General features: G+C 44.3%; 1 protein-coding gene and 1 non-coding gene across 3 annotated transcripts; one reads left to right on the top strand and one right to left on the bottom strand.

Moving 5' to 3' along the window:
- The first annotated feature begins 45,388 nt into the window (after positions 1 to 45,388).
- CHD1 (chromodomain helicase DNA binding protein 1) lies at positions 45,389 to 127,021 on the top strand. 2 transcript variants are annotated; one of them, XM_038765478.1, is made up of 37 exons: positions 45,389 to 45,480; positions 54,936 to 55,141; positions 69,151 to 69,349; positions 72,280 to 72,381; positions 75,957 to 76,024; positions 76,703 to 76,852; positions 76,936 to 77,204; positions 78,575 to 78,800; positions 79,469 to 79,569; positions 80,371 to 80,549; positions 85,117 to 85,244; positions 87,179 to 87,395; positions 90,050 to 90,139; positions 91,228 to 91,418; positions 91,912 to 92,100; positions 92,345 to 92,507; positions 92,877 to 93,029; positions 96,369 to 96,440; positions 96,766 to 96,915; positions 99,560 to 99,708; positions 99,852 to 99,948; positions 100,033 to 100,128; positions 100,780 to 100,956; positions 101,647 to 101,807; positions 103,660 to 103,701; positions 105,264 to 105,394; positions 106,531 to 106,669; positions 107,209 to 107,359; positions 109,734 to 109,856; positions 110,495 to 110,620; positions 111,016 to 111,279; positions 111,643 to 111,783; positions 116,433 to 116,611; positions 121,020 to 121,116; positions 121,224 to 121,281; positions 123,588 to 123,798; positions 125,354 to 127,021. In XM_038765478.1, the coding sequence occupies exons 2-37, from the start codon at positions 55,089 to 55,091 to the stop codon at positions 125,715 to 125,717; spliced, it is 5,406 nt and encodes a 1,801-aa protein (XP_038621406.1). In that variant the 5' UTR covers positions 45,389 to 45,480; positions 54,936 to 55,088; the 3' UTR covers positions 125,718 to 127,021. The 2 variants fall into 2 exon arrangements, with proteins under 2 accessions (XP_038621406.1, XP_038621407.1); XM_038765479.1 differs by lacking the exon at positions 111,016 to 111,279 and having other exon boundaries at positions 125,354 to 125,717.
- LOC119944852 lies at positions 89,747 to 89,878 on the bottom strand. The gene has a single exon (XR_005455998.1). It is a non-coding gene; the product is annotated as a small nucleolar RNA SNORA7 (small nucleolar RNA).
- Positions 127,022 to 144,179: the final 17,158 nt, after the last annotated feature.

Here is a 144,179-nt window from a genome sequence, read left to right as displayed (position 1 = left end):
AGCGTGGCTCAGCGGAAAGAGCCCAGGCTCTGGAGTCAGAGGTCATGGGTTCAAATCCCTGCTCCGCCAATTGTCAGCTGGGTGGCTTTGGGCGAGTCACTTCACTTCTCTGGGCCTCAGTTCCCTCATCTGTTAAATGGGGATTAAGACTGTGAGCCCCCCGTGGGACAACCTGATCACCTTGTAACCTCCCCAGTGCTTAGAACAGTGTAAGCACTTAATAAATGCCATCGTCATTATTATTATTATCCTCTTCTGCCTTGCTTACTGCATCAGCCTTCTTGCTGACCTCCCTGCCTCCTGCCTCTCCTCACTCCAGTCTGCTGTCGTGTTCAGTCCGTATTTCCCCGCTCCTCAAGAACCTCCAGAGGTTGGCCATCTAAAGCCACAGCAAACAGAAACTCCTTACCTTCGACTTTAGAGCACTCCATCCCCTTACCCCCTCCTCTCTGACCACCCTGATTTCTTACCACAACCCTCCCTCAAACTTGGCTCTTCTAATACGGACCTACTCACTGCACCTCCATCTCTTCTGTCTCGCCATCGAGCCCTTACCACATCCTATCCCTGGCCTGGAAGGTCCTCCCTCTTCATATCTGACAGACGATAACTCTCCCCATCTTCAAAAGCCTTACTGAAGGCACAATTCCTCCAAGGGGCCTTCCCTGATTAGGCAAGAACAATACAATAAGGCGGGCAGACGTGATCCAATCCCTTAAAGCGGTCTAATGGGTTATCTGAAAACTGTGGACAAAAAAAAAACAGGCAGTGGAAAAAGTGAGTGAATTCATATAATAATAATAATAATGGCATTTGTTAAGCGCGTACTATGTGCAAAGCACTGTTCTAAGCGCTGGGAAGGTTACAAGGTGATCAGGTTGTCCCACAGGGGGCTCACAGTCTTCACCCCCATTTTATAGATGAGGGAACTGAGGCCCAGAGAAGTGAAGTGACTTGTCCAAAGTCACACAGCTGACAATTGGCGGAGCCGGGATTTGAACCCATGACCTCTGACTTCAAAGCCCGGGCTCTTTCCACTGAGCCAAGCTGCTTCTCTAAGCAACATATGTGTGAGTGAGCATATGTGTGTCTGACTTTTGAGTCTGAAGATGTCGTTACACACAGTAAGATTTTATCAATACTTGTGGGTGTGACTGGTATGACTGACCTGTGATCATTCATTCATTCAGCCGTATTTATTGAACGCTTACTGTGTGCAGAGCACTGAACTAAGCGCTTGGGAAGTACAATTCAGAAACAAATAGAGACAATCCCTGCCCATAACGGGATTGTCCTGCATTGCTTGGCAGAACGAACTTTCAACCTTGCTAAGAGGCCAAACCGGGGGGAAGAAGGAATCTATGCAGAGAAATCCTCCTTAAAAAGATTACATTTCAATTCAATTCAATCATATTTATTCAGGGCTTACTGTATTCATTCATTCATTCATTCAATCGTATTTATTGAGCGCTTACTGTGTGCAGAGCACTGTACTAAGCGCTTGGGAAGCACAAGTTGGCAACATATAGAGACGGTCCCTACCCAACACTGGGCTCACAGTCTAGAAGAGGGAGACAGAGAACAAAACAAAACATATTAACAAAATAAAATGCAGATCACTGTACTAGGCGCTTGGGAAAGTGCAATATAACAATAAACAGACCCATTCCCATTTCCCAGAATCCAAAGGGAATTTCCTTCTCCTAGACAGGATGTGGGAATAACAAAACCTTCTTAAGAGATCAGGTTTCCCTGAGGAATTTTCCTGCACTCTCCAGGGGGGCTGGATCTTTACAGGCAGGAGAGGAGAGAATTTATCTGTGGCTGGGCTGTCAGCCTGAATCCCTGGGAATCAATCAATCAATCAATCAATTATTGAGCGCTTACTGTGTGCAGAGCACTGTACTAAGCGCTTGGGAAGTACAAGTTGGCAACATATAGAGACAGTCCCTACCCAACAGTGGGCTCACAGTCTAAAAGGGGGAGACAGAGAACAAAACCAAACATACTAACAAAATAAAATAAATAGAATAGATATGTACAAGTAAAATAAATAAATAGAGTAATCATCATCATTATCATCAATCGTATTTATTGAGCGCTTATTATGTGCAGAGCACCGTACTAAGCGCTTGGGAAGTACAAATTGGCAACATGTAGAGACGGTCCCTACCCAACAGCAGGCTCACAGCCAGACTTCTCAGTACCAGAGCGATTGCAGATGGAACTGGGGTAGTCTGGGCATGTCGTGTCCATGGAGAAGCAGCGTGGCTCAGTGGAAAAGAGCCCGGGCTTTGGAGTCAGAGGTCATGGGTTCAAATTCCGGCTCTGCCAATTGTCCGCTGTGTGACTTTGGGCAAGTCACTTCACTTCTCTGGGCCTCAGTAACCTCACCTGTAAAATGGGGATTAAAACTGTGAGCCCCCCGGGGACAACCTGATCACCTTGTAACCTCCCCAGTGCTTAGAACAGTGCTTTGCACATAGCAAGCACTTCTAGACTGTGAGCCCACTGTCGGGTAGGGACCGTCTCTATATGTTGCCAACTTGTACTTCCCAAGCGCTTAGTACAGTGTTCTGCACACAGTAAGTGCTCAATAAATACGATTGAATGAATGAATGAATGAAATGGTGTTGCTATGGGTTGGAGACGACTCGCGGCATAAGAAAAAAAGGGTTAAACACTTACAGTGCCAGGCACTGTGCTAAGCGCTGGGGTGGGTACAAGCAAATCAGGTTGGACACAGTCCCTGTCCCACAGGGGGCTCACAGCCATCATCATCATCAATCGTATTTATTGAGCGCTTACTATGTGCAGAGCACTGTACTAAGCGCTTGGGAAGTACAAATTGGCAACATATAGAGACAGTCCCTACCCAACAGTGGGCTCACAGTCTAAAAGGGGGAGACAGAGAACAAAACCAAACATACTAACAAAATAAAATAAATAGAATAGATATGTACAAATAAAATAAATAAATAGAGTAAAAAAAAAATATGTACAAACATATATACATATATACAGGTGCTGTGGGGAAGGGAAGGAGGTTCAAATGAGGTAACTGAGGCACAGAAAAGTGAGTTGCCCAAGGTCACCCAGCAGACAAGTGGCTGAGCCGGGATTAGAACCCATGCCCTTCTAATAATAATAATGTTGGCATTTGTTAAGCGCTTACTATGTGCAAAGCACTGTTCTAAGCGCTATGATCTATCCACTACGCCATGCCGCTTCTATTACTTTTTGTCTTTTCTGAATTAAACTCCTGGGCAGTGTCTCTCAAGAGGCTTTCTTCTAGACTGTGAGCCCACTGTTGGGTAGGGACCGTCTCTATACGTTGCCAACTTGTACTTCCCAAGCGCTTAGTACAGTGCTCTGCCACAGTAAGCACTCAATAAATACGATTGATTGATTGATTTCTCAGTATCTCTCAGGAACTGATGATGTTTCACTTCTTTTCAATTCAGTTCTTTCAATTCTCCCCCTCTGAACTGTAAGCTTGTTGCGGGCAGGGAACTTGTCTTCCAACTCTGTTGCACTGTGCTCTCCCAAACGCTTGACACAGTGCTCTGCATGCAGTAAGCGTTCAATAAATAGCATAAAGGCAGAGGCTTGAATTCTCATCTGAGGAATGGCTTATATGCTCTTTTTATGGTATTTGTTAAGCACTTCGTATGTGCCCGGCACTGCACTAAGCACTGAGGTAGATACAAGCAAATCGGGTTGGACGCAGTCCCTGTCCCACATAGGGCTCACAGTCTTAATCCCCACTTTACAGATGAGGAAACTGAGGCAAAGAGAAGGGAAGTGACTTATCCAACTTCACACAGCAGACAACTAGTAGCGCCGGGATTAGAACCCAACCCCGATCCTCCTGACGCCCTGGCCTGTGCTGTATCCCCTGGACCACACTGCAGTGTGGCTCAGTGGAAAGAGCACGGGATTGGGAGTCAAAGGTCATGGGTTCGAATCCCGGCTCTGCCACTTGTCAGCTGTGTGACTTTGGGCAAGTCACTTAACTTCTCTGGGCCTCAGTTACCTCATCTGGAAAATGGGGATTAAAACTGTGAACCCCCCGTGGGACAACCTGATCACCTTGTAACCTCCCCAGTGCTTAGAATAGTGCCTTGCACATAGTAAGCGCTCAACAAATACCATCACTATTATTATTATTATTACCATTTAAAAAAGAGTTGTGTCACCAGCACTTTGTCCAGTGCCTGGCTCCTATTAAGCGGTTTGAATCCTGGCGCCGCCACTTGTCAGCTGTGTGACTTTGGGCAAGTCACTTCACTTCTCTGGGCCTCAGTTCCCTCATCTGGAAAATGGGGATGAAGACTGTGAGCCCCATGTGGGACTACCTGAGAACCTTGTATCTACCCCAGTACTTAGAACAGTGCTTGGGACAGAGTAAGCGCTTGAGAAATACTGTCATTATCATCATCATCATCATCAATCGCATTTATTGAGCGCTTACTGTGTGCAGAGCACTGTACTAAGCGCTTGGGAAGTACAAGTTGGTAACATATAGAGACAGTCCCTACCCAGCAGTGGGCTCACAGTCTAAAAGGGGGAGACAGAGAACAAAACCAAACATACTAACAAAATAAAATAAATAAATACCACGAAAAAAGAGCACGAGTCAGGAGTGAGGTGTGACTGCTCCACTCACTGCCCAGCTCACTGTCCGCAAAGCAGCGGGGCTTAGTGGAAATAATAATGATGGTATTTGTTAAGCGCTTACTATGTGCAAAGCACTGTTCTAAGCGCTGAGGGGATACAAGGTGATCAGGTTGTCCCAGGTGGGGCTCACAATCTTAATCCCCATTTTACAGATGAGGTAACTGAGGCACAGAGAAGCAGCGTGGCTCAGTGGAAAGAGCCCGGGCTTTGGAGTCAGAGGTCTCGGGTTCGAATCCCGGCTCCGCCACGTGTCTGCTGTGTGACCTTGGGCAAGTCACTTAACTTGTCTGAGCCTCAGTTACCTCATCTGTAAAATGGGGATTGACTGTGAGGCCCACGTGGGACAACCTGATCACCTTGTACCCCCCCCCCCGCCAGTGCTTAGAACAGTGCTTTGCACATAGTAAGCGCTTAACAAATGCCATCATTATTATTATTAAGTGACTTGCCCAAGGTCACACAGCTGACAATTGGCGGAGCTGGAATTTGAACCCCTGATCTCTGACTCCAAAGCCCGTCCTCTTCCCACTGAGCCACGTTGCTTCCCCATAATTCATAATTTCATAATTTGATATGAACCCATGAACTCTGACTCCAAAGCCCGTGCTCTTTCCGCTGAGCCATGCTGCCTCTCAAGCCCGAGCTCGGGAGCCAGAGGTCCCGGGTTCTAATTCCACTCCGCCACTTTGTCAGCTGCGTGACTTTGGGCAAGTCACTTCACTTCCCTGTGCCTCAGTTACCTCATCTGTAAAATGGGGATTAGAGAAGCAGCGTGGCTCAGTGGAAAGAGCCCGGGCTTTGGAGTCAGAGGTCGTGGGTTCAAATCCCAGCTCCACCAATTGTCAGCTGTGTGACTTTGGGCAAGTCACTTCACTTCTCTGGGCCTCAGTTACCTCATCTGTAAAATGGGGGATTAGAGAAGCAGCGTGGCTCAGTGGAAAGAGCCCGGGCTTTGGAGTCAGAGGTCGTGGGTTCAAATCCCGGCTCCGCCAATTGTCAGCTGTGTGACTTTGGGCAAGTCACTTAACTTCTCTTTGCCTCAGTTACCTCATCTGTAAAATGGGGATTAGGACTGTGAGCCCCAAGTGGGACAACCTGATCACTTTGTAACCTCCCCAGCGCTTAGAACAGTGCTTTGCACATAGTAAGCGCTTAATAAATGCCATTATCATTATTATTATTATTCCCCATGCCTCAGTTCCCTCACCTGTAAAATGGGGATTAAAGACTGTGAGCCCCACGTGGGACAACCTGATCACCTTGTACCCCCGCCCGCCAGCGCTTAGAACGGTGCTTCGCACATAGGAAGAGCTTAACAAATGCCATCGTCATTATTATTATTAGAAGAAGGGCAAAAAGGGATCAAGCCAGGACTGAAAAGTGAAGTCGGCGAAGGCGGAGGAGGGAATCAGTGAAAGCTGCCCTTTGCGGTCGTCGTTTCTCCCGGCGGGGACAGGGTCCCCTGCCCTCCGAGCTCATCCCAGGTGGCTTTCGGTTGCAGGATTGCTCTGCAGTCGCTGAATGACTCTCGTTTCTGCTTTTGAATAAAACAGAGATTTGAACCCATTTCTACTTCCTTCTTGGCTCCATTCTGGGCCTAGACACGCACAGGAAACTCCGCTGCTATTCCTGGTTCTGGCAGCGACTCCTTGAGTGGCTGCGGAGGAGGCTCTTCATCTCGCTTTGGCGTCTTCATCGGCGGGAAAGACACGCTAAAGTGGCGACAGGGAGGGAGCCCGAGAGGCTAGAATATGATAATAATCATAAGAATTGTGGTATTTGTTAAGCGCTTTACTTCCCATGCGCTTAGTACAGTAGGATAATAATCATAATAATAATCGTGGTATTTGTTAAGTGCTTACTCCTTGTACTTCCCAAGCGCTTGGTACAGTATGATAATAATCGTAATAATAATCGTGGTATTTGTTAAGTGCTTACTCCTTGTACTTCCCAAGCGCTTAGTACAGTATGATAATAATCATAATAATAATCGTGGTATTTGTTAAGTGCTTACTCCTTGTACTTCCCAAGCGCTTAGTACAGTATGATAATAATCATAATAATAATTGTAGTCTTTGTTAAGTGCTTACTCCTTGTACTTCCCAAGCGCTTAGTACAGTAGGATAATAATCGTAATAATAATTGTGGTCTTTGTTAAGTGCTTACTCCTTGTACTTCCCAAGCGCTTAGTACAGTATGATAATAATCGTAATAATAATCGTGGTATTTGTTAAGTGCTTACTCCTTGTACTTCCCAAGCGCTTAGTACAGTATGATAATAATTGTGGTATTTGTTAAGTGCTTACTCCTTGTACTTCCCAAGCGCTTAGTACAGTATGATAATAATCATAATAATAATCGTGGTAGTTGTTAAGTGCTTACTCCTTGTACTTCCCAAGCGCTTAGTACAGTATGATAATAATCGTAATAATAATTGTGGTCTTTGTTAAGTGCTTACTCCTTGTACTTCCCAAGCGCTTAGTACAGTGCTCTGCACACAGTAAGCGCTCAATAAGTACGACTGAATGAATGAATACCAGCAAATCAGGTTGGCCGCCGTCCCTGTCCCACACGGGGCTCACAGTCTTAATCCCCATTTTATAGATGAGGTAACTGAGGCACAGGGAGGTGGAGCGACTGGCCCAGGGTCACCCAGCAGATAAGTGGGGGAGGCAGGATTAGAACCCAGGTCCTTCTGCCCCTCGGGCCCGTGCTCTATCCACGAGGCCACACTGCTAGAAAGACTTCCCAAGCGCTTAGTACAGTGCTCTGCACATAGTAAGCGCTCAATAAATACGATTGATGATGATGATGGGCCTACCAACTCTATTATAGCGTACTCGCCCAAGCACTTAGGACAGGGATCTGCACCCAGAAAGCGCTCAAAAAATACCACCGGTTGATCGCTTCACACAGTCTCAGGCATCGAAGGGTTGATAAGGGAATTCTTCTGTTGCAATTCTTCTGCATTTCTGATTTCAGAGCTGCCATTCAGTCAACTGTATTTACTGAGCACTTCTGTGCTGAGCACTGTTCAAAGCACTCGATAGAGACAGAGTTAGTGGACATGATCCCTGCCCTCAAGAAGCTTATGGTCTAGCTGGGGGGACAGCGTGGCTCAGTGGAAAGAGCCCGGGCGTTGGAGTCAGAGGTCATGGGTTCAAATCTCGGCTCCGCCAATTGTCAGCTGTGTGACTTTGGGCGAGTCACTTAACTTCTCTGCGCCTCAGTGACCTCATCTGTAAAATGGGGATTAAGACTGTGAGTCCCCCGTGGGACAACCTGAGCACCTTGTAACCTCCCCAGCGCTTAGAACAGTGCTTTGAACATAGTAAGCGCTCAATAAATGCCATCATTATTATTATTATCTAACCTTGGGCAAGTCACTTCACTTCTCTGAGCCTCAGTTACTTCATCTGTAAAATGGGGATGAAGACTGTGAGCCCCATGTGAGACAACCTGATTATCTTGTATCCCCTGCCCCAGCGCTTAGAACAGTGCTTGGCACATAATAAGCGATTAACAAATACCATCATTATTATGATTATTACAAGCAAATTAACCTGGGCACAGACCCTGTCCCACATTCATTTCATTCATTCATTCATTCAATCGTATCTATTGAGCGCTTACTGCGTGCAGAGCACTGTAGTAAGCTCTTGGGAAGTACAAGTTGGCAACATATAGAGACGGTCCCTACCCAACAGTGGGCTCACAGTCTTGATTCCCATTTTTCAGATGAGGTAACTGTGGCACAGAGAAGTGACTTGTCCAAGGTCACACAGCAGACAAGTGGTAGAGGCAGGATTAGAACCCAAGCCTTTCCGTGCTCTATCCACTACACCATGCTGTTTCTAGATTAGAGGCCAGGTCCTCTGAACTCCCAGGCTTGCGGTCTTTTCCCGAGCCCAGACTTTCCCTCCACTTGGAACCGCAGGCTTTTTGGCGGAAGATATTTCCCTGGAAGCGGAGGTTGGGAGAGCTGCGGATATTCAACGCCCCACCTGCCTCTAGTGCAGGAAAAAAAAGAGCACTGTTTACAACCGATGCGGGAGAAGAAGGTTTTTTACTGCCAACCCTTTTATAAAACCTCATCCCTGCTCCTGTGGAGTTGCAGGAATCGGCTTGCTGGAAGAAGCCGGATTTTATGAGCCTAATTAACCGGAATGTGGGGTGGTGCAGATGGGGTTTTAAACATGGCCCTTGATGTGAACTGTCATTAAATAGAAACCTTTGCGCTGAGTGAATTCAAAATGGTTGAGGGCCCAGAAAGAATGTCCAGGAAGTGAGGCTGTCCAGAAACAATGTCCATAAAAGAGTGACTGACACTATCATCATCATAATAATAATAACAGTATTTGTTAAGCGCTTACTATGTGCCAAGCACTGTGCATATATCTGTTTGGTCTGCTTCTTTACTGGATGATGATGGTATTTATTCATTCGTTCATTCATTCAATCGTATTTATTGAGTGCTTATTGTGTGCAGAGCACTGTACTAAGCGCTTGGAAAGTACAAATCGGCAACATATGGAGACAGTCCCTACCCAACAACTGGTGTTAAGCCCTTACTATGTGCCAAACACTGTTCTAAGCACTGTGCACATATCTGTTTGGCCTGCTTCTTTACTTGATGATGATGGTATTTATTCATTCATTCATTCAATCGTATTTATTGAGTGCTTATTGTGTGCAGAGCACTGTACTAAGCGCTTGGAAAGTACAAATCGGCAACCTATAGAGACGGTCCCTACCCAACAGCAGGTGTTAAGCCCTTACTATGTGCCAAGCACTGTTCTAAGCACTGTGCACTTATCTGTTTGGCCTGCTTCTTTACTTGATGATGATGGTATTCATTCATTCATTCAATCGTATTTATTGAGCGCTTTTTGTGTGCAGAGCACTGTACTAAGCACTTGGAAAGTACAAATCGGCAACATATAGAGACGGTCCCTACCCAACAACAGGTGTTAAGCCCTTACTATGTGCCAAGCACTGTTCTAAGCTCTGGAAGAGCTACAAGGTTATCAGGTTGTCCCACGTGGGGCTCACGGTCTTAATCCCCATTTTACAGATGAGGGAACTGAGGCCTAGAGAAGTAAAGTGACTTGCCCAAGGTCACCCAGCAGACTAGTGGTGGAGGCGGGATTAGAACCCGTGACCTTCTGACTCCCGGGCCCCTGCTCTATCCACTAGGCCACACTGCTTCCAGCGTCCACTACTTTAATGCCATGGTGAAGCCTAGTAGATACAAGACAGGCCTGAAAGTCAAAAGACCTGGGTTCTGATCCCAGCTCCACCACTTGCTTGTTGCGTGACCTTGAACAAGTCACTTAACTTCTCCGTGCCTCACTTTCCTCTCCTGTAAAATGGGAATTAAGGCTGTGAGCCTGAACGGGGATTCAATCCCTGTTTTCTCTCCTACTTAGACTATGAACCCCATGTGGGACAGGGCCTGTGTCTGACCCGAATAACCTGTGTCTACTCCAGCGCTTAGAACAGTGCTTAACACACAGTAAATACTCAACAAATATTATTGTTGTTGTTGTTGTTTTTGTTGTTATTATTATTCTATCAAATCAAATAAAGTCTCAAGGGCAAATCTCATCCCCTGAAAGCTTTTATCATTTTTTTGGCTTGGAAAATATCACAGGACAAATTTAATTAGGCACCGATATCTGAAAAGAATCAGAGAAAGACTGTAAGATGCTTCTCTCGTAAGCAGATAGGCTTGAGTTGGAATAGGTCACTTAGCTATGGGATTTTAACCATAAATTCAACCGGTTCTTCCCATATATCATTCACAACTCGATTTGATAATACGATAGGCTCTCGAAGAGCATCAGATGGGTTGAATAACCCCTTAAAGTCAGACCATGGGGTTGGGAAGACCAGGGATGGTGGGAAAGAGACCCAGGAAATAGGCACCTAAAGATGTGGGAAAATCTTGAAGAAAATAAACTGTCCTAGATGTGATTTCATTACACAACTGCCTGAAGGCAGAGGCAGGAGAGGAACCTATTCAACCCCGTTTTATTCTCTGAAGTCCTGATTTTCTGATTTGAGAGATAAAGAAGGAGAATAATTGATTTTATTAAATGCTTATTATGTTACATGCACTGTACTAAGCGCCAGGGTAGAGACCAGATCATCAGATCAGACACAGTCCTTGTCCCACATGGAGCTCACGGCCTAAAGGGGAGGGAGAACCGGTTATCGAATCCCCGTTACATAGGTGAGGAAAATGAAGCATAGAGAAGTCAAGTGACTTACCCGAAATCACACAGTCGGCAAGTGGCGGAGCAGGATTAGAATCCAGGTCTTTAGGGTTTTATCACTAGGCCACACTGCTCCCCAAGAAGCAGCATGCCATGGACTGTCTTGTATTCATTCATTCAATCGTATTTATTGAGCGCTTACTTTGTGCAGAGCACTGTACTAAGCGCTTGGGAAGTACATGCGAAAGCAATGGCATAATCTGGACCAAAAGTGTTCGGATAGCATTGAAGAACTGTCCCTGCTTTCCTCTGCTTCTTCCTAATCAATATTTTGGCTGAAAAGCTTACTAAATCAAAATGATATCAATTGCGGCCAATGGGAAATAGAGGCACTTGATCTTATGAGTGATAAACTAGTGTCTGATCCTTCCAATTTATACTTAATACACGATGTGGTGATAACGGTATGCAAACATAATGGAACCACGTCCTAATACTCCAGGTCCTGACAAGTAAAACTTGAGGCTTACCTCAAGAGCCAAAGGAGTTTTATCATTCTTCCCAGAGAGGCCCAGAGAAGTGAAGTGACTTGCCCAAAGTCACACAGCTGACAATTGGCGGTGCCGGGATTTGAACCCACGACCTCTGACTCCAAAGCCCGGGCTCTTTCCACTGGGCCACGCTGCTTCTTTTTTTTTTTAATGGCATTTATTAAGCGCTTACTATGTGCAAAGCACTGTTCTAAGCGCTGGGGAGGTTACAAAGTGATCAGGTTGTCCCACGGGGGGCTCACAGTCTTAATTCCCATTTTCCAGATGAGGTAACTGAGGCACAGAGAAGTTAAGTGACTTGCCCAAAGTCACACAGCTGACATTTGGCGGAGCCAGGATTTGAACCCATGACCTCTGACTCCAAAGCCCGGGCTCTTTCCACTGGGCCATGCTGCTTCTCCGTAATTACTTAATACCATATCACATTGCTTAATTAAAATACCATAATTACTGTTTTACTTTCCATGCGCTTAGCACGGTGCTCTGCCCACAGTAAGCGCTCAATACATAAGACTGAATGAATGAATGATTGTCATCCCCCCATCTTACCTCCTTCCCTTCCCCACAGCACCTGTATATACGTATATATGGTTGTACATATTTATTACTCTATTTATTTATTTATTTTACTTGTACATATCTATCCTATTTATTTTATTTTGTTGGTATGTTTGGTTTTGTTCTCTGTCTCCCCCTTTTAGACTGTGAGCCCACTGTTGGATAGGGACTGTCTCTATGTGTTGCCAACTTGTACTTCCCAAGCGCTTAGTACAGTGCTCTGCACATAGTAAGCGCTCAATAAATACGATTGATGATGATGATGATTCTTCCATATGAACATATTCAACTGAAAAACCATTACTCCCAAAAAGAGGGTGTTGCCCAAAGCCTCACTTACTACTGTTACTATATTGCAAGCTTTCAGCAAGCTTTAGAGAAGCAGCGTGGCTCAGTAGGAAAGAGCACGGACTTTGGAGTCAGAGGTCATGGGTTCAAATCCCAGCTCCGCCAATTGTCAGCTGTGTGACTTTGGGCAAGTCACTTAACTTCTCTGTGCCTCAGCTTACCTCATCTGGAAAATGGGGATTAAATCTGTGAGCCCCACGAGGGACAACCTGATCACCTTGTAACCTCCCCGGCGCTTAGAACACATAGTAAGCGCTTAATAAATGCCATTATTATTATTTATTATTTCAGAAAATGAAAGTCAAAGGCACTTTTATTGTGCAGCAATAGCAGCAGTGAGCTGTGTAGTAGGGGTTTTCACAGGGCTGGACTTGGGCCAGACAACACAAAGCCTGTTGGTATCTCCAAATCTATAAGTGATTTGCATGAGAATGTGCACCAAAGGCAGGTTTTCCTTTAGATATCTTTAGATTTCCTTTAGAATCCTTTAGATTTCCTTCAGATATCTTGTTTGTCACTCATTTCAGCTGCATTCCTCAGAAAGCAAAACACTGTAGAATTCACTCATCTTGGGACCTTTTATGTCCCGTCCTAACCATTTCCATCTTGAAGTAAAATCATTTTTCATACCTGAGCTGGGTACTAAATTACCATCATTTGAAAATAGAATCAGGAAGCTTTCTCTCTTGGGTTTTATTTTGTTGAAAGCACGCAGGCGTTAGCCTTACCATTTAGTTGCCAGGTTTCCCACCATTTGGTTTTAAGATCTTAGGAAATGGGTATTTTCTGAGATGTCCTACTGGAAAGAGCACGGGCCTGGGAGCTGGAGGAACTGGGTTCTAATCCCAGCCTGAACGATTGCTTGCTGTGTGATCTTGGGCAAGTCGCTTCACTTCTCTGTGCCTCATTTTCCTCAACTGTAAAATGGGGATTAAATTCCAGTGCTCCCTCCTACTTAGAGCATGAACCCCATGTGGGACAGGGACTGGGTCCGAACAAATTAGAGAAGCAATGTGGCTTAGTGGAAAGAGCACGGGCTTGGGAATCAGAGGTCGTGGGTTCTAATCCCAGCTCCACCACTTGTCAGCTGTGTGACTTTGGGCAAGTCACTTCACTTCCCCGTGCCTCAGTTAACTCATCTGTAAAATGGGGATCAGGACTTGTGAACCCCAAGTGGAACAACCTGATAACCTTGTATCTATCCCAGTGCTTAGAACAGTGCTTGGTGCATAGTAAGCGCTTAACAAATACCATCATTATCATTATTAATTAATTTGCACCTACGCCAGCGCTGAGAACAGTGTTTGACACATTAATAAGCGCTTGACAAATCCCATAAAACAAACAAATCAACAACTATTCTAGTCGCCTGTTGGCCTGAGAGATAACAATTAGTTCCAATACCAGATAGAAATGAGGAATCATTTGGAAGAATAGATACTTCCTATCTAAAATTGGTTTCAACCAGCAAATTATCAGCCTGGGAGGTGAAGTGAGAGTTGATCATTTATCAATAACCATAACCAGTTCAGACAACGAATCTAGATATTTCTGACCTTTTCTTTTCCCCCATCAAAGGATCTTTTTCAGCCTCTAATCGTCTGGAGATTTTCCTGAACCCTTCACTTTATTTTTCCCGGGAAGTCATATTTTCGTTTCCTCACTTTTAGGGAGTCTTGTCAAGCTCAAATCTGCGGTAACTGCAGCTAAGGGGCGTAGATATTGAGTACTTTTTCCAGTGAATTTAGATGTGAAGATAAACAATGTAATAATAATAATAATGACATTTGTTAAGCGCTTACTATGTGTGAAGCACTGTTCTAAGCACTGGGGGGATACTGAGTGATCAGGTTGTCCCATGTGGGGTTCACAGCCTTAATCCCCATTTTACAGATGAGGTCACTGAGGCTCAGAGAAGTTAAGCGACTTGCCCAAGGTCACACAGCAGATGTGTGGTAGAGCCCGGATTAGAACCCATGACCTCTGACTCCGAGCCACAATACGAATATCAAAGACAGGGAAAGCATTTTTCCTTAGTCGGAGACAATGAGACTTCTAACTACGTGATCTTGGGTAAGTCACTTCACTTCTCCGGGCCTCAGTTCCCTGATCTGTAAAAATGGGGATTAATGCCGTGAGCCCCAAGTGGGATATGGACTGTGTCCAACCTGATAAGCTTGTATCTACCCCAGCGCTTAGTACAGTGCCTGAGACATAGTGAGCGTCTAACTGATACCATTAAAAACAGAAACAAAGACTATTCATTTCATTTCGGTCTTGAAGAGAACCTCTTCTCTTTGCTGTATGGATCTTCCTCCCCATACAAAACGGCAGTTTGACAAGGGAGCTGAATCAGAGCCAAAAATGAGCTAGGGAGGCCAATTGCACACCATTTCCAAATTCTTCAGGCCATCCTGCCCAGCCAGATTGACAAATTGAGCAAGCAGGGATCACATTTTGATCCTAAAAACAAATCCCATTGATCAGAGCGATAGGGGGACTGCAAAAGCAATTCATCTGTGGAGACAAAAAGGCAGAAAGACCGGTGATTTGATGTCTTAAACGCAGAATAGGAGCTGATGTAAGATGCCGACTAATGTTCTCTTTTTATTGTTCACTCTCCAGGCTCGGGATTGTATAAAACCTTTTAAACAAAGGAAGAAACTAGGCTGACTTTCTTTAGTGTGGAGAAGTGCTTTTCAATGGTTTCTGCCAAGCAGAAGATTTCAAAACCCATTTGCTATCTTTGAGAGTTCTGCCTTGAAAGTAAAAGAATGGAGCGAGAAAAAGTTACCCCTCTGCAAGCGGCCTTCCACCACTTTCTGTGGAAATAGAAGGGTGATCTAGTGAAAAGAGCAAAGAGCTCACAGTCAGGAGGCCCGAGTTCTAATCCTGGCTCTGACACTTGCCTGCTGTGTGACCTTGGACAGGTCACTTGACTTCTCTGGGCCCCAATTTCCTCTTTTGTACAATGGAGATTAAATAGCGATTCTCCTTCCTCATTCATTCATTCAATCACATTTATTGAGCGCTTACTGTGTGCAAAGCACTGTACTGAGCGCTTGGGAGACTACAATACAACAATAAATGGACGCATTTCCTGCCCACAAGGAGCTTACAGTCTTGAGGGAGAGACAGACAATATGACTGAATAAATTACCCACGTGGGATGGAGACTGAATCTGAATTGATGAAATCGTAACTTCCCTAAGGCTTGCTTACCAATGTGTTCCCATTATTATTTGCATAAAATCCCCATTTAGGTATGTTTCGGGACCAACGGAGATTTGAATTTACAAATTTTACATGTTTTGAACTTGACCCCTTTCCTGAGACGTTCCCAAAGTCACACAGCTGGCAATTGGTGGAGGCAGGATTTGAACCCAGTCTTGTAGACTGTGAGCCCACTGATGAGTAGGGACCGTCTCTAGTTGTACTTCCCAAGAGCTTAGTACAGTGCTCTGCACACAGTAAGCGCTCAATAAATATGATTGAATGAATGAATGAATGAACCCATGACCTTTGACTCCAAAGCCCGTGCTCTTTCCACTGAGCCACGCTGCTTCTCTAATTATTATTTTTCTGTCTTTCTTTTCAGATTCATCACTGACCCAGAGCCTTGGGAGACGTGGCTGTTCCTCAATAAACCCTGCAGGTGAGTAGGTTACATACATTTTTTAGATAATAATGTAGAGCTTGTCCTGTCCCAATCCAGTAAAAGCTCCCCCTTATAATGGTATTAATTAAGCGCTTACTATGTGCAAAGCACTGTTCTAAATGCCGGTTAGATGTTCCTTCATCTCCTCCACCTCCATCCCTGGCATTCCAGCTCTTAGAACAGTGCCCAGTGCTTAGAACAGTGCTTGGCATATAGTAAGTGCTTAACAAATACCATTATTATTATTATTATTCTGCTCTCAACCTTACCTGGCCCTTCCCTCTTATCCCTACACTCATCCCCCTCAAGTCTCCTGCCTCTCCAAATCAAACCCCTATAGCTTCCATTTCTCTCTTCACAGCCCCAGTATGACCATTCATTTATTCAATCATATTTATTGAGCGCTTACTGTGTGCAGAGCACTGTACTAAGCACTTGGAAACTACAATTAGGCAACAGATAGAGACAATCCCTACCCAACAATGGGCTCACAGTCTAGAAGGGGGAGACAGACAACAAAACAAAACAAGTAGAAGGGCATCAACAGCATCAAAATAGATAAATAGAGTTGTAGATATTTTATCTATTTTAGAGTTATAGATTATATACATCATTAATAAAATAAATAGAATAATGAAATATACACAAGTGTTATGGGGCGGGGAAGAGGGTAGAGAAGAGGGACGGAGTGGGGACCAAACTCATAGAAATCACCACCACCACTGCACAGCTCACTGTTGCTGCCGTCATCTTGGCTTCCTGTTTTTCTTTATGGTATTTTTAAGCATTTGCTATATGCTAGGCACTGTATTAAGCGCTGGGATAGATACAAACTAATCAGGTTGGAAAGAGTCCATGTCCCAGTTGAGGCTCACAGCAGTAATCCCCATTTTGCATATGAATGAATTTAAGAATAGGTCAAAACATTGGGGGTTTTTTGAGGTAGTGTGATTTGCGATTTGAGTTTAACCTGACAGAAAGTCTGAGTTTTAGCTCAATATTTCCCTTCATGTCAGTGATAGGGCCGCCTTCCTAGATTTTCTAATGCCTGGAACAAAGCAAGAATCACCTGGTTGCCCTCCTTTACAGGTTAATACGGCCTGTGGATTTATACAGTGACGGCACCATGTTAACTGTATATTCCCGAAAGAAAGACTAATGACGGGATGTGGATTCTTTTTATCTTAATGTTTTCTAATAGTGGAAAAAAGAATGCAATTTTTTATGATTTGTGTAGTGGGATAGCAGTATTTCATTCTCCGACAGAAGGGAATATCATTTTTCAAATCTCTAGAAATTGCTTGAGTTGCTTAGGCAGTAAGGAAGAGGGTGGGGAAGGAGAGAGAGACAGAGAGAGACAATGAGACAGAGACAAGGAGAGAATTCACCCTGGTCAGAACATTTTTCTAAACCAGAAATGACTATAATTTTCTGACCTAAACTGAAGAGATGCAGCAAAAAAGAGAGAAATCTTAAACAAAACACTCTTAATAGTGAATTAGGGACTATTTGAAAGTCTCTATTGCATTTCCATCTACAACTAATAATATCTTAACAGGGTAAAATGCTTAAATAATATTGCAGAGCAATTTTCCGATTGGAATGAAAACTTCAATGAGCAATTAATGAAAATGCTGTTCTTTAATACAAGCTGAAACATATTACCTAATTTCCAACTCATTTTCTGCTGGTTATTAGCTTTCATCAAGGTTTCATCAAGCAGAGACTACTCAAACTCTCCTTCCTTCCTGCCACACCAAATTAAAACATTTTCATTGAAGTGTTTAGAAGAAAGTCTGAGTGTGCAATTTTGCAGGTGACATTGAACTGATTGTGATTTTATAGTGAGATATATGATTCTGAAAGGACTATTCCCATTCATAACATTTAAACGTTTTGGAGCAAAATGAGGAGGGAGAAAGGATCAAAATTAAGAATAGGTCCAGAAATAAATCCTATAAAAAGAGATATCAGTACATTGGCTTTTCCAGTATTTTATCTATCATGGATTGATTTTCTTATTAAAAACTTAAATAGTAGATAATATCACTTTTCAAATTGAGCAGCAAATGAAGATTTGTCTACTCCTTATGTTCAACTGATATTTAATTAGGTGGCCACCAAAGTAGACTTGAATTCCTGAAAACTCTGATCATGAATCATGAAAAAGTCTTCGTTATCTATTTGAATCTATATTGACAGAAACCAGCGATGTACTTCATATTCCAATTGAAGAATTGAAGGGCACTTGAAATAAAATCCTATAACTCTTCCCATCAGAACAGTTTTATGTGACAAATTATATTTCCAAACATTGTAATGAAATTTTTCTTCCTCCTGCCAGACACATAACGGATATAAAAAACACCATAAGGGGCTTAAAGGGTAATTAATTATAACTTTTAATCTTCACTCTTAATGCCACATATTTTGACTGCTCTTTTTTCCCTATGAACAAGGGCTTTCACTATTTAAATAATAACTAGTTTGGGCTATTCATTTTTAGGGATTATTAAGGTAGCCATATTTTGCCACTAAAGATAAGAGTAATTTCCATTTTTACACATCTAGTGGCATTAAAAATGGAAAAAATGAACTACTCATTGATGTTAAATGTGAGTATTAGGCATCAGCTAGGTTATCTGTTGACACATTTGAATTTAATGTAAAATGCTATTTTAATGGCTGACAGAAAGCTATCCATTTATTACAAATAGGAGTCATATCTCAGACACATTTCTGGACTTTTGTACCCGAAAGTTCCTTAGATAAAAATGATAATAACAGCAATAACAATAATAATAATAAAACAGTATTTGTTAAACTCTTGCTATGTGCCAAGCTCTGAACAAAGTGCTGTGGTAGATGTGAGATAATCTGATCAGACACAGTTCCTGTCTCACATGGGGCTCAAATCTAAGTAACTCTTAATGGATGAGAAAGCTTGCAATTACTTTTTTAGAAAATGGATGGAATGAATAATAACAATAATGGTATTTGTTAAGTGCTTACTATGTGCCAAGCAATATACTAAGCTCTGGGGTAGATACAAGCAAATCAGGGTGGACACAGTCCCTGTCCCACATGGGGCTCACAGTCTTAATCCCCATTTTACAGATGAGGTAACTGAGGCACAGAGAAGTTGAGTGACTTTCTCAAGGTCACATGGGAGACAAGTGATGGAGCAGAGATTAGAACCCAGGTCCTTCTGCTCCCAGGCCCGTGCTCTATCCCCTAGGCAACTTTGCTCAGTGACACTAATATATTATTATACTATTATTATTACATTTGTTAAATGCTTACTATGTGTCGAGCACCGTTCTAAGCTCTGGGGTATACAAGTTAATCGGGTCAGAAACAGTCCCTGTCTCATCTGGGGCTGACAGTCCAAGTAAGAGGGAGAACAGGGATTGAATCCCCATTTTATAGATGAGGAAACTGAGGCACAAAGTAGTGAAATGACTTGCTCAAGGCCTCACAGCAGGCTACTGTCAAATAATAGACAATAATTAAACTGACAATAATTAGAACCCAGATCCTCAATCCCCCAAGCCCCGAATCTTTCCACTAGGCCTCACTGCTCCTTTACTATGTAACACACAGTGTCGTAAAGGCACAGATTGCTGCATTTGCTATTAAGTATTATTTGCATGTTGAGAAATCCTCTCCTTTGTTTTCTCCCAAGCCGTTATCCAGTTTTCTCCAAAACCTGGTTGAAGTTCGGAAAGGGAATTCTAATCAAGTTCACTATCAATCCAGACCTACAGTGGATCAAGCAGGGGAATACTGCTTCAACTACCACAGTTTAAAGTGAGGTAGAGAAGCAGCGAGGCTCGGAGGAAAGAGCCCGGGCTTTGGAGTCAGAGGTCATGGGTTCAAATCCCAGCTCTGCCAATTGTCAGCTGTGTGACTTTGGGCAAGTCACTTCACTTCTCTGGGCCCCAGTTACCTCATCTGGAAAATGGGGATGAAGACTGTGAGCCCCCCGTGGGGCAACCTGATCACCTTGTAACCTCCCCAGCGCTTAGAACAGTGCTTTGCACATAGTAAGCACTTAATAAGTACCATCATTATTATTAATGTTCCGATCAATCATTCAATCAACCATATTTACTGAGTGTTTACTGTGTGCAGAGGACTGTACTAAGCACCTGGAAGACAGTACAATACAATGGGGTTGGAGACACATTCCCTGCCCACAGTGAGCTTAAAGTCTAGAGCGGGGAGTCAGACATTACCATAAATAAATAAATGATGGATTTAGACATAAGTGGGCTGGGGCTGAGGGAGGGGTGAATAAAGGTTACAGATTCTAGTGCAAGGATGACACCGAAGGGAGTAGGGGAAGAGGAAATGAGGGCTTCTTCAGGGACGGCCCTTTGGGGGAGATGGGGAAAATGATCACGTGTTGGATGTGGAATGGGTGGGCTTTCCAGGCCAGAGGTGGGGTCAATCAATCAATCATATATATTGAGCGCTTACTCTGTGCAGAGCACTGCACTAAGCACTTGGGAGAGTACAGTGAGTGAGGGGTTGACAGCAAGATAGATGAAATGAAGGTATAGTGAGTAGGTTGGCATTGAGTGAAATGTGTGGGCTGGGTTGGAGTAGGAGAGCAGTGAGATGAGGTAGAAGGGGGCAAGGGGCAACCTCAGGAAGTTCTGGAAGCTTGGGGAAAAATGGACTGAACGTTTCTGTAGAAGAACGATCCAGGCAGCAAAGGGAAATATGGACCGAATAAGGGAGAGACAGGAAGCAGGGAGGCCAGAAAGGAGCCTGCTGCAGTAATAATAATAATAATGATAATAAGAATAATGGCATTTATTAAGCGCTTACTGTGTGCAGAGCACTGTTCTAAGCGCTGGGGAATTTACAAGGTGATCAGGTTGTCCCACATGGGGCTCACAGTCTTCATCCCCATTTTACAGATGAGGGAACTGAGGCCCAGAGAAGTTAAGTGACTTGCCCAAAGACACACAGTTGACAAGTGGTGGAGCCGGGATTTGAACCCATGACCTCTGACTCCAAAGCCCGTGCTTTTCCACTGAGCCACGGTAATCAAGGCAAGGGCTCAGTGGAAAGAGCCTGGGCTTTAGGGTCAGAGGTCATGGGTTCAAATCCCATCTCTACCAATTGCCAGCTGTGTGACTTTGGGCAAGTCACTTAACTTCTCTGGACCTTAGTTACCTCACCTGTAAAATGGGGATAAAGACTGTGAGCTCCCCATGGGACAACCTGATCACCTTGTAACCTCTCCAGTGCTTAGACCAGTGCTTTGCACATAGTAAGTGCTTAATAAATGCTATCATTAATATTATTATTATAAATCCTTGGATTATCAGGGTAGCTGTTTGGATGGAGAGGCAATGGTGGATTTTAGCGATGCTGTGAAGGTTGACCTGACAGGATTTGGAGACCGATTGATTATGTGGGATGAATGAGAGAGATGAATCAAGAATAAAAACGGGCTTATGAGACAGGGAGACGGTGATGCTGTCTACAGTGACAGTAAAGTCAGAGGTAGGTCAGGGTTTGGGTGGGAAGAGAAGGAGTTCTGTTTTGGACATGTTAAGTTTGAGGTCTTGGCATGTCCTGAAAGCAAAGGAAATGTGAGGCTTCAGAGAGGGAGAGAGGTCAGGGCTGGAGATGTAGGTTTGAGAATCATCTGCATAGAGGTGGTAGTTGAAGCCATGGGAGTGAATGAGTTCTCCAAAGGAGTGGGTGTAGATGGTGAATAGAAGGAGACCCAGAACTGGACCCTGAGGGACCCCAACAGTTAAAGGGTGGGAGGCAGAGGAGGAGGCCTCAAAAGAGACTGAGAATGAGCAGCCAGAGAGATAGGAGGAGAACCAGGAAAGGACAGTGTCAGTGAAGACAAGATTGGATCATTTTTCCAGGAGAAGGAAGTAGTCGACACTGTGGAAGGCAGCTGAGAGCTTGAGGAGGATTAAGATGGAGTAGAGGCCATTGGATTTGGCAAGAAGGACATCAGTGGTGACCTTTGAGAGGTAGTTTCTGTGGAGTGAAGTGAGAGGAAGCCAGATTGGAAGGGGTCAGGGAGGGAATTGGAGGAGAGGAAACAGAGGCAGCGGGTGTAGACATCTTGCTTAGGGAGTTTGGCGAGGAGGAGGGAGATGAGCCCACTGTTGGGTAGGGACTGTCTCTATATGTTGCAAACTTGTACTTCCCAAGCGCTTGGTACAGTGCTCTGCACACAGTAAGCACTCAATAAATACGATTGATGATGAGGCCATAACTGGAGGTAGCTCAAGGGAGGCTTTCTTTAGGATAAGGGTGACATGAGAATGTTTGAAAACAGAGGTGGGGAAAAGGCCACTGGAGAATGAATAGGTGAAGTTGGCAGTCAGGGAGGGAAGAAGTGGGAGGGGGCAAACGTTTGGATAAGGTACAAAGGGATGGGGTTGGAGGTACAGCCGGAGGGGGTAGATTTTGAGAGGAGGTGGGAGATCTCCTCTTGAGAAGATCTGTTGGGAAAAATGAGAGAGTTGAAGAAGGGGCAGGAGGAAGAAGTCACTGGAGAGGAGCAGGGAAGACTTTAGGGAGCTCTTACCTGATGGTTTCAATTTTCTCAATCAAATACGTGGCCTAGTCAGTAAGGGAAGAGATTAAGAAGGTGGAGGGCAGAGGGTTTGAGAGAGAGCGAAATGTCTGAAACAACTTTGGAGGGCAATGGGCATAGGAGCCAATAAGGAAGGAGAAATAATGTTGCCAGGCAGAGGAGAGGGCAGGGTCAAGGCAGGCAAGGACACAGTAAGTGCTCAATAAATACGATTGAATGAATGAATGAATGAAGTTGAGGAGTTAGAGAAGCAGCGTGGCTCAGTGGAAAGAGCCCAGGCTGGGGAGTCAGAGGTCATGGGTTCAAATCCCGACTCCACCAATTGTCAGCTGTGTGACTTTGGGTAAGTCACTTCACTTCTCCGGGCCTCAGTTCCCTCATCTGTCAAATGGGGATGAAGCCTGTGAGCCCCATGTGGGGCAACCTGATCACTTTGTATCCTCCCCAGCACTTAGAACAATGCTTTGCACAGAGTAAGCGCTTAACAGATGCCATTATTATTATTATCAGCACTTAGAACAGTGCTTTGCACATAGTAAGCGCTTAATAAATGCCATTATTATTATTATGAAGCTGCGATGGACGAGAGCGACCTGATATCTGGATTTCTGCCAGTGGCGCTCTATGGTATGGGAGTGAAGAAGTGATTTTGACACCTGTCCACATGTTTTGTTGCCTGTCTCCCCCTCCTAGACTGTGAGCCCATTGATGGGTAAGGACCATCTCTATTCATTCAATCGTATTTATTGAGTGCTTACTGTGTGCAGAGCACTGTACTAAGCATCTCTATGTTGCTGACTTGTACTTGCCAAGCGCTCAGTACAGTGCTCTGTGCACAGCAGTGCTCAATAAATATGATTGAATGAATGAATGAAAAGAAGATAGACTGTGGAGGTTATCCAGTTCATTCATTCAATCAATCAATCAATCAATCAATCAATCGTATTTATTGAGTGCTTACTGTGTGCAGAGCACTGTACTAAGTGCTTGGGAAGTACAAGTTGATAATAATTATCATAATAATAATCATCAAGTTAATAATAATGTTGGTATTTGTTAAGCGCTTACTATGTGCCAAGCACTGTTCTAAGCACTGGGGTAGATACAAGGTAATCAGGTTGTCCCCCATAGGGTTCTCAGTCTTCATCCCCATTTTACAGATGAGGGAACTGAGGCCCAGAGAAGTGAAGTTATTATTTATTATTATTATTTATTTTATTTCTACATACTTATTCTATTTATTTTATTTTGTTAATATGTTTCGTTTTTTTCTCTGTCTCCCCCTTCTAGACTGTGAGCCCACTGTTGGGTAGGGACCATCTCTGTTGCCAGCTTGTACTTCCCAAGCGCTTAGTACAGTGCTCTGCACACAGTAAGCGCTCAATAAATACGACTGAATGAATGAATGAATGAAGTGACTTCTGTGGATTCATTCATTCATTCAATCATATTTATCACACTTACTGTGTGCGGAGCACTGTACTAAGCTCTCGGTGGAGTACAATATAACACTAAACAGACACATTCCCTGCCCACAGCAAGCTTACAATCTGGAGATGTACAAGATAGGTGAAGGGACAGAGGAGCGGGTGACTTAAGTTAGTAGAGAGGGTGACGAGTGAGGGCCTCAGTTTGGTCATCAAGGGGAGATAGTTTGGCTATGGAGACTAAATGGGGCGGGATAGCGTGATAGAGAAAATCGGATGGGGTCAAACGATTCTCTGTGAGGGAACGGGACAGATTTGTGTGTGGGAGAGAAGGCAGGTGAGATTGTGGTCAGACAGAGGGGTTTCAGAGTAGATGATGGCGGAGATCGTACAGTGACTAGGGACGATGAGATCAAGCGGGTGTTCAAGTTGGTGAGCTACTGAGATGGGGTGAGGAGAGGTGAGACAGTGAACCGACATGTTCCCATGTCTAATGGGGACCTGAAGTTGGTGTCATGGTCCAACTGGCTGTACATTTCCCAATTCTCCCTCTACATGATCTTTATTTGACTTTTCTATCTCCCCGTGAGCCAAATCAATCAATCAATCAATCAATCAATCAATCAATCAATCATATTTATTGAGCATTTACTGTGTGCAGAGCACTGTACTAAGTACTTGGGAAGTACAAGCTGGCAACACATAGAGACGGTCCCTACCCAACAGTGGGCTCACAGTCTAGAAGGGGGAGACAGAGAACAAAACAAAGCATATTAACGAAATAAAATGAATAGAATAGATATGCACGAGTAAAATAAATAAATAGAGTAATAAATACGTACAAACATATATACAGGTGCTGTGGGGAAGGGAAGGAGGTAAGGTGGGGGGAATGGAGAGGGGGAGGAGGGGGAGAGGAAGGAGGGGGCTCAGTCTGGGAAGGCCTCCTGGAGGAGGTGAGCTCTCAGTAGGGCCTTGAAGGGAGGAAGAAATGGCATGATTTGACAATGTTGTTCAGAGTACAGAACCCTTTAGAAGTAACAAAACACTCCATAAAAATAGGGAATTGAATGGATTTCAATGTCAATTATAAAGTTCATATTGAATTTACTTTTTATATGTAGAGCGTGTCTTTTCCGGCACAGTGAAGTGGAAAGGTCGACCGTTAATATAGAGTATTTGGTTCAAAAATAGTTCTCTTTTTCCTTGATTGTAGGGTTTTGTTTTGTTGTTTTTGCCACAGTCAGGGATAATTACCTCAACTCTCCACTTGACTATGCAAACTCAGCCAAAGTGTAAGTCTGAAGGAAAACAAGATCTTGGCTGAAGGAACTTTTAACTCCCAATTACACAGAGGATGGTCTATTTTGATGAGAAAAGCTGTCTTTTAGGAAGATGTTATTTCACTGAAACCATACAACATTCAGTTTCCAGGCAGGTTTGAAATTTACTGAGTTAATGAAATAGAAAAATATAAAAGCTGAGTAGTATCAGAGAAATAGAATTTGACTCTGTGAGGCAGTGTTGCTGCCTTATTATTAAATATCATAATCATCATTTCTTATTATTGCCATTAAGCGCTTAATACAGTGCTCTGCACACAGTAAGCGCTCAATAAATACGATTGATTGACTAAGTGTCTTAAGAGTTGAATTTATGTCCACCAGGAAGGAGAAGAAAGGAGGGATATTAAGTTGACTTTCAGTTGAAGGATGTTTAGGCTTTCAGTATTTCCCTCATTAGACTGTAAGCAATCACATCTCCTCTAAGAGGCTTCAATCAATCGATCAACAGTATTTTCTGAGCACTTACTATATGTGGCACACTTTCCTAAACGCTTGGGAGAGCACAATCCAGTACAGTTAGTAGTCACAATCCCTGCCCACAAGGAACCAGAGTTGTGACACTGCAGGACACTAGTAGCTCAAATGACAATTGCAATTTATGATAAATCCCATTAGCCATTTTCAATGGTATTTGTTAAGCACTTACTATGTGCCAAGCACTGTACTAAGGGCTGGGGTAGAGACCAGATGATCGGGTTGAACACAGTCCCCGTCCCACATAAAGTTCACAGCCTTAATTCCCATAATACAAGATGAGGTAACTGAGGCACGGAGAAGTTAAATCAATCAGTCGTATTTATTGAGTGCTTACTGTATGCAGAGCACTGTACTAAGCGCTTGGGAAGTACAAGTTGGCAACATATAGAGACAGTCCCTACCCAACAGTGGGCTCACAGTCTAAAAGGGGGAGTTAATATTAATTAATATTAATTCCTGTCTCCCCCTCTAGAGTGTAAGCACATTTTGGGCGGTGAACGTATCTGTTATATTGTTATATTGAGCTCTCCCGAATGCTCTGCACCTAGTAAGTGCTCAATAAATATGACTAATTGATTGATACGTACATATTGATTTTACTGATTTGTTCACATTCAGTTCTGCCGTAATACATTTATTTGCACTACATGTTTCGGCTTGGATGTTGTTACTGAGAAGCAGAGTGGCCTAGGGGAGAGAGCATGGGTCTGAAAATCAGGACTTGGGTTCTAATCCCGGCTCCGCCACTTGTCTGCTGTGTGACTTTGGGCAAATCACTTTACTTCTCTGTGCCTCACTTCCCCCATCTGTAAAATGGGGATTAAGATTGTGAGCCCCTCAGAGACCGTGTCCCACTCGATTTGCGTGTATCCATCCCAGCGCTTAGTAGAATGCTTGGCACATAGCAAGTGCTTAACAAATACCATAATTATTATCATTATTATTATTACTATGTCCAACCTGATCAGTTTGTATCTACTCCAGCGCTTAATGCAGTGCCTGGGACATAGTAAATAAAAAAGCACCAGAAAGCTACTTTAAGTCAATCAATCGTATTTATTGAGCGCTTACTAAATTACACTTTACATGTACCAAGCTTCATGTTTTAACCAGGGGATGCTATTTGCAGATGTCATTTTTATCACATTACTAATGCTTATCAAACATTGTTTAAATTCTACTCAAGTTTGAATGACCTTTTTTTATTTTTTTCCGAAATAGAGTCTCCTGATGTGTTGGCCCAGGTTTCAGGGTGGATTTCAATCGTTACTATAGTAACTTCACATCCAGAGTTGAATGGTAAATTGTGTCGAAAACCCCTGTAACATAAACAAGACTTATATCAGTCAGACGATTTACAAGATTCCAGGTCTGCACCTCGTATAAGTTGACAGGTAAATGGGCTTTAGGCCTGGAAGAGAAGGAGAATTTGTTCTCTTTATTTTCCAGGGAACCCCTTATAAACAGAAAGCAATAAGCGCTTAGTACAGTGCTTTGCATATAATATAATAATAATAATAATAATGGTATTTATTAAGCGCTTACTATGTGCAAAGCACTGTTCTAAGTGCTGAGGGGGTTACAAGGTGATCAGGTTGTCCCACAGGGGGCTCATAGTCTTCATCCCCATTTTACAGATGAGGTAACTGAGGCACAGAGAAGTTAAGTGACTTGCCCAAAGTCACACAGCTGACAATTGGCGGAGCCGGGATTTGAACCCATGACCTCTGACTCCAAAGCCCGGGCTCTTTTCCACTGAGCCACGCTGCTTCTCTGTTCATTTACTATGTCCCAGGCACTGCACTAAGCGCTGGAGTAGATACAAACTGATCAGGCTGGATATAATAGTAATAATAATGACATTTAATAATAACATTTATTAAGTGCTTACTATGTGCAAAGCACTGCTCTAAGCGCTGTAGTAAGCGCTCGATAAATAGGATTGAATGAATGAATGAAAAACAGTGGACTTGCTGAGCATGAGAAGCAGTGTGGATAAAGCACAGGCCTGGGGGTCAGAGGCCCTGGGTTCTAATTCTGGCTTCTCCACTTTGTTGTGTGACCTTAGGCAAGTCTCTTCATTCCTCTGCGTCTGAGTTACCCCATCTGTAAAATGGGGATTAAAACTGTGAGCCCCACTTGGGACATGGACTCTGTCCAACCTGATTATCTTGCATCTACTCCAGTGCTCAGTCTCTGTGCCTCAATTTACTCACCTATATAATGAGGAATTTACTCATCTATATAACGAAGATTAAATACTTGCTCTCCCCCCCACTTTCACTCCGTGCTCCATGTGGGATAGAGACTGTGACAATCCAACTATTTTGTAATCCACCGCAGCGCTTGGCCTAAAGTAAGCACTTAGATGTTGTCATTTTAATTTACTTTTTTCCTTTTCCTTGATTTTCCATCTTCCATGATGGTTCATAAGCGTAACTTCTTTAATTGAGCTTTACAGGAAATGTCTTAAATTCAGACCAACCAACCATCCTCTTTAAAAGAATAATAAAAATTATGGTGTTTGTTAAGCGCTTACTATGTGCCAAGCGCTGAGACTGATCCAGACTGAGTGCCCTCTTTCCTCTCCCCCTCCTCCCCATCCCCTCCCCACAGCACCTATATATATCAAGCAATCGTATTTATTGAGCGCTTACTGTGTGCAGAGCACTGTACACTAAGCGCTTGGGAAGTACAAGTTGGCAACATATAGAGACAGTCCCTACCCAACAGTGGGCTCACAGTCTAAAAGGGGGAATATATATATATATATATATGTACATATTTATTACTCTTTATTTTGTTGGTACATATTTATTCTATTTATTTTATTTTGTTAATATGTTTTGTTTTGTTCTGTCTCCCCCTTCTAGACTGTGAGCCCACTGTTGGGTCGGGACCGTCTCTATATGTTGCCAACTTGTACTTCCCAAGCGCTTAGTACAGTGCTCTGCACACAGTAAGCGCTCAACAAATACGATTGAATGAATGAATACAGTGCCTGGCACATAGTAAGCACCTGACTAATGCCATTAAAAAATGCCCCCTCAATAAGCGCTCAATAAATACGATTGATTGATTGATTGATTGATTGGGTAGGGACTGTCTCTATATGTTGCCAGTTTGTACTTCCCAAGCGCTTAGTACAGTGCTCTGCACATAGTAAGCACTCAATAATTACGATTGATGATGATGATTGATTAAAAAAGAAAACCTGTGAAATCACAGGCGCCCAGGAAGGGGCAATTTGGGAGACAAAAGATGCTGAGAAGAGAAGCTTTTTCAGGGCAAACTTTCAAAGAAATCCTTTGTCCAGCACAGCTCTATCCATTCCAAGGATGGGCCCATTTGGCTTCAGGGCTGTTACACCTTTGGGGTAGGAACTGTCTCTATATGTTGCCAACTTGTACTTCCCAAGCGCTTAGTACAGTGCTCTGCACACAGTAAGCGCTTAATAAATACAATTGATTGATTAATTGATTGTTACACTATGAAAAAGTGACAACGAGCTTCGAAGATGCGGATGTTTCCTTCACTTAGCTCTAAGAAGCAATGCGCGGGCTTGATTTTTGCAGGCTCTGAATGTTGCTTTCTGCCTGGCGGCAAGATGTGAGCTGAGAAATCCTTGAAAGCAGTCTGTGGCTGCCCTCTCCTGTTTTAACTGCAGGCTGAGTCAATCAATCAATCAATCAATCGTATTTACTGAACGCTTACTGTGTGCAGAGCACTGTACTGAGCGCTTGGGAAGTACAAGTTGGCAACATATAGAGACGGTCCCTACCCAACAGTGGGCTCACAGTCTAGAAAGCACTGTTCTAAGCGCTGGGGAGGTTATAAGTTGATCATGCTGTCCCACGGGGGGCTCGCAGTCTTCATCCCCATTTCACAGATGAGGGAACTGAGGCCCAGAGAAATGAAGTGACTTGCCCAAAGTCACACAGCTGAGAAGTGGTAGAGCCAGGATTTGAACCCTGGACCTCTGACTCCAAAGCCCGGGCTCTTTCCACTGAGCCACGCTGCTTCCCCAAACATATATACAGGTGGTGTGGGGAGGGGAAGGAGGTAGGGCAGCGGGGATGGGGAGGGGGAGAGGAAGGAGGGGGCTCAATCTGGGAAGGCCTCCTGGAGGAGGTGAGCTCTCAGTCAATCAATCGTATTTATTGAGCGCTTACTGTGGGCAGAGCACTGTACTAAGCACTTGGGAAGTACAAGTTGGCAACATACAGAGACGGTCCCTACCCAACAGTGGGTTCACTCTCAGTGTGCTGCACATAGTAAGGGCTCAATAAATAGGAAGGAAGGAAGGAAGGAAGGAAGGAAGGAAGGAAGGAAGGAAGGAAGGAAGGAAGGAAGGAAGGAATAATACAACAGGGTTGGTAGACACAACGACTTTACAGTCTAGGGGTCATTTGTGCTAGACTGGGAGCCCACTGTTGGGTAGGGACCGTCTCTATATGTTGCCAACTTGGACTTCCCAAGCGCTTAGTACAGTGCTCTGCACACAGTAAGCGCTCAATAAATACGATTGAATGAATGAATGAATTTATGGTCCCTTTGAACTCAAAGTGAGAGTCAGGCAGGATACAGAGAAAGTATATTCTGTACCCCTTCTCTTCCTGCCACATAATGGCTCTTCCTGGGCTGTGCCCCTGTGTACATCCCTCAAGTCCCAGGGCCCCCTTCCAGATCATTTCTCCTCCACCCCCACCTCCAAAAAAACCCTACAAGTCTAAAGGGAAGCAGCGTGGCTCAGTGGAAATCAGTCAATCAATCAATCGCATTTATTGAGCGCTTACTTTGTGCTGAGCACTGTACTAAGCGAGCCCGGGTTTAGGAGTCGGAGGTCATGGGTTCTAATCCCGGCTCTGCCACTTCTCAGCTGTGTGACTTTGGGCGGGTCGCTTCACTTCTCTGCGCCTCAGTTCCCTCATCTGGAAAATGGGGGTTAAGATTGTGAGCCCCACGTGGGACAACCTTGATTACCTCCTCCAGGAGGCTTTCCCAGACTGAGCCCCTTCCTTCCTCTCCCCCTCGTCCCCCTCTCCATCCCCCCCATCTTACCTCCTTCCCTTCCCAACAGCACCTGTATATATGTATATATGTTTGTACATATTTATTACTCTATTTTACTTGTACATATCTATTCTATTTATTTTATTTTGTTAGTATGTTTGGTTTTGTTCTCTGTCTCCCCCTTTTAGACTGTGAGCCCACTGTTGGGTAGGGACTGTCTCTAGATGTTGCCAACTTGGACTTCCCAAGCTCTTAGTACAGTGCTCTGCACACAGTAAGCGCTCAATAAATACGATTGATGATGATGATTACCTTGTATTCCCCCCAGCGCCTAGAATAGTGCTTGGCACATAGCAAGCGCTCAACAAATACCAACATTATTATTATTAAAATAGGTTCCAGCCCCACCCTCTGTTCTAAAACCGGCTCTCTGCCTCCATCCACTATTCAAAAATGATGTGAGCCCACTGTTGGATAGGGACTGTCTCTATATGTTGCCAACTTGGACTTCCCAAGCGCCTAGTACAGTGCTCTGCACACAGTAAGCGCTCAATAAATACGATTGATTGATTGATTGATTGATACCCTTTCTCTCTCTCTCTCACATACACCGACACACACTCCGCCCAAGCACACACCAGTATGAAACACACCAGGAGTGGGAGGAGGAGTGACAGAGAGGAAGAGGTTGCGTAGGTGGAGGGAGGAAAGATGACTCGATGCTGTTCTTGTAAGTGTCCCCTTCTCTCTGGTCTCTGAAAATTCATTCATTTATTCAATCATATTTATTGAGCGCTTACTGTGTGCAGAGCACTGTACTAAGCGCTTGGGAAGTTCATTTCGGCAACATCTAGAGACGGTCCCTACCCAACAACAGGCTCACAGTCTAGCAGGGGGAGACAGACAACAAAACAAAACATGTAGACAGGTGTCAAAACTGTCAGAACAAATAGAATTAAAGTTATATGCACATTAACAAAATAGAATAGTAGTTCTCTTTTGTAGTAGTTTAGCAGGATTAAAAGAAAAGGATCTCAGGCAGGTCCCAGGATCAGTAATTAGGCGACTTCTGGGCTCATCTCCCCAGCTGTGCTCTCCACTGAAGTCTCAGGGCAGGCTTTTTAAAAAAATATTATTAATTATTTAATTAATTATTTAATATAATTTTTAATATTCACTCATTCAATCGTATTTATTGAGCACTTACTGTGTGCACAGCACTGTACTAAGCACTTGATATATATAGATATATATAGATAGATAGATAGATAGATAGATAGATATTGATATATCTATATATATGGCATTCGTTAAGCGCTTATTAGGTGTCAGGCACTGCTCTAAGCAGCACAAGCTAACCAGGTTGGACACAGTCCATGGCCCACGTGGGACTCCCGGTTTCAATCCCCATTTTACAGATGGGGCAACTGAGGCCCAGAGAAGCAAAGTGACTTGCCCAAGGTCACTCAGCAGGCAGGTGGTGGAGCCTGGATTAGAACCCAGGTCCTTCTAGACTGTGAGCCCACTGTTGGGTAGGGACCGTCTCTATATGTTGCCAACCTGTACTTCCCAAGCGCTTAGTACAGTGCTTTGCACACAGTAAGCGCTCAATAAATACATTTGATTGATTGATTGATTGATTCTGACTCTCAGGGCCGGGCTCTAGCCAAGCATTGCTCATTTCTGCCAGATCAATCAATCAATCAATCGTATTTATTGAGCGCTTACTGTGTGCAAAGCACTGTACTAAGCGCTTGGGAAGTACAGGTTGGCAACATATAGAGACGGTCCCTACCCAACAGTGTACTCACAGTCTAGAAGATCATTCGTTCTTGTCATAATTCTACCTTTCTAAGACTTGTGTCGCTTTCATTTTTTTTCTCCCCTTTCGTTTACCCTGCATATATGTACCTGTATATATGTTTGTACGTATTTATTACTCTATTTATTTATTTTATTTGTACATATTTATTCTATTTATTGTATTTTGTTAATATGTTTGGTTTTGTTCTCTGTCTCCCCCTTCTAGACTGTGAGCCCACTGTTGGGGTAGGGACCGTCTCTATATGTTGCCGACTTGTACTTCCCAAGCGCTTAGTACAGTGCTCTGCACACAGTAAGCGCTCAATAAATACGATTGAATGGATGAGTGAATTTACCCACCGTGTCTAATTAGCTTTCCCTTTTTACCTACCTGCAACTTTTGAAATTTGATGTTCTTTACATAGTGGAGAAGCAGCGTGGCTCAGTGGAAAGAGCACGGGCTTGGGAGCCAGAGGTCATGGGTTCTAATCCCGGCTCCGCCACTTGTCAAATGGGTGACTTGGGCAATTCACTTCACTTCTCTGGGACTCAGTTAATAATAATTAATAATATAATAATTATATAATATTAATGATAGTTAATAATAATAGTTAATAATAATAATAATAATAATAATAATGGCATTTAGTAAGCACTTATTATGTGCAAAGCACAGTTCTAAGACTGTGAGCCCCACGTGGGACAACCTGATCACCTTGTATCCCCCCTGCAGCACTTAGAACAGTGCTTCGCACATAGTAAGTACTTAACAAATGCCATTATTATTTTTTTTTTTCTAATCCCGGCTCTATCCCTTCTCAGCTGTGTGACTTTGGGCAAGTCACTTAATTTCTCTGTGCCTCAGTTACCTCATTTGCAACCTGGGGATTAAGACTGTGAGCCCCATGTGGTGAGCCCCACCTGATGACGTGGTGTCTACCCCAGCACTAAGAACTGTGCTTGGCATGTAGTAAGCGCTTAACAATTACCATTAGGATGATGATGATGATGATTATTATTATTATTATTATTTATGGACACGATTCATCGGCAAACAAACTGTAAGTAGTGAACCCTCTACCTTGTTAAAAGCCCTTCAGCTTCAAGGGTCTCCACCACTTGCCCCCAACATACTGCTCTGCTCTCTTCACCAACTGGATTGCAAGCTCCTACAGGGCAGGGATCACATCGACCAACTTTATTATACGATTCCAAAATGTGTTCAATAAATACAATTGATTGATACACCCGCTATCCTCCAGCTTGTTGTCTCCACTCCCCGCAAGCCAGAAAATAATGAAAATGACACAAGTCTTAGAAAGGTCTAGGAGAAGCAGCGTGGCTTAGCGGAAAGAGCCCGGGCTTGGGAGTCAAAGGTCATGGGTTCTAATCCTGGCTCCTCCACTTGTCAGCTGTGTGGCTTTGGGCAAGTCACCTAACTTCTCCGTGCCTCCGTTCCCTCATCTGTAAAATGGGGGTTAAGGCCGTGAGCCCCACATGGGACAACCTGATGACCGAAGCAGCGTGGCTTAGTGGAAAGAGCCCGGGCTTTGGAGTCAAAGGTCATGGATTCGAATCCTGGCTCCGCCACACGTCAGCTGTGTGACCTTGGGCCAGTCACTTCACTTCTCTGAGCCTCAGTTCCCTCATCTGTAAAATGGGGATTAAGACTGTGAGCCCCACGTGGGACAGCCTGATCACCTTGTATTCCCCCAGAGCTTAGCACTTAGTAAGCGCTAAACAAATGCCATCATTATCAGCGCTTAGAACAGTGCTTTGCACATAGTAAGCGCTTAACAAGTACCATCATTATTATTACCTCAGCGCTTAGAACAGTGTTTGGTACCCAGTGACATCCCCCAACATCTCCCAACCGCCTCAGCCGTGTCACCCCTTCGGCCAACTCGAACCTTTATTAAATTTATGTACATCCGCCTCAGGATTCATCTATCTAAGTCTGCTCGATGTGTTTATGTTGTTCTATTTGTAAATATTTTTTGTTTGTCTTCCTTCAACCAATCAATCGTGTTTATTGAGCGCTTACTGTGTGCAGAGCACTGTACTAAGCGCTTGGGAAGTCCAAGTTGGCAACATACAGAGACGGTCCCTACCCAACAGCGGGCTCACAGTCTAGAAGGGGGAGACAGACAACAAAACAAAACATATTAACAAAATAAAATAAATAGAATAGATATGTACAAGTAAAATAAATAAATAAATAGAGAAATAATAAATAAATAGCGTAATAGTTCCTTGTTAGTGAAAGCTCCTTGTGGGCAGGAAATCTGTCACTTCGTCATTCTGTGTCTTCCAAGCGCTTAGTACAGTGCACCGCACCAAATAAATGCTGTCGCTGCTGCTAGTACTATCAGTCGATCAATTGTATTTATTGAGCACTTAGTGTGCAGAGCACTGTACTAAGCGCTTGGGAAGTCCAAGTTGGCAACATACAGAGACGGTCCCTACCCAACAGTGGGCTCACAGTCTAGAAGGGGGAGACAGAGAACAAAACAAAACATATTAACAAAATAAAATAAATAGAATAGATATGTACAAATAAAATAAATAAATAGAGTAATAATAAATAGAGTAATAGTTCCTTGTTAGTGAAAGCTCCCTGTGGGCAAGGAATCTGTCACTTCATCATTCTGTGTCTTCCAAGCGCTTAGTACAGTGCACAAATAAATGCTGCCACTGTTGCTAGTACTATCAGTCGATCAATTGTATTTATTGAGCACTTAGTGTGCAGAGCACTGTACTAAGTGCTTGGGAGAGGACGAAACGGTCCCTCTAATCTGTAAACTTGGTGTGGGCAGGGAATATGTCTGTTATATTGCACTCTCCCAAAGGTTTAGCACAGTGCTTTGCATATAGTGAGCGCTCAGTAAATACCATTGACTGGCTGACTGACTGACTGATTACGATATAACAGACACATTTTCTTTCCACATTATTACTGTTAATGCTACCGTATCCAGCCTGATTACCTTGTCTCTACCCCAGCACTTAATAATAATAATAATAATAATGATGGCATTTATTAAGAGCTTACTATGTGCCAAGCACTGTTCTAAGCGCTGGGGTAGATACAAGGTAATCAAGTTGTCCCACGTGGGGCTCACAGACTTAATCCCCATTTTCCAGCCGAGGGGACTGAGGCCCAGAGAAGTGAAGTGACTCGCCCAAAGTCACACAGCGGACAAGTGGCGGAGCCGGGATTTGAACCCAGGACCTCTGACTCCAAAGCCCGAGCTCCTTCCACTGAGCCACGCTGCTTCTCTTAGAACAGTGCTTGGCACATCGTAAGGGCTTAACAAATACCATAATTCTTGTTATTATCACTTCAAGCGCTTAGTACAGTGCTCTGCACACAGTAAGCGCTCAATAAATATGATTGATTGATTGATTGATTGATTGATTAAAGACAGTAAAAGCTAATGAAACCTTTACATTGCACTTTTTTTGGGGTGGCCTTGTCTCCCCTGCCTCCACTCCCAGATTTCAGCCCCACTGTATTTCCAAGCCTGACTCTTCTACTCTTTCTCCAAGGGCTGGAACATTTTGAGGAAAAGATATTTAAAATGCAGTGGTAAAATACTTCCTCCTTACTGTTACTGTTCTTTTATTATCATTATCATTACTGTTATTTTTGTTAAGCTCTCACTAAGTACTGGTACTTCTAGACTGGCATTTAATGGTATTTATTAAATGCTTACTATGTGCAAAGCACTGTTCTAAGAGCTGCGGAGGTTACAAGGTGATCAGGTTGTCCCACGGGGGGCTCACAGTTTTAATCCCCATTTTACAGATGAGGGAACTGAGGCCCAGAGAAGTAGGTACCGTCTCTATCTGTTGCCAACTTGTACTTCCCAAGCGCTTAGTACAGTGCTCTGCACACAGTAAGCGCTCAGTAAATACGATTGAATGAATGAATGGTATGGACACAGAGAAGCAGCTTGGGACAGTGGAAAAAGCACGGATTTGGGAGTCAGAGGTCCTGGGTTCTAATCCCGTCTCCACCATCAATCGCATTTATTGTCATCAATCGTATTTATTGAGCGCTTACTGTGTGCAGAGCACTGTACTAAGCGCTTGTCTGCTGTGTGACCTTGGAGTCCCTTTACTTCTCTGTGCCTCAGTTACCTCAAATGTTAAAATGGGGATTGAGACTGTGAACCCCATGTAGGACAGGGACTGTCCAACTTGATTTGCTTGTATCCACCCCAGCGCTTAGTACAGCGCCTGGCACGTAGTAAGTACTTAACAAATTACCATAATTATTACACAAGTTAATCAGGTTGGACACAGCCCCTGTCCTCCAAGACACTCACGGTCCAAGAAGGAGTTATTTAATCTTTATTTCACAGTGGAGGAAACTGAGGCACAGAGAATCGAGTGGCTTGCCCCAAATCACACAGCAGGCAGTTTGGCAGAGCCAGGATTAATAATAATAATAATAATAATAATGGCATTTATTATTATGTGCAAAGCACTGTTCTAAGCACTGGGGAGGTTACAAGGTGATCAGGTTGTCCCACGAGGGGCTCACAGTCTTCATCCCCATTTTACAGATGACGTAACTGAGGCCCAGAGAAGTGAAGTGACTTGCCCAAAGTCACACAGCTGACAATTGGCGGAACGGGAATTTGAACCCATGACCTCTGACTCCAAAGCCCAGGCTCTTTCCACTGAGCCACACTGCATCGATTAGAACCCAAGTCCTCTGACTCCCAGGCATGTGCTCTTCCCACTAGGCCATGCTTTATAATAATGACAATAATAATAATAATAATAATAATAATAATAATAATAATAATAATGACATTTATTAAGCGCTTACCGTGGCTCAGTGGAAAGAGCCCGGGCTTTGGAGTCAGAGGTCATGGGTTCGAATCCCGGCTCTGCCACATGTCTGCTGTGTGACCTTGGGCAAGTCATTTAACTTCCCTGAGCCTCAGTTACCCCATCTGTAAAATGGGGATTAAGACTGTGAGCCCCATGTGGGACAACCTGATCACCTTGTATCCCCCCAGCTTAGAACAGTGCTTTGCACATAGTAAGCGCTTAACAAATGCCATGATTATTTGTTCTAAGCACTGGGGAGGTTACAAGGTGATCAGGTTGTCCCACAGGGGGCTCACAGTGTTAATCCTAATTTTACAGATGAGGTAACTGAGGCCCAGAGAAGTTAAGTAGTAATAGTAATAGTAATAATAATAATAATAGTAATAGTAATAGCAATAATGGCATTTTTTATTATGCACTTACTATGTGCAAAGCACTGTTTTAAGCTGGGGTGGTTACAAGGTGATCAGGTTGTCCCACGGTTGGGGGGGGGGGGGGAGGTTCACAGTGCTTGTTATCAGTTGTTACTATTATGTAGTAATTCTCCAAATTTGAAAGCCTGCCAGGGAAAAACAGCCAACTCATAGCCGAAACCGCACCCCTTGAGAAAGTGCTGAGAAAGTGGGTACATGTGTGGAGGACGGAAGCGATTCCCCAGACATCCCGGAGACACTGTCAGAGGCAGAAGACGAAGAGCGCTGCTTCAATCCACTAGTTCCTTTACAAGTGCTTAGTACAGTGCTAAGCGCTTAGTACAGTGCTTTGCACACAGTAAGCGCTCAATAAATACGATTGATTGATTTACTTGAGAAGCCTGGTGGCCTAATCATCATCATCATCAATCGTATTTATTGAGAGCTTACTACGTGCAGAGCACTGTACTAAGCGCTTGGGAAGTACAAATTGGCAACATATAGAGACAGCCCCTACCCAACAGCGGGCTCACAGTCTAAAAGGGGAATAATAAATAATAATAATGGAATCTTTCCATTATTCCTAATGGAAAGAGCAGACAGGCCTAGAAGTCAGGGGACCCGGCTCCTAATCCCGACTCTGCCCTTTGCCAGCTATGTTCCATTCCGTTCAATCGTATTTATTGAGTGCTTACTGTGTGCAGAGCACTGTACTAAGTGCTATGTGACTCTGTGCAAGTCCTTTCACTTTATTGTGCCTCGGTTTCCTCATCTTCTAGACTGGGAGCCCACTGTTGGGTAGGGACCGTCTCTATATGTCGCCAACTTGGACTTCCCAAGCGCTGAGTACAGTGCTCTGCACACGCTAAGCGCTCAATCAGTCAATCAATCAATCATATTTATTGAGCGCTTACCGTGTGCAGAGCACTGTACTAAGCGCTTGGGAAGTACAAGTCGGCAACACATGGAGACGGTCCCTACCCAACAGCGGGCTCACAGGCTAGAAATAAATACGACTGAATGAATGAATCTGGAAAATGGGGATTCGATTCCCATTCTCCCCGAGCCCTGTGTGGAATGGGAACTCTGTCCAACCTGATGTTCTTGTAACTACCCCAGCGCTGAGTACAGTGCCTGGCCCTTAGTAAGCACTTAAATACCACGATTCTCATTCTCTTCTCTTAAATGTAAAAAAGAGAAATGTCTGTGGCCTCTTCCACCTGCCTTCCTTGTTCTCTGCCTCCCATGACAAAAACTTAAAATAAAAAATGCAAATCGAAAGCATCTTCCCCAAATAAACCTATTTTCACTGCCCTATATAAGTGACAGTCTATGTGAGCCCACTGTTGGGTAGGGACTGTCTCTATATGTTGCCAACTTGTACTTCCCAAGCGCTTAGTACAGTGCTCTGCACACAGTAAGAGCTCAATAAATATGAATGATGATGATGACAGCCTAGGAAACGACTCCCCTCCAAATCAAGACATGTTTTCTCGGCATTTACTAACTAAACAAATTGTTGTGCTTTCTCTTTCGATGCTGTGTGTATCTGATTCTGGTTCCCAGCTTCACTTTTAATCCGTCTTCTGTAGTTTTCTGCAGTTCCCTGTTTCTCGTCAGGACTTTAGGGAAGCAGGTCTCCGTGCCCACAGGATAAAATGTAGACGTGGAGTTGTCAAGTGTTCACAGTGGATTTGCCGTGAGTTCACACCAGAGAAGGATAAATTGACAAATCTGGCCCTTGACCCGTGATCTGGGAAGCAGGAGGGCAGCAAGCAATAAAACAAGCAAATAAGTAAGGTAAGCCATCTCCTATTACTATTATTATTATTATTATTATTATTACTATTATTCCTGGGGTAAATATATAACGAAGAAGGCCGGCTCTGTCCCTAATCCCTATGGAGGACAGGAACTGAATCCGCATTTTACAGATGAGAAAACTGAAGTGCCGAGAAGTTGTGGGAAAACCTTGGGACAAGGTGATTATTACCATCTCACTTACTCCATGAACCCCTAATCAGTTTGCTATTTACCTGAGCCTCACAGCATTTGTGTACATCTCCTTTTATAATTGCTGATGTCTGTCTCCTCCTTTAGTCTGTAAGCTCCTTGTGGGCAGGGATCACCTACCTATACTTACTCTTTTGTATGGTACTCTCCCAAGTGCTTCACACAGTGTTTTACCCAAAGTTAGCACTCAAGGAACGTGACTGTTATGACTATTATTAATCCTTTTTACTCCTTGCTTACCGTTTTACATGGGGCACAGATATGGATTTATGATTTTTCCTTTCCACTCTCTACAACCATCATTCATTCAATCATATTTATTGAGTGCTGTGTGCAGAGCACTGTACTAAGCACTTGGGAAGTACAAGTTGGCAACATATAGAGGCGGTCCCTACCCAACAGTGGGCTCACGGTCTAGAAGGGGGAGACAGAGAACAAAACAAAAGCAAACTCACCCCACCTTACACTTCTGCTCTTTTCCATCATTCGATGGCACTGATTGAGCCCAATCGATCAATGGACGGTATTTATTGAGCGCTTACTGTGTGCGGAGCCCTGTCCTAAGCACTTGGGAGAGTCTGATATGACCAAGTTGGTAGACCTGTTCCCTGCTGGGAGCCCAAAAGTGATACCCAAAAGTCAGAGCAATCACACCAAGCCGACGACAGGTAGGTACTTAGTTTATTTATCCAGAAATAGGAAGAGTAGACGCTTGCAATCCAGTTGGCAGAGAGGGACTTTCTCAGGGGGTGATCAGCCACCGAACGGTCCATCCCGAGTCTTGAGAGCAAGGGATGAAATAGCGCGTTTTTACAAGCGATTCAGGTTGACTCTAAAGGAGAGCTGAGGCGTGAGCTTTGCATGCACAATAATAATAACGATGGTATTTATTAAGCACTTACTACGTGCAAAGCACTGTTCTAAGCGCTGGAGAGTTTACAAGGTGATCAGGTTGTCCCACGGGGGGCTCACAGTCTTAATCCTCATTTTACAGATGAGGTAACTGAGGCCCAGAGAAGTTAAGTAGTAATAGTAATAATGGCATTTTTTATTAAGCACTTACTATGTGCAAAGCACTGTTCTAAGCGCTGGGGAGGTTACAAGGTGATCAGGTTGTCCCACAGTCTTAATCCTCATTTTACAGGTGAGGGAACTGAGGCCCAGAGAAGTTAAGTAGTAATAGTAATAATGACATTTTTTATTAAGCGCTTACTATGTGCAAAGCACTGTTCTAAGCGCTGGGGGGGTTACAAGGTGATCAGGTTGTCCCACGGGGGGCTCACAGTCTTAATCTTCATTTTCCAGATGAGGTAACTGAGGCCCAGAGAAGTGAAGTGACTTGCCCAAAGTCACACAGCTGACAAGTGACGGAGCGGGGATTTGAACCCGTGACCTCTGACTCCAAAGCCCGGGCTCTTTCCACTGAGCCACGCTGCTTCTCCTTGGTGTCTGACCAATGCTTGCCCTAAGGCCGAGGGGGTGGAGAAGGTACATTCTGGGATTTTCATGGATTAGAGACTCAAAGGCAAAGGACAAAATCTGAACTTCACTAGTGTCATCTTTAAATCAATCAATCAATCGTATTTATTGAGCGCTTACTGTGTGCAGAGCACTGTACTAAGCGCTTGGGAAGTACAAGTTGGCAACATACAGAGACGGTCCCTACTCAACAGGGGGCTCACAGTCTAGAAGGGGGAGACAGAGAACGAAACAAAACATATTAACAAAATAAAATAAATAGAAGAATAGCTGTTCTTTGAAGAACAGCTCTCTCTTTCTACACGGGCAGTTGGGGGAGAATCGCTTTCCTAGACAGACACTTTTTCCTTCGTTCACACATCATCATCATCATCATCATCAATCGTATTTATTGAGCGCTTACTGTGTGCAGAGCACTGTACTAAGCGCTTGGGAAGTACAAATTGGCAACATATAGAGACAGTCCCTGCCCAACAGTGGGCTCACAGTCTAAAAGGGGGAGACAGAGAACAAAGCCAAACATACTAACAAAATAAAATAAATAGAATAGATATGTACAAGGAAAATAAATAGAGTAATAAATATGTACAAACATATATATAGGTGCTGTGGGGAAGGGAAGGAGGTAAAATGGGGGGATGAAGAGGGGGATGAGGGGGAGAGGAGGGAAGGGGCTCAGTCTGGGAAGGCCTCCTGGAGGAGGTGAGCTCTCAGTAGGGCCTAATACACATACAGCTGAAACTAGCCAAACGGCTGCTGAAGCTTTTGTGGAGCCATCCTCGATTTAATTCGGAATTTGGATTAAATTATTGATTTGCTGAGCACTTACACGATGCCCCCTACGACGCGGCCCTGTTCGCTGGGTTTATAATCTAAGGATCCTATTTTGAGACTGAGCATTTCCTGTTACTCGAATTTTTCTGTTTCAGCGACAGTCTTTTTAGTGACAGTCTGCAGTAACCTTTTTTTTAACGCTGCCCGCTTTTTCAGTTCCTCAAAATCGTTTTTAATCAAGAACGTCTTGCGGTTTCCAGATACAAATCCGTAACCTTAGTCGTTCAAGACTTTTCAGGAGCGGTAAGGTCGGGGCGATTATTCAGCACTTGCAGGACCACGAAGCTTTGCGTAGATACAAATTTAGTTTTACGGGTTTCATCCTGAGTGAACGTGCTCAGTCTCTGAGCCTCACAAGGGGCTGGGACTGTCTGGTCTGATTATCTCGTGTCTACCTCAGTGCCTGGAGTGTAGTAAGTGCTTAAAAAATACCACCATCGGGAGTCTTTTTTTATTATTATTGTTATAAAGGCAGGAGTCGGCCTTTTCAAGGTGCCTGGCACATAGTAAGCGCTTAACCTCGTCCCTTTCCATCCCCCCCATCTTACCTCCTTCCCTTCCCCACAGCACCTGTATATATGTATATATGTTTGTACAGATTTATTACTCTATTTATTTATTTTACTTGTACATATCTATTCTATTGATTTTATTTTGTTAGTATGTTTGGTTTTGTTCTCTGTCTCCCCCTTCTAGGCTGTGAGCCCGTTGTTGGGTAGGGACCGTCTCTATATGTTGCCAACCTGTACTTCCCAAGCGCTTAGTACAGTGCTCTGCACACAGTAAGCGCTCAATAAATACGACCGATTGATTTTAGTATTTTCACCAATGCCTGTGGTTAAACTTGGCTGCTCCTGACCTCACCTTTTCTTGATTTGCACTCCATCAAAAAGAGAGGGGAAAAAACACTTTTCCTGGCACCGTGGCATTTGAAAGCAGCCTGACATGTACAGCACTTTCATCTGAAGCAGTGCGGCTCAGTGGAAAGAGCCTGGTTTGGGGAGTCAGAGGTCATGGGTTCGAGTCCCGCCTCTGCCACTTTTCATTCATTCATTCAGTCGTATTTGTGGAGCGCTTACTGTGTGCAGCGCGCTGTACTAAGCGCTTGGGAAGTACAAGTGGGCAACATCTAGAGACGGTCCCTACCCAACAACGGGCTCACAGTCTAGAAGAGGGAGACAGACAACGAAACAAAACATGTGGACGGGTGTCAAGTCACCAGAATACATAGAAATAAAGCTAGATGCACATCGTTAAGAAAATAAATAGAATTGTAAATATGTACAAGTAAGAGTCATCAATCTGTTGTAAACTGTGTGACTTTGGGCAAGTCACTTCACTTCTCTGGGCCTCAGTTCCCTCACCTGTACAATGGGGATGAAGACTGTGAGCCCCACGTGGGACAACCTGTCTTTTATTTATTTATTTTAATGGCATTTATTAAGCGCTTACTATTTGCAAAAGCACTGTTCTAAGCGCTGGGGAGGTTACAAGGTGATCGGGTTGTCCCACGGGTAGGGACCGTCTCTATATGTTGCCAACTTGTACTTCCCAAGCGCTTAGTACAGTGCCCTGCACCCAGGAAGTGCTCAATATGAATGAATGAATATATGTTCGTATTTATTAATACATAATATATTAATATACTATTATTTATCATATATAATATATTATTATATTATATCAGTATTATATTGATATATAATTTATTAATATATGATATATTTATTGTATATCCAGCTCTAAGCGCTGGATATATAATGATGTGTATCCATCTATAATGCTATTTATTCATATTATTTTTATACTATTTTATATAAATAGTATTTATATTGATACTATTGCTGCCTGCCTCTCCCCCCCCCCCCCCCCTTCTCGACTGTGAGCCCACTGTGGGCAGGGATTCTCTCTCTTTGGGGCTGAACTGCACTTCCCAAGCGCTTAGTCCAGTGCTCAGCACACAGTGGACGCTCAGTCAATACGATGAATGAATGAATGTTCTGCATCCAGTAAACGTTCAATAAATAACCGTTCTAACGGCTGGCGCTGGGGGAGACGCCTAGGCCCCTCACAGGCCCCTCACTGGCCCCTCAACACCACGCCTGCGCACAGGCCTCCGACAGCCTGCGCTCCCCTTGACTACAACACCGCGCCTGCGCACAAGACGCGTTCCCCCCCCCGCCCTACTCCACTGCGCCTGCGCACCAGCCTCCGGCAAGCGGAGCGCCCCCGTGCGACGACTCCGCGCCTGCGCACAAGCCGCCGGCAGCCTGCACCGCCCCCTCCGGACGGCACCGCGCCTGCGCACAAACCGCCGGCAGCCGCAGCGCCCCCGTCCTACGACTCCACGCCTGCGCACAAACCGCCGGTAGCCTGCGCAGCCCCCCCCTCCCACGGCACCGCGCCTGCGCACAAGCGGCCCGAGCGCCCCCCCGTGGTACAACTCCGCGCCTGCGCAGCCCCCTCCGGACGGCACCGCGCCTGCGCACAAACCGCCGGCAGCCGGAGCGCCCCGGTGCTACGACTCCACGGCTGCGCACAAACCGCCGGCAGCCTGCGCAGCCCCCCCCCCCCACCCCCCATCGGCACCGCGCCTGCGCATAAGCGGCCCGAGCGGCCCCCGTGCTATAACTCCGCGCCTGCGCACAAGCGGCCCGCGCGCCCCCGTGGTACAACTCCGCGCCTGCGCAGCCCCTTCCGGACGGCACCGCGCCTGCGCAGAAACCGCCGGCGGCCGGAGCGCCCCCGTGCTACAACTCCACGCCTGCGCACGAGGCGCCGGCGGCCTGCGCGGCCCCCTCCCACGGCACCGCGCCTGCGCACAAGCGGCCCGGGCGCCCCCGGGGCTACCACTCCGCGCCTGCGCACCAGCCGCCGGCGGCCTGCGCAGCCCCGTCCGGACGGCCCCGCGCCTGCGCACAAACCGCCGGCGGCCGGAGCGGCCTCAGCCGACGGTCGTGCGCCTGCTCCGCAGCCCCGCTAGGGCCCTCCGCGCCGCCCGGAGCTGCCGTTTCCCGCCCGGGCTCGCGCGCGCGCCCTCCCCGCGGGTGGGCCCGCCCCCCGCGCGCATGCGCTGAGGCCGGCGGCGGGCGCGAGGACGCCGGCGCGCGCGGGCGTCATGGCGGCGGCGGCGGCGGCGTTGTGGGGGCGCTGAGGCCCGGGGCCGTTGGGCCCCCGCCGGGATGAGCTGAGGGGAGGCGGCGTCGTCGTCGTCGTCGTCGCAGCCATCGTCCTCAGGTCAGAGAGCGCCTGCGCCGCCGTCCGTTCGGGCCGCTGTTTTGGCCGCCCCCTCCCTCCTACATGGGGGACCCCCTTCATTCCTTCAATCGTGTCTATCGAGCGCTCACTACGTGTAGTGTGCACTGTACTGAGCGCTCGGGACGTCCAAGTCGGCCCCACCTGGAGCCCCCCAGCGGCCCAACAAGGCGACTTGGGGGGGCCGGGCGGCCCCCCCTAGCGCCTGTTTAGACGCCCCAAGCGCTCAGCGCAGTGCTGCGCGCACAGGAAGCGTCCATTACACTCTCATTCAGTCAGTCATTCATTCGTTCAGTCGTCCTTAGGGAGCGCCTCCCGTGGTGCAGAGCACTGGGCTAAGCGCCCGGGGAGTCCAAGTCGGCCACGTTCATTCATTCATTCATTCATTTAATCGTCTTTATTGAGCGCTTCCCGTGGTGCAGAGCACTGGGCTAAGCGCCCGGGGAGTCCAAGTCATCATCAGTCGTATTTATTGGGCAATTACTATGTGCAGAGCACTGGACTAAGCGCCCGGGGAGTCCAAGACGGCGACATTCATTCATTCATTTAATCGTATTTATTGAGCGCTTCCCGTGGTGCTGAGCACTCGACTAAGCGCCCGGGGAGTCCAAGTCGGCAACGTTCATTCATTCATTTAATCGTATTTATTGAGCGCTTCCTGTGGTGCTGAGCACTGGACTAAGCGCCCGGGGAGTCCAAGTCATCATCAGTCGTATTTATTGAGCGCTTCCCGTGGTGCAGAGCACTGGACTAAGCGCCCGGGGAGTCCAAGTCATCATCAATCGTATTTATTGAGCGCCTCCCGTGGTGCAGAGCACTCGACTAAGCGCCCGGGGAGCCCAAGTCGGCAACGTTCATTCATTCATTTAATCGTATTTATTGAGCGCTTCCCGTGGTGCTGAGCACTGGACTAAGCGCCCGGGGAGTCCAAGTCATCATCAGTCGTATTTATTGAGCGCTTACTATGTGCAGAGCACTGGACTAAGCGCCCGGGGAGCCCAAGTCGGCAACGTTCATTCATTCATTTAATCGTATTTATTGAGCGCTTCCTGTGGTGCAGAGCACTGGACTAGGCGCCCGGGGAGTCCAAGTCGGCAACGGTCATTCATTCATTTAATCGTCTTTATTGAGCGCTTCCTGTGGTGCTGAGCACTGGACTAAGCGCCCGGGGAGTCCAAGTCATCATCAGTCGTATTTATTGAGCGCTTACTATGTGCAGAGCACTCGACTAAGCGCCCGGGGAGTCCAAGTCGGCAACATTCAGTCATTCATTCATTTAATCGTATTTATTGAGCGCTTCCCGTGGTGCAGAGCACTGGACTAAGCGCCCGGGGAGTCCAAGTCGGCAACGGTCATTCATTCATTTAATCGTATTTATTGAGCGCTTCCTGTGGCGCAGAGCACTGGACTAAGCGCCCGGGGAGTCCAAGTCATCATCAATCGTATTTATTGAGCGCTTACTATGTGCAGAGCACTCGACCAAGCGCTTGGGGAGTCCAAGTCGGCAACGGTCATTCATTCATTTAATCGTATTTATTGAGCGCCTCCCGTGGTGCAGAGCACTGGACTAAGCGCCCGGGGAGCCCAAGTCGGCAACGTTCGTTCATTCATTCATTAAATCGTCTTTATTGAGCGCTTCCTGTGGTGCAGAGCACTGGACTAAGCGCCCGGGGAGTCCAAGTCATCATCAATCCCATTTATTGAGCGCTTCCCGTGGTGCAGAGCACTCGACTAAGCGCCCGGGGAGTCCAAGTCGGCAACATTCAGTCATTCATTCATTTAATCGTATTTATTGAGCGCCTCCCGTGGTGCAGAGCACTGGACTAGGCACCCGGGGAGCCCAAGTCGGCAACGTTCATTCATTCATTAAATCGTATTTATTGAGCGCTTCCTGTGGCGCAGAGCACTGGACTAAGCGCCCGGGGAGTCCAAGTCATCATCAGTCATATTTATTGAGCGCTTCCCGTGGTGCAGAGCACTCGACCAAGCGCTTGGGGAGTCTAAGTCGGCAGCATTCATTCATTCATTCATTTAATCGTATTTATTGAGCACTTCCTGTGGTGCAGAGCACTCGACTAAGCGCCCGGGGAGTCCAAGTCGGCAACATTCATTCATTCATTCATTTAATCGTATTTATTGAGCGCTTCCTGTGGTGCAGAGCACTGGACTAAGCCTGGGGATCCCAAGTCGGCAACGTTCATTTATTTAATCGTATTTATTGAGCGCTTCCCGTGGTACAGGGCACTGGACTAAGCGCCCGGGGAGTCCAAGTCATCATCAGTCGTATTTATTGAGCACTTACTATGTGCAGAGCACTGGACTAAGCGCCCGGGGAGTCCAAGACGGCGACATTCATTCATTCATTTAATCGTATTTATTGAGCGCTTCCCGTGGTGCTGAGCACTCGACTAAGCGCCCGGGGAGTCCAAGTCGGCAACATTCATTCATTCATTCATTTAATCGTATTTATTGAGCGCTTCCTGTGGTGCAGAGTACCGGACTAAGCGCCTGGGGAGCCCAAGTCGTCATCAGTCGTATTTATTGAGCGCTTACTATGTGCAGAGCACTCGACTAAGCGCCCGGGGAGTCCAAGTCGGCAACGGTCATTCATTCATTCGTTTAATCGTATTTATTGAGCGCTTCCTGTGGTGCAGAGCATTGGACTAAGCGCCCGGGGAGTCCAAGTCGGCAACCATTCATTCATTCAATCGTCTTTAGTGCGCGCCATTTATTGGTTTATTTTGCTTGTTGGGTCCTGGGCCGGCTCTAGATGTTGCCGACTTGGACTTCCCAGGCACTCAGAGCAGTGCCGCGCACACAGGAAGCGCTCATTACACTCATTCATTCAGTCATCTTTAGTGAGCGCCTCCTGTGGTGCAGAGCACTGGACTAAGCGCCTGGGGAGTCCAAGTCGGCAACATTCATTCATTCATTCGTTCATTTAATCGTCTTTATTGAGTGCTTCCCGTGGTGCAGAGCACTGAACTAAGCGCCTGGGGAGTCCGTCGGCAACATTAATTCATTCATTTAATCGTATTTATTGAGCGTCCTGTGGTGCAGAGCACTCGACTAAGCGCCTGGGGAGTCCAAGTTTGTCAACATTCATTCATCCATTCAATCGTATTGAGCGCTTCCTGTGGTGCAGAGCACTGGACTAAGCGCCTGGGGAGTCCAAGTCGGCAACATTCATTCATTCATTCAGTCGTCTTTCATGAGCGCCTCCCATGGTACAGAGCACTGGACTAAGCGCTTGGGGAGTCCAAGTAGGCAACATTCATTCGTTCAGTCCTCCTTAGTGAGCGCCTCCCGTGGTGCAGAGCACTGGACTAAGCGCCTGGGGAGCCCAAGTCGGCAACATTCATTCATTCATTCAATCGTCTTTAGTGAGCACCTCCGTGTATTGACTTATTTTGCTTGTTGGGTTCGGGGCCGGCTTTAGATGTTGCCGACTTGGACTTCCCAAGCGCTCAGCGCAGTGCTGCGCACACAGGAAGCGCTCATTACACTCACTCATTCGCTCATTGATTCAATCGTCTATGGAGCTCTTCCTGTGGTGCAGAGCACTGGACTAAGCGCCTGGGGAGCCCAAGTCGGCAGCATTCATTCATTCATTCAGTCTTTAGTGAGTGCTATTTATTTATTTATTTTGCCTGTATGTACGTACTTATTCTCTTTATTTTACTTGGTTAACGTGTTTTGTTCTGTTGTCCGCCTCCCCTTTCTAGACTGTGAGCCCGCTGTTGGGTTCGGGGCCGTCTCTAGATGATGCCGACTTGGACTTCCCAAGCGCTTAGCACAGTGCCGCGCACACAGGAAGCACTCATTACATTGATTTATCCAGTCGTCTTTAGTGAGCACCTCCCATGGTGCAGAGCACTGGACTAAGCGCTTGGGGAGTCCAAGTCGGCAACATTCATTCAGTCAGTCATCTTTATGCGCGCTATGGTATTGATTTATTTTGCTTGTTGGGTTCGGGACCGTCTCTAGATGCTGCCGACTTGGACTTCCCAAGCGCTCAGCGCAGTGCCGCGCACACAGGAAGCGCTCATTACACTGATTTATTCCCTCATTCGTTCAGTCGTCTTTAGTGAGCACCTCCCGTGGTGCAGAGCGCTGGACTAAGCGCTTGGGGAGTCCAAGTCGGCAACATTCATTCATTTAATCGTATTTATGGAGAGCTTCCTGTGGTGCAGAACACTCGACTAAGCGCCTGGGGAGCCCAAGTCGGCAACATTCATTCATTCATTCATTCAGTCGTCTTTCGTGAGCACCTCCCATGGTGCAGAGCACTGGACTAAGCGCTTGGGGAGTCCAAGTCGGCAACATTCATTCATTCATTCAGTCCTCTTTAGTGAGCGCCTCCCGTGGTGCAGAGCACTGGACTAAGCGCCTGGGGAGTCCAAGTCGACAACATTCATTCATTCGTTCATTCATTCAGTCGTCTTTAGTGAGCGCTAAGTATTGACTTATTGTGCTTGTTGGGTTCGGGACCGTCTGTAGATGTTGCCGACTTGGACTTCCCAAGTGCTTAGCGCAGTGCCGCGCACACAGGAAGCGCTCATTACATTCATTTATTCATTCAATAGCCTATTGAGCGCTTCCCGTGGTGCAGAGCACCCGACTCAGCGCTCGGGGAGTCCAAGTCAGCAACATTGATTCATTCATTCGTCTTTAGTGAGCGCTATGTATTGATTCATTTTGCTTGTTGGGTTCGGGACCGTCTCTAGATGTTGCCGACTTGGACTTCCCCAGCGCTTAGCGCAGTGCCGCGCACACAGGAAGCACTCATTGCATTCATTCATTCATCCATTCAATCGTATTTATTGAGCACTTCCTGCATGCAGAGCCCTGGACTGAGCGCTTGGGTAGCCCAAGTCTGCAATATTCATTTAGTCGTATTTATTGAGCACTTCCTGAGGTGCAGAGCACTCTACTAAGCGCCTGGGGAGTCCAAGTCAGCAACATTCATTCATTCATTCATTTAGTCGTATTGAGCACTTCCTGAGGTGCAGAGCACTCTACTAAGCGCCTGGGGAGTCCAAGTCGGCAACATTTATTCATTCATTGTAGTCTTTAGTGAGCGCTATTTATTGATTCGTTTTGCTTGTTGGGTTCGGGACCATATCTAGATGTTAACGACTTGGACTTCCCAAGCACTTAGCACAGTGCTGCGCACACAGGAAGCGCTCATTACACTCAGTCATTCAGTCATCTTTAGTGAGCATCTCCCGCGGTGCAGAGCACTCGACTAAGCGCCTGGGGAGTCCGAGTTGGCAACATTCATTCAGTTGTATTTACTGAGCGCTTACTGTTTGTGTTGTATGCAGAGCACTGTACTAAGCGCTTGGGAAGTACAAATTGGCAACATATTAATTCATTCAATCGTCTTTATTGAGTGCTATGTATTGATTTATTTCGCTTGTACATATTTATTCTGTTTATTTTACTTAGTTAATATGTTTTGTTCCGTGGTCCGCCTTCCCCTTCTAGACTGTGAGCCCGCTGTTGGGTTCGGGACCATCTCTAGATGTTGCCGACTTGGACTTCCCAAGCGCTTAGCGCAGTGCCGCTTACGCAGGAAGCGCTCATTACACTCATTTATTCACTCATTCATTCAGTTGTCTTTATTGAGCGCTTCCCGTGGTGCAGAGTGCTGGACTGAGCGCCTGGGGAGTCCAAGTCGGCAACATTCATTCATTCATTCATTCAGTCGTCTTTAGTGAGCGTTATTTATCGATTTATTTTCCTTGTTGGGTTCGGGACCGTCTCTAGACGTTGCCGACTTGGACTTCCCAAGTGCTTAGCGCTCATTACACTCATTCATTCATTCATTCAGTCGTCTTTCTGGAGCAGTTCCTGTGGTGCAGAGCACTCGACTAAGCGCCTAGGGAGTCCAAGTCGGCAACATTCATTCATTCATTGTCGTCTTTATTGAGCGCTGTTTATTTATTTTGCCTGTACGTATTTATTCTCTTTATTTTACTTGGTTAGTATGTTTTGTGCTGTTGTCCACCTCCGCCTTCTAGACTGTGAGCCCGCTGTTGGGTAGGGACCGTCTCTAGATGTTGCCAACTTGGACTTCCCAAGCGCTTAGCACAGTGCTCCGCACACAGTAAGCGCTCAATAAATACGATTGAATGAATGAATGAGCCTCGTCCTTCCTCTCCCCCGCCCCATCCCCCCGCCTTGCCTCCTTCCCCTCCCCACAGATCCACAGCACCTGGATATATGTATATATGTTTGTATGTATTTAGTACTCTATTTTACTCTAGTTATTTAATTCACTTGTACATATTCTATTTATTTTATTTTGTTAATATGTTTTGTTTTGTTGTCCGCCTCCCCCTTCTAGACTGTGAGCCCACTGTTGGGTAGGGACGGTCTCTATCTGTTGCTGACTTGTACTTCCCAAGCGCGTAGCGCAGTGCTCTGCACACAGGAAGCGCTCATTAAGTACGACTGGATGAATGAATAGTCATTCATTCATGAGTGAGTCCGTTGTGGGGTTAGGGATCGGCTGTGTCTGTTGCCAATTTGTAATAATAATAATGATGGCATTTGTTAAGCGTTTACTATTTGCAAAGCGCTTGGAAAGTACAGCGTGGCTCAGTGGCAAGAGCCCGGACTTGGGAGTCAGTGGTCATGGGTTCAAATCCCAACCCTGCTACTTGTCAGCGGTGGGACTTTGGGCAAGTCACTTCACTTCCCTGGGCCTCAGTTCCCTCATCTGGAAAATGGGGATGAAGACTGTGAGCCCCATGTGGGACAACCTGATCACCTTATAACCTCCCCCGCACTTAGTGCGTGGCACACAGGAAGCGCTCAATAAATACGACTGGATGAGTGAATGAGTGACTGTGAGTGAGCCTGTTGTGGGGTGGGGACCGTCTCCATCCGTTGCCGGTTTGTACTTCCCAAGCGCTTAGCACAGTGCTCTGCACACAGGAAGCAGTATACATGTATATCCTGTATATATGCTTGTACGTATTTGTTACTCTATTTTTAATTGTACATATTTATTCTATTTATTTTATTCTGTTAATATGTTTTGTTTTGTTCTCTGTCTCCCCCCTTCTAGACTGTGAGCCCACTGTTGGGTAGGGACCGTCTCTATATGTTGTCAACTTGTACTTCCCAAGCGCTAGGTACAATGCTCTGCACACAGTAAGCGCTCAATAAATACGATTGAATGAAATGAAAGGAAGCACCCAATAAATACGACTGGATGAATGAATGAGGGCAGGGCAGGAGGGTGGGCAGGGCAGGCCGGGCCCTGCAGGTGGGGGGAGGGGAAGACAGACGCACATTCATTCAATTGTATTTATTGAGTGCTTCCTGAGCACTGTACTAAGCGCTTGGGAAGTCCAAGTTGGCAACAGAGACGGTCCCTACCCAACAGCGGGCTCCCAGTCTAGAAGAAGGGGGTGGGGAGGGTTGGTGTATTTCGGGGGGGAGGGTTGGGAGGGTCCTGTCCCATCCCCCAATCAATCGTATTTATTGAGCGCTTACTGTGTGCAGAGCACTTTACTAAGCGCTTGGGAAGTACAAGTTGGCAACTTCCCAAAACGTGGGTGAGGGGAGGGGGGCGGCCTGGGCAACGAGGGACCGACGGGCTGACCAACCCACCGACTGACTGACCGCCGACCGCGGGAAAGGAAAGGAAAGTGCGGGGGGACGCGGGGCGGCTGCACCTCCTCTCGGGGTGTGTGTGTGTGTGTCTGTGACAGTGTCTGTGTGTGCGTGTGTGTGTGTGTGTGTCCTCCACCCAGCCATTTGGCGGCCCCGGACCCCTTCAGAAAGAAAGGCTCCTCTGTTGAGGACCGAGCTGCGCTGGGGCCTCCTCTTTCTTCTCTTTCCTTTTTTCTTGTTTTTTCCTTTTCTCCTCCTCCTCCTCCTCCTCCTCTCTTCCTCCACGGGGCGAGCGATCACATGGGGGGTGGGGAGGAGGGGGCTTGGGGTCCCACGGCTCGGAAGCCGGCCTTTGTTTGTCCCCGAGAGGGGACAGGGGACCGGACTGGACCGGAGGAGGAGGGCGAGGGAGGGATGGAGGGCCGTCACAACGCCGCCCAGGCCTTCCAGGGATCCCGCTCCTCTGTGCCTTTTGGACAAGAAAAATGGGCTTCTTGGGGCCCTCTGGGACCCCCTGGGACCCTCCCACCGCCAGGAGCCTGCTGTTGGGTAGGGACCGTCTCTATATGTTCCCAAGCGCTTAGTACAGTCCTCTGTACACAGTAAGCGCTCAATAAATACGGATTGAATGAATGAGTGACACAGTAGCACCCCGCCCCTTGTTGGACGTTGGCACCGAGACAGGTTTGGAACCGGCCACATTTTGGTGGATGGCGAGAATAATAACGGTGGTAATCACGAGGGTATTTGTTAAAGCGTTTACTAGGTCCCGAGTACCGTAGGTACGAGGCAGTCAGGTTGTTCACGGTCCCCGTCCCACACGGGGCTCCCCGTCTCAATCCCCATCTTTTACGGATGAGGGAACCCTGGCCCTTAGAAGCGAAGTGACTCGCCCAAGGTCACACAGCCCACAGGCGGCGGAGCCGGGACTCTGATTCCCAAGCCCGGGCCCTTGTCATTCATTCATTCATTCATTCATTCATATGTATTGAGCGCTTACTGTGTGCAGAGCACTGTACTAAGTGCTGGGGAAGTACAAGTTGGCAACATAGAAAGACGGTCCCTACCCAACAGTGGGCTCACAGTCTAGAAGGGGGAGACAGAGAACGAAACATATTAACAAAATAAAATAGAATAGAATAAATACGTACAAATAAAATAGAGTAATAAATACGTACAAACATCTGTACAGGTGCTGTGGGGAGGGGAAGGAGGTAAGGCGGGGGGATGGGGAGGAGGAGGAGAGGAAGGGGGGGTATGTCACTAGGCCATGCTTCCTGGCACTTGGGGTCAGGAAAGGTAATAATAATGATGGTATTTGTTAAGTGCTTACTATGTGCAAAGCACTGTTCTAAGCGCTGGATAGCCGATTGTACTGCCCCAAGCGCTTTAGCACAGGGCTTTGCGCCTGGTAAGCGTTCAGTAAATACGTGGCTCAGTGGAAAGAGCACGGGCTTTGGAGTCAGAGGTCACAGGTTCACATCAAGGCTCCACCAATTGTCAGCTGTGTGACTTTGGGCAAGTCACTTCACTTCTCTGCGCCTCAGTTCCCTCATCTGTAAAATGGGGATTAAGACCGTGAGCTCCCCGTGGGACAACCTGATCACCTTGTAACCTCCCTAGCACTTAGAACAGTGCTTTACACATAGTAAGCGCTTAATAAATGCCGTTATTATTATTATTTTAAATGCATCCACCCATCGTGCCGATAAGATCGGTCCACGGTCTGATGTGTTTTAGGCCCTGACTGGTTTGTGTGATTGCTGTCAAATATTTGGAATTGATATCGCTTTATGTTCCCTGGGCAGATTGAAAAGGAGCCCCGGGCAGCCCGTGGACATCGGAACAAAGCCACCCGTAAATTTTCACCGTGCGACGCGGAATAGACTGGACTGAACTCTATCCGGCTTTTAAACTTGGGGAGGATTTATATTTATATTTTTAAACTTTGACTATCTACAATGAATGGGCACAGCGATGAAGAAAGTGGCAGAAACAGCAGTGGAGAATCAAGGTAAAAAAAAAAAAAACTTTGCTCTTTTTCCTCTAAATGCTGTTAAAAACTTGCGGCTGTTGAGCGTCATTATCTGAAGCAACGTTTAAGGGGTATGCGTCCTTTTATCAGAATGCCCAAAATGTGCAGGATGGCAGAGAAAGAATATGGAAATCTGGCCCCTGTAGTAGACATGTAGTAGACATCTAGATAGTAGACATTGCCTATTGTGTGAAATCATCCAGAAGAATAAAACAAAAACACTGACTTTCAGGAGCTTGTAGCCTGATGGGAGAGACAACCCCATGTTTAATAAAATCTGTATTCTTGTACTCTCCCAAGCGCTTAGTACAGTGCACCGCACAGAGTGAGTGCTCAGCAAATACAAATGAATGAATTACAGCTATCTATCAATCAGTCATATTTACTGAGTGCTTACTGTGGGCAAGACCCTGTACTAAGCACTTGGGAGAGTCCAACACAGCAATATAACAGACAAAAGGCCTGGGAAGGCCAGGGGATTGTGTGACTCGAGGGACAGGGCCTATCCCTCAGGACAGGTAGTTCTCACCTTTTTATGAACTAAAAACCAAGTTCTCCATAATTAAGCTTACATAATAAATGCAGAAATTTGTGGGACATTTTCTGGAATGAAAAATAGTTCAGAGACCGTAAAACTTAGTCCGGGAGCCGACCGATTCAAAAGACGGATCCCATCTTGTCCAATTTTTTCCATCTTGAAGTTCAGGCAATTGATTCGTTTGTGGGATATTTCTGAAAGCGCTTAGTACAGTGCTCTGCACACAGTAAGCGCTCAATAAATACAATTAAATGAATGAAAGGGAAGTAGTCAATACAGTTACTCCACATCATTCAGTTTGACTCTCTTCCATCCCCTTTGCTGGGTAAGCGGAAAATGCGCAGTCATCTCTTCAGCATCCCTGGTGCCATTTTCTTTTGGGTCTAATGTGGTGCATCCCAAAACTGGCACTGGGAAGGCTTTGGTACCCGGGAACTGCTGAGAGGGTTTTCTTACCTAAAAAAATTTTACCCAAAGCTGTGGAAGGCCCTTCCTCCCATCCCCATCCCCAGACTTCTTTCCTGGGATGAATGAGACTGGACCCTTTTGACATAACTGGTTGATAAGATTTGCCTTTAGGCGCTCATGGGGGGAAGAAAAAAACTAGGACCTCTTGAAGTTGTCTAAGTATTAAATAACTTTACAGTGCTTCATTTTTCTAGCCTCGTTAGCTATTTGGAAAACGTTTAGTTCAACTGTGTTACCGGGAAATGTAGAAGAGAAGGTACTGGTAGGGGAAAATCTCCTTTTGATCGTACAACAGTTACAGTCTGCAGAGCATGTCTTAAAAAGGTTTGGATTTGTGGATTGAGAATTTTGGTCACTAAATCGTTGTGGGCGGGAATGTGCCTGTTGTTCTATTGAAGCGCTTAGCACAGTGCCCTACCCACAAGAAGCACTTGATAAATACGATTGAATGAATAAAAAATAAGTTAGAGAATATGGGACCGTCTGTTCCTCTTGTCAGAAGACTACTTGAAAAGGTTGGACTTTGGGTTTTTGTAAATCAGGTTTCTCTTATAATGCGACATGAGGTGGGGGTAGGATAAATCACTACCTGGCATTTTATGATCTGAACTGTGTGTGATGGGTCCACTGTAGGCTAGTTTTTTCTCGTTCGAAGCTCTGGCCATAAGTTGCCGTGAAGGATTTTGTTTAGGAGTGACAGACTGTGTTTTTGCCATCTTTCCAGAAGTACCATAATCCCAACGTTATTGATGTCCCCAGAAAATATGCTTCAGCCTAATAAGGCATCTTAGAAATGTTATGAAGTCTTTTGCCAGGCCCCTATTGTATTCCATTCAGTAAAGACAAGAACTTATTTACTTGTGTGATGTACCAGTGGGTAATGGAAAAAGTTAGGCAGGTAAGAAGGAAAGTGTCTGAAAGACTGGTGGTTGGTGTGCTTCTACCAATCAATCAATCAATCAATCGTATTTATTGAGCGCTTACTATGTGCAGAGCACTGTACTAAGCGCTTGGGAACTACAAATTGGCATCACATAGAGACAGTCCCTACCCAACAGTGGGCTCACAGTCTAAAAGGGGGAGACAGAGAACAGAACCAAACATACCAACAAAATAAAATAAGTAGGATAGAAATGTACAAGTAAAATAAATAAATAAATAAATAAATAGAGTAATAAATATGTACAACCATATATACATATATACAGGTGCTGTGGGGAAGGGAAGGAGGTAAGACGGGGGGATGGAGAGGGGGACGAGGGGAGAGGAAAGAAGGGGCTCAGTCTGGGAAGGCCTCCTGGAGGAGGTGAGCTCTCAGCAGGGCCTTGAAGGGAGGAAGAGAGCTAGCTTGGCGGATGGGCAGAGGGAGGGCATTCCAGGCCCGGGGGATGACGTGGGCCGGGGGTCGATGGCGGGACAGGCGAGAGCGAGGTACAGTGAGGAGATTAGTGGTGGAGGAGCGGAGGGTGCGGGCTGGGCAGTAGAAGGAGAGAAGGGAGGTGAGGTAGGAGGGGGCGAGGTGATGGAGAGCCTTGAAGCCCAGGGTGAGGAGTTTCTGCTTGATGCGCAGATTGATCGGTAGCCATTGGAGGTTTTTGAGGGTTTGCTTGTTTTTTTTTTCCCCTCTAAATAATGGTTCTTGTAAGTGAAATTAATGGGTTTTTAAAAGTGGAAATAAGGCTTTTCGGAACATAACGTTTTAAGAGCACAGGGTTTTTTGTTGTCATAAATTGCAGGCGTCACACAGTCGTTTTTACTTTGAGATCACTTTAGAATATCCAACTTGGATCTTGCTTTTCCCCCTCCCTCACGTTTTTTTTCAAAACCAACGCCTTAAGGTTGTTCAAGTTCCCATGTGTCTTATTCCCTTGATGTTTTTTTTTAAGCGTCTGTGGTATCCTAGTCTTCCCTGTATCTTAGCATGTGAAAAAATACACCAGATAACTCAACTCCTTTTAGTCTGTAGCTTCAAGTACATGAGGGTTGTGTGGGATAAAATCACTGTCATTTATTAAGCTCTGACTGTGTGCTACACACTGGAGTAGGTGCAAGGCTATCAGATCGGGCACAGCGCTTGCCCGACGTTGTCGCACAATCTGACATTTTGCAGATGAGGAAGTAGAGGCCCATTGTCAGAGATGGGACTGGAACCTGGAACTCCCAACTCAGTGCCATGCTCCTTCCGTCAGGCCCCGTGAAAATAGAAAACTGTGTGATTTGTGCCCAGCATTCCCACCGAATTCACATGCCCCTTCCAGACGGGGGTTCGGGGTGAGGGAGTGAGTTTACTAAGGAAGAAAATGCTCAGGTTCCAGAGATTCTGTAATCTGGGATTGGACCCAGTGCATAGAGCAGTGCTTGGCACATAGGAAGCGCTTAACAAATGCCATCATTATTCTTAAAAGAGCCACTTGCAAGTCATTTGATGTGTTTTCCCTATCCCTTGTGGATCATGTCTTTCAGTAGCAGATGTGCTGCCCTAACTTTAGGAAACTCAGTTTTTACATTTCAATGGGGGAGAGACTTTAAGAATCCCTTTTAACCAAAAACCTTAAAGCATCGCCCAGATCGAATCTTTTATGACTTGAACTAAAAGCACCAAAATTCACCGACTCTGTCTTTCCCCGGTTTTCTTTCCCCCTTTTCCACTCTGGCAGAGGTGTTAACAAGCAGTGAAAGGATAATTAGCCCTGAATTGATTTGATAATCAGTTGCAGTCCATCCTTTTCCCCTTATTCGCAACCCCAAAATCGGGTTCGGCTTCCGTAGTCCATCCTTCGTTGTTTAGCCTCTGCCTGGATTGAATACTGCCACCCCTCCAATTTCAGATGACTTTGAGAGTAGTGGTAATGATCCCATGAATTAGTGCTTCCCTTCTTCCTCCTCCTCCTCCTCCTCCTCAACTTGAAGATCCCAAGTCTGAAAGCCCAAAGTTGTCCATAACCTATTCTTAACACGCACTCCTCCTCCCCCAAGTCGTTGGGAAAGTTTAGGTTGGGTGTTTGAGGGTGACTTCAAAGTCCTTCCAACAATCTCGGGCTTCTTTGTTTTGTTCTGGTTTTTTAAGGGTTTTTAAGCGCTTAATATGTGCCAGTCACTCTCCTAATCATCATCATCATCATCAATCGTATTTATTGAGCGCTCACTGTGTGCAGAGCACTGTACTAAGCGCTTGGGAAGTATAAATTGGCAACATATAGAGACAGTCCCTACCCAACAGTGGGCTCACAGTCTAAAAGGGGCGTCTGAAAGGCGGGGGAGTCTAAAAGGGGACTAATTGCTGATTGCTGGGATAGATACAGGCCAATCAGGTCTTAATCCCCACTTTTCCCAGTCTTAATCCCCAAGTTATGTTGCCAGCTTGTACTTCCCAAGCGCTTAGTACAGTGCTCCTCACACAGTAAGCGCTCAATAAATAACGATTGAATGAATTAATGAATGAATTTTACAATTGAGTTAATTGAGGCCCGGAGAAGCAAAGGTCACACGGCAGGCAAGCGGCAGAGGCGGGATGAGCATTCCCGCTCCTTCTGACCCCAGGTGTGGGCTCTTTCCACTAAGCCACTGTGCTTCTCCTGGTGTGGATTGGAGTTAGATGACCGAGGGTGTATTTTTCTTTGCCCGTTTTGGGCCCGATTTGGGCGGGAGATGGGGCACGTGACAACTGGAGCACCTCCAAGCAAGTGGCTGGCAGTGTGGACAGCCTCTGCGTTTTCAAAGGGAGGAGGCCCGCGCCATATCGGACCCCTTTGGAGCCGCACGCCCGTACTTGGGGCCTGCACGGGGCTCCACCACCCCAATACTGCAGCTCGCAACCGGGCGCTTCAAGTGTGATGGTTTCCCCATTGCTCAACACCCTGCCCATCAATGCCCTCTGACCACTACTCTTGGTGCCACAGGATGGAGAGGAGCAGGTTGGATACGCTTTGTCTAGCAAGCCGGGCAAATGATAGCCACTCTCATCTGCACTTGGCAAAGTAAAGCTCAGGTAATTTGGTGCGCCCGGTTTTTTTTTTCGTCCCCCTCTCCAGGTTCATTTACTTAACCCCTCTGTTTCAGCGACCAGACTTTGGGGCAGGGAAAGAAGAAAGGGGAGGAATTTGGTAGTCTGGCTGCAGACACTCCTTGAAAATGTGTGTCAGGATGCACCTGTAACTTTCAGCCCGGTGCTAAATTATGGGCAACTGAAGAGACTTCCTAGAAACAGTACTACTGCAGCTCGGTTTCCCAGCCGTTCTCTTTTTGTTACTTGCAACCGTGTATGTCATGCTGTGGTTAAAAAGTAACTTTCCATTTAAAAGTAGTTTTGTGGTGAAGGGATAGGCCATGCAGCAAAAAAAAAAAAAAAAGGCTAAGGAAAAAAACCTAAGGGTAACAATTACTCTTCCTCTAGCATTTCAGGGAATTTGGTTATTGGAAGAGGACTGGGCTTGGGTTGTTTTGTTTTGTTTCTTCCCAAAATCTGAGTAATTGGGAATTCCTTTGAGGGCTGAAGCGTTCTTTTGGAGTGATTGTTTTAGTGCAGGAAGGAACTTAGTGATGTTGCAACGATTTGACAGGTTCCGTCAAGATGTGGTTTGAGCGCACATTTTGGATATCTCACTGCGTGTTGTCGGAAGAATGGATTCTATGGATGGAATGCAGTGCGATTTTGGAGAGAGAGTTGCGTGCACATGTATGACGCTAGAGTCAAAAAGCGTGTACTATGATGTGAGTTTTCCAAGTGTGGGGCCTGTCGGTGTAACCCCTGCGTTCTAAGAGAGTTGAGTGCATTTTAGAGTAACACAGTGCTGACCTCAGCTTCACTCTTGTGAAAATGTGTATTGCACCACCATCTCAGTGTTTGGGCTATTTGATTTCCTCTCCTAATATTCCATATGAGGTGAATGACTCTTTTGTATTTTTTACAGCCATTCTATGTGCAATTTAATGGATTATTAATTTCTACCTGAAACATTTTTTTAATGGAAAAGTTAGCCTATGTTTCAAGAGTCTATATTTTTACCTGAGCCCTTAATTACCTAAGTTAAACTTTAGCATTTTGTTCCACTTCTACAGATAGCCAAGAAGGGATATGGGTACTTTATTCACAAATACATTTCTGTCCGTATTTTACCCAGTATTTAAGCAGATTAGCTTTCCCTCAAGGAGGAGGATTCGAGGAGGATTCTCCAGGAGTGAGCTTTTTATGTGTTCCCAAGTCCCCTTAATGCTTGTGTTGGCAGCTTGCATCTTTCACGTTTTTTGTTATTTTTTTTCCCCTTTCCCCATCCTGCACACTTTGCTAGGTGGCAGCACACAAAATTGAAATTGCATGTTTTTCGCAGCGTGAGGATAGTTTTTTTTAAAGCAATCAATTTAGTGAAGCAGTGTGACTCAGTGGAAAGAGCACAGGCTTTGGAGTCAGAGGTCATGGGTTCAAATTCCGCTCCGCCAGCTGTGTGACTTTGGGCAAGTCACTTAACTTCTCTGTGCCTCAGTTACCTCATCTGTAAAATGGGGATTAAGACTGTGAGCCCCCCGTGGGACAACCTGGTCACCTTGTAACCTCCCCAACGCTTAGAACAGTGCTTTGCACATAGGAAGCGCTTAATAAATGCTGCCATTATTATTATTATAAAAATGGAAAATTGATAGCATTGGAGAGTCTAGTTTGAAGGAAGAATGGCATATTGTTTTCTCTTAGCTTTAATTTTAGGGCCTGTTTTGATTCAGGAAGGAATATGCCTTATTTGTTCTTGTACAGCGATTCCCAAACACTGGAAGCAGAGTGAAAGGAACAAGATTATTCCAGTTTTCCTTTATTATTGACACAAGTTAGAGGAAAGTGTTGGCAAGAGCATTAGTGGTAAGGTATTATTCATCCTTTCAATGGGAGAAAATGCCGAAGAATGGAAAAAAAAGTAATCGTAATGCATCACACATTCTCAAACCTTGCTTGAATGTTATCTGATTTAAAAGCATTTTATTCATGTTCACTCTGGTTATTTTGATCTTGAAATGTAAATTAGATCTCCAGTTTCAGAAAATATAAAAATATATAAAAATATAAAAAGTTTTAGACTGTGAGCCCACTGTTGGGTAGGGACTGTCTCTATATGTTGCCAACTTGTACTTCCCAAGCGCTTAGTACAGTGCTCTGCACACAGTAAGCGCTCAATAAATACGATTGATGATGATGATGATGATGATAAAAACAGATTATCCGAGGGGTCGCGCGCTTTCAAAAAGAACTGTAATGGCAAGTTGAGTAACCTGCCTTGTTAACTCAACCAGTTAAGCCCATCTTAAGTTAAACGATCCGACTATTTTCGTCATTTTGGCGGTAGCCTGTTATTTCCGAGAAATGGCAGGTAAAAATCCTACCACCATTTTGAAATTGGTAGAAAAAGACCACCTTTCTCCCGCCACCGCAACCGGCAATTCCATGAAGAAGCTCAGAAGCACCTTTCAGTCATTTCTACCACAGAAATAGCCAGTCAAGGGGGCAAGAAGGCTTTGGGTCTAACGTTGGTCATGGCAGGGGGGAAACTCAGGTGGGAAGAAACATGGTTTAGTGGCTAGAAGCCCGGGCCTGGGAGTTGGAAGGTGCCAGTCGACATCATCGGGCACGCTAGGGAAATGAGAAAGCAAGAGAGGAGATGTGCTTTCACTAATATTTTAACATACTGCTATGCTTTCAGGAAAATCGACGCGGTTTCGCGATTGAAAATCATCTCGAGACGTGTCTTTTAACGTTGACGGTTCAGCAGTCGACCAGTCGATAATACTTATTGCGTGCTTCCAGTGTCCACTGCACTAAGCGCTTGTGGTACTAAGACCTGTTCCTTGACCACAATGACCTTCCAGTCTAAAGATGCACCGTATCACTGTTGATCTTACTTTTTTCCCCTCCCCGGATTCTAATTTAGTGAAATTGTGGTGGTTTTGAAGATGGACCAAACCCAAGGCCCGCCTGACGGTATGTTTTAGATTTACTTAAAAGTGGGTCACACTAGGAAGGAGTAAAAGAGCAATCACACACGCTTCGTTTTCTAAGTGACCTACTAGCTGTGCTAAGGAGACTTTAAAAAAAGGTGACGTCATGGTTTTTGTGTCATAGAGGCCTGGGAGACTTTAAAAAAAGGTGACGTCGTGGTTTTTGTGTCATAGAGGCCTGGGAGACTTTAAAAAAAAGGTGACGTCGTGTTTTTTGTGTCATAGAGGCCTGGTGTCTGCAACATTATAGCCCAAAGGTGACCATTTCAGTAGTAAGCACTTTCTAAAATCGTTCGCTGCCCGGCTCTTTAAAACTTACCATCTAGGCCTAGGCTTGAAAATTAATAGACAGTTGTTATCAATTGTTATTGACCAAATTCCAAGAAAAGGCTCCCATTTGAGAAGGTTTTCCAGTTTCCCCATGTATACACACTGCTCATCATGGGGGCCAGCCCTGGAGCCAGTCCTCTTGGCCCATCAAGCTTGTAAGCTCGTTGTGGGCGGGGAATGTGCCTGTTTACTCTTCATTCAGTCGTATTTAGCGAGCGATTACTGTGCACTTTACTAAGCGCTTGAAAAATTAAAGGGAAATTCAACAGGCCCAATGAGATTGAGACTCGGATTCCCCAGATTCAGAGACGAAAGTGCTAACAACCGCACCACAGACCCAGACACTGGGCTCTCCCAAGCGCTGGATAGATACAACTGAAGGAATGAATGAGTCTTCCGCCCGCCTGGTATCTTTCTGCGGGGATCTCCCGGCCTTCCCACGTCTTGCCCCCCGACTCTTCTTTTTCAGTTCACATTTATTGGGAACCAGGTGAGGAGTGGTCAGACTGCATTCTTGCCTCTCTCCCAGGCCCTACGGGCTATTGCTAACTCAGTATTTTGAGGTGCCTCTGCAATTCTCTGTGGGTGCCCAAATAATTCATCCTCTCCTCCCTAACTCCAGTCATGTTGTACTCTTGTATTTTCCCTTTTATTTATTTTTTGCTCCTTTTCTTTGTTGTCTCCGTGTAATAGCTTCAGAACATGAGAGTGACCAAAACGTGTTCCTATTGGTATTGAGCTTGTGAAACTGTCTCTTTAAGTTGACTCGTAAAATGCTTTAAAGTTTCTTTTCTGGAGCCCTCAGTGGATGACAGGGTCGAATCAATCAGTCAGTGGTATTTATTGAGCGCTTACAGTGTGCAGGGCACCATATTGAGCACTGGGAGAGTACACAACAGCAGCGTTAGTAGGCATGTTCCCTGCCCACAACAAGCTTCGCAATCTCAAGTAAAATGAGGAACAGAGCCGCTCGGGCCGTTGAGTACTTTGCCTCTAATACTCTTCACCTTTGTTGACATGGGGAACTAAGTTCCAACTGCATACTGCTATTTGATGCGGTCCCATATTTTCCTCCTCCTCTCTTCCCTTTCTTGCCCTGTGAATGTGTATAAGATCTTGAGGTTTTATTGCCAGCTTGGATTTACTAGTCCCATTTATCATTTGCTGGTCACACAGCCTGTTGCTATGTGATTGCATATTCTTTCTCGCTTTACTACAAAGGTAAAAAAACAAAAACAATTTGGTTTGTGGGTAGGAAAGTGTCTATGTCGTTACATCGTGCACTCCCAAATGCTTAGTACAGTGCTCTGCACACAGTAAGCACTCAATGAATGCGATTGACTGACTGTCAAACAAAGGGCAGATATGATTGTCCTGTCCGTTGTTTCTGCTCGTTGTGGGTAGGGAAAGTATCTCCCGACTCTATTGTACTGTACTCTTCCGAGCACTTTGGTGCTCTGCACGCAGTTAATGCTGAATGGTACTATTAATTAGTGCTAATAGTACTAATAGTAATTAGTGCTATGAATGGTCATGATGATTTGGTTGAGTTGGAATGGCGGTGGCAACATTGTTTTATTTTTCTGCTGCTCTATTTGTGGCAAATAGAGCACGGGAATAATGCATTACTTCTGTGGTACCCTCTGAAACCTCTCTGAGGAGAGGTGTGGTACCTCTCCTCACCCTGGGCTTCAAGGCTGTCCATCACCTCGCCCCCTCCTACCTCACCTCCCTTCTCTCCTTCTCCAGCCCAGCCCGCACCCTCCGCTCCTCCGCCGCTAATCTCCTCACCGTTAGGCCTCATTCTCGCCTGTCCCGCCATTGACCCCCGGCCCACGTCCTCCCCCGGGCCCGGAATGCCCCCAATCCCTCTGCCCCTCCGCCAAGCTAGCTCTCTTCCTCCCTTCAAGGCCCTACTGAGAGCTCACCTCCTCCAGGAGGCCTTCCCAGACTGAGCCCCTTCCTTCCTCTCCCCCTCGTCCCCCTCTCCATCCCCCCATCTTACCTCCTTCCCTTCCCCACAGCACCTGTATATATGTATATATGGTTGTACATATTTATTACTCTATTTATTTATTTATTTTACTTGTACATTTCTATCCTATTTATTTTATTTTGTTGGTATGTTTGGTTCTGTTCTCTGTCTCCCCCTTTTAGACTGTGAGCCCACTGTTGGGTAGGGACTGTCTCTATGTGTTGCCAATCTGTACTTCCCAAGCGCTTAGTACAGTGCTCTGCACATAGTAAGCGCTCAATAAATACGATTGATTGATTGATTGATTGATTGATTGAAATTTTTCTCTTTAGTATTTCAAATCTGGGCCATTAGAGCCTGAGATCACTGTCAAATTTAAATCTCTGAACGGGCCCGGTAAACCGTAAGCCCAATGAGAGACGGGGATTGCTCCCACCCTGATCATCTTGTACCTGCCATGGCGCTTTGTGCTGTGCTTGGCCCATTCATAGTAAGTGCTTAAATAAATGCCATTATTATTATTATTGTCCTCTTGGATGTGGACGGCTGATGAGAAGCTTTTTATTATTTTCTGTTTTTGAACTGTTACTTGTTTTAGCTGTTAAAACTGGATAATGGTATCTCTTTAAGTCCGGTGAAACGTCTATCACGGAATAATAATAATAATGATAATGATGACATTTATTAAGTGCTTACTATGTGCAAAGCACTGTTCTATGCGCTGGGGAGGTTACAAGGTGATCAGGTTGTCCCACGGTGGGGCTCACAGTCTTCATCCCCATTTTACAGATGAGGGAACTGGCGGAGGCGGGATTTGAACCCATGACCTCTGACTCCAAAGCCCATACTGTGAGCCCACTGTTGGGTAGGGACTGTCTCTATGTGATGCCAATTTGTACTTCCCAAGCGCTTAGTACAGTGCTCTGCACATAGTAAGCGCTCAATAAATACGATTGATTGATTGATTGATACTCTTTTCCACTGAGCCATGCTGCTTCTCTAATCACCTGAATGCTTGCTTAGACTTATAAAAAACATAGAAATAATAATAATAGTGACATTTATTAAGCGCCTGTTATGTACACAGCACTGTTCTAAGCGCTGGAGAGGTTACAAGGTGATCAGGTTGTCCCACGGGGGCTCACAGTCTTAATCCCCATTTTACAGATGAGGGAACTGAGGCCCAGAGAAGTTAAGTGACTTGCCCAAAGTCACACAGCTGACACTTGGCAGAACCGGAATTCGAATCCATGACCTCTGACTCCAAAGCCCATGTTCTTTCCACTGAGCCACGCTGCAAGTAAAACATCGAAATAGATGTTTCTAATCGAATAGAGTAGAGAAGCAGCGTGGCTCGGTGGAAGGAGCCCGGGCTTTGGAGTCAGAGGTCATGGGTTCAAACCCCGGCTCCGCCAGTTGTCAGCTGTGTGACTTTGGGCAAGTCACTTCACTTCTCTGGGCCTCAGTTCCCTCATCTGTAAAATGGGGATTGACTGTGAGCCCCCCGCTGGACAACCTGATCACATTGTAACCTCCCCAGCGCTTAGAACAGTGCTTTGCACATAGTAAGCGCTTAACAAATACCATTATTATTATTATTATTATTATTATTATTATTATTATTATTATTAAATAGCCGTGTTTTTCAGAACTGTAGTAGTGGCGGTGGTGGTAGTAGTAGTAGTAGCAGCAGCAGCATTTATTGAGGCCTGGAACTCTGCTCTGTGCTTAGTGCTTGGGAAGTATAGAATAATGAAGTATCCCGAAGTAAGAGTAATAGCATTTAGGAAGTGCTTACTGTGGGCAGAGCACCGTAGTAAGCACTGGGAAAAAATGCACAGATCAGTGTTAGTCAAGAGGCCCACAGTCTAAAAATAGAGCTGACACACTGAGAAGATAAGCATATTTGCAACTAGAGGTCAGAAATAAAACAGACTTATATACAAGAATGCTAGGTAAACTTATTTTAGCTTGAAAGGGAAGATATTTCAATTTGGGACATTTTAGCAGGTAATGGGGGAAGGAATATATTGGAAATTTGGATATGCACAATGGTTGCTTTGGAGGGGGGTAAGGTTGCTTTTTAACAGTGCTTAGAACAGTGCTTTGCACATAGTAAGCGCTTAATAAATGCCATCAAAAAAAAAAGTCAAGTAGTACGAGCTTGGGAGTCAGAAGAAGACCTGCATTCTAATCCTGACTCTGCCACTTGTCTGCCGTGTGACCTTGAGCAAGTCATTTCACATCTCTGGGCCTCAGTTACTTCATCTGTAAAATGGGGATTGAGACTGGCAGCCCCACGTGGGACAGGGACTGTGTCCAACCCTATTTGCTTGTAACCACCCCAGCGCTTGGTACAGTGCCTGGCATATTTTAAGCGCTTAACAAATACCACAATTATCATTATTCCTCTGAGCTCAAAAGCCCAGCACCTCTCGTAGTAATGTTTCGTGCAATCAAGTTAACAAACTTTGAGATGCTGTGATCTTGGATTGATAGAAGACTTTGTGTAATCCTTTGCCTGTCTGACGACGAATTGGCATAGACTAGGCACTCAATTGTTGTAGAGAGCAGTTATTCAAACCAATTGGGCATGAGAAAAAAATCTGAACGACGTAACCCTCCTTGATTTGGCCATATAGGAAGGACATGGGGGTACCCTATTGCTCAGTTACACAAAGTAACCTCTGTTAAGTCAACTAATCGTGCAGTTAAGTCATTTTGGAGTTATTTGGGGGTCATTTCTACTGTATCATATTTTTTATACCTTTTTTAGGGTATTGGTTAAGTGTTGACTTTGTGCCAAGCTCTGCACAAGGGTGGAAACAAGATAATCAGGTTGGACACAGTCCAGCCTCATTGAGCATTTCCACAGTATCATTTCAATGTCTACGTAAATCTGGGTTTCAGGCTTTTGCAGAGTATAATGAGCCTGAAGAATGAATGTGTATTCGTGGTTGCAACATTTTTGTTTATGTGAATGACAGTCATTTTTCATGGATTCTCAGATTATCTTTATTTTTGGCATGGCTCTAGCATCTTTTCAAAAAACACTACGTCTCAAAGAAAAGGTTGGTTCTTCACTTTAAAGCTTAACAATTTTATCCTTATTTTCGAAAGAGGTGTGTGCTGTGGGCTCTGTCTATTTTGTGTGTGATTTTCTTTCACTAAGCAAAATCTGCATGACATAGGTCTTTACAGGAACAAGTGTTAACTTCATGTTTTATTTTTAAAAAATTATTTCGAGAAGGATGCTTGTCTTTAGTTCCGTGTACATTCGCGGCGGAGCGGGGAGGGGACTTTGGAGTAATTATAGAAATTTAATTTTAAACGAGTATACCTGACAACTGTGTCTTAGCACCTATGAATTGATTATACTTAGGCTAAAAGGTTTTGCTTTTTAACGTGGTCTAGACAAAGACTCATTTTATTTTAAATCAGTGTTAATGGCTCAGATTACGCCAGAATATTTGTGGTCAGGTTTAATAATTCATTCAAAAGAGCAAAATGATCTGGGGCATCTGACGTTTTAAAAGCCACAGGCGTAAAATTAAGCCATTTCATCGGTGGATCCCAAATAACGTTCACAAATAAGGTGGAAGAAGCACGTTTTGCCCGATTACTTCTTACCGTCTCCTGAGTCAACAAGACTCTCAAGGTCAGGACCATCTTTGTCACTGAGTCCATTTCCCGTTGCAGCCAGTCGGACGATGACTCCGGATCGGCATCCGGGTCCGGTTCGAGCTCCGGAAGCAGCAGCGATGGGAGCAGCAGCCAGTCAGGCAGCAGCGACTCCGATTCCGGGTCCGAGTCGGGCACTCGCTCGGATTCCGAGTCGGACGCTTCCAGGGACAAGAAACAAGTGCAAGCCAAACCACCGAAAGTCGATGGAGCCGAGGTAAAGAGAAAAGCACACGCACGCAAAACCCTCCTGCCTTTTGTATTTTGAGGGATAAAAGAAGAGCCAAAATGAGGTGCATGCATTATATGGGGGTAACTGATCGACAGCCGGGTCCTTTTTAATCTCCTTTTTAGCCTCTTAGGGAACAGAAAGAGGAGGCAGTGAGGCCTAGTGCTTAGAAAAGCAGCATAGCTTAGTGGAGAGAGCACTGGTCTGGGAAACACAAGGGCCTGGGTTCTAATCCCAGCTCTGCCCCTTGTCCTTTGGGTGACCTTGGGCAAGTCGCTTCACTTCCCTGGGCCTCTGTTACCTCATCTGTAAAATGGGGATTAAGGGTGTGAGCCCCATGTGGGAAAGGGGCTCTGTCAAATCTGATTAAGTTATATCTTCCCCAGCGCTTAGAACAGTGCTTGGCACATAGTAAGAACTTTACAAGTACCATAAGTATTAGTGGAAAGAGCCACAGGGCCAGGAGTCAGGAGACGCAGTTTTCCCAGTTTTTCTAACTTTGTCACTGGCCTACTAAGTGTGAATTTAATCTCTCTAGGTCTGTTTCATTCATTCAGTCGTATTTATTGAGCGATCACTGGTGTGCAGAGCACTGTACTAAGCGCGTGGTTTCCTCATCTGTACAGTGAGGATAATGTGGATTATGAGCCCGCTGGGTGACAGGGACTTTGTAATGAACAGTGCCTAGCCCGTGGCTTATCACACGGTGTACACACATAAATGCCGTGATGATTGGAATAAGTGCCCAAACTCGGTCTGGCCGGAGGTCCAGTCCATAGCTTTGATTTTGTACAGTGCGTGTGGGGAGAGGGTATGATAGAAGTAAACGAGAAGATCCTTTCCACCACAGAGCTTGCAAACTAATGGGAAACCAGCACAAAATATTCTACGGGGAGGAGAAAGGAGTGCAAATTGATATGTGCCACTGTTCTACTGAAGGTTGAGTGCATAGGTGCTCTGAGATTCATTCATTCAGTCGTATTTATTGAGCGCTTACTGTGTGCAGAGCACTGTACTAAGCACTTAGATCCAAGGGAGGCTGTGATCTGGGGAGAATAAATAATTGGGGAAATCCTCCAAGAAGAGGTGAGGTTGGGGAAGATCTTTGAAGGTGGCAAGAGCGGGCATCTGGTGGATCCAGGAGTGTTTCAGGCCAGAGGAAGCGGGAGAACCAGGGGTCCGAGATGGAAGGGTCGAGACCACCTTGCAGTGGGAGCACAGGCTTGGAAGGGACGGAGAGGGTGACAGACGGAGCTGGGCTTCGGCCACGGGGGCTGGCTAGGTGGACAGGGAGAAGGCTAATGGAATGCTTTGCACATAGTAAGCGCTTAAAAAGTGCCATCATTATTATTATTAATGGAGGGCTTTAAGACCAGCGGTCAGTGTTTCGTTCGGATGCGGAGAGGAATGCTAAATCCTTCACTTCACCTTCCAGTAACCGTTACGGGTCTATGAATTTGGCGAAAGCCTTCCTGAGCTCTCCACTGTGTGGAGGAGGTCCCTCTTTTCCTTTTGTTAATGGTGCACCTCTAACCATCTCTTTTAATGGTAGGTTGTCCAGTTTCCCTTCCGAAACGATTTTAATTGGGTACGTACCCTCTGGCCCTTGTGATTTGCATAAATCTAGATTTATTTCTTTTTTTTTATGGTATTAAGCACTTACTGTATACCGGCCACTGTCCTAAGCACTAGAGTAGATACGGAGTAAACGGGTTGGACGTAGTCCATGTCCCACATGGGGCCCACAGTGTCCATCCCCATTTTACAGATGAAGTAACTGAGGCACAGAGAAGTGAAGTAACTTGCCCAGGCGAAGCAGGGATTAGAACCCAGGTCCTTCTGACTCCCAGGCTTATTCTCTATCCACTCGTCCATGGCCTATCAGTTTGCTCTAAAACATATGGTGTGTTTAAACCAAATATTGTGTGCTTCGAAGGACAATTTAGGCACAGGACCTTCCCATGTGTATTCTTCAGTTAGATGTTCTTTATTGTAGTCTCCCAAGCACCATCGTACTAAGCTCTGCACTGAAGGTGCTCAGTAAATATAATGGATTCACTAGCTGGCTGCCCATTTTGGGTATTTGTGAAAGACTGTATTTTGGTCAATAAATACGATGGATTCGCTAGCTGGCTGCCCATTTTGGGTGTTTGTGAAAGACTGTATTTTGGTTGCCCAAAATAGAATTTCTACCTCCAGTGATTTCGTGGTTTTTGTCTTGACTGCTAAGTCTTTAATGTTCTTTACTGCTTGTAAAACAGTGTGATTCTATTCAACTACTCATTCATCCCTGACCTTCCCCAAGGGCTTTTTGCCTGGGCAGATGGAGCCCCATTACTTTTCTTCTCTCATTTTCTTTTTCGTGGTTCTTGTGTGAGGGCATTTGTATATTTGGCTGATATCCATATTCATTCATTCAGTCGTTTATTGAGCACTTACTGTGTGCAGAACACTGTAGTAAGCACTTGGGAAGTGCAAGTCGGCAACATATAGAGACGGTCCCTACCCAACATATCCATCAGTTTCTTTGTTTCAAGTATGATCTATTTTGCCTCTGGCCAGTACAAATGAGGAAATTGTTTGTGTGGAATATTTGTAGGGGAAAGACCGTAAAACTTGTCAGCTTCCATTCTCTTGCAACTCAGTTCAATACATTTGCTCAAAGCGCAATCAGTGAGTACTCATTAAAGTGAAAATGAGATTCTCCCCAGTTGCTTTGGAAGAGGAGCAGAGAATATCTGTTGGGGTTTAGAGCCGGGGAAAAGTGTTGGAAGGCTATTTCATTTTCTCATTCTGATTAGTACGACCTGATCCAAGAACGATTTGTCTTCATCACCTCAGTTAGCTGTTGAGCAGCGAATTGAATTCGGGGCAATTTTTCCATCCTTCGCCATGTAACATTTCCATTTTTTCTTTAGTTTTGGAAGTCCAGTCCTAGTATTCTGGCCGTTCAGAGATCCGCAATGCTCAGAAAGCAGCAGCAACAACAGCAAGCTTCATCAAACAGTGGATCAGAAGAGGTGAGTTTTCGTCATGAAGCGTGAAATATTTTGGCAAGAAGATTATCGGTGGGTGCATAGGAAAATGTTTTAAAAAAAAATTGAGGGCTTTCCAAAAAGAGGTAGGAAGAGTTACGTTTTTAAAGGGTTTAGGTGTGTGATTGTTTTTGTAAAAAGCAAACCTGCAGATCTGTTTACCCTTTCATCACTTTTGATGGTGCGATTTTTACTTTTAAAAATAGGCATAATTTAGCACTTTGTGCCTGACGTCTTGCTACCATAATAATAATAATAATAATGGCATTTGTTAAGCGCTTACTGTGTGCAAACCACTGTTCTAAGCGCTGGGGAGGATGCAAGGTGATCAGGTTGTCCTATGTGGGGCTCACATATTAATCCCCATTTTACAGATGAGGTAACTGAGGCACAGAGAAGTTAAGTGACTTCCCGAAAGTCACACAGCTGACAAGCGGCGGAGCTGGGATTTGAACCCGTGACCTCTGACTCCCAAGCCCATGCTCTTTCCACTGAGCCCCGCTGCTTCATAACATTTCAGTGCTAGTCCATACAAAAGAGTAAATAACTCACATGCTATACACAGGCATGCTTCATTCTCCTTTATCGCTGGGATCCATTTAGGTAGAAATTTAGTCAGCAAAACTTAGTGGCCCTAAAGTAAATGCAGTTCCAAGTGAGAGCTGTTTACTCACTTCTCATTGATAGCATCTATAGTTGCATAAGAGTAAACCCTTCGTTTACGTAACCTAAAAAGCCAGCACACTCTATGTTCTCATATTCATGTTGTCTCTTAATTTAAATAAGGACATTTCTGCTCTTGAAAGTACAAACTCTGACACCAGATAGCATGCTACTGAGCAATCAGTGGTGTTTATTGAGCATGTACCGTGTGCAGGGCACTGTACTAAAAGTTTGGGATACCCCAGTGCTTAGAACAGTGCTTGACACATAGTAAGCACTCCACCAATGCCATCATTATTATTATCGTTATGATGACGATGGTGATGTGCGAATGGGAAAGAAGAGGATCGATTGTGCCGGGGGGATTTTAAAGTGTGACTTTAGTGTGAGCTTCTGACCAAAGCTAAGAAGAGTCTAGCTGAAGGTTGTACTCGGCTTCTGTTGTCTCGGTTGTTGTAGTTGCATCGTTTCAGTCACAGGCACAGTCGTCTCGGTTGTTGTAGTTGCATCGTTTCAGTCACAGGCACCGTTGTCTCGGTTGTTGTAGTTGCATCGTTTCAATCACAGGCAGAATGAGGAAGTATTGGGCTGACCAAGCAAACAACAGAGCAAGCATAGCTCCACGGTGACCCAGCCTGTAGCACGCGCAGATGAAGCCCATTCGTATCGCTAGACCACTTGTGTGACGTGTAGGCCGTAGTCTGCAACTGCGTTCATTAGTCATAGATGCTGTGTAAACCGATGAAGGGAACCATTGAAGAAGCCATGGCTTCCCCAGCCAAGCCACCCTCGACCTGTTCTAAAGCTAGCACTGGCGAGAGCTGAATTTTTGAAGATACCAGGTCATAATGTGACCTGCTAAATTAGGATCGGCCCACTGGTGGAGATCAACGCCCCCTTTCAAAACAAAAAAGAACCCCTCCTCTCCTTCCAGGTAGCGTGGGAGACAGCCTGGCCTAGCGGATAGAGAGTCTGAGAGTCGGAGGGACTTGGGTTCTAATCCCGGCTCCATCATTTATCTGCTGCGGTGACCCTGGGCAAGCCGCTTCACTTCTCTGGGCCTCAGTCACCTCCTCTGTAAAATGGGGGTGAAGACTGTGAGCCCCCTGTGGGACGGGGACTATGTCAAACCTGATTAGCTGCTATCCACCCCGGAGCTTAGTACAGTGCCTGGCATGTAGTAAGTGCTTAACAAATACCATAAAACAGAGTTGTAGCGGTGGAGTTTACATCTGGACTTCCATGGGGGCGGGGTTAATGGCCCCAGAACATGGGGGAAACCGGGTCAGGTGAAACAGTTGGAGAGCGTCACAGCGGGAAAGACGGAGACGTGGAGATGTTCTGATCTCCCTCAGCTTCTGCAGAACAGACTGGCTCCTTGCTCTGGGGTGGAAGGGACTTGTGGAAGGGACAAGAAAGAAGGCCTCTTTCTTGAATTTCTAGGGCGGGCAAAATGTCTGCAAAGAGGAGGGAGGCCTCTGGAGTCCTAGAGAGCAACATTTCATTCAAACCAGGGCAGAGGAAAGGAGCTTGGTGGCAACAGAGGCAGGGGATGGCTAGTTCGGCTAGCTCTCCTGGAGGCCCCAGATAATCTCCAAAGTCCTGTTAGTCTGTTAGCATCATCATCATCAATCGTATTTATTGAGCGCTTACTGTGTGCAGAGCACTGTACTAAGCACTTGGGAAGTACAAGTTGGCAACATATAGAGACAGTCCCTACCCAGCAGTGGGCTCACAGTCTAAAAGGGGGAGACAGAGAACAAAACCAAACATACTAACAAAATAAAATAAATAGAATAGATATGCACAAGTAAAATAGAGTAATAAATATGTACAAACATATATACATATATACAGGTGCTACGGGGAAGGGAAGGAGGTAAGATGGGGGGGATGGAGAGGGGAACGAGGGGGAGAGGAAGGAAGGGACTCAGTCTGGGAAGGCCTCCTGGAGGAGGCCTCTGCATGCCTCCTCTGTAGATGAGGAGATGTACTCATAGATGTGCTGTAGATGTACATGCATGTGCTCTGTAGAGCGGGAAAGGTAGGAATCTCGCCCTGCCTGTCTTGTATCTGCCCCCTTGCTTAGTACTTAGAGCTTAATAAACACCACGTTTTTTTTTACTATGTGTCAAACACTGTTGTAAACACTCAGGTAGCTACAAGTGATTTAGGTTGAACACAGACCCTGTTCGTCATGGGACTCACAGTCTAAGCAGGAGGGAGAGCTCAATTGTTAGGACAGTCATCACAACTAAAAGCGGGAAGACTTGAGGTGACCCTGTTTTCCTCTCTCTTCCCGTGGCAATATTTTGTACAAGACGTAGAGTGGCAGGGTGCTCAGAACGGAAAGATGTGAGAGGAGGTGAGGGGTGGGTGCAGGCGTAGCTCCACGGTGACCCAACCTGTAGCACATGCAGATGAAGCTCATTCGTATCACTAGACCACTTGTGTGACGTGTAGGCCATAGTCCGCAACTGCGTTCGTTAGTCATAGATACTTTGTAAACCGATGAAGAGAACCATTGAAGAAGCTATTGCTTCCCCAACCAAGCCACTCTTGACCTGTTCTAAAGCTGGCACTGGCGAGAGCTGAATTTTTGAAGATACCAGGTCATGATGTGACCTGCTAAATTAGGAATCAGCCCACTGGTGGAGATCAACGCCCCCTTTCAAAACAAAAAAAAAAACAACAAAACATTAGTTGAAGGTAGCTTTAGGGAGGAGGAGAGAAATATCCCTTTCCTTGAAAGTGCACTGCATGTCAATGATTCGTTCATTTTTTTAGCCACCCTCACTGCTTTCACTTGTCCCTGACTTGAAGTTGGGATGAGGGGGTCACTCCCCTTCTCGGAGACTTTTAGGTAACCACCTGTCTGCTCTGCTTTGGCCCCGCAGGATTCCTCAAGCAGTGAAGATTCCGAGGATGACTCCTCCAGTGAAGTCAAGAGGAAGAAACATAAAGAGTGAGGATGGCTTGGAGGACAAAGAATTGCATTTGTGCTGTCCAGTGTCGCTGCGCGCTAGGCCTCCTTGGGGAAATGATTCCTGGAAATTTTTAGTTTCTACACTCTGAAATTCATGTTGAATTTAATTGAATTATAATCCTCGAATCCTGAATTAGAGGATTAGTTTTAGATGTGTAGCAGGGCTCCACTTTAAGTGCCCTAATCTTCATTTTCCAAATTATTTTGTCTTATCTGTAAATTGAATGTTCGTGGAGCCAGGGAGGGAGGGAAGTTCTTAAATACTCGGTGGAGGTTTCTTATCTCCTGGTGCTACCCAGAGCTGAAAAAGGGGGAGAATCTCACCCAGAGTGAACTCCCTTTCCGATCCAGCTTTGGGGTAGGAATTTTCTCTGGGCATCCTTGGTCTTAGACATGAGGAAACCACACCCTGCCCCCCCCCCCCCCCAACATTTTCTTTTGCCCTTGAAAGCATATCTCTGTTTAGTGATGATTTGCACTTTTGCAGATAAATTTAATTTTAAAATAATAAGACTTGTTAGAAAAGTTTTTGGTTTGGGATTTGGTTTAGGATAACTCCATGTTTATGATTCTTAAAGGTGTAGAAAGTGTTTGGGGGTTTTAAGCATTCTTTGTGTAAGTCTCACCTTTTTTCTTTTTTTTTTTAAATGCGTACAGTGAAGACTGGCAAATGTCTGGGTCAGGTTCTCCCTCTCCGACGGGGTCAGACTCAGAATCAGAGGAAGAGAGAGAGAAAAGCAGTTGTGAAGAAAGTGAATCTGACTATGAACCAAAAAACAAAGTGAAGAGCAGGAAACCTCAGAGCAGGTATAACTTTGAAAATTTTGGACTGTCAGTTATCCAGTTTTCTTTACTCAAGCAGTTGAATTATGCTGAATTTTCTTTTTCAGAATAAAAGCGAAGAACGGAAAGAAGATATCTGGGCAGAAGAAAAGGCAGATCGATTCATCGGATGAGGATGATGACGACGACGATGATTATGATAAAAGAGGTTCTCGTCGCCAGGCCACCGTCAATGTTAGCTATAAGGAAGATGAAGAAATGAAAACAGATTCGGATGATTTGTTGGAAGTCTGCGGGGAAGATGTTCCTCAACCGGAAGAGGACGAATTTGAAACGATAGAAAGGTTCATGGACAGTCGGATTGGACGAAAAGGAGGTATTTCCATTTGTATTCTCACCGTCCGGATTTCCTAAGTAGAATTGTGAACAGTCGATCTGTCCTTTCAAGCTAAACTGCCACAGGTCATCTGGGAAGATTTGGAAAAGTTAAATCTTTCACAGGCTCAGGATATGTATTTGTAAAACCAGAGTTTTTTTTCCTCTGGTGTTGGTTAAGTGCTTACTATATGCCTTGGCACTCTATTAAGCACTAGGGAGACTTCATGGGTTGTGGCAGTTGATTAGATTTGGCTGGTTCCAACCTGCCGCAACCCAACCAAGGGTAGGGGTGGAAACAGCCTTCTACTCTCAGCTCTGCTTGGAGGAAGCGAGGTAGGGGTATTTGTCCCCTTTGCTGATCCTGGGTGCCTTTTCTGGAGAGGAAGATCGTATGACTCATGGTCAGCAGCTCTGGGAAGGAAGAGTGTTGGCTTCAGCTTTGAGTCCTGGCACCCATACAAGCTCTGCCCTTTTAGAAATGAGCACTTTGGAAGCATATGTGTGAGCAAAACTGGGAAATGAAGGGCAGATCTGGTGGTATTTTTAAGGAGGTGTGTTGGGGATGGCTAGACGTTAGGTGGGGACAGTATCTAGGTGTTATTATCAATGGGAAGCAGCACGGCCTAGGGGAAAGAGCACGGGGCTGGAAGTCGAAGGTTATATTCCTGGCTCTGTCATTTGTCTACCGTGTGACCTTGGGCAAATCCCTCAATCTCCTCCACCCCCACTTGGCATCAGAATACTTATACTCGCCACTGATATTCGGAGTGGGAATCCAAACTAGTATATTTTAGCGGTTGAAGAACCTTAACATGTAAAAACAAAAGTCTGGTTTTCCATCAGCTCTCCTTAAGACTAGCCCATTTTGCCCAGGAGTCGTCTTCCCGTGAAACTCTGGCCCTTCCCCTGCACCAGTTCCCCTGTGTCCACCTCATCCGCAGGCTTTCCTGGCAATTGACATTGCCGGACGCAGCTTCCTTGAAGAATTCCAGCTTCTCAAGCCGCTGCCTCGAATCTTTCCTCAGGTGACCCAGCGGGAGCCCAAGCTGGGTCTGATCCCCTTCTCCCTCCCTCCCTCCCACCTCCCCCCCACCCCTTGGTCAACTCCAAACGGCTGTGGTGCTGGTTCCCCACCTGGCTTGCTTGTCTACCTGCTTTTCCCAGTCCCGCCTTTGGGAGAAGGTACCCAGTTGTCAGAAACTTCTCAGTTTTTCCTCCCCGGTGTGGGCTAGCCTCTCATCACTGTCACGAACTGTCAGCGCCCGCACCTATAGGCGATTGTGACCCAAATAATAGTTGTGCAGCCAATTGTACTACAGTCTCTGGGACCAGAATCTCTTAGGAGAACACACCGTGTTTTGTTTTCAGCAACGGGCGCCACCACGACGATATACGCGGTCGAAGCAGACGGCGATCCGAACGCAGGCTACGAAAAATCGAAGGAATCCGGTGAGACCCAGTATTTAATTAAATGGAAAGGCTGGTCTCATATCCACAATACTTGGGAGACCGAAGAAACCTTAAAGCAGCAGAATGTTAAAGGGATGAAAAAATTAGACAATTACAAGAAAAAGGATCAGGAAACCAAAAGATGGTGAGTGGGTTTTCTAATCCTACCTTCCGATGTCACGATTCTCTGGTCTCAGTCCTCTTCCTTTCAGTGAACCCCCAGAGGGACCTTTGGTGCCCAGTTAGTTTTGGTATGTCATCCTCCACTGCAGGCCCCATATTAATAACACCCAGCATTGGCGGTCCACATCTTGTGTAGCACCAGCTAGGAATTCCAAAGCTGTGATCTGTCATCTAGGCCAAGTTACTAATTCTGTTTCAGTCCCGTCCCATTCCCCCCCCACCCCCCCAAACCGGGGGGGGTTCGTAGGGTTCTTGGATGGACTAATGACTAATGGACTAATGAAAAAGATGTCATCTAATTGTTTTGTGGGGTGTGTTTTTTGTGTGATAAGTAAGAAGCAGCGTAGCTCAGTGGAAAGAGCACGGGCTTTGGAGTTAAGAGGTCGTGGGTTTGAATCCCGGCTCCACCACAAGTCTGCTGTGTGACCTTGGGCAAGTCACTTAACTTCTCTGAGCCTCAGTTCCCTCATCTGTAAAAATGGGGATGAAGACTGTGAGCCCCCCGTGGGACAACTTTATCACATTGTATCCCCCCCAGCGCTTAGAACAGTGCTTTGCACATAGTAAGCGCTTAACAAATGCCATCATTATTATTATTATTATAAGTATTAATCACGACTTGCCTTCCAGGTTGAAAAATGCTTCTCCAGAAGATGTGGAATATTATAATTGCCAGCAAGAACTAACAGATGATTTACATAAACAGTATCAAATCGTGGAGAGAATAATTGGTAAGTACAATACTTTGGCCTCCTGCTCACCCTTTGAGGTCATTAGGTGAAGCTGAATGAACTTCTTCACCGTTGATGTGGTTTAACGCAAAAGGCGGTCTTTCAGAGGCAGAGCGTACTCTTCAGAAAGTCATTTTTCTGCAGAGAAAGTTTAGACCCAAATCTTGGTGATAAGCTGAATTATTTAAAATGTTGTTCCAGTGTCTTTGGAGCTACATTCACCGTACCTCACCTCCACGCTCCCTTCGAGACCCCCCCAAGTTCTGATCGATTTGATGACATATCAGGGGCTTAATTTTTCCCATTCCTAGCCTTCCCCTCCCCCAGGGTTACCACAGGTGGTGACTTGAGAGTAACTTTCAGAGTTCTGGCCCGCAGGCCGGCCCCGGGTTTGAAAAGGATGACTCCCACGGAGCAGCTGTCATTGAGGTGGACGTGTGACCTAATTAGGAGGCCTGCTTGGGAATGCAGTGTCATGGCCAAAATAGCTGCATTAGTGCAGCCTGACATCTTTCTCACCTCCGCTGCTGAATTGAAAATATCAGGAGCAAATCATTGTAATGTTAAACGACGAAGGAACGAGACACTGCTGATACAGGAGTCAAATCCCTGCCCTTTTTTTTCCTTTTTTTGTCTGTCCTGGGCAGGAATAACCTTATTCTGATAGTCAAAAGAATTCTAGTAAAATCACGAAGAAAAATAAAATCAAACCTAAACAGAGCGCTTAGTACAGTGCTCTGCACACAGGAAGCGCTCAGTAAATACGATTGATTGATTGATTGATCTCTGTGCATTTCACAGCCCATTCGAACCAGAAGTCAGCAGCAGGCTACCCAGATTATTATTGCAAATGGCAGGGCCTGCCATACTCTGAGTGCAGTTGGGAAGACGGAGCTCTCATTTCCAAAAAGTTTCAGCCGTGCATCGATGAATATTTCAGCAGAAATCAATCTAAGACCACTCCGTTCAAAGATTGCAAAGTGAGTAGAAAACGGACTCGAACAAAGGTGACCGCCTGGAGAATACCCAGGCAAAGTCCAGAGGCGTTGCGGGGGCGGGAGAGGAAGTGCTGCCATTAAAACTCACGGTGGAAACGGATCCTGGAAATTTGGGGGAGGTGGGGCACTCTTTAGGCCTTCAGGGACTGTTTTTGTCTTGTCACCCACCTCTCAGATTAATGTTTTTGAGTGGGGAAAGGATTCTGAAAACTCCTAGAGAAACGCCGTGGCTTAGTGGTTACAGCCTAGGAGTCAGAAGGGGACCTGGGTTCTAATCCCTGTTCTACCACTTTGCTGTGTGACCTTGGGCAAGTCGCTTCACTTCACTGTGCCTCAGTTCCTTCATCTGTAAAATGGGGATTAAGACTATGAGTCCCGTTTAGGGCATGGACTATGTCCAACCTGATTAGATTGTCTCTACTCCACTGTTTAATAGAGTGCCTGATGCATAGTAAGCATTTAACAAGTACCATAACCCCCCCCCACCCCCATGAGTAGTTTCTTAAGGAAAAAAAGTTGAAAACCTTTGGAATAGAAGACTTAAAGGATGAATAGTTGGGTTTCTGTTACGTGAGTGGTTGAAGGATTCAGTAAAATGGCATCTGTTATTGATAGGACTTTATTCTGTGTCCATCCTCATTAACTTGTATTTACCCCACACTTAGGTGGGTGCTTAACACACACAATAAACGCTTAACAAGTACCATAATTGATTAATGACTGAAGTGAAAATTCAGTGTACTGTCCCCCTGGCTTAGTACTGCCCTTTGAACTCAGGCATTCAATAAATACCATTGTAATTGATTGCTACTGAAAGTGGGAGAAAGGAATGCTTAGCCGTATGAATTACGGAAGTGTTCTCAAAACTTTACCTATAGAATAAGTTTTCCTCTTACTCATACTGAATGCATGAGAACTGAAGCGGGCCTTACTCAGGTTAGAGAGGGGCATTCTCAGCAAGAAATTAGGTAAGCCACGGTTCGGGCGGAGAAGAATTCTGATTCAGTTGACTTTCGCCCTACTCTGATGTTCTTATTTTTCGTGGTATTTTTTCCAAATGGTGTTTGTTAAGCACTGTTCCGAGCGCTGGGGTGGACACAAGTTAATCGGGTTGGACCCAGTTCCTGTGTCACACTGGGCTCGCAGTCTTAATCCCCATTTAGCGGATGAGGTAACCGAGGCACAGAGAAGTAACGTGTCCCAGGTCACACAGCAGACAAGTGGTGGAGCCGGGATCAGAAGCCAGGTCTTTCCGTCTCCCACGCCTGCACTCTGTCCATTAAGCCACGCTGCTTCTGTCGTTGTGTTCCTTTGCTTATAAAGACGGTTCCTATGTGTTTTATCAAAAAATAATTTAGCAGTCGATACTTTTTGAGGGTTTACTGTGACCAGAGCAGTGGACTAAGTGCTTGGGAAAGTACGATTCCTGCCGTTAAGGAGTTGACAATCTAGTAGGGGAGGCAGGTGTTAAATTGGAAGCAGCGATACCCAAGTGAGGTGGGGATGGGGTGAGTACCTAGGGATTTACGGGATTGGGACTCAAGCACTAGGTGATTCGAAGAAAGGAGGGAAATTAGGGTGGGGAGGCAAGAGATTAGTCAATTAGCTTTAGGAGGTAAATGTGTGGGCTGGATTGTAGTGGGAAAAGAGTGAGAATAAGTAGGAGGGAAAGAGCTGGTTATTCTTATATGTGGTTCAGGGTCTTCTCCTGAAACTAATGATGACATCCTGGATTGGAAGTGACATTAAAGAAGCCGTATTCTGGTTTATTTTTCTTAATTAAGCACTACAGAATTGTGGCTCAACATCTGTCAAGCAGTCAGTGGTATTTATTTGAGTGCTTTCTTTGTGCAGAGCACCGTACCAAGTGCCTGGGAGACTGTAATGCAGTTGGTAGACACATTCCCTGCTCTCAGGGTGCTGACAGTGTAGCAGAGAACCATAAAGCTTTATCTTTGAAGGAGTATTATGGCATGAAAAAAATAGAACTTAATTGAAACAGCTACATTTGTTGAAGTGCAGTTCAATATTGCAGTACTTTAAAAGATAGATTAATCATAGCTAAGGTGTTTCCCTGTCGTGTACCATCTCTACGCTTGATTAAATTCACATAATTTTCGGATCCACGACTTGGTATTTTTAACAGATTTCCATTTTCTCTATCACTGTGAATTTATAGCCAGTACATCAGCTATGCCCAAGCTAATATACCCAATCTCAGGATAGCAGATACAGCTGGCTTTGAAAAGTAACAATTCTTGACTAAACCTGTCTGCCATCACAGTTTGATGTACTTGAAAGGCTCCCATTTTAGATATTTTCCATCATACGTTCTTGATAGTGTCTGCAATAATTAGTGCTCACCCTAAAGCAAATCTGAACTTGGAAGCAATAGCCTTTGGAATTGTGGTGGTGTCATACAAGCTTCCTTTAAAATTGCTCCTGGAGATTTATCAGTAGTTTCTCCAAAGAATTGCCTTCCCTATATAAACACAAGGGAAGCCCTGTACAAATACAGGGGTAATTCCTAGAAATCTCCTTTATATGAGCTTAATGTCTTTCATCATGGTCCCATCCATTGGTCTCCACCAAACTATCAGATTTCTCCCAATAACACGATAGGTTTTGGGGTGGGTTTTTTTTTTGGTAAAAGCCTAAATGTCTTGTTTCTTGTGCCCTATTTAGAATATTCCTTTTGACCAAATTAAGCATGACCATTTTCTCTTTAATTCTTCCTTGACTTTTGTAACTATCTGATTTCAGTTTTGGTCTGTTGTTGCTACATCTGTCCACAATTTTCCCTGTACAAATGAAATCTTCCTTCCATCTAAGCTATCGTTTGCTTGAATTCAGTCTGTTGTTTTCTTTGTGTAATTTGAAATCAATGTCTGTTCAAGTCTTCTTTGATGCTCCTCTCGTACACCACAAATCAATCTTATCAAATATACATTTCTTTATCTTCTAGTTTTTGTGGTACTCCTTTTATGGGGAAAGTTCAGGAAGAGAATGTCCCCTAAATAATAGCCCTATAAACTAATAACTTTCCAAGTGGTGTACGAGTCCTCTAATATTACGTGCCAGAACTCGGAAGGCACATTGTGGGGAGGAAAAGTGTCTGGCCCTCTGCCAGTCAACTAAAAACCTCAACTCCTCTAAGAAAGGACAAATGTTTTATTTTAATACACACGCTCAGTTCACGGGAAACACAATCTGTGATCCGTCTTTTTGTCTACCATCAATAATGAATTTAACCTGGTCCATAGCTCTATGAATTTTTTCTTTTTATTTCTGATTCTTTATGTCCCTCCTCATTTATTTGTTTATTTAATTATTTTTCAAGTTAATGGTCCATTTTGGGAGCGTGTATTTCTGGAGTGTAATCCTAAACTCAGTTTTATATAACTCAGTTATGTATCTCGTACGCATATACTTTTCATGCCTTCCGATATCTTTTGATAATTTGCTTGGCCATTTATACTCTTTTCCTGTGGCAAGCTATACTCTTTTGAAATTAGCAATGGTAAACTAGTCTTTAAGTTAGTGATATATCATCATCATCATCAATCGTATTTATTGAGCGCTTACTATGTGCAGAGCACTGTACTAAGCGCTTGGGAAGTACAAATTGGCAACATATAGAGACAGTCCCTACCCAACAGTGGGCTCACAGTCTAAAAGAATTTCAGTCCTGATGATTAAAAATGTCAATATTTTGAAGCTTATTGTAACTGAGAAAGAGCATGGGCCTAGGAGCCAAAGGACCTGGGTTCTAATCCCGCTCTGCCACTTGTCTGTGTGGCCTAGGGCAAGTCACTTAGCTTCTCCATGCCTCAGTTACCTCATCTGTAAAATGAGGGTTAAATCCTCCTCACTCCAATTTAGACAGTGAGCCCCATGTGGGTCAAGGATTTTATCCAGCCTGATAAGCATGTTCTTAACCCAGTGCTTCCAAAAGCGCTTGACACATAGTAAAGCACTTGACAAACACCAAAAAAAAAAAAAAAAGCCTCGGGATTCTCCCTAGCAGTTTTAAGGGAGAAGCTGGAGGAGGGAATACTCTCAACGTCATCTTTACTTCTGCCAGTGACAGTTGAACCGTACAAATGGAAGCTTCCTCTGCTGATACCTAGGTTATCAATTGTCAGTATCCAGGGAAACTTAAAAATTGAGTTTATATCAGATTTCCGCAACACAGGGCAACTTGTCCAAGAACGGGAAGTTATTTTTACCTTGAGTTTCTGGGACTACTTCGAGCATCTTCCACGCTTGCATCCTACAGAAAAAGAGGAATATGAAAATACCGGCCATGGAAGACCTACCTAGGGCGGCTCATAAGTGTGATTGAACTAAGTGGCCCCCTCTGGGGTCTGCATGAGATCCCCGAAACTTGTCTCAGGAAGGATTGTGTGCCGAGCACTATAATAAGCGGCTTGGGAAAGTACAATACAACAATAAACAGCGACATTCCCTACCCACCGCAGAGCTTACAGTCTAGAGGAGGATACATAGTTAGCTCTTAATATATAGTTTTGTCCTCTTCTCGTTACAGGTTTTAAAACAAAGGCCAAGGTTTGTTGCACTGAAGAAACAGCCATCCTATATTGGAGGGCACGAAGGCTTAGAACTAAGGGATTACCAATTAAACGGTCTGAATTGGCTCGCCCATTCGTGGTGCAAGTAAGTCATTATTCCAGCGTTTTAAAAGTGGTTATAATCGGGCCTGTTCTCCGACTCTTGATTTTTCACTAACTTGAAATGCAACAGTCTTGCTAACTTCCGGCTATTGATAGAGTTGAAAAATAATTGGTTGGTTTTCCCATCTCTCACAAGGCTCTTTTAACTCCTCTTTTGCCCACATCCCCCTCCTGTTTATGACTTCACTGTAGTCTTTAGCTGGGAGGAATTTACCTCCCCAACTCCCTTCAGGTATGATGAGGGCTAGTTAGGGCTGATGAGTCCTGAAAGGAAAGTTGGGAGTGTAAATATTGGCATTTTTCTTTGTAAAAATGCGAGAGCCTCTCAGCACGGCATGGTTCTGGAAACTGCCAGGCTGGGATAAGATTCTCATTCATTCATTCAGTCGTATTTATTGAGCGCTTACTGTGTGCAGAGCACTGGACTAAGCGCTTGGGAAGTACAAGTCAGTAGCATATAGAGACGGTCCCTACCCTACAACGGGCTCACAGTCTAGAAGGGGGAGACAGACAACAAAACATGTAGACAGGTGTCAAAATCAGACATCGTCAAAATCGTCAGAACAAATAGAATTAAAGCTATATGCACATCATTAACAAAATAAATAGAATAGTAAATATGTACAAGTAAAATAGAGTAATAAATCTGTACAAATATATATGCAAGTGCTGTGGGGAGGGGAAGGAGGTAGGGCGGGGGGGGATGGGGAGGAGGGGAGGAAAAAGGGGGCTCAGTCTGGGAAGGCCTCCTGGAGGAGGTGAGCGTTCAAGTTAGAGCAAGGATGGGCAAAATACAGCCCGTGGGGCCAGACCCGAGCTGCCGGTCTGTTGGTGGTAGTGGACTGGTGCCAAATCTGTGGCTGCTCACTGCACGCCGCATGCTCCAAAGTCTGCAAATTAGCCTTCCAGCCCAAAGAACCGCCTTCCCCCGGCCCAGAGGGAACACTGGGGCCGCCGGTTCGGATGTTGGCTGAAGGGGATCAACCCACAGGTTCAGGAAAGCAGTCTTAAGAAACCCCAGCCCAAATTAAGTCTTAAATTCAGACTTGCTTTGAAAAAGCAACCTATAGCACATTCCACTGATGCCGCCGGTTCGGATGTCGGCCTAAGGGGATTAGCCCACAGGTTCAGGAAAGCAGTCTTAACAAACCCCAGCCCAAATTAAGTCTTAAATTTGGGCATTTGGTGGGGTTGTAGCTCCAGGAAAGTTACACCAGCTCCTAGAGAAGCAGCATGGCTTAGTGGAAAAAGCCCGGACTTGGGAGTTTAGAGGTGGTGGGTTCTAATCCCGGCTCTGCCACTTATCAGCTGTGGGACTTTGGGCGAGTCACTTAACTTCTCTGTGCCTCAGTTCCTTCATCTGTAAAATGGGGATTAAGACTGTGAGCCCCACGTGGGACAACCTGATGACCTGGTATCTCCCCCAGCGCTTAGGACAGTGCTTGGCACATAGTAAGCACTTAACAAATACCATCATTATTATTATTATAGAGGGAAGGACTGTTGGCTAGGTGGATTGGCTGCCTACCCACTCCACTTCTGCCTAAAACAGCCCAGTTGGCTCTCCCAAGGAGAGCGTTTACAAAACAGGCAGGGAAGGGGGCTGAGGTTTCGCATACGTCCTGATTTGTGTAAACACCATGTCCTCCTGAGTGAAGATGTTCTCCACTCTCCCCATGATTTTGTTTTGGGAGGGTTAAAGGGTGAGCACTCCAGTTTTCACTCTAGTTTTAAAAAAAATTGGCATATTCTCTTTCCAATGTTTTTTAAAAGTGTAATTTAAAAATCCAAATCATTTATAATGTATAAACGTTGAGATCAAGACAGATACTATTTTTATCTCTATCATGCTGTGTCAGATTTTTTTTATCTTTGAATTGGGAAAAAGCACTATTAATCCTTTCCTATCTCTTCTAGAGGGAACAGCTGCATACTTGCTGATGAAATGGGCCTTGGGAAAACTATCCAGACTATATCCTTTCTAAATTACCTGTTCCATGAACACCAGTTATATGGACCTTTCTTATTAGTCGTGCCACTTTCCACCCTGACTTCTTGGCAAAGAGAAATTCAAACGTGGGCTCCTCAGATGAATTCCGTGGTGTACTTAGGGGACGTTAACAGCAGAAACATGGTAAGTGAACATCACCGAGCACGGGCTTTGGAGTCGGAGGTCATGGGTTCAAATCCCACCTCCGCTAATTGTCAGCTGTGTGACTCTGGGAAAGTCACTTAACTTCTCTGTGCCTCAGTTACCTCATCTGTAAACTGGGGTTAAGACTGTGAGGCCCCCGTGGGACTACCTGATCACCTTGTAACCTCCCCAGTGCTTAGAACATTGCTTTGCACATAGTAAGTGCTTAATAAATGCCGTGATTATTATTACAGTAATTTAATCAGTGACATCTATTGAGCACTTGTAATTTATATGTTGCCAATTTGTACTTCCCAAGTGCTTAGTACAGTGCTCTGCACATAGTAAGCGCTCAATAAATACGATTGATGATGATGATTTGTAGAACAGGGTACTAAACACATGGGAGGGTCCAGGGAAATAAATGATTAGTAGACATGATCCCTGCCCTCAAAGAGCTTACTGTATCACAGGTGATAAATTGCAGGTAGGAAGAGGAAGTAGGTATATGAGTATGAAAGATGTATGTCAGTTGTGAACGACTGTGAGTCCCATTTAAAGTTCTCTTTGAAAAAGCAACCTATAGCAAATTCCAGCTTAAGGATAAAAGTACCTTCCCTATTCCTGAAGCAGAGACTCTAAAAGATCGGTGCTTTCCAAGTTTCCACTCTGGGGACTAAGTCTCTTGCTGCTCCTGATTGCTGCTCAAGATTCCTCTCAGGACTCCCTCCACGGAGGGCAAATACTCAACAGAATCCAAAGACGCAATTCCTTTAACTTAGAGTCATTACAGGGCAAAGGTACCCATCCCATCAGGGCAGTAGCCACAGTTTTCCTCGTGGCTTTTAGACCTGAACTCCTGTTCTCGTTCATCCCAGGTTCCTGACAAGACCTGAGAGCTCCCAATTGGAGGAGCTCTTGGAAACCGCTCCTCTCCCAGCGCCCTTCTAAAATCCCTACTCACTTTGTGTCCCCTGGGTTCACAGAGAGAAGTGAGGCCTTACTCAGGGAAGGCCTCTCCTCTCCAAGAGGGCTTTGAAGGGAGGGAGAGGAGTTGTCGGAAAGGAGAGGGCGTTCCGAGTTAGAAGAGGATGTGGACAAAGGGTCAGCAGCGAGAAAGATGAGGTTGAGGTGAATAGGTTAGCGTTAAAGGAGTGAATTGTTGCGGTTGGGTTTTAGTTCCCCTAATTACCACCTCAGCACTTTGGCATATCCTCTTAACCACTCAGTCACCTACAGTTTCACTTTTCCTTCTTCCTCCTGGGTGTAAATTATTTTTGCATCTCTCTCTTTCCCCCCGCTTCCACCACCCACAGTAGAATATTAACTCTCTGTGAGCAGGGAATGTGTCTAGCAACTCTTGTGTTATACTCTCCCAAGCACTTAGTACAGTGTTCTGCACACAGTAAGTGCTCGATTGGTTGATGGAGGGCAGGGAATGTGCCTACTCTGTTATTGGTATTCTCCAAAGCACTTAGTACAGCTTAACACACGGTAATAATAATAATAATAATGGTGGTATTTGTTCATTTATTCATTCAATCATATTTATTGAGCGCTTACTGTGTGCAGAGCACTGTACTAAAGTTGGCAACATATAGAGACGGTCCCTACCCAACAGTGGGCTCACCGTCTAGAAGGGGAAGACAGAGAACAAAACAAAACATATTAACAAAATAAATAGAATAAATATGTACAATTAAAATAGAGTAATAAGTCCGTATAAACATATATACCTATATACAGGATACATAAATTTAAGCGCTTACTATGTGCCAAGCACTATTCTAAGTGCTGGGGTAGATACAAGGTCACAGTAGTCTCTCAATAAATACTATTAATTTTCCTCTCCCCCATCTTTTTTTTTTTTTTTTTGGTTCCTAACCATCTCTTGCCTCCACCCTTCCATCTCCTCCCCAGTGTTCCGACCTCCAGCTTCTAATATTCGCCAAGGGCTGAGATGAATTTTGGGTGCACGGAGTGTTAGATGGGTATCAAATTCCAAAAGACTTATAGGGTCCGTAAATCAAGGATGAAAATTCTGTATTTACCCCATGTAAACGGTCATTTGAAGCTGTCAGTGCTTCTTTTATTGTTTCTTGTCTTGTCTTATGCCGTCGAGTCGTCTCCGACCCACAGCGACTCCATGTTCACATCTCTCCCAGAATGCCCCCCCCTCCAACTGCAGTTGTTCTGGTAGTGGATCCTTAGAGTTTTCTTGGTTAAAAAAAAAATAAGGAAGTGGTTTACCGTTGCGCACTAAATTACACTGCGCACTTCTGCGCACTAAACTCGCGTCTCTACCCTCGACTCTCTCCCGTGCCGCTGCTGTCCAGCATGGGTGAGTTTTGCCTTGTAGCAGATTGTCTTCCAATCGCCAGCCCAAGCTAGGAATGGAATGGGTAGGCCTCTGCTTGACTCTCCCTCCCATAGCCGAGACTGATAGAGGACTGGAAACTCTCCAGTTGAGGTCCTGAGAGGGGATCTTTCATTGTTACTGCTTTTAAATTTTCATTCCATATGATAAACCCTTAGTTCAGTGTTCTGTGTACAGCGGACATTCAATAAATACCATTGATTGATTGCTAATGTTAATTGTAGTGCTTTATAAAATGTGATTTTTAACATTGAGGAAACTTTGTATTTCTAAATAGATAAGAACTCACGAATGGATGCACCTCCAGACCAAGCGTTTAAAGTTTAATATACTTTTGACAACCTATGAAATTTTGTTGAAGGATAAGGTATGTGGTATTTGTTCAGAGTTTTTCAATCCGGGAGTGGGGATCCACTAACCACAGATGACTTCTGAAGCCTCATTTTAACTTACAGGGTCACACCCTTTCCCACCTAACTTGTTTTTTGGGAGGTTTTTTGGCCGTGATAACAAAATTCATCTTTCTTTTTCTTTGAGTCCTCCTGTCCTTTCCCTTACTCCTCCAAACTCGCTTATGTTTTAGTGGAGGTGCTAAGAAGTGAAATGGCACAGTCCTGCCATTTAGACTGTGAGCTGGTTGTGGGCAGGAATGTGCTTGTTTGTTCTTACTGTGCTCTCCCAAGCGCTTAGTACAGCGCTTTGCACGCTGTAAATGCTCAATAAATGCAATTGAATGAATTAATTAAAAGAGGGGAAGTTGGGATCTGAATAATTCAGATTGACCATCTGTTGTTGCTTTGTTCCCTGCCCTTGTATCGTCACCAAACCCCAGCACTGAGAAAATCAAGAAATCTTAGTATCTCCTGGCCTTGTTTTTCCAGAAATATTTCAGATGTCCCTTCCTGGTATAGGGTGTTAACCCTGTGCCCTTCAGATCCCTTGTATATAAAAAAAACTTTCTGATTGCCTGAGGACTCTGATTACATCAAGGCCGTCTAGCCCTCTGACCCCTGAAGGCCAATTCTAGGAGGGAAGGCATATGCACCATGATGGTTTCTGGGCTTGCTGTCTTACCCCCCATCACCCGACCCCCCAGGTCCCACCCCCAGCTCTCTTGCAAGATTTGAAAATTGTGCAAGTAGAGGGCATGCCCCTTCCAATACCTCTTTACAGGGAAAGTCAGTGGCACCTGCTCTCTGTGAATATTGTGATTTTTATTTTTTTCCTAAGGTTGTCTAACAGACCAAGGGCTTAAAATATGATATTTACCATAGAACATGCTCTGCCTTTTTGTTCTTTCCTCCTACATGTTCTGCTTCAGGGACTTGGCACAGATTTATTGTAGTTTTTGCTTAGCAATCAGTTCTATTTCTTTTGCTTGTGGACAGTTATTGGCAAACCGGACTTTTTCCATCTTCCATAATTATGAAATGTTTTTATTTTTTAACCTTTAAGGCATTCCTTGGTGGCCTGAATTGGGCTTTCATAGGTGTGGATGAAGCTCATCGTTTAAAGAATGACGACTCACTTCTGTACAAGACTTTAATAGACTTCAAGTCCAATCACCGCCTCCTTATCACTGGAACTCCCCTGCAGAACTCCCTCAAAGAGCTTTGGTCTTTGCTGCACTTCATCATGCCAGAAAAGTAAGACAAGTGTGGAATATTTTCTTCTCAGTCGTTTTCTGGAAAGGGAACATTAGGCTTGGAATTTCAAAGGGTAACGTGCTCATTTGTTGCTCTGCAAGATTGCTCTGCTAAATCCAGAAAACGTTTCCTTTCTTTGTGACTGGTATAAAAGATTGCAGAACAGAGAAATTACAGGGATTGAATTGGAGTGAAATTTCCAAGGACCAAGAGAAATTTCTAAGTCTGTTCAGTAAATTGCATTCTGGCTGCTAGTACGTGTTCAGACTGTACCTGACCAGAATACCCAGCAGTTCAGGGGGAGGTTGTATTCTTGTAAAGTATCAGATAGTGGTGATAATTGAATTATAGATGCAAAATAATCCTCATCAAGAAACCAAGAAAGACGTCTCTTGATTTGAAAACTCACTTACTTTAAAATATTGTCGATTCTGCTTGTTTTCCATTGTAAGGCTTCGAATAGTAACTTTGGCGTTTTTCTCTTTTGTTGAAGATTTTCTTCCTGGGAAGATTTTGAAGAGGAGCATGGCAAAGGGAGGGAATACGGCTATGCAAGTCTTCATAAAGAGCTTGAGCCCTTTCTACTGCGCAGAGTTAAGAAAGACGTCGAAAAATCTCTTCCTGCCAAGGTTGAACAGATTTTAAGAATGGAGATGAGTGCATTGCAGAAGCAATATTACAAGTAAGGAACTGCCCCAGGCTACGTCACTAGCAACTTTCACGCCAAATCTAGTTTTTTAGTATGTCTTTAAAACATTTTAGCACGCTAATATGTGTTCTGTAGATGAAAACTCGAAGCATTGAAGGATTAGTTTAACTCGGGCTTAGATTCTTAATGTGGTAGACTTTTTTTGTGGGTAAGAATTCAAGTTATATCAAGCTGTTTTGTGCTGTACACCCTTGCAATCATGGGATTTGTTTTTTAGATGGATTTTAACCCGGAATTATAAAGCCCTCAGCAAAGGTTCAAAGGGCAGTACCTCAGGCTTTTTGAACATCATGATGGAGCTCAAGAAGTGTTGTAACCATTGCTACCTCATTAAACCACCTGATAATAACGAATTCTATAACAAACAGGAGGCCTTACAGGTAATCCATCTGATCGAAATGTCTTTTTCGCCATAGGCTGATTCTGGAAATTTTCATATCTGATTGGAAAGAAACGCGATGCTTTTAATGTCTTAACCATTTGGATTTCTTTTTAATGGTAACACAATTTGGGGGAACATCCGTAACCCATCGTAGGTTCAACTCAGTGAGGTTGACTGCTGCTTAGACTTTTCAAAAGCATTTGAACATCATTCAACTCAGTCATGCAGGGTATAATTTAAAAAAATTGTGTGGCACACTTTCTTGACTGATTCAATGCTTACCGTGTGCTACAAGGGAGGGAATCTGTTCAATCGATACAGTTTATGTGTTCGTTTTTGTAATTCCCAACCATTGTTATTTTGGCAGCATTTAATCCGAAGCAGCGGAAAATTGATTCTTCTCGACAAGCTTTTGATTCGCTTAAGAGAAAGAGGCAACAGAGTTCTTATTTTCTCTCAGATGGTGCGGATGTTAGATATACTTGCGGAATATTTGAAGTATCGTCAGTTCCCCTTTCAGGTAAAAACTTGGGTTTTCTAACTTTGAAATGGCACGATAGCTAGCATTAATGCCTTTTCCAGATAATCCTCCACCAAGCAACCCTTTTCCCTTTTTTCCGTCAAATCTATTTTCAGGGATTTAATCTAGTTGTAGGAATTACTGCTTTGGGGAAGTTATGTGAAGGAAAACAATAATAATGGCATTTGTTAAGCGCTTACTATGTGCGAAGCACTGTTCTAAGCGCTGGGAGGGATACAAGGTTGTCCCACGTGGGGCTCATAGTCTTAATCCCCATTTTACAGATGAGGGAACTGAGGCTCAGAGCAGTGAAGTGACTTGCCCTAGGTCACGCAGCAGATGTGTGGCGGAGCCAGGATTAGAACCCATGACCTCTGACCCCCAAGCCTGTGCTCTTTCCACTGAGCCATGCTGCTTCTCAGTGCATGCACAACGAAGATGCTTATAGATCACCTGTTAAAGAAATGTATTTGGAAACTGAATGGCAGTCATAAACATGGATTCTTTCAAGTTGAAAAAACAGATCAAGGCTCCAGCCAGATGGAGCTTATCCATTCATTCAGTCGTATTTATTGAGCGCTTACTGTGTGCACAGCAGGCTTGTGTGCCACAATGAGAGTGAAATTCTGGAGCTGGTGACCAAATAAAAATGCCCCTCAAACTCCAAGTTGGTTCTTGAATGGAGTGTGAAGAGATCACAGCCTCAGGGTGGGAAGTGGGGCATGGTGGGCACGTCAAGAAGCCTGGCACTCCCAGGATCCCACCATGCTCCCAGACGCACCGGCCCAGCCCCGGTGCCGTTTGTCTCTCAAGAGCCAAAGGCGTTACGGGCACTTCTCTGTCAGTAGTAGCGTGTGCGAAGCAGCTTGGCTTCCCTGAAAGAGCACGGGTTTGGGAGTCGGAGGTCGTGGATTCAAATCCCGGCTCCACCGTTTGTCAGCTTTGTGACTTGGGGCAAGTCTGTGAGCCCTGGAATCGCAACAAGGTTTCAAAACTTTAGTCAAAATGGATTTCAACTGAGGAAAGGGGATGTGACGTCAACTCAGTTTTCCCCAACAGTCGGGGAATCGGCACCCCCTTAGCTGATGAATGTGAAAGGTGGAGTCAAGATACTGTGTAGCACACTGCATGTTTGTGCAGCCTTAAGGTTAGTTTTTTAAAAACTCCTCTGAGCCCATAAAATCTGTACTGGTCTACAAAATTTTCATTGACTTCTCCCACACACGCTAGTGTCAAATGAAAGCTCCCGAGCATAGTGTCCTAAAGAAGTATAGTGGTATTTCTGTTTCTGTCACGATCTTTTTTTCAGGCCAGTTTTCCTTTATATTGTTTTTTGAATACACATGTGACTCTGTGGAACTCCCTCAGGGTTGGACCTTTTGGGTTTCTGTATTATCGAGTGACAGCGTCCTCTGAGCCCTGTGTTAAAAAGTGAATGGAACTACTATTATTAAGGCAATTACAAACTATTCCAACCTTATTTTAAGGCACCCATAGGCTAGAAATTTCCTGACCAAAGCCCCCCCCTTCCCTCTCAACCCCCCCAACCCTTCCACCTCCAAGAAATCACTTTCAATCCACTTATTGAGGCTTAGAATGTCAGTCCCTGAGGCCAGCATCCTAACTAAGCCTATATTTTTAGTTCACAAATGGGCCATCTGCGTTTGCACAAGGAAGGAGAAAAGTTTGCGTGGCTAACTTCTTGCCTAAAGACTTGAAACCACAAATGTAATTTCCTGCTAATTACTCTCCTCCCCCAACGACAACCGTTGCTTCTCCTTCATACCAGAACCCCTCTACAACCTGATTTTTTATGAACCTTTACATAGGAACTCAAAACAGACCAAAACTCTTGTAGCAATTAGTGCCTCAGAATTCTAAGCAGAATCAGAGCTGCCTCTCAAGCATAGTAAGATTTACTATTGAAGGGAATAACCGTTCGAGATAAAAGTTTCGCTGGGCTGATAATTGCTTAGGCCTTTGAACTTGAAAACACGTCAGAAGGAAAGAGGCGAGCCCCATTTCTTTAGTCGAATTGAGTTTTGACTGAAGTTTCGAACACTCGGTGTCTTCCTGTGGCCGGCGACTGGCGATGCGAGTCATTTGGTCTGGCCGGCAGTAGTCACGGAACTGAATATCTCGGAGATCTCAGCAGCAGCTGGCCTGCAGCATCAGCGGGCCCTCAGGCATTTAGTGACCCAAGGCTCTGGACGTTTTTTGGGGGGGAAAAAAATGGAAAAGCAGAGAAAAGGGTCGCAAAACAACCAGAAAAGTCCCGCCATCCTCCACGCAGCCAGAGCCAAAAAAGGCAGAGGCACAAGAGTAGGGCCCATGCAGGCAAATGGCACAGTTCTTTGGGGGACAACATAATAATATAATAATGGCATTTATTAAGCACTTACTATGTGTAAAGCACTGTTGTAAGCGCTGGGGAGGTTACAAGGTGATCAGGTTGTTCCATGGGGGGGGGGGGGCTCACAATCTTAATCCCCATTTTACAGATGAGGTAACTGAGGCCCAGAGAAGTTAAGTGACTTGCCCAGAGTCTCACAGCTGACAAGTGGCGGAGCTGGGATTTGAACCCATGACCTCTAACTCCAAAGCCCTGAGCCATGCTGCTTCTTCAAGCATTACTTGTCCTGCTAGGCAGATGTGGAAATTCTCATCTCTTGATCGATCTTAGTGCACAAACTCACCCTCCCTGGCCCCCTTGCCCCCGCCCCAAAAATCTACTACTTCCATGAGGAGAAACCTCTTTCAACAAGGACCCGCTTTTCTCAGGCCCTTGTCCTTTGCTGTGATATTAGCCCTATATCCAGCAGACCCTGCGCTAAAGGTGACCCTACCTTTTCTGGGGGACGACTGTTCTCACTGCTTTGTGGTTTGTATCGACAATTAGGCTTCTCTATGGAAGAACCCTGAAAGAGTGGTCAAAGAAAAAGCGAGGTACAACTGAGTCCCAGACTCTCTACTGCATGCCCCCCAAAACCTCCCCTCTTCGCTTTCATGAACTAAGCCAGTCAGGGGACAAGGGGTAAAATATAATTTCTGTAAGACCAAAGGTATAATATCTTTCCACAGTTTTACTTGATGAATGCTTGCCAGAGAGGAGGTATCCTGTGTAAGGAGATTTGGCGTAGCGGAATTGGTTTTGGAGAGGACAGCACTTTGTCAAAATTTTTGTGGGGGTTAAAGTTCTGAAACTATCCGTAGGGCAGTTTTAATATCTCCTCACAGTGCATATTTCTCTAATTCTGCCATTGTTCCGATTTCATTTGAAAAGTAAAACTTTGATGCAGTCTTATGCAGTGTTTTAATTAGTGTGTTTTATCATTTCAGAGACTAGATGGTTCAATCAAAGGAGAACTGAGGAAACAAGCACTAGATCATTTTAATGCCGAAGGATCAGAGGTGTGAACTGAGTGTTTTCATTCAAGCAGTTTGTACCGTTGTATCAGTTTAGGCAGTGCTGCAGAATAATTTTGCCTTTTGCATAAATATATTAGAAAAGCAGTAAGGGTCTTTTATGATATTTGTTGCTGAAATCAAAAAGTCATATGATAATGGATAATGGTTATTTATTCCAGTATCCATTGTTTGAGGGAGCTGTTTTTCACATCATTTGAAGAACCTTGAGAAACATTAAGACCGTGATGGAATAAATGCCATGTAAAGAATTGACAGCCCAGCAGTGTGGTTGAAATTAAAATCATTTGCTTTTCTTACTCTTATACAGGATTTCTGCTTTTTATTATCTACAAGAGCTGGAGGTTTAGGAATAAATTTAGCATCTGCAGACACTGTTGTTATATTTGATTCTGACTGGAACCCGCAAAATGATCTTCAGGCACAGGCTAGAGCTCATAGAATTGGACAAAAGAAACAGGTACGTCTAGCACGTAATATTCCTGAAACAATCTGTTTTGGAATCTTATGCAAGCATTAACTAATTCTTTGATCATCCCTGTAGGTAGTGGTAATTATCAATCAATAGTATTTATTAAGTGCTTGTGCACAGAGCACAGTACTGGGGAAGTTCTGGGAAAGGTGGGATCAATTATTTCACAGATGAAGGAGTTGATAGACACTAAGGTCATGCCTTTTCTGGTCACCCGGCAAGTTAGCAAAACGTAGCAATAGAGCCTGCATGACACGACGGAGTCAAGATGCTATATAGCGCAGTCCATTTTTGTAGCCGTAAGAGTTGTTTTTGTTGCCTCAAGTTAGTAGCAATTCAACTCAGAGCCATAGCCAGTAGCTGCGTGTTTCGGAACTACTGTTATCAAAAGGATCCTGTGGGTTTTGCTATGCCATCTTTCATTTCACTGGACATTTGTAGGCCACGGGGCATCAGCTCCAAGAGAGGTGGAGGAGGCCATCACCCCGGGGGATCGGCACCGATCAGTCGATCAGTGGAATTTACCGAGTGCTTACTATATGCAGAGCAGCATGTTCAGCACTTGGTAGAGTACAGTACAAGAGCTCTGCCAATTGTCAGCTGTGTGACTTTGGGCAGGTCACTTAACTTCTCTGTGCCTCAGTTACCTCATCTGTAAAATGGGGATTGAGACTGTGAGCCCCCCGTGGGACAACCTGATCACCTTGTAACCTCCCCAGCGCTTAGAACAGTGCTTTGCACATAGTAAGTGCTTAATAAATGCCATCATTATTATTATTTTTATCATTAAGAGAACAGGCAGACACATTCCCTGCCCAGAAGGAGCTTACAGTCCAGAGAGGGAGACAGAAGTTAATAGAAATATATCATTTATAATGTAAAGAAAGCAGATGGCTTCTTTTCTTCTTGCCATCTGGCCTGTAGGACTGCAGCCTCTGTCCCCTGTGAGGGTCCCATTATCTTCCCTGGTCTCTAGGGCTGGGTCACAGGCTGTTCTGAGCTCCAGCTGTGCCCACAGTAAGCGCTCAATAAATACGATTGAATGAATGAAATACCGGCCAGAACCAGGTGTTTGTCATCCTCATGTCTGAGCCGCCCACACAGCTCTGGAAACGATCCAGAGGTGAGGTGGATGTCAGATCTGGGGCGGCTGTGTAAACTCCGTGTGGCTCGAAGCCAAATATGGCCCAGGTCATCTGTCTGCCCTGGTCCAGAGCTGAAGCCGCTGCCACTTAATAATAATAATAATAATAATAATAATAATAATAATAATAATATTTGTTAAATGCTTATTATGTGTGAAGCACTGTTTTATGCACTGGGGTAATACAAGGTAATCAGGTTGTCCCACGTGGGGCTCACAGTCTTAATCCCTATTTTACAGATGGGGTAATCAGTCAATCAGTCAATTGTATTTATTGAATGCTTACTGTGTGCAGAGCACTGTACTAAGCACTTGGGAAGTACAGTTGAGGCACAGAGAAGTTAATTGGTTTGCCCAAGGTCACCCAGCTGAAAAGTGGTGGAGCTGGGATTCACCTCTGACTCCCAAGCCTGTTCTCTTTCCACTGAGCCACACTGCTTGGTTGGGGCAGGGTCACTGCGGCTACTGAGAAGGCACACGTGCACTCTTCCCTCTTTCCCTTTCTCTCTCCCCTCCTTTCTTCCCTCCCTTTTTCTCCCTCCCTTCCCTCTCCTCCTCCTATCCACTCCACTCTCCGTGCTCTATTTTGCTAAGCAATGTTCTTTGACAAAACCACCCAAAGAAAATCCATTCCTGCTTTTGGAGGGACATAGTCATGTAGGGCCAGAGTGGTCAGTTGTTTCTCCATCTCTCTGCCCTTTGTATTTTAGGCTGGGGATATCAGAACATTCAGGTCGTGGGTGAGAAGAAATTGCTTCCTTATCTAAATATTTCTATGTTTTAGGAGAGCTTGGCTTTTATGGGGAACCTGGTTTAACAAGCCACACAATTTAAAGTGGATGAGGGACAGTAATAATGGTACTTGAAAAGTGCTTGCTGTGTGCTAACACTGGACTTGATACGGGATAATAAGATTGGGCATGGTCCCTGTCTTGGGGTTCGCAGACTAAGAGGGATGGAGAACAGGTGTTTAATCCCCATTTGACACACAAGGAAACTAAGTTTCTCAGGGCCTTAGAAATTAAGTGAGGAGCCCTGGGTCACACAAAGGCAAGTTACCGAGCTAGGTTGAGAACCTGGGTCTCCCGAGTCGAAGCAATTGAAGAAGCTTCCATGCTAATATTCTTTTAGTGGCATTTGTTCAGCACTCACTACATGCCTGGCACTGTGCTAAGCACTGAGGTACATAGATACAAGTTAATCAGGTTGCACACAGTCCCGTGTCCCTCGTGAGACCCAGTTTTAATCCCCATTTTACAGATGAAGTAACTGAAGCACAGAGAAGTTCCAAGGTCACACAGCAGACGAGTGGCAGAGCCAGGTTTAGAAGCCAATTCTTCTGATTCCCAGGCCCGTCGTCTGGCCTTTAGGCCCCGCGCTTCTCTTTTCATAACTGATTCTCAAATCAAAAGGGCGAAATTGCAGGATTAGCGTAATTTTGGTGGTTAACGTATGTTCGTAACCCTGAGCGTGGATGTTCTCGTGCAGGTCAATATCTATCGGCTAGTCACGAAGGGTTCGGTTGAAGAAGATATCCTTGAGCGAGCCAAGAAGAAAATGGTTCTGGATCATCTAGTAATTCAGAGAATGGACACGACCGGAAAGACTGTGCTCCACACAGGCTCCACTCCCTCGAGGTGGGTGCTTTGCCCGCTGCCAAATGGGCATTAAGAGAATTCCAGCGGCCGCCGACTCTTCGGGTGATTATTTTGTCACTTGGAGCAAACCGTTGGTACAGAACCATAGGTGACATGAGAATGTAATTTCTTTTGTTTCTCAGTTCTACTCCTTTCAATAAAGAAGAGTTATCTGCAATTTTAAAGTTTGGCGCGGAAGAACTTTTTAAGGAACCCGAAGGTGAAGAACAAGAGCCCCAGGTGAGGCGGGCTTCAGTTAACGTTCTAACAAAGAAAACGGGTCGTTTAATATTCTTCAGTTATTTAATTCCTTTTGAATTCCAGGAAATGGATATAGATGAAATCTTGAAGAGAGCTGAAACTCATGAAAACGAACCGGGTCCATTGACTGTAGGAGATGAGCTGCTTTCCCAGTTCAAGGTGCCATGGTTTTCTTTTTCATTTATCTGTTTTTTAACCTTATACACTGCATACTAGATGATGGGGGAAGTCGAAATTCTGGACCCTTCTTTTGACTTTAAGGAAATGCTTATCAGGTCATGTCATTGGGATCACTTCTTCGTCATCATCGTCATCGATGGTATTTATTGAGCAGTAAGTGTTCAGTAAATAGAATTGATTGATTGAGTACTGTGTGCAGAGCACTTGTACTAAACATTTGGGAGAATTAAGTTCAACTAAGGTAGACACGTTCCCTGCCGACAGTGAGTGGGAGTTGGGTTTTGACACAAAGCGGGAGATGAGGCAGGAGGAGGGTGAGGGTGCAGGGAAGATTTTAAGGAAGATCACGTCTTTTGTTGATGAAGTGGATGACGGTCCTTAGGGAATTAGAAGAGTGGCTCGTTTTAGGAGAAATGGTCAATCCGACTCCTAAGCTTTTCTCATTCAGGGCTGCCGGCCGAGGTTTTTAAAACTACACGGTGTCTATTACATTGACTTCTAAGGAAGTGAAATGGATTAACTATTGTACAAGGAACATTACAGATTTTACCAGTAACCAAATGGTTTGAATAAAGAGAGACATTTCTATGCTGCTGATTTTCTCTTTTAAAAATTTTGGTCCTTTACCAGGTGGCCAATTTTTCGAATATGGATGAAGACGACATAGATATAGAGCCTGAAAGAAATTCAAGGAACTGGGAGGAAATCATTCCAGAAGATCAAAGACGAAGGTTAGAAGAGGAAGAAAGACAAAAAGAGCTTGAAGAAATCTATATGCTCCCAAGAATGAGAAATTGTGCCAAGCAGGTAATTTTAAAACTCTCTTCCTTATCTCCCCTTGTTATTCATTGTCGTTTTTATTGAGCACTTATTGTATGCAGAGCACTGTACTAAGCGCTTGGAAAGTACAATTCGGCTACAAAGAGAGACAATCCCTACCCAACAATGGGCTCACAGTCTAGAAGGGGGGAGACAGACAACAAAACAAAACAGTCATCGATAGCATCAATATGAATGAATAGAATTATAGATATATACACATCATTAATAAAATAGAATAATAAATATGTGCATATCTGCACAAGTGCTGTGGGGCGGAGAGGCGGGTAGAGCAGAGGGAGGGAGTAGGGGCGATGCGGGGTGGAGGAGGCGCAGAGAGAAAGGGGATCTCAGTCTGGGAAGGCCTGTTGAAAGAGGTGAGCTTTCAGTAGGGCTTTGAAGGGGGAAAATGTGCTAGTTTGGATGTGAGAAGGGAAGGCACTCCAGGCCACTGGTAAGACGTGGACCAGGGGTCGATGGCGGAACAGGCGAGAACATTAATAAACATATGCCCATGGAATTGAAATTAAATTGCAGAATTTCTGGTAGCGTCGGCCCCCGGTAGTAAGCCTGAGGTAAAGAGCACTCAGATTCAAATTCTGCATCATGCGAACAAACCAGACTATTTCTGTCCAGTTGCTTAGGTAGGAATATCTGACAACTTTTGTGAAATTCCAGATCAGCTTCAACGGAAGCGAAGGCAGGCGCAGTAGAAGCAGGAGGTACTCTGGGTCGGACAGTGATTCAATCTCTGAAAGGAAAAGACCCAAAAAACGAGGAAGACCCCGAACTATCCCGCGGGAGAATATTAAAGGATTTAGTGATGCGGAAATTAGGCGGTAAGATGAAAAAAGAACATTTTACTTCCAATTGCCTTGATCATGGGGAAAAACCTAAATAATATCTAAATGACTAAACAATTTGCTTACTTTTTTTCCCCCTCCTGAATTTGTAAGTGAAGGTTTGTTTTACCAGAAAGTCAGCTCTTCTGCTGTAGTATAGTAGTAACAGAGCCTAGAAGTTGTGTGTTTGTGTGTGTATGTATATATGTATGTGTGTGTGTGTGTGTGATATGTGTGTGTGTATATGTGTATGTGTGTGTGTATATGTATATGCATGTATATATATACATACACACACACACAATTTCTAGGCTCTGTAATAACTATATGATAGCAGAAGAGCTGACTTTCTGGTAAAACAAACCTTCACTTAGGCCTGCATGCCATATTATCTATATTATTCTATTATATATAGATAATATGGTACGCAGGCCAAAGTGAAGGTTTGTTTAACCAGAAAGTCAGCTCCTCTGCTGTAGTATAGTAGTAACAGAGCCTAAAAATTGTGTGTGTGTGTGTGTGTGTGTGTGTGTGTGTGTATGTATATATACATATATATACACATACACATATTATCTATATATAATATGGCATGCAGGCCCAAGATCTCATTCTGTTATGGGTGACTGGATTGTTTAAAACTGCTTAATTATTTCTACACAGTTCTCGATATTTTTGTAACTTAACTGAAGCTCTTTTAAAATGTTTTAAGAGTGAAAAATAAAATTCTATGCCTAGTCATATACCAAGTTCTATTCCTCACCCCTCTACTCTTCCTTTCAATAATTGTGACATAACCCTTCTAACCATGCTTTCTAGGGTTCATCTTAGTTTTGATAAAGGGACATTGTCATTTAGTGACTCAGTTTCTTGGCAGCACTCTGACTTGTTTATAAAAAGAATTATGTTAAAGCATTTCTCAGTTTAAAAGTCCCAGTAAGGGACTGAGTTAAGGTGATGACGGTCTAAATTGGAGTATCCCTTCGACTATAATTGCTGTATGTGCGGCTAATTTCTTAGAGCATGATGAGAGAATGACTGGTACTTTTTGTTTTAAATAATCTATTTGGATGTGAAGATTGTAAAAATGTTGCTCAGCTCTGTACTTTTGAGAATTTATATTTATTGTCCATATTAAAACCATTGTATCCTCTGGGATATAGACCCGACTTACCCAAACTTCTTCCTGATTTTTCTCCTCTCTACCCAGAAAGGCTAAAGTGTGGCTGCTTTTATAAATGAAATTTTCATGACTGCTTTAGTGTTGGGCTATGATGTGAAAATGAACCTCTCCCATGAATAATTTCCCTTTCCTTTCCATTCTATCATCATCACTCATGGGTGGTTGTTTTGCTTTTATTTTGACGAAGTTTCCATTTTCTGATGTTAGCGTCACTCCCTAACGGAATCAAAATCCTTGAGTAGTTTTTTAACTTTTTGTCTTGCTTTAGGGAGGTGTAATATATATGGTTGATGCCCACTCTGAACTTAAAGTCTACATTAGATCCACGTCCATTTTCTACGACTTAATGTCTAGTTCTGAACATCTTTTGTCTTGTAGGAAAATAATTTCTGGAATAAATTTTAGCTTCTATTTTAGTTATATTGGTCCCCAAACTTAGTGTCAGACTGAGTGTTTTGAATATGTATGTGGGTTCTTTGCAGTTTTAATATTTTTGGAGGGTGAGGGGGCACTTTTACTGTTGTGCATTGAACTCAAATCTGTGTTGTACAATGGACATTATTTTTTTAGGTTGGGGGTTTATGATGATATTTGCATAAACACCATTTTAAAAACATATTTAAACAGTGATGCAAACATTTAAACATGGCAATTATTTTCTCTTAGGTTTATCAAGAGTTACAAGAAATTTGGTGGTCCTCTGGAAAGGTAAATGTATTTATCGTTGTCACAGAACTGCTACTATCCCAATAACAAAATTGCTTTTAGTTAGCGTGGCAGTTTTTCCTGATAGAATTATTTAGTTTAACTGCAGGGTGAACATTTTTGAAAGTTAGATTCTGTTGCTTCTTGAATTAAGCTCAGACTTGTATCCGTAATATAGTGATATGCTAAATAAGCTACATTTGTTTGATCTTGATATCTAATGAATCTAATTAAGCAGAACACCTTTGCTGTCTCTGAGATAGTTTATCGACCTCAGCAAATGTGCTTAGAATTGTTTCACATGCATTCTTCACCAAGTTCTAGTTGGGGAAATCATATAAACAGAAACTTTCTCCAAACTTTCTTGCGTACTAGCGAGGCATGCAGGACCAATGGTTCCAAAACCATTGGACCTCAATATTTAGCAGTGCATCTCCTCTGTGTGTATACATATGCATATTCATATGCACTGTGTGTGTGTATAGACACAATGTAGATGCGTATACATATATGTATACACACATGTATTTAGGTCCAGGTCTTTCAATAAAAATTTAATTTTGTTCTGACTAAACATTAAGAAGTTTTTCCATTATATACCAAGTTCAGGTGAAACACTCATGCTTTACTTTTTAAGAGTAATGTTCATTCAATTGTCTTTCTTTAGCGCTTACTGTGTGCAGAGCACTGTACTAAGTGCTTGGGAGAGGATAATGTAACAATAAACAGACACATTCCCTGCCCACAACGAGCTTACAGTCTAGAGGGGAGAAGGGTCTGAGGATCTGAAATAAGTAAGCGCTTAACAAATACCAACATTATTTACAGTTGACCAGTTGTAGTCTCAGTTTAACACCTAATTGGTGTCGTTGAAATGCTTTGGAAGTCCCATTTCCTTGCCGATTGAGAGAAAGGTCTACCTTTAGCGTTACCTTTCGTAATTTAAGCAGAAACCTTGCTTTCTATTGATTCGTCTTTTGAAATGGAGTGTCAGATACAGAAGAGAAGCAGTGTGGCTTAGTGGTAAGAACCCGGGCTTGGGAGTCAGAGGTCGTGGGTTCTAATCCCGGCTCTGCAATTTAGCTGTGTGACTTTGGGCAAGTCACTTCATTTCTCTCTGCCTCAGTTACCTCATCTGTAAAATGGGGATTAAGGCTGTGAGCCCCACAAGGGACAACCTGATAACCTTTGTATCCACCCCAGCGCTTAGAGCAGTGGTCAGCACATAGTAAGCGCTTAACAAATACCATTATTATTATTATTATTAAATAGTCACTGTCCTTTAGCAAAAATCAGAGGGTGAGGGCACGCTATTTCACACATCCCAGGTGGTGTGATTTTATTCTAACCTTAAATTTTTAGGCAATAATTGTGTTTCTCCCCTGCAATCAACTGAACTGTTCCTTTTCATCTTTTCTCATATATCAATTTTGCAGAACTAGGATATGCAGTGTATGAACCAGAGTCAAATAACCTTTTACCGTCAGGTAGTCTTAAATTGCAGATCATTGTTTTCAAACTTTTTTGAAATATCGGATAAAGCTTACTCTCCCCTTTTATCACAGGTTAGACGCCATTGCCCGAGATGCCGAGTTAGTTGATAAGTCAGAGACAGATCTCAGGAGATTAGGGGAGCTGGTTCATAATGGATGCATCAAGGCTTTGAAGGACAGTTCTTCTGGACAGGAACGAACAGGTAAAATATTAAGTAGCGTGAAATGTGGAAAGATTGGCGAGGAAAAAGGATTCCGAGCTGTAGTAGTTATGTGTAAGAAAAGCCAAGCAGCTGTGGGAGAAGTGTTGTGCAATTTGAAATCCAGTAAAAACGGAATTTAAAGGCATTTGAATCGGGATACTTGACCTGCCTGCTTCCTCGAACCAGAAATTGTGGTCAGAGTTATTTGTCAGTAGAGAAAGACTTTTGTTTTAGTGACCACCCTTTCAATGGTTGACATTCATTGACTGTTTTTTTTCCCCATTTTTAATAATTATTTAAATAGCAAGGCATTCTGAGAACTAAATTTGTGTTTGGAACTGCCCATTACTCATCCTTTATTTTATTTGAGCTTTTTTTTTTTACCAAGAAAGAGTTGTTTCAGTTTACCCATTGACCTAATTTAGAGGGACTTTTCTGTTCTTAGCAAATTCCCAGTTGGATTTATTTTTGGAATAGCAGTATAAATACAAATTTTTTAAATTGCCTTTCTCATTCCACTGAAGTTATTCTGTTTCTATAACTGGAAAACAGTCTTTGGACTGAAAAATATTATTTTTAAAGGGATTGAAAGGCGCTATGTTTCTGTGAGGAGTACTCTACGGTTTGGAAAATGTAAATACCTTATTTAAGTGCTGAGGAAGTTTAATACAAAAGCTGTTTAATGTGGCATAAATCCAGAAATGTTCCAATTTAAGTACTGGGGACAGTTTTAGTATCAGAGTTTTGTTTAACCAAAGAATGACTTGCTTTAGAATCAATTTGAAAATTAGAGTCAATTTAAACAGATTGCATAATATCGACCAACCAGTTAACTGTCTGGTAAAGTCAAATCGTTGTTTCCAAAAATTTCAGTCAAATCATGGACACTTTGATTAGGGCCATAGTAGTAGCTGGGGTTCTGATTATGGATCAGTGATGATTTTTGTAAGCAGTTTGGTGAAAACTGAAATTGTTTGAATATTTAAAATAGTTAAATTGATATTTGAAACCAACGTAACTTGAGAGTCAGTCTCAAAGCCGAATTGATTTTCTGAAACTTTTTGGTTCTGACTTGCTTTATGTGTAATCGATACATCTACCTAGCTCAACTAAAAGAAAGTTATATTTAATTTCAGGAGGTCGACTTGGGAAGGTGAAAGGTCCAACATTCCGAATATCGGGAGTACAGGTGAATGCCAAACTTGTCATCTCTCATGAGGAGGAATTAGTACCGCTGCACAAGTCCATTCCCGCAGATCCAGAGGAAAGAAAAAGGTGAGTTTCTTGATGTCTTTAAAATAAAGCATTTTTCTGGGAATCCATATGTTGGATGCACCAGGTTGTCACTGGTGTCTTCAAATCCTAGAGCTCGGAGTGATCACAAACGATCGTCTTGGGCAATTCTGCGTTACTCTGACTAAACCTTCCAGGAAAGATGATTGGCCGTTTTTTCCTTACGCATCCCCAGAGTTGGGGATTTCACGACCCTCTTGGTGACCCATTCCACTTTTGGTTATTCTTTAATAAGGCATTCTTCCTTAAATTCATCCGGAATCTCTGATGCTTTAATTTCAGAAAATGGGAATGCAACGTTTTTATCAAACAGTTCTTGTAAGGCTTTGTGTCAAGCAGGTTTCCTCACAAAATGTTCATGATGATAAAGGGTTTGATAGCACCGTCACCACTATAAGGTTGGATGTTACAGAAGATAGCTAGGATGCTTTTCCAAGATCTCAAAGTGTCATTGTTGGAGCCAATACTAGACGTATCATTGATCTGACCCAGGAAGGCCTTCCTTATATTCTTGTCTCCAGGTATACCGTCCCGTGCCACACCAAAGCAGCTCACTTCGATATAGACTGGGGCAAAGAAGATGATTCCAACCTCTTAATTGGCATCTATGAATATGGCTATGGAAGCTGGGAAATGATTAAAATGGATCCTGATCTCAGCTTAACCCATAAGGTATGGATGTGCCCTCACTGCTCTAGTGTAAAAGGTTTTGAGGGACATTTTGGGGACGATGTTTACCTATCATTTAAAGTTGTATCACATGTGTAAAATGTAAGTTACAGTGTTTAAAATTCCTTCTCTGTGATTGAATTCCTTAAAATTACTAAGTCATTGCCTTTTCCAGGGGTTTTTCTTTTTCAATGTTGAGAGAAATATTACATTTTCCTAAAAGCTTTGTGGAACAGTAGTTTATTTTACACGTTAGATTTTGCCCTCTCGTGAAAATTTGAATTACCTGCTATTTTGCCCACATTTAAAAATGAAGCACAGTAGGGTATTTTTCTTTTAGGGCCACTTCTAACAACAAGCTCAATTGCAGGCAGAGTTTAGCATATTTTCGTATTCATGAATTGACTACATACAAGCAGCACTGTCCTTAGCTACATCCTAGCTCTCCTGATTCTCAGCCGTGGCAGACGGTTCAGTCTTTTACGGCTCCCCAGACCCAGCCCGTAAGCGGGGAATCTGTGGACTGACTCGCTCTTTGCGGGATTGTAGATCGTACTCCACCCCATCAACAAGCCTGAACTTGAGGCTTTATAATCTTTTCAGATATTCCTGTTTTGTTTGTAGGCACATGACCACCCCTCAGGAGTGTAAGGCTGCCACTTTAGTGATGAACGTTTAGATGGGGCCAAAATCCATCCTATAAGTGTATTTCCCCCACAAGACAATAAGTACTTCTTGTGGTTAGAGTTCAGCCCTGGCTTTAGGACAGAAAAATCACGTGGCCTGGAGCTTTCAATGTTAGCAACATCTGCTTTTTCCTCCCCCCCCCAATCCACCCCCAGTGATTTTTGTTAACGGCATATTATGTGCCAAGTACTGTATTAAACACAAGTAAATCGGGTTGGACAGAGTCCCTGTCCCATGTGGGACAATCTCAGTCCCCATTTTACAGATGAGGTAATTGGGTCAGAGAAGTGAAGTTAACTCGCTTGCCCAAGGTCATGCAGCAGACATGTGGTGGAGCCCGTGCTTTATCCACCGCACCACACTGTTTATAATAATGATAATGATGGTGGTATTTTTTAAGCACTTTGTGCCAAGCAATGTTTTAAGCACTGGGGTAGATAAAAGGTAATGAGGTTGTCCCACATGGAACTCACAGTCTTAATCCCCATTTTACAGAAGAGGGAACTGAGACACAGAGAAGTTGTGACTTGCCTAAGGTCACACAGCAGACAAGTGGCGGAGCCGGGATTAGAACCCATGACCTCCGACTCCCAAGCCCGTGCTCTTTCCACTAAGCCACATTGCTTACGTGAGGAGGCTCGCTGCGGATTTACTGGAACTAAACTGAAAACACGAGAAGCATCACTTTTTCTGTTACCTAAAGAAAAAGCTTCTAAAAGAACCACTGACCTCACACTCACACATTAGAAGTTAGGTCAGGGGTTCTTTTGTGTTCCAGGACTTAAATGCCTAAGAGATCCTGGAGCTTTCTCTTGGGTGAATGTAAGAGAATACGCATATGCATCATTATCAACGACATCGCTGATTGAGTGGCAGCTGTGTTCAATATACTAGATGCTTGAGATCACTGTCTCAGTTCCTGGGCTCCTTAAAAGCAGAAGCATCTCATTTCTGAGTCGCAGCTCTTCCTGAAACTCCAAAGAGCTGTTTGAAGGCCCCTAATAATCTGTCAGGTAGTCCAACACTTAGTTGGCGGCAAGGAGGCCAGTCTGAGGAGTGACAACAAAGGGATCCCAAGGAGCAGAAAAGCCAGGGAGAACGGGAATGTGTCCTGGAAATCAACTAGCACCTGTCTTTCCTTTTCCTTCCCTGGAGGCCACATTAGCCAACCTCTTATCCTGATGGAAGGATCCCCGAGTAAGCTTGTTGTGGTCTGGGAACGGGTCTGCCAACTCTGTTATATTGTGCTCTCCCAACCGCTTAGGACAGAGCTCTGCACACAGTATGTGCTCAATAAATACCTCTCCTTTCACTCACTATGGAGAGGTTCAGTCACTGTCGCTGCTGTGTTCCACAAGAGTTGAAATCTTATTCCAGAAATCTGTGAGATGATGTTACCCCCTTCAAGGACCGGCGGTCCTGTGTTCTGACCATTTTTGCTAATGCTTCTTCTTTAATCTGCCCATAAATGAGAGATTTGGTTGCCAACACTGCTCCAAATAGCATTTTGTGTAGATATTCATGCACCACATTCTTTCCTGCATCCAGGGTCCGTTTTTTCAAAGGACACATTTTCTAGACTACCAAGGTTTTGTTGCCTAAAAACGTACATGCTTACAGTGTGCTTATGTGCTTTTATGCTGCAAGTATTTGAAGTTCAGAATGGCATAAAACGGTGTTTTCTCTACAGATTCTACCTGATGATCCGGATAAAAAACCACAAGCAAAGCAATTGCAGACTCGAGCGGACTACCTCATTAAATTATTAAATAAAGACCTGGCAAGAAAAGAAGCCCAGAGACTTTCTGGTGCCGTAAGTCAAATTCCCGTGTTTTAGGGATATCTACAATGTAAATGCATTCCTTAACATTTTAGGAGGTTCCCAAGTTAACGTAGAGCTAGTTTTTTTTTTTTCTGAGTATCGTTCAAACTGTTTGCAGAAAAATGAAGATCAGTTCAGCTTCATTTAGTTGGCACCAAAAATGTCATTTGTCAAAGTTTTAATTCTCTCTCGGGACTCCTGGGTTACTTTTAGATGTGTGTCCATTCTGTATCATAGTTCCCACTGCTCGTCCAAGAATTCCTTGGGAGGGATTCCATAGGGAGAGCTGTTATTTAGGGGAAATTCTAGTTTTCCTTCCCATTTTGTTAGCCCTGAAGCTAGCTGGGGGGAGGTAGGTACAATTGTTTCAGCCCTTTGTTGATAATTGGGCCTGTGATTTGTAGCTGAGACCTTTTTTAATTGACTGACTGCTCTGTGCAAAAAACTCGTCTTAGGCAAGATAGTTTCCACATATGATGATTGATCTTCCTTTAAGTATGTGATGTGGGTATGCTTTTTTTGTAGAGTAACTGTAACCATTACAGTTTTGAGGAGCAGCTGGGCATATTCTCTAGTGATTTTTGTGAACGTAGAGTTGGCCAAGGTAAAAATGGGCTTCTTATTTTTAGGGCAACTCAAAGAGAAGGAAAACAAGGACAAAGAAGAGTAAACTGGGGAAATCTGCTAAAGTGAAAGAGGCAGTAAAGAGTGATTCTTCTCCACTACCCTCAGAAAAATCCGAGGAGGATGAAAAGGTGAGTTTCAGAGGAAAGCTGCCAAGTTATGTGTCAGCTTCATTTTGAAGGGGGTTTGTTATCTGGCAACTGAAAAAAAAGGCTTTCAGTCAGAGGCCTCTGTATGCTTGGTTATGTTCCGCAGTGTGTGGCTCACGTTCCCTAGCCACCTGTATCATCCAGTTCTCTCAGAAAACGAGTTATATGTCAGTGAGTAAGTAGTCCTGAGGCCCTCCTTCCCCTCTCAGACCCTTATGGTCCACCTTGCAGGGCACTGTAAAGTTCAAATCAGCATAGAATCCATATGTGTGCAAAATTAAACTTATGAATTGCTTTAGTGCCAAGTGGATTTTTAATTTTAATTGACCATTGTTAGGCATGGTTAGTAATGCGGTGGACATGCTTGCGCTTTTCAGGATGAAATCACTTGTGTGAAACATCCAAATAAAAAAAGTAAGACAGAAAAAGAAAGTGAAGAAAAACCTGAGCCAGAAGTTGGTGTTAAGAAGGAGCCAGAAGAAAAGAGGGAATCAAAAGAAAAGGAAAATAAGAGAGAACTTAAAAGGGAGAAAAAAGAAAAGGAGGATAAAAAGGATATAAAGGAAAAGGATATTAAAGAAAAAAGAGAAAACAAAGTAAAAGAAGCTATGCAGAAAGAGAAAGACATGAAGGAAGAAAAGGTAACTATGTCAATCATTATTTGTGGGATCAGCATATTTACAATTTAAGAGAAGGCAAGTCATCTCTTGATATTTAATTCAGGGGTGTAGTTCCCAAAAGCTTACTTTTTGGGTAGCTCACATCTTTGTGCCTCCCAACAGGAGGAGAAATGGTTTTGGAACCATTGGTCCTGCATGCCTCGCTAGTACGCAAGATAGTTTGGAGAAAGTTTCCGTTTATATGATTTCCCCAAATAGAACTTAGTGAGGAATATGTGTGAGACAATTCTAAGCACAGTCATTGAAGAGGAATACTTACTCTCGAGCAGTTGAGCTGTTAATCTGGAAACGCAGTCATCTTACTCTTGCTGGTTTTTTTAATAGATAAGTGAAACAAAATCTGATAACAAAGAGAAATCTAAGAAATCTGCAGCATTAGATGCCCCAGTTCACATCACTGCAAGCGGAGAGCCCGTTCCTATATCGGAAGAAGCTGAAGAGCTGGATCAGAAAACATTCAGTGTTGTAAGTAATAGAACTTTTGAATCCTAAAACAGTGCCAATTTGTATAACAAAGTATTGTTTCATTGAAACTACCTAGAACACTTCAATTTAGAAATGGAAAAGTTTAAACTGAAAAATTGAGAGCTGCCATTATTCTCGGGCAGTATCACACTCCTTAGGCCATTAGGGGGGTAAAATAAAGCGACGAAATGGATCCTGGCTGCCCTTTTGATTAGGGGGAACAGATCAGTGCATTTGTTTCCCCCAATCACAGTCGTCACTGGGAGTGGTCCATTAACCAAAACTGCCTACCTTTATTCTAGATAATCATCTCCAACACAGAGTATGCAGGAACTCTTTCCTAATTAACATTTGGATTGATTAGAATATGAAAAAAAAAAAGATTGGGGCAATCCGTGCAGATTTTTTTTTTTAATGTATTGTCCTATGCCTCAGATACACAAATGTCTGTAGCATCTGCCATCTGGCGATTGAAGCATTGGTAATGGTTTCAAGATCGATTCAAGTCATGAATGAAAGAGAAGAGTTAGTGAGTAACTGGGAGAGGTGAGAAAAACAGGGAATTCTTCCTGAGAGGCTGGTTGGAGCCTGGGAGAAATCTGCAGGGTGTCGTGTGTAGTGAGGAGTCTCACTTCATTTCTGGTACTGTTACATCTTTGGGTCTTAACTATACTACTTGGGAAATGTTTGTGAAGTTTTATTCTCCTTCCCCCTCCCAGGATCCCGCCAGGATTACGATATATGAAAACAAATTTGTGTTTTTGTTAGGACTAGTATTTTTATCTTTTGCCATCTTCAAAATTCCTAGTGTATGAAACTCACTAACCCTGGGGCTGTAAGGAGAAAATGTGAAAGGCAGTTTTTGCCTTCAGTGAGTTGACCATTCATTCAGTCGTATTTATTGAGCCCTTACGGTGTGCAGAGCACTGTACTAAGCACTTATCCAAAGTGGAAGACAAGCATAGAAACCATAAACAATTAAATATAGGTTACATTTCATTAAATAAGCGGCACTACTTGGCAAGAGCTCCCAGAGCCTGTACCTTTGTGTTGTGAAAGGTAATAGAAACATCCTGCATTAAAGTATTTAGCTGCTTGCTTTAAAGAGAAATGTGAAATTATAATGACATGCCCAAGAAACATAGTTTTCCTTTTTACCAACCGTTCTCACCATTAATTTAATGGTCCATAGGAAAGCAGGGTTGTGGGGCGGGGAAGCGAAGAAACCAAAGAGTGCTATTCACCCATCAGAAAAGCGTCCTGTTAGCCCAGTCTCTCTAATTCCACTTCCTTTCAGATAGCCTGGAATCCAAGGATTTAAGCGGGAGTTCAGAGAACTGATTCTTTCTCTCTCTCTCCTCTCTTCCTTCTCTCTCTCTTGTCTCTCTCCTTTCCTTCTCCCCCCTGCCCCCATAGTCTTCCTTGCCATCTTAAATCTCTCCTTGGGTTCACTGTTAAGAAATCCTAGCCGCAGTGATATTTTTAGAGGCTTCCTTTTGGATAGTTGGGAACCATCTTCCATTTCACGCCCCATTTAGCACTGGCATTGAAAACCATGAGAGTAATGCCCATTGCATCATTACAAAGTGAAGGCAAATTCACCTTCATTCCTGACCGATGGGAATCCTGAGAGGCAACAGAAAAACTTGAGTAATCTCCAACCAGGAATGACAGGCGCAATTTATTCCCAGGCCAATTTGTTCATTTGAACATAACCTCCCACTTGGGACTAGTAGTAGTTTTGGAGAGCTGAGAGGAGGAGCCGGTTCAGGAGCTAAACCGGAGCTTAAAGCTTTAGCTTTTGGAGCTAAAGTGGCTCCGCCACTTGCCAGCTGCGTGGCCTTGGGCAAGTCACCTCACTTCTCTGTGCCTCAGTTACCTCATCCGGAAAATGAGGATTGAGACTGTGAGCTCCATGCAGGACAGAGCCTGTGTCCAAACCCAATTTGCTTATATCTACCCTAGCGCTTAGTACAGTGCCTGGCGCATAGTAAGTGCTTAACAAATATCATAATTATTATTCAGTGGACCCTTCCCTCTTTGCTGCTTCAAGTGGGTTTTTTTTTTTTTTTTTTAAGATTGGGGCCAAGAGTGATGTTTTTGTTTTTTAAGCCAGAAATATTAGGGGAAGGGAACGTGTGGAACCTAGGGACTATTCATGAGGCCAAAAAAATCTCTTGTTCTCTCCCAAGTGTCTAAAATAATAATAATAATGATAGCATTTATTAAGCGCTTACTATGTGCGAAGCACTGTTCTAAGCACTGGAGAGGTTACATGGTGATCAGGTTGTCCCACGGGGGGCTCACAGTCTTAATCCCCATTTTACAAATGAGGTAACTAAGGCACAGAGAAGTTAAGTGACTTGCCCAAAGTCAAACAGCTGGCAAGTGGCAGAGCCGGGATTTAAAACAGTGTCAGTAAGCGCTCAGTAGATACCACTCATTGATTGTTGACTGATAATGTGAATTGTTAAGTGCCCATCCCATGTGATGGACAGAAAGATGGGAAGCAGTGTGACTCAGTGGAAAGAGCACAGGCTTTGGAGTCAGAGGTCATGGGTTCAAATCCCGGCTCCGCCACTTGTCAGCTGTGTGACTTTGGGCAAGTCACTTCACTTCTCTGGGCCTCAGTTCCCTCATCTGTAAAATGGGGATTAAGACTGTGAGCCCCCCGTGGGACCACCTGATCACCTTGTAACTTCCCTAGCGCTTAGAACAATGCTTTGCACACAGTAAGCACTTAATAAATGCTATTATTATTATGGGTGGTGTCTAATGTCTCTTTCTTGCCTTTGTCTCTCTCTGGCTCTGTATGACACAATCATCGGTATTTATTGAGGGCTTACTGTGGGCAGAGCACTGTACTAAGCACTTGGGGGAGTACAACGTAACGGTCGGTAGACACGTTACCCTCCCACAATGAGCTTGCAGGCTAGAGGGAACCTGTATCTCAATCTGCGTCTTTCTCTGTCACCGTCCATCTTTCTGTTGGCATATCAGGCTGTATGTCTTCCTGCTATCCCCTCATGTGCGGTGTCTGACATCCCTTTGCGACGTGCTCTGTTTTCACCTCTCAGGGTCTCCATCTCTTTGAAGTGGGGCAATGAGGTGGTGTTGATCACAGCTTTAGCAGCCTCTTGGTTGTGGCTATTTACCCTTCTCTGAGAAGGCAGGCTTGTGTTTTCATTAGTCGGGGCAGAGGCAGGTTCTCTGCTTCAGTTTGAACTGTTCCAGATAAAAGACCTAACAAAGAGGCCCCTGGACTAATAGTAATAATAATTCCCGTATTTGAAAACTCATTATATGACAAGCACTGTACTGAGTGGTGGGGTAGATACAGGATAATCAGGCCAGACATCAGTCCTGTCCCATATGAAGCTCACAGCCTAACCGGGGAGGGAGCACAGATAAGGAAACTGAGGCACAGAGAACTTGTGGCTTAGTCCAATTTTTGGAGGGCTTACTGTATGAAGAGTACTGTACTGAGTACAATATAACAGAATTAATAGGCACGTGCAGGGAGCTTAATTAACTGTAAAGCGGGGGAGACAGACATTAAAATAAACAATGGATATGTACATAAGTGCTGTAGGGTAGAGCGTGGCTGCTAATAAAAGGTACAGAACCAAGCGCAAGGACGATGCAGAGGGAGAGGAGAGAGTAGGGGAAATGAAGGCTTAATTGGGGAAGGCCTCTTGGAAGAGATTATGCTTTTAATAAATCACGAAATAATGACCTGCCCAATGTCATGCAGCAGGCCGGTGGCAGAGTTGCATAGTAGGTAACTGCAACATGGAACTTCTATTCATTTGATCAACTGTCCACCGTATACAAAAGGATCAAAGAATGTCACAGGATTTCAGAGCGTTCTCACTGTCTTTAAAAAAACAAATGGTATTTGTTAAGCACTTATTATGTGCCGGACACTGTTCTAAGCATTAGGGTAGATCCAAAGAAATCCATTTGGACACAGTCCACGTTCCAGGTGGGGCTCACATCTTACCGATTGAGGCCCAGAGAAGTGACGGGAGTTGTCCAGGGTCAAACAGCAGACAGGTCACGGAGCCATTTCCCGGGAGAAAGGAGAGGCAGATGAGTGACAGCTGCTGAGACATCTCACTTTTCTCCATTCCATCATGTGTGGTATTAGGGTATTGTACAGAGCAAGTACAGCTCGCTGTGGGCAGTGAGCATTTCTGCCAACTCTTCCGCCTTCTACTCTCCCAAGCGCTTAGTACAGCGCTCTGCCCACAGTAAGCGCGCAATACCATTAATGACAGTGATGATAAACAAGCCGTGCAATGAGAACCCACGCTGTAGCGGAACTGACCGTACCTCTCTGTCTTCTGTGATGTCAAAGGAAAAAAAAAAAAAGCATACCGCTAATATGCTTCTAAGTTTTTTCGACGTCAGAAACAATCCAGTGCTTTCACACAAGTCAACATAAAAGCTGATTTCAAACCGAGTATAAATCATTCCTTTTCCAAAGGAAACCTGCAGTTAAACAGACTTTAAGAGCTGTGAGGCGAGGGCTCCTGTTTCCCTTGGCCTGTCAGAGCGCTGAATGTGCCTGTGTAAATAGCACAGCAAGGGTGGGTCTTGTTTTAGAACTCAGTTTTTCTCTTTTGCCCCCCTTTTCCATTTTGCAGTGCAAAGAAAGAATGAGGCCTGTCAAAGCAGCCCTGAAGCAGCTCGATCGACCCGAGAAAGGCCTCTCCGAGCGAGAACAGCTGGAACATACCAGGCAGTGTCTGATCAAAATTGGGGATCACATTACTGAGTGTCTCAAAGAATATGCAAACCCCGAACAAATTAAGCAGTGGAGAAAGTAAGTAAACCCTTACCGTCAAGGAGGCTTCAAGCGAAAATCGGTTATTTGTCGGTTCTATTTCCCAGTTTTAATAGCAAGCGTATGTCTCGGTTCAGTTGCCGATATTTGCACTTGGATTTGGAATCTAGCTGTCTTTCTGCAGTTGTTAGTTATGCCTCCTGGCCTTAAGCTACTTGGTGATGTCATCAATTAAAAAGCCACACTGTTAAGTATCTTGGTCAAATATAAACTCTCATTTTATAAGGCATTTTCAAGCACTGTTAATCTATTTTCCAATCTTACGGTTCTTTTGAATTCACAGTGATGTGAATGTGTGTCAGGCACCGTTCTAAGCTTTGGGAACTCTGTAAACCATTCAGGTCGGGCACAGTCCCTGGCCCATTTGGAGCTCACAGTCTGAGCCTGTGTGTTCTTCGTCTAATTAATGATCTTCCACTGTTGCTTTTCTCTACATATTTTCGAGCCATGTGGATAGATCTTTTGAAGTAACGAAATGCTAGCTTTCTTCAAAAGAATGGATCACTTAAAGGTCCTTTTAATTTTGACTTTTTACTCCGGACTAATACAGAATTCTGCAGATGTCCAGGGTCGTTGCTCTGCCCAAAAAAAGCAATATATGATGAAATTTTGCCAGTTGTTCAGCTCTGCGCAGTGAAATTAACAAGCCAGGTATTAGGACGTACGAGTAGGTGGGGTCAGTCTGTAAATTAATGTGACAGCTTTCTTTGCAATGTCCGTTTACTCTATAGTTTTACTATTGGACCCTTTTAATTCCAGCACCACTTTATATGGCTCCTCCCTATCTCTGTTTTGGGCTCAGGATTTACTAAATTCAGTATTCCCCTTGAAAGAAATGGGCAGTGCTAGGTGTAAAATGTGATAGGGATTTCTCCAGCTGCCAAATAAGAAATCTTTCCAGCCAATCCCCCCCACATTCCAATTCCTCTGCTAAAATGTGTCCTGTTTTTTGCAGGCTCTTATGCCCCGTAATGGCTTATGAAGCCTGAAATTCTGCCAGGAATCATTTCCCTCAGATCAGAAAAACCCATTTTTTTTGAGTCCAGATTTTCATATATTAGGATCATGCTCAGTCCCAGTTGATCTGGATAGACTTCTGAAGAAGCCAGGGCATAAAGGGAGGGCCACTGAATTACCTTCTTCCCTTGAAAAACAAACGGGCATAAGTGATGTGATTTATTCAGGTCAGCAGTCCAGAGCGGCGTCAGAGGATGCATGGGGGAGCAGCGTGATGAATATTTTCTGAAATCTATTCTTATTTCTTAGACTGGCCCATCAAGACCCTCTCTCACTGTCATCCATTAAGTTCCCCAAACCCTCGGTGACCCTCTGTCGGCACGATTTCTGGGCTGGATGCTCAGTTCCACCAGAACGTGTGTTTTCGCCGTGCACTTGGGCTGGAGTGTCAGTAGGCAATGTTCGACTGACAGTGCAAGCCCACTTCGGGTACTGTGCCCCAAAAGTTTCAGGAGGAAAGAGTCATGCACACGCACGCAGTGTGTGGTGTGGGAAAGACCGATTTCCACAACATGATTTGTCCTCCCCATGAGGACGGCAAGGACTGGGTGGATTAAATTCCACTTGCTTATCATCAGTCTTTTAGGTCGGTAAATGTTTCCTGTGTCTTGAGCCTTTCAAGAATCACTAGGTGCCCCCCAGCCCTTCCATGGGCTTTAAAGAATCTGAATTCTGGATTCAGCCGCCCACGCCCTTCACGATTTTTTAACTATACTCAGGTCCCTTCTCGACCTTCATCTCTAGAGGTAGAAAATCCCAGTCTTTTCAGTCTGACTTGACCCTTAATGGAACCTGCTCCAATCTGACTATCCACTGTGTCGGGGGCCTGGCACGGTGACTCTGCCTGGACATTTTGCAGCGGTCACTCTGGCCTTACAGGGGTCTCGCGCGTGAAAAAACCTCGCATGCACTGAACACTGTGGCAGACGTTTGCCTGCGTCCTCACTCTTTTTACACCGGACCTCGCCGGGAACGTGACCGGCAGGTTGTGTCACTGTGCAGTCCACTACCACTCGGTAGGCCTTCCCTGACGAGGCCCTCAATTCCCCTATTCACCCTCCCTTCTTTGACAATCCTCCAGTGGTATCCATTGAGCGTCTCCTGTGTGCGGAGCCCTATCCTAACCGCCTGAGAGAGTGCAGTTCAACAGAGGTGGTAGACGTATTCCCTGGCCAAAGGGAACTTACAGTCTAGCGGGAAACCCATTATCGTGTTTACCAACTCTGCATCATACTTTCCTAAGCCCTTAGTACAGTGCTCTGCACACAGTAAGCGCTCAATAAATGCAACTGGTTGGTTGAGTTTCTGCAAAGTTACCATGTCTTGTGGCCCTCTTCCCCCATCCTGTCCTCGTGTCTCATTTCCACCACCGCTCCTCTGCCTTCTGTTGAGTTGGCAGTCCGTTCATCATCTGCCTAGGAAATGGAGAAATGGAGAAATGGAGAAAAGCACTCCAGCTATCCAGACCACCTGACTCAGCTTCTCAGCTGCCGGCCCAGTTGGTCAGTCGCTTTTTCTGGGCAGAGCACTGTACTGAGTGCTTGGAAGGTGACAATGGGCAAGAAAGGTGACCTGATGATTCAAGTGCTGGGCCATTGATGGGCTAGGACAGTCCAACCTGCCAAACCACACCTGGGGTGTTGGGCTAACGAAGGATTTTAAGAGTTTGGCGGAGGAGACTAATGAATTGAGTGATGGAGCAGGGCAGCACAGAGACCAGCGTGACCTAGTGGGTTGAGCACAGGCCTGGGACCTGGGTTTTAATCCCGGCTGTGCCACTTGTCTGCTGTGTGACCTTGAGCAAGTCACTTCTCTTCTCTGTGCTTCAGTTACCTCACCTGTAAAATGGGGATTAACACGGCGAGACCCAAGCAGGACACCTTGTCAACCTCATATCTACCCCAGGACTTAATACAGTGCCTGGCACATAGTAAGCGCTTAACAAATGCCACACACACACACACACACACACACACACACACACACACACACCCCACCCCCCCCACCCCCCCACCCCACCCCACCCCCAGATGGACTCACTGCCTTGGATGGAGTGGGAGTGAAGTGGCTTTGAGTTTTCCACAATTCTGGATTTGAATTTTTAAATCAATTTACCTATTGCAGAGGACAGCCGCACAGTGTCGTCGGGTATGTTGGTTATTCCTGAACCGTGGAAATCCTAAAAACATTAGCGTGTCGTCAGATGGTTTTAGCACTGCTCTGCATTTGAAACGTAATCTTGTCAGGGTTCCTGGCAAGACCGTTAGTCCTGAAAACATTTGCGTGTCGTCAGAAGGTGTTAGCACTCCGCTTTTCATTTGAAATGTAATCTCTTGTCAGGGTTCCTGGAAAGACCTTTTTTATTTAATACATTGTGTAAAGTGTCAGTGTTTTTCATATCTTAAATATTTTATGCGAACATTTGAATTAAGTAATACAGAAAGGTCAAAATTGGGGGTGTTTTTTTATCCCCTCTTCCACTGCATTGTAAAATAAATTCAACGGAGTGCAGTAATCAAAAATTCCGATAGAATGAATGAAAGAGCTCAGTTCCCATTATTAAAGGGATTGGGTCCATGGCAAATCTATAACTAGGGTTCAGCCATTGCACCCTTGTATCCTCGAGTAACCGTGGTGGAAGGCGGGGAGAGGAAACGTGAATTAGTGAAAAATAAATAGTAGTACCTTCCCTGCTACTCCCAGGAACTCTGTTGTGGGAGCACTTACCAAGTATCTGTAGGTCAGATTTATAAATAAAATATGAATATTTTAATCCAATTTGTAGTTGTCCTACCACAATTTTGATGCATTTTTCTTTCCGGAGAACAGGTCTCAAAACTCTCAAATTTTTTGATAATTAAAAAGAAATGTTCTCAATCTTAAAATTGGCAAATTGGCTTTTGCAATCAGTTGTTCAGGTTTATGTGACAACAGCCTGTGTATATAACCCCCGTGTAATACAGTGCTTTTATCCAGTGATTCTTTTAGATTATACTCTGCACATGCACATTTCCCTCATTTTGCCTTCCTCTTCTTATTTTGAGTTTTTCTGTTTAGCTGATCACTTTATCTACTCTTGCGATTTTACACATTCTGTTTGCTATTCCCCCACATGACTCTGTATTGCATAGAAAAGTCATTCATAGGATCACTCATTGTTTTTATGTCTCCTGCAAATCAGCTTTTCCATGGAGACTTAGGAATTGCCTTTCCTTTGTAGTAATGTGTAGAAATAAAATTATTCACTCTGTCATCTTTAACAAGGTCACACTCCAGATTGTACCACGTAAATAGGGATATGCTCCCATCTTAAATGTTAGAAACAAAAAAACCTTAATGGAAGAATAACAGCATCTGTTTCTCCTCGTAGAAATTTATGGATTTTCGTCTCCAAGTTTACAGAATTTGATGCAAGGAAACTGCACAAATTATACAAGCATGCGATTAAAAAGCGGCAAGAATCTCAGGTAATGCATCACACCACACCTTCTTGTTCTGAAGTCTCAAATGAACGCTAGCCGTATTTTGAAATCTTTTTTTATCGATGTATTTAATTTGTATAATTTTCTTACAGCAACATAACGACCAGAACAGCGGCAATACCATGAATACCCACCTGATTAGAAATCCAGGTAATGCATCATCATCTTTTTCTTTGTCAGCGTTTAAATTGACCCGCGTTTTACTTTCGCGGACGGAGATTGAATTATTACATGACAAAAAGTACCTTTCTGGCTAAAATGTCAGTTGTGAATGTAGAGGGATTGTGTTGGAGTGGGTTCCATATTTCAGGCGTTTTCATAAGAACTGAATGTAGGGCATTAAGTGCTTACCGGGTCCAGAGAGCACTGTAGTAAGCGCTGGGAGAGACAGCAGGTGGGAACGAGACACAACCCATGTCACAGTCTAATTAGTTGGAGATGTTCTGAAGATGTACAACATTACATCATTAAATAAATCCCCCGTTCAGAAGGGAAGCAGCATGGCCTAGGGCGTAGAGCGCGGGCCCGCGAGTCCAAAGGACCTGGGTTCTAATCCTGACTCTATCACTTGTCTGCTTCTGTAACCTTGGGCAAATCATATAGCTTCTCTGGGCCTCAGTTACCTCATCTGTACAATAGGGATTAAGACTGAGCCCTGTGCTGGACAGAGACTCTATCCAACCTGTCACCCTTGTATCTACACCGGTGCTTAATACAGTGCCCAGAACATAGCACTGAACAAATACCATTTTTAAAAACGTGGGAGCGAGGGCAGTTCTGGAAAAAAGTAACTTTAATGTAGCTTTCTATTGCTGCCGTTTGATGAACCTTTACAGTGTGCGCTCTGGTTCTCATTGAAATCACACTTGGAAAAGTTAGGTGACCAGTGCTGAATAATCACTTTAGCATAAATAATTGGTAGCTTTTTTAAGAGGAAGGTATTGCATTTTACCCCGATTTGGGAAGTCTCCATGATTTGCGTGGGAGCGTTGATTTAATGTCCAGAAGGCATGTCACTGAAGAGGTTACCCCTGTGACAACATGTGCTGAACTGATGTGCACGGTTTAAGATTTTGGCCGTAATTTGTTTGACTAAAATAGAATCCAAACTTTTATGTTCTTATTCAAGGCTGGTGTTGCCCTGGATTTTTTCTGTAAGACTGGTGAACAGCAATTAGGACACTAAGCATTGTGGCAATTCTTATTTGAATAATATATTTGAAATGAAAGTGCATCCATATGTTTTATGCAGAAAGATTCGGGGAAACTTTTGAGAGAACAAAAAAGTCTCCTAGTGTAACATGAAGAATTTCATTTAAATAAAAACCTTTTCACCTTCTACGACTCTTGCAAGTTGTCCTCCATATGGAGCGTTTTGTGGTAAATTTAGAATGAAGCCGTGCCCACCTGTGCTGTAATATAGGCTTGGGGATATTTTAGAAGGAAAGCCGAATTTGTGTTTGGTACGTGAAAATATCCATTGCTGGGAGGAGCTGTCGGTGTGAGGGGGCTTTCCGCATAGACTAGTGTTTGTTAGCATGCCGGCGATGTGAAATTAGACCGTGGCAGTTGTGTGGTTGGGAGAAACTGCAGTTTGTACCAGGGCAGCATGTTCCAGAATTAAGTGTCAACTTTTTAGCTGCCGTAAGGCGAGTAATTAAGTGAAATAACTTAAAGGAGCAACACTGTGCTGTCTCGTCTGGGCTAAATCTGACTCTTTTTTCTGTTCGGTCCAATGTGGCTGATGTCTGGGACTATATGGACTGGAGCTAAGCAGAAAATCTCCCTGTTCACCTGGGGGTTCCCTCGTGCCCACTTAACTCTTCTTATCCACCTACTCCCTATTCCTCCAACGTGCTTTTAATACTTCCAAGATGAGTTGGATCTACTGTGCACCTTTCATTCATTCAGTCGTATTTATTGAGCGCTTACTGTGTGCAGCATGTTCCAGAATGCAGTGTCAACTTTTTAGCTGCCGTAAGGCGAGTAATTAAGTGAAATAACTTAAAGGTGCAACACTGTGCTGTCTTGTCTGGGCTAAATCTGACTCTTTTTTCTGTTCGGTCCAATGTGGCTGATGTCTGGGACTATATGGACTGGAGCTAAGCAGAAAATCTACCTGTTCATCTGGGGGTTCCCTTGTGCCCACTTAACTCTTCTTATCCACCTACTCCCTATTCCTCCAAGGTGCTTTTAATACTTCCAAGATGAGTTGGATCTGCTCTGCACCTTTCATTCATTGTCGTATTTTTTGAGCGCTTACTGTGTGCAGAGCACTGTACTTAAGCGCTTTCACACTCCTTGGCCCTCACTCCCGCCATTAAATGTCCGTTAGAAGTAGGTAACAGACAGGTTTGTTTCGAGAGGAGGCGGGTCCGATGGCTCGAAAGAACACGGCCGTGGTTGATTTTCTGCGGCGTTCGGTAAAATGCCGCATTTTGACGTTTCCCAAGTAGATGTGGAAAGACTGAAAGAGAATACGAATCACGATGACAGCAGCAGGGACAGTTATTCCTCCGACAGACATTTGTCACAATATCACGATCACCATAAAGACCGGCATCAAGGAGATGCTTACAAGAAAGGCGATTCCCGGAAAAGGCCCTATTCTTCCTTCAGCAACGGAAAAGACCATCGGGATTGGGATCACTACAAGCCGGAGAGCAGGTGAGCCTCTCCGTCCATCCGGGACGCCTCACTCAATTCCTTTTCATTCTGGTTGCCTGGATGTGGCTTATCTAGTCTGAACACTTCTGCGACCTTATGAAGAAATGCATCCTTTGGGAGCGATTCCGCACATTTGTTTTTTTATTCACCCATTCAGTCGTAGTGATTAAGCGCTTACTGCGTGCAGAGCGCTGTACTAAGCACTTGGGAAAGTACAATACAGCAGTAATGAGTGACTCTTCCCAGTTTGCTACTAGACAACAGCCGTGTTTTTGTGCTGCTGGCGTGTATTGACTCCTCCATTGGCTTTCCCCGTGGGTGGCAGCAGCTCGGTGCCTCCCCAGGTTGGCACGCGGCGTGGCCTGGCATTCCTCCTCTGAGTTTGTACGCCGCGGGTTCCTGCTACACGATTTCGACACTAGACTTTTGTTTTGTTTTGAGGGCAACAAAACCTCTCCAAAGTGCTACTGTTTACTCATTCAATCGTATCTATTGAGCGCTTACTGTGTGCAGAGCACTGTACTAAGCGCTTGGGAAATACAGGTTGGCACCATATAGAGATGGTCCCTACCCAAAAGTGGGCTCACAATCTAGAAGAAGTTCACTCAGTTTGAAACACTCAGGAGAAACCTATAAACAATGCCTTCTCCCCCCCCCCCCCCCCACGTCCCTTGACTCTCTCTAAAATGCGTTTGTTTAATGTGGAAGTTTTATCTGTAATAGTTACATCAATTTAAATGTTTGCGGGGCTTTGTATTTCTGACAGGTGTCGTGATTTTTTTTCGACTGGTCTTATAAACTCTCTGGTCTTTAATGGTATGCGGTGTCCAGGTGATGCTGACTGATTTTAAGCTACAAAATGTTCTCAAAATAAAGTGACTGCCTTTTTGGTGATTCTGTTAAAAAAAGAAAACCCAGACGTGAATAAAAATGTAACGGGGTGTAATTAGACAGTGGTACTGGCGTGTGTTCAGATTGAGAGAGCCACAAATTGAATACTGGATGTTTAAATGAGGCTCATTTGGGTTCCGAATTGTTGACTCCTACGAATCGTTTTCTTCAGGTTTTTCCTTTGATTCGTCTTTGATAATCACTTTTTTGGAGAAGGCAGTTCTCACATTTAACTACTAGTCACGTCTCCATATTTTTTGAAGCATAGGGTTCATGGAGGGATTCATTCATTCAGTCGTATTTATTGAGCACTTACTGTGTGCAGAGCACTGTACAAGTTGGCAACATATAGAGACAGTCCCTACCTAACAAAAGGGGGAGAGCACTGAACAAATGCCATCAATATTATTATTAATATCCTCTGCCGGTAGTTAAAAACGAGCTCGTTGTGGGTTGGGAGGGTGTCTGCCACGTCTGTTATTGTGTACTCTCCCAAGTACTCAGTGTAGTGGTCTGCGCTCAGTAAGCGCCCAGTAAGTACGACTTTTTCAATCGACTGATTGAAAAATCATAATCTGATGTTTAACCAGGAGCCTCTGGCAATACTAACAGAGCTTCATTTCTCTTTCTCTGTCTCTGTCTGTCTCTCTCCCTCTCGCACCAGATACTACAGCGATAGCAAACACAGAAAACTGGATGATCACAGGAGTCGAGATCACAGGTCGAGCCTGGAAGGAAGTTTAAAAGACCGATCCCACTCGGACCACCGTTCCCATTCAGACCACCGGTTGCACTCGGACCACCGATCGAGCTGTGACTACTCCCACCACAAATCTTCCTGGGATTACCGCTACCACTCAGACTGGCAGATGGACCACAGAGGAGCATCCGGTAGCGGCCCCCGATCGCCCCTAGAACAGAGGTCCCCGTACGGCTCCAGATCTCCCTTGGGCCACAAGTGTCCGTTCGAACACTCGTCCGATCACAAAAGCACGCCGGAGCATACTTGGAGCGGTCGGAAGACATAACAGACGCCGACCCTTCCTCCCCCCCGAGGCGGCCGAACTTCCCTTTAGCCATATATCCTAAACTAACACAGTGATTGCCTTACATAACTTGAAAGATACGAGACGGGATCTTTAGTCGGTAGCAGTATTGTTACTTCTTTCCAGGATGCAAGGTCTATTATCCCAACAGAAGAAAAAAAAAAAAATATTTTTGTATTTAAGGTTTATGCTGCACTGTGCCCCAAATGTTGTGGCACGTTTTTTTTAAAGAAATGGAAGATGTTTACTATTATATAGGGACCTCAACACTGCCCCCCGTTCAGGCTGGATGAAACTCTTCACGTCAGTGGTTTTTTTAGGCTGAACTCTGTTTAAATTATGTTTGTACATGAACTTTACACGCTGACCCGTGATCATGATTCAGGAAGGATTGAAGAGTTTTTTCGTGTTTGTTCTTTTGCTTTTCTCGTTTTGTTTCGTTTTGGTTTTTTTGGTTGTTTTTCTCCCCCCCCCCCCCCCCCCCCCTTAGTAAAGAACTCTCAAGGACTCTTGTTCACTTTCCAAAGCTACTTGTTTACATTGTACACTGCGACCACCTTGCCGCTTCTCATCACAAGCTTGAATATTTAAATTCTGTACCTATGACTGTAAAATAGCCAGGACTTTTCTGTTTGTGATCGGTTGTATTGCCTTTTTACCAAACAAGACGGCTGTAAATTATTGTAAATTAATGAAATGAGCTTCTCTTCCCCTCCCCTTCCTCCCCCGCCCCCCCAACCCTCTCCCCCTCTCAGGCTTTTTTTTTTTTTTTTTGACTGTTCCTTTCCCCACCAACTCAGGCCTTCTTGTCACACAAAAATAAAAGGAAAAATCAACATATTGAACTTTTTAATAAGAATCATTGTTCCGAATGTAAAATGGGGAAAGGGAACACTATTCCACTAGAATGTCCTCTAGCGCTCCTTTTTTTAACGGATATTTTATTAGCTATGTTTGTTTTAACAATTCAGATGTCAGTGTCGTGATTGTCGTAGTGATTGAAATGGTGAGAAAATGCTTGTGATCTAAGCTGCGTGCTCTGAAAACACTTTCAGGTGCATTGGTTTGAAAGGACAGGTATGTGACCACTTCAGAATTCAAATAGCCAAAACTTAATTGTAAATCCATTTGTTTTCCCTTTTCATGTGGGCAATAATGTCAAACGTGCTATGCAGCCAGTTAACATTTTAGATGAACTGATTGACTTTTAATAGAAACTGTTACAATGCACACTGATTGTATATAGATACCTTCTATATATGACAAATTAAATTTAACTAAAAGGATATGTGGGCTCCTGTAATTTTCTGCTGCCTTTTTAACTCCAGTATAACCTCCTCAGTATTATTGATTTTTATACTAACGATTCCAGCTTCTGAAAAAAAAAAAAGCAAAACTTGGTAACTATTTAAAATACAGGCTATGCATTATACCCTTCCTCTAAATCTGTGATTTTTAAAGAGCACGGACAAAAGTTATACCAGTGGCCGGTAAAACGTTTCTTGGTGAACCAATTTGCCTCTTTTGGTGTTACCGTATGTTGTCATCCTTGGGTTTCTCTGTGAAAATTGGGGGTTTTGACAGTGCAGTATTTGCCCGGGGGCAGAGGATGTGATCTCAAACTCGATTTTATAAACTTGACAAAACCCAGCCCCATTGGTGTTTTTCAGAAGCAGAGGTCCCGTCTTCATATCAGACAATAAAATGCAAGTTAAAAAAGTTGCAGAAACAGATCAAAAAATTTCGGACTTTCCATTTCATTCCAGAGATCTTTGTATTTTGGTGGCTCGTATCGAGTACAGTTGAAATATTGGCTGCGTTTTTGAAAGCAAATGACTCGTATTGTCAGCTATCCTTACTAACCGACTAGCCGTATAAAATCAGTAAGATTGTCTTCCCTTTCAGTGGGGGTAAACGGAGAAATGCCTCAAAACTTCCCGCCTTTGGTTTGCCAGTCAATGTAGCACTTGAAAAGGGATGTAGCATTTTTCTTCCTTAGGAGCAAAACACAGTTGGTGTGTATATTTATGTGTACTAAGGTTTCTCTACTTAAAGACATAAGATATTTTTCTAACAGTGTAAGCATCTGACTCAACGTTGAAGATGATGTTAAACAGGAGATTTTGGTATTAATTCATAGCTGATGGTATATGAGACAGCTTCTTGTCTCAGCTGGGGACAAGTCACCTGAAATATAATTGTTTATCGAGAGTTTCAGAATTAACCGTGTTGTCTTTGTTGATTCAGTAGAGTGGCCTGTATGTGACTCTTGTTTTTACCATGCCGCGTTTAGTGAGGTTATTTGTGGTAGATACCTAGCCGAAGTCTATTTTAATGTGAGTAGCCTTTCAACTGCGCAATGGAGGAATTGTTCCTTTTCTTCAGAATTCATTAATTATGCCAAAAAGGGGAAAATTCTATTTAGATGAAAGCTAGTAGGACAAAAGTGTGGAGGGGCGGACGTTCTCTATTCGGCCTGCGTATCTTTTTTTAATCTGCCTCCATATGCTCGCTCCTTTTCAGTATGTGTCATTTGGAGGATTTCTGCTCGAGGATGAGAGCTTCTTAGTAAAACTCCTTTGAGTATGTTCAATAAATGATTTGCCTAACTGTAATAGACGGCTTAGATAAGAGAAAGTTCTTTTTATTAGGAGAGGCTAGAGAGCATCCTTTTGTATTAGATAGCGTGAGAATCTTCTTGCATTCGGTCGTATTCAGATGTCTTGTGCATTTAAGCAGGTGAAAATGCTGTAGTGAAACTGGGCAGCTGGAGGTGGAATGATTAGTTCCAGAGGAAAATGTTAGCCTTGAGGATAAAATAGCAATCGTATTTGCGGGAATGTGGAAAAAATGTAATATAGAAATATCTACGGTGCAGCCTTTATAGTCTATAGGTACATTGAATTACAAAACTAATCTTGATATGAGCATAACTTTCAGGTGAAGTAATTTTCAAGAGTTAGAGTGCTGTATCATATTTGACTCCACCTGAGAAAGATTAGCCTGTTTTATGGTTTTAAAAAAACAAAAGGCCAGATTTAGTCAGTGGTATTTATTGAGCACATGTCATGTGCAGAGCACTGGACAAGGCATTTGGAAAAGTACAATATACAGAGTTGATAGATGCAAACCCTGCCCTTGAGGAGCTTAATAGTCCACGGCGGGGACCCACGTTAAAATAGAGGTGGGGAAATACAATATTTAACTTGTTATTTAACAACTTTCTGAAGCTATTTTTACTGAAGCAGTGACTAAGAGCAGACATTTCTGTGAGATGCATTTTGGAAGGTAGTAAAAAGAATCGTTCTGCTGTGTTAAATGTTTCAAATTGTTTCTTGTGTTCATGTAAGGCATTTTCCACATAATGTCAAACTGTGTAAGGCCCCGGGCGTGCGTGGGTGGATTTTCCAAATGATTAGAGTGCAGGTAAAGTGTACAATCCAGATCCTTCTTACATTAAGGCAGACACCTATGTCGTCACTGTTAGTCATCACTGCAGTAGGAATGGATTGGAAATAGATTAGACATGATAAGCGGTGACATGAGGTAAGTGACAATCCCCTTTCAGAAGAAAGGTGCTTTTTTGGGATTAATGATCTTAATAAGACCATTCATTCAATCGTATTTATTGAGCACTTACTGTGTGCAGAGCACTGTACTAAGTGCTTGGGAAATAAGTTGGCAACATACAGAGATGGTCCATACCCAACAGCGGGCTCACAGTCTAGAAGGGGGAGACACAACAAAACAAAACGTGGACAGGTGTCAAGTCATCAGAATAAATACAAAAAAAGCTAGATGCACATCATTAACAAAATAAATAGCCAGTTTTATTAGTTGTGTATTTTTTTTGCTTTTTTGTTTGTTTTTAGGCTTTTGTTAATACCTTGCTTTGAAGTTCTTACTCTTATGTGACAGGAAGGACTGTCTTAACCTATCTGCACCAAATTCAAGCCGTTTTGTGATGTCTACTAATTCTGTGGTAGTCTTCCAAGTATTTACTGCGGTACTGTCCATCTAGTTGGAGAGGACAGTAGGGTTAAGAATTTGTAATCTAGTGGGGGAGACAGATGCTAAAATAAGGTAATAGGAGGGAGAAGGAAACTGGATATGTAGGTGGGGGCTTAAATAATGAGATGTATTGCAGTAAGTGGTACAGATGGTTGCAAGTCGATATCGTGCTTACTGTGTGCCAGGCCCTGGGGTAGAGCCAACCCTGTATATATGTTTGTGCGTATTTATTACTCTATTTATTTATTTTACTTATACGTATTTATTCTATTTATTTTATTTGGTTTATATGTTTTGTTGTCTGTCTCCCCCTTCTAGACTGTGAGCCCGCTGTCGGGTAGGAACCGTCTCTATATGTTGCCAACTTGGACTTTCCAAGCGCTTAGTACAGTGATCTGCACACAGTAAGCGCTCAATAAATGCGATTGAATGAATGAAGGTATAGGCATGGGGTTTTGGGTTTTTTTTTTTAATGGTATCCGTTAAGCAGGTACTATGTACTAAAGGCTGGTGTAGATACAAGCTCATCAGGTTGGACACACTCCAAGTTTGTTTTATGATACTCGTTAAGCACTTACTATGGATCAGACAGTGTTCTAAGCTCTGGGGTAGTTCCAAGTTAATTAGGTTGGACATAGTCCCCGTCCCACAACGGGCCTCACAGTCTTAATCCCCATTGTACAGATGAGGGAAGTGAGCCACAGAGAAGCGAAGTGACGCACCCCAGGTGACGCAGCAGACAAGTGGCAGAGCCAGGACTAGATGTCGGGTCCTCTTGACTCGCTGGCTCTTCACCAGGCCACACTGTTCACGTGGTAGGGGGGATAAAACTGAAGGAGATTCTGTTGGAATCAGAGAGAAATGGGTAATCATTGAAGATAATTTAGGAGTGGGGTTGCCTTGGGCAGAGTGACATTTTGGGGAAAAGATCTGAGCAGCAGAAAGAAATCTAGACTGGAGGCAGGGAGACCTGAGAGGAGACTGTTAGAGCTGGGGTATCAATCAAGCAATTGTATTTACTGAGCGCTTTTGGTGCGCAGAGCACTTTGCTATGTGCTAAGAGAGTACCATATAACATTCCCTGCCCACAAGGGGCTTTCGGTCTAGAGGGGGGAGATTCATAGAAGTCACTGTGCCCAGCCTTCATCGATGAGTTAGTGTGCATTAGTTGCTCTTCACCAGGCCACACTGTTCGCATGGTAGGGGGGATAAAACTGAAGGAGATGCTGTTTGACTCAGAGAGAAATGGGTAATCATTGAAGATAATTTAGGAGTGGGGTTGCCTTGGGCAGAGTGACATTTTGGGGAAAAGATCTGAGCAGCAGAAAGAAATCTAGACTGGAGGCAGGGAGACCTGAGAGGAGACTGATAGAGCTGGGGTATCAATCAAGCAGTTGTATTTACTGAGCGCTTTTGGTGCGCAGAGCACTTTGCTATGTGCTAAGAGTACCATATAACATTCCCTGCCCACAAGGGGCTTTTGGTCTAGAGGGGGGAGAGTCATAGAAGTCACTGTGCCCAGCCTTCATCGATGAGTTAGTGTGCATTAGTGGCTCTTCACCAGGCCACACTGTTCACATGGTAAGGGGGATAAAACTGAAGGAGATGCTGTTGGAATCAGAGGGAAATGGGTAATCATTGAAGATAATTTAGGAGTGGGGTTGCCTTGGGCAGAGTGACATTTTGGGGAAAAGATCTGAGCAGCAGAAAGAAATCTAGACTGGAGGCAGGGAGACCTGAGAGGAGACTGATAGAGCTGGGGTATCAATCAAGCAGTTGTATTTACTGAGCGCTTTTGGTGCGCAGAGCACTTTGCTATGTGCTAAGAGAGTACCATATAACATTCCCTGCCCACCAGGGGCTTTCGGTCTAGAGGGGGGAGATTCATAGAAGTCACTGTGCCCAGCCTTCATCGATGAGTTAGTGTGCATTAGTTGCTCTTCACCAGGCCACACTGTTCGCATGGTAGGGGGGATAAAACTGAAGGAGATGCTGTTTGACTCAGAGAGAAACGGGTAATCATTGAAGATAATTTAGGAGTGGGGTTGCCTTGGGCAGAGTGACATTTTGGGGAAAAGATCTGAGCAGCAGAAAGAAATCTAGACTGGAGGCAGGGAGACCTGAGAGGAGACTGATAGAGCTGGGGCATCAATCAAGCAGTTGTATTTACTGAGCGCTTTTGGTGCGCAGAGCACTTTGCTATGTGCTAAGAGAGTACCATATAACATTCCCTGCCCACAAGGGGCTTTCGGTCTAGAGGGGGGAGATTCATAGAAGTCACTGTGCCCAGCCTTCATCGATGAGTTAGTGTGCATTACCTTACCAGCTACTTTCCAGGGAAGCAGTGTGGCCTAGTGGATAGAGCCCGGGCCTGGGACTAAGAGTCAAATCCCAGCTCCACCCCCCAGCCTGCTGCTTGACCTTGGGGAAGCCATTTGCCTCCTCCGTGCCTCAGTTGCTTCATAGAGAAGCAGCGTGGCTCAATGGAAAGAGCCCAGGCTTTGGAGTCAGAGGTCACGGGTTCAAATGCTGACTCTGACAAATGTCAGCTGTGTGAATTTGGGCAAGTCACTCAACTTCTCTGTGCCTCAGTTACCTCATCTGTAAAATGGGGATTCAGACTGTCCCCTGCAGGACAATCTGATCACCTTGTGACCTCCCCAGCGCTTAGAACAGTGCTTTGCACATAGCGCTTTTAATAAATGCCGTCATTATTATTATTAGTATCTGTAAAATGGGGATTAAATCTTTCTCCCTCCTATTTAGACTGTGAGCCTTAGGTGGGGCAGGGACTGTGTCCAACCTGCTTGACTGTACCTCCCCCAGCACTTAGTACAGTGCCTGGCACATAGTAAGCATTTCATAAGTTCCATTTTAAAAAAGACTCTTATTTTACTCAGTCCTGTGAAAAGTAAAGAGCCAAGATGTTACTAAGCTCTAAAGCACTGAAAGTTTTTTGAGATGGCCCTTTTTTTTTTTTTAATGACAAGCAGTTCATGACCATACAGCTGAATTTCTAGTTTGGCATTTTGGATAAAACTGACTAAAGACGTGAGCCCATTGTTGGGTAGGGACCATCTCTATATGTTGCCGACTTGTACTTCCTAAGTGCTTAGTACAGTGCTCTGCACACAGTAAGCACTTAATAAATGCGATTGAATGAATGAAAGATACTACATAATGCAAGTAAAGAGGTTGTATTTGTAATAAAAGTATAGAGCATCTCAGTCCTGAGTAGTTTCAGTGAACTAAATTTTCCCTAAGATCATTAGGTAGCCCATAGCATGTGAAGTCATGTTATAGGATAATTCACTTAGGGAAGTGAATTCCAGAGTGTGAGCCTATTGTGGGGTAGGGATTGTCTCTATCTGTGGCCAAATTGTACTTTCCAAGCGCTTAGTACAGTGCTGCTGCACCCAGTAAGCGCTCAATAAATACAATTGAACGAATGTATAGATAAGCAGGGTGGCAGTTTAGATTGAGAGGTTGGGATGAGTTCTGGAAATACCGCGGAGGAAGAAACGGGCGGGATTTAGTGACAGACTGAAATTGAGAGTTGAAAAAATCGGTGCAATCGAGGATAGTGCCATAGTTCAAAGGTGAGAAGGATAGTGGTGGTGGCATCCGGGACGGGAAAGTTAGTCTGAGGAGAGGATTTGCGGGGAAAGATCAGTTTTAGATCCCTTGAGTTTGCAGTTGCATTGAGGTGTCCATGCAGAGATGTCCTGGAGACTAAAGGAAATGGTGAGATAGTTGTGGTGTTGGGTTAGAGGATGGAGTTAGCAAGGAAGTTCTCTAAACTTGTCTGACTATTTCTAACGGTCTTAGAGGCCCAAAGCCAATCCGTGGTTCTTTCAGATTTTACTATATACAGAGCAGCTGCAGACAAGGCCTCCTGCAAGGTAAATCCACCCTGAAGGATGAAGAGTTTCAGAGAAGGAAAGGGCCCTGTGAAGCATTTCATTCTCAGTTTTTCCCACCTAACTGGTACACGGATCCACTCATGCCTTCTGAAGAAATGCGACGGAACATCGTTCGGTCAACTCCTCACCTTGTCTGAACAACGACAATCAATTTCTCCCCGACGGTAAAACATTGCTGTAGTGCTATTAGTAATCATTTTTCCTTTTTTTCCTAACACTCCTTCATTTCATTGCGAATTTGAGTGGAAACCAAGTAGCACCCAGCTCAGAGATGCGTAAAATTGGAACAATTGTCGGCGTGTATGTATGGACAATAATATGGGATCAAAGCGCTTGCTACAGTGACACACACAAACCCAAGAAGGCAAATCTATATTAGCTTTGTTTTTGGAGCCGGGTTTGAAAAGCACCAACATTAACAGAATTTATGGACCTTTGACAGATTCCTCCCATTCATTCAATCATTCATATTTATCGAGTGCTTACTGTGTGCAAAGTACTGTACTAAGTGCTTCTTTTGGGCAGGCTCTACAGGCCATATGAGTTGAGCTTTTGAATCAGTCAATCGTATTTGAGTGCTTACTGTGTGCAGAACACTGTACTGAGCGCTTGATTTTTTTGTAATCAATCAAATCAAGCAATTATATTTACATACATGTATAATAAATTGTTCATAAATAATTATTTTTGAATTATTGTCTCCCCCTCTAGACTGTAAGCTCATTATGGGCATGAAATGTGTCGGCTACTTCTGTTGTGTTGTATTCTCCCAGGCACGTAGTAGTACCCGTTGTGAACAGGAATTATCTCTTTACTGTTGAATTGTACTCTCCAAGCGCTTAGTACAGTGCTCTGCACACATTAAGCGCTCAATAAATATGATTCAATGAATGAATAATAATTATAGTACTTGTTAAGCACTTACTGTGTGCCCAGCACTGTTCTAAGCGCTGGGGTAGATACAAGTTAGGTTGGACACAGTCCCTGTCCCACGTGGGGCTCACAATCTTCACCCCCGTTTTACAGTTGAGGCAACAGGCACAGAGAAGTTAAGTGAATGTCCAACGTCACACAGACAAGTGGAGGAGGGATTCGCACCCAAGCCCTTCTGATTATTTATTCTGATTTATTTATTTATTTTACTTGTACATATCTATTCTACTTTGTTAGTATGTTTGGTTTTGTTCTCTGTCTCCCCCTTTTAGACTGTGAGCCCACTGTTGGGTAGGGACCGTCTCTATATGTTGCCAACTTGTACTTCCCAAGCGCTTAGTACAGTGCTCTGCACACAGTAAGCGCTCAATAAATACAATTGATGATGATGATGATGATTCCCAGGCACACGCCACCCTGCTTCTCAAGAGCTCTCCCAAGAGCTTAGTACAGTGCTCTGCACACTCAGTTCCCTCATCTGTAAAATGGGGATTAAGACTGTGAGCCCCCCATGGGACAACCTCATCTCCTTGTGACCTCCCCAGCGCCTAGAACAGTGCTTTGCACATAGTAAGCGCTTAATAAATGCCATTATTATTATTATTATTACCCGTTTGGCTTAGGAGAAATGTTGGAATCTGAGGGAAAATTACTTTTTGGTGTTCCCAGTGCCCTTTGGCTGTCGGACGCTGTTTTTACGTGCTGGGGTGATGAATGTCGAGAAGCAGCGTGGCTCAGTGGAAAGAGCCCGGGCTTTGGAGTCAGGGGTCATGGGTTTGAATCCTGGCTCCGCCACTTGTCAGTTGTGTGACTTTGGGCAAGTCACTTCACTTCCCTGGGCCTCCGTTCCCTCATATGTAAAATGGGGGCGAAGACTGGGAGCCCCCCGTGGGACAACCTGATCTCCTTGTAAGCTCCCCAGCGCTTAGAACACTGCTTTGCACAAAGTAAGCACTTAATAAATGCCATTATTATTATTATTATTATTATTATTATTATTATGTTGACTGTGGTGATGGGGACATTGGTAGAAACTTATGAACCTATGAACCCTGTGAAAACCTGTGACATAACAAAGGCATCCAGCCTGTGGTGTAAGATCGCAAAGCTTTGAGGAACCAGACACTGTGTCTAATTTTCACCCCGGGGAATTTTTTCTCAGAACTTAATAATTATGGTATTTGTACCATACCTTGCTTAGCACACAGTAGGCACCCAATAAATATTATTACTAGAAGCCTTCCTTGGTTAAACCCTCTTTTCCCCTGCTCCCTCTCCCTTCTGCATCGTCTATGCGCTTGGTTCTGTGATTTGTACTTCCCAATCGCTTAGTACGGTGCTTTGCACATAGTAAGTGCTCAATAAATGCGATTGAATGAATGAATGAACAGTAAGTGCTCAATAAATAACAATCGATTGAGCACTTGTGTGCAGAGCGTTCTGCTAAGCTCTTGGGAGAGTACAATATAGCAGACATGTTTCCTGCCCACAAGGAGCTTACCAGTCTGGAGAAGTGAAGAAAGAAAAGTAAGCATGATCTGGAGAAAGGAATTTCTTTACAATGTGTCCCTTTGCCTCGGAGGAATTAAGAGAACCGAGATTTAATCCCAGTAGAAGAGGGCCCAGCGCTTAGAACAGTGCTTTGCACATAATAAGCGCTTAATAAATGCCATTATTATTATTATTAAGCCTAGATTCTCAGCCTCCTTATGTTTATAATGAAGCAGCATGGCTCAGTGGAAAGCGTACGGGCTTGGGAATCAGAGGTTATGGGTTTTAATCCCGGCTCCGCCACTCGTCTGCTGTGTGACTTTGGGCAAGTCACTTCTCTGTGCCTCAGTTACCTCATCTGTAAAATGGGGGTTAAGACTGTGAGCCCCACGTGGGACAACCTAATCACCTTGTATCCGCCCCCCCCCCAGCACTTAGAATAGTGCTTTGCACATAGTAAGCACTTAAAAAATGCCATTATTATTATTATTGTTATTATACCTTCATTTATTTTGGCCACTCCACTTGTTATTTATCTTATTTGTACATATTTATTCTATTTATTTTATTTTGTTAATATGTTTTGTTGTCTGTCTCCCCCTTCTAGACTGTGAGCCCGCTGTTGGGTAGGGACCGTCTCTATATGTTGCCAACTTGTACTTCCCAAGCGCTTAGTACAGTGCTCTGCACACAGTGAGCGCTCAATAAATATGATTGATTGATTGTACTTCCCAAGCGCTTAATACAGTGCTCTGCACACAGTAAGCACTCAATAAGTACGATTGAATGAATGAATATTTCCATGTCTTCGCCCCTGTTGGACTGTAAGCTCTTTTGGGGAGGCAGTGTGTAACTTTATTATTTTGCGATAGTAGCAGTGGTAGTTGTATTAGCTGTACATACCAAGGATAATTTCAGTGCACTAATCAATGATATTTAGTGAGCACTTGCTGTGTGCGGAGTACTGTACAGAATGCTTGGGAGAGTACAATATTGTTGAGTTGGTCGACAAGTGCCCTGCCCACAACAAGCTTACAGTCTAGAGGGAGTGTTCAATAAATGCTACTACTACCAAAGTTGATGGAGGCCAATGAGTTTAGAGGGCTAAAATAATAATAATAGTAATAATGTTGGTATTTGTTAAGCACTTAACTCTGTGCCAAGCACTGTTCTAAGCTCTAGAGGGAGTGCTCAATAAATGCTACTACAACCAAGGTTGATGGAGGCCAATGAGTTTAGAGGGCTAAAATAATAATAACAGTAATAATGTTGGTATTTGTTCAAGGCCCTACTGAGAGCTCACCAATCAATCAATCAATCAATCGTATTTATTGAGCACTTACTATGTGCAGAGCACTGTACTAAGCGCTTGGGAAGTACAAATTGGCAACACATAGAGACAGTCCCTACCCAACAGTGGGCTCACGGTCTAAAAGGGGGAGACAGAGAACAGAACCAAACATACCAACAAAATAAAATAAATAGGATAGAAATGTACAAGTAAAATAAATAAATAAATAAATAAATAGAGTAATAAATATGTACAACCATATATACATATATACAGGTGCTGTGGGGAAGGGACCACCTCCAGGAGGCCTTCCCAGACTGAGCCCCTTCCTTCCTCTCCCCCTCGTCCCCCTTTCCATCCCCCTCATCTTACCTCCTTCCCTTTCCCACAGCACCTGTATATATGTATATATGTTTGTACACATTTATTACTCTATTTTACTTGTACCTATCTATTCTATTTATTTAATTTTGTTAGTATGTTTGGTTTTGTCCTCTGTCTCCCCCTTTTAGACTGTGAGCCCACTGTTGGGTAGGGACTGTCTCTATATGTTGCCAACTTGTACTTCCCAAGCGCTTAGTACAGTGCTCTGCACACAGTAAGCGCTCAATAAATACGATTGATTGATTAAGAGCACTTAACTATGTGCCAAGCACTGTTCTAAGCTCTGGGAGAGATATGAGGTCCTCGGGTTGTCCCACATGAGGCTCACACTCTTAATCCCCATTTTATAGATGAGGTAACTGAGGCCCAGAGAAGTTGTGACTTCCCTGAAGTCACACAGCGGATGAGTGGCAGAGCTGGGATTAGAATCAATCAATCAATCAATCGTATTTATTGAGCGCTTACTATGTGCAGAGCACTGTACTAAGCGCTTGGGAAGTACAAATTGGCAACACATAGAGACAGTCCCTACCCAACAGTGGGCTCACAGTCTAAAAGGGGGAGACAAAGAACAGAACCAAACATACCAACAAAATAAAATAGGATAGAAATGTACAAGTAAAATAAATAAATAAATAAATAGAGTAATAAATATGTACAACCATATATACATATATACAGGTACTGTGGGGAAGGGAAGGAGGTAAGATGGGGGGATGGAGAGGGGGACGAGGGGGAGAGGAAGGAAGGGGCTCAGCCCAGGCTAAGCCCCGCTGCTTCTCGTAAGTGTCTTATAGTTTCTCTCTTCTGTTGTATCGACAGCTGCATTTCTTAGTTGTAATAAGAGTGGAATTTATTAAGCACTTACTTACTATGTGCCAAGCATTGTTCTAAGCACTGGGGTAGATACAAGCTAATCAGGTGGGTCCCACTCTGTCCCACTTGGGGCTCGCAGTCTAAGTAGGAGGAAGCAGCGTGGCTCAGTGGAAAGAGCCCGGGCTTTGGAGTCAGAGGTCATGGGTTCAAGTCCCGGCTTCACCACGTCTGCTGTGTGACTTCAATGCTACTACAACCAAGGTTGATGGAGGCCAATGAGTTTAGAGGGCTAAAATAATAATCAATCAATCAATCAATCGTATTTATTGAGCGCTTACTATGTGCAGAGCACTGTACTAAGCGCTTGGGAAGTACAAATTGGCATCACATAGAGACAGTCCCTACCCAACAGTGGGCTCACAGTCTAAAAGGGGGAGACAGAGAACAGAACCAAACATACCAACAAAATAAAATAAGTAGGATAGAAATGTACAAGTAAAATAAATAAATAAATAGAGTAATAAATATGTACAACCATATATACATATATACAGGTATATACATATATACAGGTATATACATATTATTATTATAAATAATAATAGTTATTATTATTTATAGTCACTTAAGTGACCTTAAGTCACTTAACTTCTCTGTGCCTCAGTTTCCTCATCTGTAAAATGGGGATTAAGACTGTGAGCCCCACGTGGGACACCCTGATCGCCTTGTAAATCCCCCAGCGCTTAGAACAGTGCTCTGCACATAGTAAGCGCTTAATAAATGCTGTCATTATTATTATTATTACACAATTTCGACAAAACTTTTATGACAAATCGAGAAATCCGATTCCCACCAGTAGAGAGCAGCAGGTCTTCAGTTATTAAACCGCATTCTGGACGAGGAAGAGAAACAGATATTTTGGAAGCATATTTCACCCCCAGAAAACCCCAGCCTGCTTGTCTGCCCTGGCTACTGCTCCACTGCCACCCAGAGAGATTCATTCATTCATTCATTCATTCAATCGTATTTATTGAGCGCTTACTGTGTGCAGAGCACTGTACTAAGCGCTTGGGAAGTCCAAGTTGGCAACATCTAGAGACGGTCCCTACCCAACAGCGGACTCACAGTCTAGAAATCCCGGCACGGGTTAGGTTTCCACTAACGAGCAGATGCAACATTTCCTCCAGGAGTTGAGTCCCTCTCCAGGGATTGGGGACCCTTTTCCCTGGTTCTAAATGGAAGGAACTGGGAATGCGACAAGGAAATTCATTCAATCGTATTTACTGAGCGCTTACTGTGTGCAGAGCACTGTACTAAGCGGCTTGGGAAGTCCAAGTCGGCAACATATAAAGACGGCCCCTACCCAACAACGGGCTCACAGTCTAGAGGGGGGAGACAGACAACAAAACAAAATATGGAGACAGGCGTCAAAACCAACAGAATAAATAGAATTAAAGCTATACGCACATCATGTCTATCTCCCCCTTCTAGACTGTGAACCCGCTGTGGGGTAGGGACTGTCTCTATGTGTTCCCAACTTGTACTTCCCAAACGCTTAGTACAGTGCTCTGCACACAGTAAGCGCTCAATAGATACGATTGAATGAATTAAAATAAATAGAATAGTAAATATGTACAAGTAAAATAAATAGAGTAATAAATCTGTACAAATATATATATACAAGTGCTGTGGGGAGGGGAAGGAGGTAGGGTGGGGGGGTGGGGAGGAGGAGAGGAAAAGGTGGTTCAGTCTGGGAAGGCCTCCTGGAGGAGGTGAGCTCTCAGTAGGGCTTTGAAGGGAAGAGGAGAACTAGTTTGGCAGATGAGCGGAGGGAGGGCATTCCAGAGAAGGAGCGTGGCTCAGTGGAAAAGAGCCCGGGCTTTGGAGTCCGAGGTCATGGGTTCAAATCCAGGCTCCGCCACATGTCTGCTGTGTGACCTTGGGCAAGTCACTTAACTTCTCTGAGCCTCAGTTCCCTCATCTGTAAAATGGGGATTAAGACTGTGAGCCCCACGTGGGACAACTTGATCACCTTGTATCCACCCCCAGCACTTAGAACAGTGCTCTGCACATAGTAAGCGCTTAACAAATGCCATTATTATTATTATTATTCCAGGCCAGGGGGAGGACGTGGGCTGGGGGTCGACGGCGGGACAGGAGAGAACAAGGTACGGTGAGGAGGTCAATGGCGGTAGAGGAGCGGAGGGTGCGGGCTGGGCTGGAGAAGGAGAGAAGGGAGGTGAGGTAGGAGGGGGCAAGGGGATGGAAGCAGGGGGGGCCTAGTGGATACTGCTCAGGCCTAGCAGTCAGAAGGACCTGAGTTCTAATCCCAGGTACGCCGCTTGTCTGCCGTGTACCCCTGGCCGTGTCACTTAACTTCTCTGGGACTCAGTTCCCTCAACTGTAAAATGGAGATTAATCAATCAATCAATCGTATTTATTGAGCGCTTACTGTGTGCAGAGCACTGTACTAAGCGCTTGGGAAGTACAAGTTGGCAACATATGGAGACAGTCCCTACCCAACAGCGGGCTCACAGTCTAGAAGGGGGAGATGGAGAACAAAACCAAACATATTAACAAAATAAAATAAGTAGAATAGATATGTACAAGTAAAATAAATAAATAAATAAATAGAGTAATAAATATGTACAAACATATATACATATATACAGGTGCTGTGGGGAAGGGAAGGTGGTAAGACGGTGGGGGGATGGAGAGGGATCGATGGGGAGAGGAAGGAGGGGGCTTAAGATTAAGACTGTGAGCCCCTCATGGGACAAGGACTGTGCCCAATCTGATTAGTTTATATGTACTTCAGCACTTAGTACAGTACCTGGCTATAGAAAGCACTTACCATCGAAAACAAAACAAAATGAAACACCACCACCACATCGCACCCTCTCTGTTGGCCCAGCAAAGGGGGAGTTTAGGAAAGAACTGAGCAGGTCGGTCAAACAACCGTCAGGCACGTTTTCTTCTAGGGAATGTCGGCATCAGACAGGATGATAGTTCAGTCTGCTACTTGCTTCTTTATGGGGTTTTACGAACAGGTTCCTTTTCAAACATGAGCTACTTTAGTAAAAGCACCAAGTTATACCAGAGTTCGGGATTTTACGCCGTTATTGAAAGAATCTTTTGTTCCCCCCCCCGCCCACCCAGTGGCCTTCTTCCAGCCCCAAGTGGGTCAATAGCTGTTCTTTCAGACAAAGGTCCTTTTAGTTCATGTTTATTATAGTAAAACTGCACATTTTTGCCATTTAGACAGAGCCCAGATGGTGGAAGTGTGAACTTTTAAAGTGCTCTGCAGGGGAAGCCCAAAATCGCAATCTGTGGCTGAGATCAGAATGCAGACCTCGAAACGCCAAATGCCAAGCTCTGTCCTCTGATGACTCTGCTACCTTTCGGCAGTTTCTTCGGAATTTGTGAGTGCCTTCTTTTTTTTTTCTTTTTCTGATTGCTGCTTGGAAAAAGAAGAAAGAGCCTCTAAGGAGAAGTTTAACTAACTGCTAGTGGTATTTACTGAGCGCTTACTGCATGCGGGACACTGTACTGAGCACTTGGAGGAGTAAATTCAACAGAGTTCCCGGCCAAAAAGGAGCTTGCAGATCTAGAGGACTGAGAGACAGAGAGTCTAGGAGCTGACTGAAACAAGAGCCTGTGATACTGAAGGCACACCTCCTCCAAGAGGCCCTCCCTGACTAAGCCCGCCTTTCCTCTTCTCCCACTCCCTCTGCATCACCCTGACTCGCTCCCTTAATTTATCCCCTCCATCGCAGCCCCACTGCAATAATAATGGTATTTGTTAAGCACTTACTATGTGTCAACCACTAAGTACTGATAGACACAGGGTAATCAGGTTGTTCCTCATGAGGCTCACACTTTAATCCCCCTTTTAGACTGTGAGCCCACTGTTGGGTAGGGACTCTCTCTATATGTTGCCAACTTGTACTTCCCAAGCGCTTAGTACAGTGCTCTGCACACAGTAAGCGCTCAATAAATACAATTGATTGATTTTACAGATGAGGTAGCCTGCACAGAGAAGTTAAGTGACTTGCCTAAATTCACACGGCAGACAAGTGGCAGAGCTGACATTAGAACCCATGTCCTTTGACTCCTCTCCTATTTTTATGAATGTCTGCCTCCCCGTCTAGACTGTAAGATAGCTGTGGGCAGGGAATCTGTCTGTTTATGGTTACATTGCACTCTCCCAAGCACTTAGTACAGTGCTCTGCACACAGTACATGCTCAGTAAATACGACTGACCGACTGAGATGATCAGGGAAGGCTGAGTTCGGCTTCAGTCGTCTGCCAGCACAAGAGATCCAATGATAATAATGACTGGTATTCGTTAAGCACTTACCTTGTAATAATAATAATAATAATAATAATAATAATAATAATAATAATGGTAGTTGTTAAATAATAACAATGATGGCATTTGTTAAGCGCTTACTATGTGCCAAGCACTGTTCTAAGCCCTGGGGGGATACAAGGTAATCAGGTTGTCCCACGTGGGGCTCCCAGTCTTAATCCCCATTTTACAGATGAGATAACGGAGGCCCAGAGAAGTGAAGTGACTTGCCCGAAGTCACACAGCTGACAAGTGGTGGAGCCGGGATTAGAACCCAGGACCTCTCTCCACTGAGCCACGCTGCTTCTCTATACCGGACACTGTGCGAAGCGCCAAGGTAGATACAAGATACGCAGATCAGACACAGTCCAGAAGGGATTCAAGGCCTGAGGGGGATGGACAACAGGGATTGAATCTGTTTTACAGATGGGGAAACTGAGGTACAGAGGAGTTGAATAACTCGCCTAAGGGCACACAAGGGGAAAGCGGCAGATGGGCATCCGGTGTCCGGCCCCACACACAGTCAATCCGGCGCTCGGGGCTACGTTCCGTGACCTTTCCTAACACTGCGTGCCGCTTAAATCACCCCCATTTACCAGTTTGTGTGAATGCCGGACAAAGAACAAACGTCCTTCTTTTTAGAAAGCTCATGAGAGGCAGAGCAGAGAAAGGGTTTTGTGAACTTTCGTTGGAGAATTCATTCTTCCCCCTCATCGTCGGAAATCTCTCTTGAACGGGAATGATTTCCGGGCCGGTGGTCGACAAACGAACGGGACCCATAGGAGGCCACTGTAATAATAATAATAATGGCATTTGTTAAGCGCTTACTATGTTCTAAGCGCTGGGAGGGAATACAAGGTGAACACTGTACCGTGCTACCGCAGCTTGGGCTGAAGATGCTGAGGGAAGGGAGGATTCGGGCTTCTCGACTGGTTGTCTGTCCTCCTTTCTCTCTGTCCCTCTTTGATAAAGTAAAGCTTCCAAAACGTGAATTCCTTCCATCACATCGCTCCTAATAAGTCATTCATTTGATCATATTTATTGAGCACTTGCTATATGCAGAACACTGTACTTGGGAAATATAAATCGGCAACATATAGAGATGATCCCTACCCAACAGCGGGCTTACAGTCTAGAAGGAGGAGACAGACAACCAAACAGTTGTGGTATTTGTTCAGCGCTATTTGCCAAGCACTTTAGCCCTGATTGGAGATAGTCAGAGGTCCCGCATGGGGCTCACAGTC

This window comes from Tachyglossus aculeatus, chromosome 23, assembly GCF_015852505.1.
Source record: "Tachyglossus aculeatus isolate mTacAcu1 chromosome 23, mTacAcu1.pri, whole genome shotgun sequence".
NCBI classification, from domain to species: Eukaryota; Metazoa; Chordata; class Mammalia; order Monotremata; family Tachyglossidae; genus Tachyglossus; species Tachyglossus aculeatus.
The sequence above is the reverse complement of the archived record's forward strand: the minus strand, read 5'-3'. Positions and strand labels throughout refer to the sequence as shown.

What these genes read in the sequence shown, in the direction of transcription:
- CHD1 (XM_038765478.1), top strand. Translation starts at nt 55,089, where the DNA reads ATGAATGGGCACAGCGATGAAGAAAGTGGCAGAAACAGCAGTGGAGAA. An exon ending in AAGACATGAAGGAAGAAAAG is followed by an intron (nt 111,280 to 111,642) that starts GTAACTATGTCA and finishes TTTTTTTAATAG; the next exon opens with ATAAGTGAAACAAAATCTGA. An exon ending in CAAATTAAGCAGTGGAGAAA is followed by an intron (nt 116,612 to 121,019) that starts GTAAGTAAACCC and finishes TTCTCCTCGTAG; the next exon opens with AAATTTATGGATTTTCGTCT.